At 38.9% G+C, this 144179-nt stretch overlaps 1 protein-coding gene across 3 annotated transcripts; it reads right to left on the reverse strand.

Annotated features, from left to right (window-relative positions):
- Positions 1 to 924: 924 nt before the first annotated feature.
- On the reverse strand, positions 925 to 109817 carry MAOA (monoamine oxidase A). 3 transcript variants are annotated; one of them, XM_072615122.1, is made up of 16 exons: positions 109767 to 109817; positions 108852 to 108975; positions 84704 to 84798; positions 76808 to 76945; positions 35357 to 35461; positions 34729 to 34820; positions 31599 to 31740; positions 28468 to 28617; positions 27982 to 28141; positions 27184 to 27280; positions 24009 to 24062; positions 15023 to 15080; positions 10173 to 10270; positions 9014 to 9125; positions 1927 to 1989; positions 925 to 1492 (listed from the first exon to the last, which is right to left on the reverse strand). In XM_072615122.1, the coding sequence occupies exons 2-16, from the start codon at positions 108937 to 108939 to the stop codon at positions 1349 to 1351; spliced, it is 1596 nt and encodes a 531-aa protein (XP_072471223.1). In that variant the 5' UTR covers positions 108940 to 108975; positions 109767 to 109817; the 3' UTR covers positions 925 to 1348. The 3 variants fall into 3 exon arrangements, with proteins under 3 accessions (XP_072471223.1, XP_072471222.1, XP_072471224.1); XM_072615121.1 differs by lacking the exon at positions 109767 to 109817 and adding an exon at positions 109181 to 109315; XM_072615123.1 differs by lacking the exon at positions 109767 to 109817 and having other exon boundaries at positions 108852 to 109076.
- Between the last annotated feature and the right edge of the window lie 34362 nt (positions 109818 to 144179).

The raw sequence follows: 144179 nt of genomic DNA on the forward strand, positions 1-144179 counted from the left end.
TACTATATCTGAGTACAATTTGAATCTTTAGCAACAATATTTCAGCAAAATATTTGGTTTTATTGACATCTAATCATAATGTAGAAAAAAGTGGTAGAAACCAGAAGTAGCATTAAGTTTTAGAATCTCTGGTCTAAATGAAAAATTATCACAATAGAAAAAAAAAGCCTCCTGATAGCTCCTGCAGTTTCAATTCTAGCCCCAAACCCACATTTCAGGTTTTGGTGATGATGACTAAACTGATTCTCTACTTCATGTCGTGCTAGGGGAGGGCATACTGGCTTTACCTGTAAAAATGCACTAACAATAATCCTTTAGAAAAATCTTGGCTTGGACTAATGTAAGATTCTGTTCATAGACTTTATTCTAACCAAGTGGTACAACACTTTAAACTGTGTAGTTCAGTAAATACATTCTCCTCAGGTTTGGAGTACATCTGTAGCAGCAAAGGAAAACTCACGCATGGGCATGCATGCGTGCACACACACAAACACACACACACACACACACACACACACACACACACACACACTGCAACAGAGAAGACCAGATCATAAGATAGTTCATGGAAATTAGAAATGGAATGGTATTTCCCACAGCAGATATATATATATATATGTATATATATATATATACACACACATATATGTATACATATATATAAGATGTACTTCTAAACACACACTGTAATCCAACATTTTTATTTTTAGTACCACATTAAAATGATTAAGAGAAAGGAGGCTTGCTCACTGCAGGAAGTGCTGTGCACAGTGGACTCTAGAAACATTCCCATCCCCAAAGGAGGAAGGAGGGACCCCAACAATATGGTTTAGTCACCACTGCCGTCTGGCCCTCAGGCTAGCCTCCTGGTTGTGATGATAATTTCACCAGATTGATCCTTAACTTATGGAGCCACTACAGAGAGAAGGTTAAAAAGAAATTTATTTATGAAATCATAAGGTGTTCTCATTTTTTAAAGGACAAAATCAGGATATAGAAGGAAATGGTTTTTTTCTTATGAGCATATGATCTTTAAAAGCTTTCCCTTGAGACTTTCTAACTTCCTGAAATTCAAAATCTGACACTATGGTTTTATTCTTTCAATGAATACATGTTAATCTGCACATATAAGTGATGAGATAAATCTTGCTCCTACTGAAACTGACTGTGATTTTTTTTGTTTTGTTTTTTGGGGACGACTTTAACACTGACAGGGAAAAAAATTGGCTTGTAAAATCCAGTGCACAAAAATAGGGTCCAATGTTACCACATTTAATTTTTCCAGGTTTTCCTTTTGATGGTGCTAGGGAAGGAAGAAGCAGAAAGCATGAAAATGAAATTTTAGAATCTATCGTACATAGTTCTTGCATCTGCAAATAATCATACAGAGGGCAACTAGGGAAGAGGATACTCCAAGAGCCATCAGCAGGCCTGGAACCGATGGTAAGTTTCTCTCCCAGAAGGTGGTGGTGACTGATAGGGCAGGAACATCCTGGATAAAGTAACACAAAAGTACATCTGTCAGGCTGTCTCAAGAAGAGGATGGACTGGGTTTGTATATCCAAGAAAGAGAAGGCACTAAAATATTTTGCAGTACACATACAATTAACCCAGAGGCTCACAGGGAAATTAAGTATGGCTAGAGAAATAAGAAAAAATAGAAGGAAGGAAGGAAGGAAGGAAGAAAGGAAGGAAGGAAGGAAGGAAGGAAGGAAGGAAGGAAGGAAGGAAGGAAGGAAGGAAGGAAAGGAGGAAGGGAGGGAGGGAGGGAAGGAAGGAAGGAAGTTAGAAAGGAAGGAAGGAAGGAAGGGAGGGAGGGTGGAAGGAAGGAAGGAAGGAAGGAAGGAAGGAAGGAAGGAAGGAAGGAAGGAAGGAAAGGAGGAAGGGAGGGAGGGAGGGAAGGAAGGAAGGAAGGAAGGAACTTACCTTTGACTCTGGTTCTGGCACCCAAATGTCTTTTTTTGCCACCTTCCCCAAGGCATTCAATACCTGAAATGAAATATTATCAAGTATTACTGAACTCATTCATTCATTTATTTGGTGTAAGTGCCTATGATGTGCAAGACACTTTTCTAGGGGCCAGTGTTACAAAGAGGAGCCAAGACAGTCCCTACCCCCCAGGAAATGATGATCTAATCTGGAAGAGGCAAGGACAGGGCACAATACATACAAAAATAACTCTGATACAAGACAGAATGTTATGGGGCAAAAGAGAAATATAAAATATTCTAGTAAAATCTAAAAGTTAAAATTACTTCCAGTTAAGGAAGTTCTGAGGAGGCTTCAAGGAAGAGATAGCATCTGAGCTAAATCTTGAAGAAAAGATCAACAGGCAGAGGTTAAGAAGGGAGTGTGATCTGATACAGAGGACATCCTGAATAAATGCATGGATTAAATCACAAAGATTTAAATCAGAAAGTAGAAATAAATTTCAATATTGTATATACATATGTATGCATACACATATACATGTGTGTATACATGAGTGCACACACACACTCTCATACACAAATATATATGTGAAATGGGACAAGCAAAGCTAATAGGAAGGAACCACCTTATTTTTTGGCACTTAATATGTCAAAATAGATGAAGTTTGGAATAAAGCTCTGCTACCAACAGGTGGCAAAAACTAGTTGGCCAAGATAAAACAGGAAGCTGCTAATTTATCAGTGAAGTCAGTCTCACTACTAGTCAATCTAGACACTAGGAGTTAAAAAGCATAGCTCTTGTATAACTTAAATAAGATTAATGGAACTAGTCACAAAAGCTAATTTATGTAAGCTATTTGTCTACATTATGACAAATTCACAGTAAACTGTTGTGACCTCTTTGCTTTATATGAATTTTGTAGGCCTTGGACCTTGTGGTGAGTGTCAACAGTGAGAATGAATGATTCATTTCCTATACTAGCTACTATGAAAATAATGGTCTGACACATGATAAATGTAAATTCTGGTCAAAAAGGATAAGGTTAGTGTGCATAAATTTTGTTTTTATTTATAGGGAAAACAATCTATTGAACTTAAGTTTTTATCACCTCAAATTATCTTGAGACTTTTGTTAATGTATATGAATCTATTTGAATACTGCCACATTCTGTGTTTTTTCACTTCGCATAAGTTTGTATCTACATTTTCATAAATCATCACATCCCCATGTCTCTAATAGTCACACTATTTATTAGATATAGCAGTATTGCAATGCCAAGCCAACGAACATAAAGGTTAGGATAATGGGACTGGAACCAGGAAGACCTAGACTCAAATCCTCCCTTAGTAGCAGGACCACGACCAAAGTCATTTCACCCCTTTGTGCCTCAGACTTATCTATGAAGTCACAGTCTGGGTTCTGCACCTAGGTTGAGGGCATTCCCAAACTAGGAGTTCTTTAATAAAGAAAGCAATGATCCCTTACTTATGTTTCAGTATTTCAAGAATCAGCTATGCTGGGAGTGGGGAGGGCATTTCTGTAATCTCAGCTACCATGAAGGCTGAGACTGTTAGATCTCTTGAATTTGGGAGTTCTGAGCAGTAAAGGGCTGGGCTAATGTCCCAAGAATGGAGAGCCCAGGTGTTCTAAGGAGGAGTAAATCGTCAGGTTAGAAACATACCAGATGAAAACTCCCATAGTAATCAGCAGCAGAACTAGGCCCCTGAGGATCCCCAGCACTTCCAGCCCAGGCAAAACTGGAAAACCCAGTCTTAAAATATAAATAATTAATTACATGAATAAAACAACAAATGTTTGCATGTTATAATATATATATTCTCTACACATTGAAGATATAGTCTCATTATTCTATGTATATTTTTCTATTGATGAGTCTCTAATGTCTCTCTACACCACCATATGACCCCCCCTCTCTTCCTCTGTCCACTATGTCTCATTAATCTTCATAAGGTGTCTACGACCAGAAAAATCTATGGACTTGGAGGAAGAGCAAAGACGGCACAGTAAAGGTGGGGACTTGCCTGAGCTTCCTGAGCAACTGCAAAATAATGTCTCGAGGAATTCTGGAGCAGCAGAACCAACCAAAAGACAGGGTGAAACAACTGAGAAGGTCAGAAGGAAAGGTCTGTCTCACTGGGGTTTGAGGAGAGTGTAGTCCAGCAAATGCCATGCCCAACAAATCAGCAACAGGACCTGAGCCTTTGAGCAAACCAGCAGGGAGGCCTCCCAACCCAAGTCAGCAGTGACCTCGGCCCTGGCACAAACCAGCTGGGAGGCCTCCCAACCCAAGTCAGCAGTGACCTCGGCCCTGGCACAAGCCAGCAGGGAGGCCCAGACTACTGTACCAGGCAGTCTATAGCAGCCAGCGCCCACTGCAAGCCAGCAGCAGGTCTTGGGGGCAATGGAATCTGAAGCAGCAACTTCTAGAGCTCTCAGCCCACAGACAGAAAGGGGGTCACACAACTGACCAGAAGGAGATTATAAGGGACTGTTGTCTGGCAGTAGGTGCAGTACTCTGTTGCAATGCCTGTACTCAGTTCCAGGTTGCAGAGCCAGGGAAAGGAAAAGCACTAGAACTCTAGAGATTCTGGCACCAGGGAAGCAGGGACCCTGGTCACACTTTCAGGGTAGAAAACAGTACTTGTGGTTGCTCACAGACCAAGGCATGAGTGAGGAGAGCAGTGATCACACTTCTCCTTAGACCATAACAACTTAGAAGAACTGAAAACTTACAGACCCCCAGAACTAGCTCTGAAACAACAGAACAAAAAACTGTAAACTTGGGGAATGCCCCCTCTACCGCAGGAGCAGAGACCAACTTTAATATAATTAAAATGCAATAAATAGGCTGGAAAACTGAGCAAGTAGCAATAATAACAACAAAGAACTCGATTATATAAAGTCACTCATGTGCTAGGGAAGATCAAAACACAAACTCAGAAAAGGACAGAATGTCAAAAGGGCTCATGCAAAGTCTCAAAAACAAATGTGAATTGGTCTCAGACCCAAAAGAGCTTCTGGGAAAGCTCAAAAAAGATTTGAAAAATCAAATTAAGAGAAGGGGAGAAAAAACTGGAAAAAGAAATGAAAGTGATACAAGAAGAAAATAACACCTTAAAAAACAGAAGGGACCAAATGATAAAAAGAGAGACAAAAATCCACTAAAGAGAAGAACTACTTAAACAGCATAATTGGCCAAAGGGAAAAAGACTGACAAAAATTCACGTAAGAAAATAACTTTTTAAAAAGTAGAACTGGTCAAATGGAAAACTGAGGTACAAAAGCTCACTGAAAAAAATAATTCCTTAAAATCATAATTGGGCAAGTGGAAATTAATAATTCCATGAGACATCAAGAAACAATAAAATAAAATCAAAAGAATGAAAAAATAGAATATGTAAAATATTTCATTGGAAAATGACTGACCTGGAAAATGACCTGGAAAACAGATCAAGGGGAAATAATTTTAAAACGAATGGACTACCTGAAAGAAAGATCAAGAAAAAAAGGCTAGACATCATATTTCAAGAAATTATTAAGGAAAATTGCCTTGATATTGTAGTACCACAGGGTAAAATAGAAATTGAAAGAATTCATCTATCATCTCCTGAAAGAGATCCTAAAATGAAACTTCCAGGAATCCTATAGCCAAATTCCTGAGCTCCCAGGATGAGAAAATACTGCAAACAGCCAGAAAGAAACAACTCGAATATCATGGCCACAATCGGGCAACACAAGATTTAGCAGCTTCTACATTAAAGGATTAGAGGGCTTAGAATACGATATACCAGAGGGCAAAGAAGGAAGGATTACAACCAAGAATCATCTGCCCAGAAAAAGCAAATGTAATCCTTCAGGAACAAAAGTGGACATTTAACAACAAAAAAAGAGACTTTCAAGTATTCCTGATGAAAAGATCAGAGCTGAACAGAAAATCTGATTTTCAAATAGAAGACTCAAACATTGAAAGGTAAAAAGGAAAGAGAAATCATAAGGGTGGTTCAATAAGGTTAAAATGTTTACACTCTTTTGTGGAAAGATGATATGTGTAACTCCTAAGAACCATATCATTGTTCACGACGGTTAGGAGTATACATAGACAGAGGGCAAAGATGTGAGTTGACTAAAATGGGATGATATTTTAAAAAAAACAGATAAACAAAATTAAGGGGTAAGAAAGGGGGATGTACTGGGAGAAGGGAGAACAGAGGCAGAATGGGGTAAATTATCTCACATAAAAAAGGCACAAATGGGCTTTTACAATGGAAGGGAAGATGGGGGAGTCACAAACAATGCGTGAACCTTACTCTTATCAGAATTGGCTGTAAGAGGGAAAAACATACACATTCAGTTGGATTTAGAAATCTGTCCTGCCCCACAGAGAAGTGGGGGGGACGACAGAAGCTGGGGGACTAATACATAAGAAGGCAGATTGGGGCAGGTGGTGGTCAGAAGCAAAACACTTCTGAGAAGGGAAAGGGTGAGAGGAGAAAGAGAGGATGAACAGGAGAAAAAACAGGATGGAGGAAAATATACAGTAATCATAACTGTGAATGAGAATGGGACGAACTTGCCCATAAAACATAAGCAGATAACTGAGAGGATTAAAATGCAGAATCTTACAATATGCTGTTTACAAGAAACATACTTGAAGCAGAGACATACGCACAGATTAAAGACAAGGTAGAGCAGAATCTCTTGTGCTTCAACTGAAGTCAAAATAAAACAAAGCAAGGGTAGAGCAATCATGATCTCAAACAAAGCAGAAGCAAAAAAAGACCTAATTAAAAGAGACGGGGGGGGGGGGGGGGCAGAGCCAAGATGGTGGAGTATAAGGACAGAACCTGCTGTAGCTCTCCAACCAAAGGCCATAAAATACCTGTAAAAAAAATGACTCTAAACAAATTCTAGAGCAGCAGGAGTCATAAAACAACAGAGTGAAAGAGATTTCCAGCTCAAGACAGCCTAGAAGGTTGACAGGAAAGGTCCATAGCACTGGGCTCAGAATGGAGCAGAGCCCAGCCTTGGCCGTGCTACACGGCACTGACAGGTCTGGAGCAGACTCTCAGGGCATGGAATCACGCGTAGCAGCTGTGGTTCCCAGCTTTCTCAATCTACAAATACTGAACACAGCTTCAAAGGTCAGTGAGAAAGCTCTTTCATCTGGGTGAGAGGGGTATGTGGTCTGGCCCCAGCCCTGGCCCAGGGGGGCAGCAGCCACTGCAGCAGCAGCATCCACTTTTGGAGCCCTCAGCCTAAAGACCCGGGGGAAATTAAGTGGCCAATCTGGTCTCAGTTCTGAGTGGCAGTCTTGGGGTGAGGAGGAGCACGGGCGTGGTGGAGCTGGGGGAGGCTTTGGAGAGGGAATGCTACTCACAGATCCAGGGCAGAAAAGAGTGCTTCTGGTTGCTCCCAGACCAGAGCACAGGCCAGGAGAGGAGGAAACTCCTCTCCCTTGATTGTGCCACGTTGGAGGAATTGAGAACTTACAGGTCCCCAGAGTATACCCCGCTCTTGACAAAGGGCTCAAAAGTAACTGGCTGGGAAAATGCCCCCATCAAAGGGGAAAAAATAAAACTACAGAAAGTTACTTTCTGGGTGAAAAGGTATTATCTTGCATTCTTTTGGATGAGGAAGAATAATGCATATCATCAGAGGACTCCAAAATAAATATGCAATGGTCCCAGGCCATGGAACAGCTCAAAAAGGATTTTGAAAATCAAGTAAAAGAGGTGGAGGAAAAATTGGGAAGAGAAATGAGAGCCATGAAAGAACATCATGAAAAGGAAGTCAACAGCTTGCTAAAGGAGACCCAAAAAATGCTGAAGAAAATAACACCTTTAAAAACAGACTAGCCCAAATGGCAAAAGAGGTCCAAAAAGGTCAATAAGGAGAAGAATGCTTTAAAAAGCAGAATTGGCCAGATGGAAAAGGAGGTTCAAAAGCTCACTGAAGAAAATAGTTCTTTAAAAATTAGAATGGAGCAGATAGACACTAATGACTTTATGAGAAACCAAGAAATTACAAAACAAAACCAAAAGAATGAAAAAATAGAAGACAATGTGAAATATCTCATTGGAAAAACAACTGACCTGGAAAATAGATCCAGGAGAGATAATTTTAAAATTATTGGTCTACCTAAAAACCATGATCCAAAAAAAGAGCCTAGACATTATCTTCCAAGAAACTATCAAGGAAAACTGCCCTGATATTCTAGAACCAGAGGGTAAAATAGAAATGGAAAGAATCTACCAATCACCTCCTGAAAGAGATCACAAAAGGGAAACTCCTAGGAATATTGTAGCCAAATTCCAGAGTTCCCAGGTCAAGGGAAAAATATTGCAAGCAGCCAGATAGAAACAATTCAAGTACTGTGGAAATACAATCAGCAAAACTCCAACAAAATCCAGCAACAGAAATTCCAGAAATAAAAATGTCATTTAAAATAACTGTAGACAAGATAAAATTCTTGGGAGTCTAACTGCCAAGATAAACCCAGGCACTACATGAACACGTTTCACAAATTACAAATTCACAAATCACAAATTACCTTTGTCACTCTCTTAAATTTTCCATTACAGATAATCTAAAAATTTTACATCTTTCTCAAATCAATATCCACATTTTAAATCCACTCTATTTTTCTCTAACTTGGTAAATTTTATCTCCTATTTTATTAGAAAGATTGATGCCATGCAACATAAAGCTTCCTCTCTCTGTAACCCATTTTCCCCCTTCCTCTTAAGAAGAGGGAGGTTTCTCTTTCTTTCCAAGGATAATCCATGTCCATCCTTACTCATAAAATGCATCTGTGTAATATGATATGGTGAAAAGGAGAAATGAGGCCCTGAGTCTGAATCCTATTTCTTTAATTCGACTCTTTCTGAGACTTCAAGCAAACTTTCAGTTTTCTCATTTTGAAAATAGAGATAATACTTATGTGACCTGTTGCACCAGGCTGTTATAAGGAAATTACCTTATAAATGAACAAGTGCTATAGAAACATAAGCTAACATTAGAACTGTTTAGAGTGTATTATTCTATTTTCTCCTATACATACCTCTCTAGCTGCTCTTTCTCCAGCTTCCACAGCTCCTTCCATGTATCCACTCCAACGGGTTGCTGTCTCCGTCCCAGCAAAATAAATCTTATCGATTGGCTGGCGGATAACCCTTCAAAGTGAATATGAGAAGTCAAAAAGAGTCTTCTGGGAAGATGACAAGAGCCAAATAACACATTCACAATGGGGATAGTGGGATGTGCTCAATTATTTAAAAAACAAACCAAACAACTTCCCTGGTTTCAGCTACAGATGAAAGCACCAGCTCAAGCAAAAACCAAATTATTTGGTAGCTAGAGACAAACTTCACTCCATGAATAGTCAGAAATACATTATAGGAATCTTAAAAAGGAATTTATTTATTTTTAGCAAGTACCATCATTTTAGTGAAATAAATTTCCTGCTAACTCAATTCTTAGGCTATATCATGGATGCTTAGTGTCAATAATGAACTGCTGATAACAATCAAGGTGAGTTAACCCCCCCTTTTAAGGTGATAAGCTCTTTAAAATGCCTTGTTGTCAAGGTCTGGGGTGAGGATGTTGGGGTAGTACAAGAACTTCGGAGAGGGGAGAGGGAAGACAAGGTGACAGTTCTGCTAAGTTAAAGACCACTTCATGATAACTGAAGGCAAAGGGAATATTTCACATAGAAAAGATTTCTTGGCAAAGAGAATAAGAAAGAAGGATGGACAAAGTAGAAATCTAAGTGTTTTCTTCTCTTTTTCTAGGGCTCTCTGTTTTCCTGCTGTCCAATCTAGCATTCCTTGGTTTCAGTTGTGTCTGGTCCAGTTCTTTTGCTGGCCAGTTGCCCTCCCTGAAGATAAAATATTTTGTCATCTTGAGTTATTCTGTTGTTGTCTAAGTCCTGTTAACAACAACTATTTCATTGTATTTGATTTTATGAAAAAAAATCTGTTTCATCTTCAAACATCACTGCCTTCTTCCCAATAAAAACCAAGCAAACTATCATTCTACTGTACCTTGACTGTCTTACAAAACCAGACAAAAACTAACATCCAGGCTCCTACAGATTTGCCTATTACACAGATTCACTAAAAATTTTAAGATCTTTGGTGACCTTTCTATTTTTGTCTTTTATTTATCTTTTCATCCCTTAACCCTATTGGTTTTCCAAAAGAATAGTAGTTTACTTGTACCTTCCATACTGAGTCATAGTCCCTGGGGGGAAGTAGGCTGTGTAGCAGCCTCCCGAGTACTGGTCTTCACACCAGTTCTTCTCCTCGTAATGCACTGGCTACAAGATTCACAGGAAAAGATAAAAACAGGAAACAAAGTTGAAATGCTGAAATGAAGGAAAACAAAGAATTTATTTCCAATAGTAAGAATAACAAAACCCATCACAATATTCTGTAGCATTCAATGATAAGGGTCTGGTCCTCCTTTATACCAAATGATAGAATGGTGAAGGCTCAGGTTTCATCCATACTGTGGCCTTAGTGGGTGGCAGGGTGGTATTAGTAGAGCTATGGACTCAGTGCCAGAAGACCTGAGTTTATATACACATGCCAATCAAATAATTTTATAGGTATTCCTGAGGTTGTATATTAGGAATGACTATCTACAAGGACATACTTATTCAAAAGGAATAACTGGTAAAAAGCACGTGTATGTGGAAGGGAGGTAAAGGGATTGGAGTACAGAATTGAGAAGATTTCCTGATGTGAGGAATCAGAGAAAGGAAATTTTTTTGTCGGGGGGAGGGACATTTGGGTCAACAGACTTGACAGTGTCATTGTAAATATATAACCACAAAAAAAATCTAGGCAGAATGATTGTACAGCTTAGGAGTTCCAGAAACAAATCAAAGTACTGACAACAAAGAAATATTATTATAGTAGTGAGAGGGGATTCTGCCAGTAGGAGAGAAGCTAAAGATTTTTTGGCTTGCCTCAACAATAATTTCATCTTTCAAAAGGCAGAGGAAACAATAAAGGACATTTCTGTTCTGGATATGGCTTTCACTATTAAACGACGAGCTTACAGCTGGGGTAGTCATGAAGGGATTCTGGGAAGGGAGTGACCATCCCATATTTAAATTTGTTACAGAAGTAAGGGATAATCTGATGGATCTTTTAGACTGATGTAGAGCAGATTTTATAAGGATTTAAAGAAAGAATGGTAGGTTAGATTCTGTAACATAAAATTCCATAGGAGAAATCATGCCAAGAGGGCTGGGGAGCTCTGAAGAATTAAATTCCAAAGACATAAGAAGAATGAGTATAAGAATGTCTAAAAGGGGAAGATGTTTAAAGAGAACTATGTGAATGTTCAGGTAATGAATCAACTAATTTTTAAAAGATGCACAGAAGACAGAAACAAGGGTAGGAAGCAAAGGATGAACAGCAATAGCTAACCATTTAACCTGGGCTTGCAAAGTGTATTACATATATTATTTCATTTGATCTTCACAATTCTGAGATAGGTGGCATTGACATCATCTCAATTTTATAAATGAGGAAACTGAGGCTGAAAGGGTTAATTACTTGCCCGGAGTCATTAAGTGCCTGAGGTAAGATTCAAACAGGCATGATGAACACCAACTGCTTTATCCATTCTTCACACAGTTACATCAAAAGTGTAGAACACCCCAAAGAGGAGAGTCAGGAGAACCACAGCTCAGAACGAGCTGGCTAGTAACAAAAACTTATTTTAAGAAAAAAGAAGGGGTAAGGGCAATGACTTGAGATGAATGCAACGATGATAACTGACAATGGAAAGACAACTTGGCTGATTCAGTTTTTGTTTTGTTTTGTTTTCTCTGTTAAGGATAATGATCTTTAAAACATCAAAGATAAAAATTGGCTTATAAAAACTGAAAACCAAGGTAAGTCAGGAAATAAGAAGGTCTGCATGGCTTATATTCTGCAGTGGACTGGGAGATATTAATTACTGGATCATGGTCAATGATCTTGGCTATATCAAACGGAACAGGAGAGGTGATGAAGAACTGGGGAAGGACAGATGTTTTCCTACTCAGAAAAAAAAGAAATAAATAGACTCCCTACATGGCAGTGAGTTTGACTTTGATTGCTGGTAAAATTCTAAAGTGATGGTGAGTGAACATCTGGAAAATAAAGTTAATGCTAAGAGGCTTCATCAAGAACAAGTCATTCAATTTCGAGGGACTCATGATGAAAAATGCTATCCATCTCCAGAAAATAAACAAATGGGAGTCTGAATGCAGATTGGAGCATACTATTTTTCACAGGTTTTTCTTTGGTGTATATTTTCTTTTACCACATTACTAAGATGGAAATGTTTTCCATGAGCGCATATGCATAATAACCTACATCAAATTGCTTGACATCTCAAGGAGGGGTGAGGGAAGGAAGAGAATCTGGAACTCAATTTTTTAAAAAAAATGTAAAAATTGTTTTTATATGTAATTGGGAAAAAAATAATTTTCTTTTTAAAAAAGTACAGGTCATGACAGATTAACTTCTTTTTTTGTGATAGAGGGTTAGTAGACTGGAGAATTCTATAGATAGATAATTTAAATTTCAGCAAAGCATATGACAAACTTTCTCACACTATTCTCCACATTGCCTTCTAAGTAATAATATATTAAATTTTTCAGAAATTGTGCCCCACGTTTTGAAACAAATAACATTAGCAGAAGACAGGTATGAAAAAGATGAGCATATATTTTTGGTTGAAATCTGAGGTCATTAAAGGTGCTTTGCAATACCCTGAAAGCAAATCTTTTACTTTTCCATTCTGGAATTAATTCATAACCTACTCTTACTGTCTATTCCAGATACACATCGTGATGAATAAACTCTATGGACTGTCCATCTAAATGCACTTAATAATCTATGAAAATCAAGTCAAGAAGCATTTATAAAAGCACTTATGTACTGTGACAAAGGGGAGAGGGAGTTTACAAAGAAAGGCAAAAGCAGTCTTGCCCTCAGGCAGCTCACATGCAAATGTGGTAGATCAACTTGCAAACAACTACAGATAATCTAAATGTATATATGAAATAATCTGTATGTAATCTGGAGGGCAGGCAAGATCAGCATTAAGGGGAAGCAAGGTCTCTTGCAGAGGATGGGATTTTAGTTGAGACTTGAAGGAAGCCAGAAGAGTGAGTAGGATGGAAGCTTCCAGGCACAGGAGAGAGTCAGTACAAATGTAGAGTCAGGAGATGAGTGTCTTGTGGAAGGACAGTATAGTGGCCAGAGTCACTGGATTGGATTCTGTAAAGTGGATCAAGGTGTTAAGAAGGTTGAAAAGGCAGGCAGAGACAAGGTTATCAAGGACTTTAAAATCCTACAAGAGGATTGTATATTTGATCCTGGAGGGAGAAGGAGCCACTGGAGTTTTACTGAATATGGGGGTGACATGGTCAGGCCCACTTTGACAGCTAAAAGGAGGATGGACTGCAGCAGAGAGAGACTAGAGGCAGGAAAACCAACCAGAAGCTTAAGGCAATAGTCCCGGTAAGAGGTGACGAGGGGTGGCAGTGTCACAATACAAGAGAGGGCATAGATGAGAGGCAGAATCAAGAGGACTTGTTAACATACTGGACCCAGGGGTGACAGAGTATGAAGAGCTGAAAATGGCATCTGGGTGGTGAGTCTGGGTAACTGGGGAAATGAGGGTACCCTTTCCACTAACAGAAAAGTTAGGAAGAGGGGAAGATTTGAGGGAAGAAATAAGGAAGATACAGTTCAGTCTAACATAATGAGTTTAAAATATCTACAGGATATGCAGTTCATGATATCGAACAAGCGCTGGAAATGTGAAACTGGAGGTCAGGACCAGATAAACAGACCTAAGAATCATCTGCATGGAGATGATCACTGAATCCATGGAAGCTAATGAGATCCCCCAATGAAATAGTATAGAGGAAGAAGAGAAGAGAGCCTGGAGGAATGGTCAGTGATTACCAGAACTATCTGGATGGAACTGGGTCTGAAGGAGCGGTCTGATAGGTAAGAGGATAACCAAAAGCCTAGGATAAAGAAAGTATTAAGGAGAAGAGGGTGATTGATGGTGCTGAAGTCTGCAGACACGTTAAGGGAAGGTATTAAGCATTTGTATAGTGTGGCACTGCATTAAGTGCATTTTACAGACATTTGATCCTTATAACAGTCCTGCAAGATTATTATTAATAACCCCCATTTTACAGCTGAGGAACCTGAAACAAACAGAGGTTAAGTGACTTGCTCAGGGTCGTACTGATAATAAGACTCTGAGGCTGGATCTAAACTTAGGTTTTTCTGACTCCAGACCAAGCGCTCTGTACACTGCACTGCCTACCTGTCCTTAGTGTTAGCCTGTTTTCTTAAGGTTCTTGTGATTATCTTTCACCAAAGGTATGGCTCCTGATCCTGATTCTTGGTCACTGGATACCTCTGACAAGAATGGATGTCACTGTCTATCATTCTCCTCTTGGAAAACAACTCTGAAAGTCCTTGGTACTTGGATCAAGGATAAATTATGGGAACAGAGGTCTGAGAATAAAAAATGCCACCAACCTCAGCCCAGAAAGACTCTCACATTTTGTGATATGTAGAAATGCAGAAGCTTGCTTTACTAGACAGTATATATTTGTTGGAAGTTTTCTTTCTTGAAAAAGTGGTTAAGGATATTGGGAGGGAGAAATAATAAAATGCATATAAGAAAATAGTGTAGAACTAAGGACCAAGGGAAAAAATAACCTTCTTCTCTTGGAACCACTAAACTAATCTGCCCTGTGAGGCAATAAATGAAGATGCTGAACTTTAATGGAATTAATAGTCAGCTATCCAATTAAATCCTTAGTTAATAAAGAATCTTGTGACTTTATGAATCAGACACTATTTGCACTTGAGAACTTGTGTTTTTTAACTTCCTTTAACTGCTAACATGAATCTTCAAAACGAATCAGACTCCTTTTATGTACTTCTCTTAAAACTATTGGGAAATTTTCATTTGTATTGCACTTTACAACCTAAATCAAGCAGAAGAACATATTCATAGTTTAAAGGTAACTTCTTACCTGCAAAGCTTCTTGTGATCCCAACACTTTTGCATAAAGTTCACAGATTTTCCTCTTCCTATATGAAATTACAAAATGATAAGAACAAAAAGACAAACAGACAAACTTTAAGCTCCAATAACTTGTCACAGAAGAGAATAAGAAATTCCAACTTGTGTTCTCTAAGTACTCGAGCATCCAAATCTGCATTTAGTGGACAGCTGATTTAATTACAAATAAATAATTAAAATTACTGCATGATGATGCCAATTCTTATATTCAATTTGATGATGCCCAGGCCTTGCCCTTCTTTCTGTAATGTCTACTTCAATAACAACCTATTAGACAGTGGAGGGAACCAAAAGAAAAGTTCAGGTTTTGATTCTAAGTCACTTTTCTGGACAAGGAATTATACTTCCTACAAATTTTTGAGGTACTATATATTATAATAAGATTATCTCCGAAAATCCTATACTGTCTGAAATAATAAATAGATAAAAGGCTTAATTAGCATTTGAAAGAGTGCAGAAGAAATACCAGACATGTGCATGCCAATGTTCTAACCCCATAGTCTAGGATTTTGTTTCTGACACTGAGGAACATACCAAGGAAAAGTTCATTCAGGGTGATAGTCAAGTGCCAGGATGTCACTTCAAGATGTTAAAGATTATACCTCCATTTTCTCTAGCTTCCCTTTAGAATTCATTATGGAATGATCACAAATTAATTTAACCTTAAACCTATTTATATTTTCAACATAGTCTATCTCTAGGGTTCCCAGTTTCTATAATTTTAATAGCTGCTAAATAACACAGAATACTTATTATTTGTCTTATAAATATACCATGTTAAGATTTTGAGGACTATCACTTACTTTGAGAACCTCAATGTTGTGTGAAGGTCACATACATTCTTAAGAGATTTTGCAGACTTTGATGATATCTCTTCAGTCTTTGTTTTAATAAATACTACAGATTAGTGTCTAAATTCCATGCCCACAGCTTAGCTACCAGCTTGGAGTATTAAATACCAAATAATGAATTCTTTAGTTGCGTCAGTAACAAAGAATAAGCTGCTCTCTTTCTGGCTCAGTATGATGTGGTAGCTCCTTGGATTAGCTTAGATTCCTGGGTCCGACATCTGTTGCTCCTTTGGGGTTCAATCTGTATGGTGGGTCACCCAGGGCACAAGTTTGTATGTAACAAAAGGAAGTGGGTTCTATGAGTTCCACTGGTTTTGTCTGTCTGGGGCTATGGGAATGTTAAGAGTAGTGAATGGTGACAGTATTATCTCCAATGAAACAAGAGTTGCCCCCTATTCCCCAAAGCCTGGCTTGGCCACAAAGTACATAAAATACCCTAGTGAGATGTTTCCCTTTCCCTAGAATGGGGATTAAAACAGAAAATATTTATCTTCTGACATGCGGATGTTTTGTGGAAGAGGATGAGAACACTTCAAGACTCCAACTTCAAGAATGGTGATACACCCTACTTTCAAATATCTCCAAGTTACAGTCACTTATTAAAGGACATAACATCAATGGGTCAATTCACTCAATCCTCAGTTCATGTACTGCTGCTTCTATTCCACAGGGAAGAATGTTCTGGTAGAAACAGGGTACAAACTTACAATGTAGCTCCAATGGTTTATTATGGAAGATTTAAGAACAGGGAGGGGGGAAGGGGGGGGGGGTGGAGAGAGAGAGACAGAGAGAGAGAGAGAGAGAGAGAGAGAGAGAGAGACAGACAGACAGACAGACAGACAGAGACAGAGACAGAGACAGAGAAAGACAGAGAGACAGAGAGACAGAGACAGAGAGAGACAGAGAGAGGGAAGGAGAGAGAGAGAGAGGGATTTGAGATTACAAGAGTCAAAATTTGTTCCTTCATGGACTAGCTATTTAATGACTAATTTCACAAGTCAAAAATCATGAAACTGCTGTAACCAGTTTTGCTCCTTTGTTCTGTCTTCTCATAATGAAGAGAAGGAAGCTCTCAGAACAATTATCTCAAACACAAATCATAGTGTTTATTACAAAAATGTTCCTAGCTTACATTCTCAGTGCTCAGAAAAACTCAGAATCTCAGGGTATTTCAGCAAGAAAGGACTTAAAGAAAAACTCTAGAACAATTCCATCGTTTTTCTCCTTTTTAAAAAACAGATGAGAAAAATAAAGCACAGAAAGATTAAATGATTTGCCCAATTCAACTGAACCAAAATTTATTATGGGATTATTTTTTAAAGACCAATGAATCAAGTACTAGAGAAGACATAGAAATTAATATTAACGTCTCTACCTTCATGTAGTTCATATGTTAGTAATTGTTAATATCAATAAACAAGCCAGTTATTATGCTTGGCACATTGATACATATTTATTTACTGACTGATACTTAGGTTTGAGGTCAAGGCAGGAAAAGAAATTTGTTCACAGGGGAGACATGCCCACAAAAATAATACAAAAAGACACTAACCAGACATCCCTGCTCTGCAACTCAACCTTCTTTAGTCAGTAAAGTTTATTTAAAGTTTTAAGAATTATGGACTAGAATCCTAGGCATCCCATGAACACTTGAAAAATACAGGCATATTGTGAAAACTTAACCATGTGTCTACAATTGCCCTTGAGTAATTACACTGTTTATTTTATTCTAAAGGAGAGGGAAGAAGAATAAGAGATGCTTCCTGAACGTACCATTCCATTTCCTAGCTGTGTGCACAGTCTAACCAGAGTGTGTTCTTTTCCATCTCTGTCATCCTCAGCTCAGCCACCACTCCCTCTGGGGAGCCTGCCCTAATCCCTCACTGGGGTTACATTGGCCTCTTTTCCAAAGGGACCCTGTTCTCTCCACTTCAAAAAGCAAGGCTTTTTTTGATCACTAAATTTAGAGATACTTCATGAAAGTGGCAACCGTGAAGGCTCACACGTGAATCTGAAGAAAACTGAGATTACAGTTCTCTCTGAATCTTCCCCCTGATGTCTTTCTCCTCTCTAATATATCCTCTATACCAAGAGAAGGGAACCTGCAGCCAAGGCCACATGCCACCCTCTAGGTTCTTATTTTACAAATTTGGATTCAGTCAAAAGGCCACACTTAAGGACCTAGAAGGCCACATGTAGCCTTAAGGTCAAAGGTTCTTCAGCCCTGCTCTACTCAGTTGTTAGACAATGTCACTCCTCAGGTTAAAAACCTTCAGTGGCTCCCCAGTGCCTCCAGGATAATATACAAAATATGTATTACTCTCCCTGTCAATGTTCCCCCCTATTTCAGCCAAACAGACTCCAAGTTCTTTTTCAAACTCAACACTTCATTTCTCACTTTTATTTATTCACACTGGCATTTGCTTCCTCATTTCTGCCCCTCAGAAGGCAAAGTTCATCTTAGGTGGCAATTCCTCCAGGAAGCTTTTTGTGGTTAATGGCTGTTTCCCTCTTTCTCCTGAAATCACTCTGTATGACCCCAATTTGTCTATATGCTGCATCTGCCTCAGTGGAATGTAAGCTTCACGAAGATGGGCACTGTCACTTTTTGTATCCTCTTAAGTGATGCTTTCACCAAAGCTTTAAACACAAAACTGACCCTCAGCCTCCACAAGGAGCAAAACAAAGGCCCGACTTCTCTACATCTAGTAAGGAGCAGGGGGGAAAGCAAATCTACATGTGGAGGCACTTAAAAAAGTCAAGTGTTCTCACACTGCATCCAAAAGTGACTAAGCAGAGTAAGTCTTTGGCTAAAGGTCTTGCCAGCAGCATGTCCATGGGGATGGCCTCACTTACTCCCCCTTTTGGAGGGGGCCCAAAGAGCCTCTGTGGGTTACGAACAAAAAAAGAGCCCTTTTCCCCCACTCACCTTCCCCATAAAACTCTCACACCTCCAAGTACATTTTCAATAGCCAATGTATACCAGTTTAGAAAGTTCTGGTGGTGAGGGAAGGAAGCAGCAGTCAGGATGGACCAGAGGGAAAGCCACTGTTCAACCCCATCTTGGCTGACCATCCCCACCTACCCTCACCAGCCAGTTTTAAGCAGGGTTAGAATATGGCCTGCACCTCAGGAACTTGCTAATCCAATTCCCACCTAAACAGAAATCTCATCTATGTTATTCCCTCCAAGGGGTCCTCCAGCCTTTGTTTGAATTCCTCCAGAGAAGGCCTCCACCCCAGCAGCCCATTCCCCTTTTGTATGGCTCACTAGTAACAAGTATTTTCCCTTACCAATCCTAAATCTGCCCAAGATGTAGTGGGAGACCTTGGCCCCTTTAGCGGGGGGACTCTCTTAGGGTGAGGGAACACCTATTCACTGAATAGACCTATTAAAGAAGTAGCCAGGACATGGCCCCTTTAATGAGGCCCAGAAAAAGAAAGACATCAGGCTGGGTGGAAAACAGCAACAGTTATTATTGATAATCACTCTAAAGCTAAGAGGGTCCAGAAGAGCCCTCCAGTCATCCTGATAAACATCAGGTTCCTGGACCCAGATGGCTCTGGAGGAGAAGTGAGGCTGGTGACCTGCACAGCCCTCCCTCACTCAAAACAAAGTCAAGTGCAAGTCGTGCCATCATTTCTCTGATGGAATGACCTTCTTCGGCAACAAAGGATGAACACAATCCTGTGAACAAACACAGCTGGCTGAGAGGGGACCCAGCTAGCTGGGTAACTCAGCTCCTTCTCTCCTGCCTGCCTCCCCCTCCCCTTCCTTCTCCTCTCCAAAGAAAGATAAATTTGGATGGCCAAAAGATGCCCAGTTGACTGGGTTTTATTGGCTAATTCCTCTCCTCTCCTCTCTTCTCTCCCCAAATCTTAAACCTATGAACAGAAATAATTCTGCTTCTTGGAAGCATCTTCCCAGTGCTCCAAGTTTTGCCCTCTAAGGGCCAGCAGAAAGAAGTCTGAGCCATGCTCCAGGGTGCAGTCTTTCAGATGCTTCCAGATACTCATGCCCCTCCAAGTACCTTCTGCAGGATACTCAGAAGAGCCCCTGTCACTTCAATCAGTCTTCATACAGCATGTACCCCAAGGCCTTTCTGAATTCTGGTTGCCCTCCCCTGGACACTTCAACTGTTCAATGGACAGGTATGTAAAGAGGTGACAGAAGATCACTGGTAGCTGGGAGGATTAGGAAAGATTTCTGGAGAAGGTGCTGTTTGAGCTGAGCACAGAGGGAAACAAAGATTGTCTAAGGTGGTAATAAGGGAGGGAGTGTATTTCAGGCCCAGAGGAAACTCAGTAGTACAAAAACAGAGTTTGGAAATGGAGACTCATTTGTACAAAACAGTAAGAAGGCCAAGCTTACTAAACCGAAGAAGAATAATGATATACAATAAGGTCAGAAGAATAGGTTGGGGCCAGTCTGGGAAACAGAGGCATTTATATCCTACAGGTAATAGGGAGCTGCTGGAGATTTTGAGGACGGGAGTGACATGGTCAGATATGTGCCTCAGGAAACTGTAGGTACATTTATTCCTTTTTCAAAAGTTGTTTGCAGAGGAAGAAATTAAAACTGTCTATATTCATCTGAAAAAATGCTCTAAATCACTTGATTAGAGAGATGCAAATCAGAACAACTCTGAGATAGCATATCACACCTATCAGATTGGCTAACATGACAAAACAGGAAGATAATCAATGTTGGAGAAGATGTGGGAGAGTTAGAACACTAATTCATTGTTGGTGGAGCTGTGAGCTGATCCAACCATTCTGGAGAGCAATTTGGAACTATGCCCAAAGGGCTACAAAAATGTGCATACCCTTTGACCCAGCAATACCGCTTCTAGAACTGTATCCCAAAGAGATCATAAAAATGGGAAAGGGTCCCACATGTACAAAAATATTTATAGCAGCACTCTTTGTGGTGACCAACAACTGGAAATAGAGGGGATGCCCATCAGTTGGGGAATGGCTGAACAAGTTGTGGTATATGAATGTAATGGAATACACTGTGCTATAAGAAACAATGAACAGGAAGACTTCAGAGAGGCCTGGAAGGACTTATATGAACTGATGCTGAGAGAAAGGAGCAGAACCAGAAGAACTTTTATATGGCAACAACCACAGTGTGTGGGGAATTTTTCTGGTAGACTTAGACCTTCACATCAATGCCAGGACCTAAAACATTCCCAATGGACTCTTAAGGCAAAATGCCTTCCACATTCAGAGAAAGAACTACGGAACTGAATTGCAGAATGAAGGAGAATATTTTCTCTTGTGTTATGTTTCTTATTTGTTAGGGTTTTTCCCATAGTTTCTCCCATTCATTTTAATTCTTCTATGCAACATGACCAATGTGAAAATATGCTTAATAAGAATGTATGTGTAGAACCCATATAAGATTGTATGTCATCTTGGGGAAGGGAAGGAGGGAGAGAAAACTCTTAAGACTTATGGAAGTGATTGTAGAAAACTGAAAACAAATAATTTAATAAAAGTTATCTGCAGCTTGAAGTTTTAAAGTCTGTTGTTTTTACCTTATAAAGAAATAACACTGAGAATGTTATTTAAGACACATTATAAGAAAATAACCAATTTTCTAACTGAAAATATCTGTGAATTTAACTAATTATTATGGTTTAGCTTGCATTTGCAAAAATCATTTGCAAATGGGCTAATCATCTAGAAACTGCTAAAATTCAGAGAATCATTTATTTTAGAGCCATTTACACTATCATAGCTCTTACTGAAGTAAAATGAACAACTCTCTGCCTAAAATGAAACTAGTTCCTATGACTTTTTGTTGTTTTTCAATCTTATCAAAGCAACCTTCTTAAAGCCTGTACTTGTTTCAAGTACTTTCTAAAGTTTCTTATAGGACTATGTTTATCATGATAATTTCAAATCAAAGTTTAACTAGACACTTTCATTCCTATCGGTCCTCTTCAAAATCATGTTTTTATCATTTCGAAATTTTCAAAATGAACTTTTTTCCTTACTTGGACAAGTCTTATCTACACTTTCAAAGTTAATGTACAGTTTTAGACATAAAGGTAGTAACTAATATATGATAATCAGTTGTAAATGAGCAGGGGATTGAAAGTTGGGCCTGGAGTCAGAAAGACTCATCTTCCTGAGTTCAGATCTGGTCTAAGACATCTACTAGCTGTGTGAGTCACTTAACTCAGTATGCCTCAGTTTCTTCATCTGTAAAATGAACTGGAGAAGAAAATGGCAAATCATTCCAGTACCTTTGCCAAAAAAATCCCCAATAGGTCAAGAAGAGTGGGACACAATTGAAATGAATGAACAGAGATGACAACCACAATCTGCTGTACTACTTATAACTAGATCTCCATAAAGGTTTGAATGCCCATGGGTGCACCATGTGTACAAAAATACACATTATTACAAATCATAGTTCTATAGTGCACTAGAAGTCAACAAAGTACTTTTCTCACAATTCTTTACGTAAGTAATGTCATTTTAGACATTACTATTGCCATCTTAGAAATGAGGAAACTGAGGTTAAGAGGAATGAGATGTTTTTCCCACAGCAACTGAGTATCTGGAATAGATAAGAATCCAAGTTTTTCCATTTTAAGTTCCCCTACATTAATTACTCTGCCTCACAACCTTATAGTCTACAGTACAAGAGGCTTCTGGACTTAGAAGAAGTTTGCATTAGATGACTTCTAAGGTATTCTCCTCCAACTTTAAGACTAAGTCCGTGATGCATTCATCACTCTTTCTCTGGAAACCCTCCAAACCAAGCCATTTAAAATGAAGCTGACATTTCAATAAATGATTTGCTCAGGGTCACACAACCAGTATTTGTCAGAGTAAGGATATGCCCCTAATTCTTCCTTATTTAGCAGGTGCCACAGAGCTTCACACTACTTTATTTTTGTATTTTTTTTATTATTTTTTTAATGTTTAACAATCACTGCCATATAACTGAGATTTTATCCCCCCCCCACCTACCCCTCACTCCTCCCCTCCCTCCCCACGACTGCATACAATTTTGTATAGATTCTACATATACTTTCCTATTGAGTATATTTTCACTATAGTCATGCTATGTAGTCAGACTAAAATAAATGAAAGAAATCATATAACAAATCAAAACATGATACACAAACACATACACATACACAAACATGATCTGCTACATTTTGCGAGTGACTTCCATATTTCTTTCTCTGAGTGTGGAAGGCATTTTGCCTTGAGAACCACCTTTGGGATTTTTTTTTTTATAAGAAGTTCTTGCGTTATTACAAAATTCCAAGTCTACCAGAAAAAACTCTCGCACACTGTGGTCGTTGCTGTGCACAAAGTTCTCCTGGTTCTGCTCCTTTCACTCAGCATCAGGTCATATAGGTCCTTCCAGGCCTCTCTGAAGTCTTCTTGTTCATCATTTCTTATGGCACAATAGTACTCCATTACATTCATATACCATAATTTATTCAGCCATTCCCCAATTGATGGACATCCCCTTGACTTCCAGTTTTTGGCAACTACATAGAGTGCTGCTATAAATATTTTTGTACATGTGGGACCCTTTCCCATTTTTATGATCTCTTGGGGATATAGTCCTAGTAGTGATATTGCTGGGTCAAAGGGTATGCACATTTTTGTAGCCCTTTGGGCATAGTTCCAAATTGCTCTCCAGAATGGTTGGATGTGCTCGCAGCTCCACCAACAATGAATTAGTATTCCAACTCTCCCACATCCTCTCCAGCATTTATCATTTTCTTGTTCTGTCATGTTTGCCAATCTTATAGGTGTGATGTGGTACCTCAGAGTTGTTTTGATTTGCATCTCTCTAATCAATAGTGATTTAGAGCATTTTTTCATATGCTTATAGATATCTTTAATTTCTTCCTCTGAAAATTGCCTGTTCATATCTTTTGACCATGTGCTTCACACTACTTTAAATCATAGAACAGGAGTTGATTTGTGTGTTTAGAGGGAGTTATCTGAATGGGGGTTCCCTATGATAATGGAAACACAGATCTGAACAACAAAATATGACAAAGTCTTGTTTCAATAGATTTTTTTTTTCAAATTCAATTCTTACCTTAGCTCTTTACTAATGGTGGCAAGTTGATGAGTTTTCCTGGCAAGGATAAACCTGATGGGAAACAAATTTATTTAATTTTTAATTTATGGACTAAAATAAGTATTTTCATAACACAGTATAATAAAAAAAGATGATTGTACATGAAACTGCAAATCTATTATGTACAACTTGTTATTCCTTTTAAATATGTAATAAAGTTATCATGTAAATTTATTTTCCTCCCCCTTTTGTTTCTTCCTTCCCGTACCCCTCCATTAGACCCAAACAGGGGTATGTGTATCTATCTATCCACGTGTGTATGTATATATATATATATGTGTGTGTGTATATATATATATATAAAATCTATATGTATGTATATATACACATGTATAATTATTCTATACATACACCTACGTATCAGTTCTTTCTCTGTATGTGCAGAAGTGTCTTTTTTCATATGTCCTTTATACCTAATTTGGGTTATAACAGTCAAAATGACTTATTTGCTTGGTCATCCTTAAAACAATATTGCTATTACTGTAAACAATATTCTCTTGGTTCACTTATTTCTCTTGATTATTTCATGGAAGTCTTAGGACACACAGGAATTACAGACCAGTACGATGCTAAGCAGGATCATCCATTCAGAACTGGAAGGGACTCTACAGGTCATCAAGTCTGACCCCTTCATTTTAGAGATCAGGAATTTAGATTCAGTCGTTAGTGACCTGTCCAAGGTCAAACCACAATGGTAAAGAACAGAGCCAGAAGTCCACTAAAGGAAAAGGCTCTTAGAGTACAAACCCAATGCTGCCCTATGTATCTGTGAAGGCCCAGCAAAGTACCCTTCTATGTTGAACCTAGGCAAAAACAAACAAATGAAAACTAAACCCTTTACCCCTGAAGGATCACTTGGCTGATATAGTCCTGATTATATGAAAGGCATAAAACGGCCTCTTATACATAAATACTTTTCATGTACAGAAAAAATGAGCCTCTGAGAGCCTAAAACAAGAGAAATTTTAGAGGCTCCACAGTACTATGAGGAGAGATATCATTCCCCAGCTTGACTTTATGGGCTTCCCTGCCTCCTCAGGCTCATGAGTCCCTAATTGGGAGCTACTGGATGCTGAGCTGTGTTACACATACTCAGTGTAAGAAGGACAGATATTCCTCACCCCCTCTACTGGGCAACTACCCAAGAATCAATATCAGTATAAGATATAGTTTTCCTTTTTCTGGATACTTCCCACAGGTGTAATAATGAGTAGGAAAGATAGGAAAGTAATGAGTCCTAATATCCATGCTTTTAGCTGGAAATATCCAAGATGTATTACTTTATGTGAGAAGGTCCTACTCTGATCATGAATGACCAAAAGGTCTAACATCTCAGTGTCTTCACTTCCTCTCCTTTCCCTCTCTTCTGAGGACTCTGTGTGTAGCTTCTAATCCTGCCACTCAACTGAAGCTGCCCTCTGTAGGTGACAGTGACCAATCTTGTCACTGCCAAATAGCTTTTTCATAATCTTTATCCTGCTTGACCTCTCTGAAAGCATCTAACAATGTGGATCATCCTACACTGCCTTTGTCAGATTTCTGTGACCTCTTGGTTCTCCCTCTTGGTTGACTGATGACTCCTTCTTGATCTCCTTTCCTTGATTAACATCCACATCACACTCACTAATGGTGGGTATTTCCTAAGGCTCTAACCTGGTGTATTCTTCTTTCTACACTCTCTCTTCATGACTTCATTAGCTCCCATGGTGGGTTCAATTACTATCTCTATTCAGATGACTCCCAGATCTACATATTCCATCTTAGTCTGCCACTTAAGAACCAGTTCCACATGGTCAGCTGCCTACTAGATGTTTGCAACAGGATGTCCCATAAGCATTTCAAGTTCATCATGTCCAAAATGTAAGCCATCATCTTTCCCCCTAAAGCCATCCCTCTTCTTAACTTCTCTATTGCTCTCAAGGGTATCTCTACCCTCCCAGTCACAGTTACTCAGGTCTGCAACCTCTGAGTCATCCTTCACTTTTCCCTCTCACTCATTCCACATATCCACTTAGCTGCCAAATTTTGTATTTCCTATCTCCAAAATGTCTTTTATTTGCCCCCTTTTTTCTACTCATGCAACCACTATCTTACTTCGTGCCCCTCATCACCACTTACCTGGACTATTGTAATAGCTTCTTAATTGGTTTCCCTGCTTCTTGTCATTGCTCCAATTCATCCTCCCCACAGTTAACAAAATGATTTTCCTGAAGCAATTTTCCTAATGAATTTCTCAAGTGAAATTTTCTAATTCCTAAGTGAATTCCTGATATCACTTCCCCCCATTCTATAAACTCTTGATGGGTCCCTGTTTCTGTGAAAATCAAATATCAACTCCTCTGTTTTTTCCCCCTTGTACCCAAATCCAATCAATCAGTAGTCAAGTCACAACACCTATCCTCTTCCAGTCACACAGTCATCAGCCTTGCTCAGGACCTTGATATCTCTCTTCTGGACTACTGTAATAGTCTCCAATTGGCCATTTTCTTCTAGTATCCTCCAATTCATCTTCCCTACACATGGCTGCAAAACTGATATTCTTCAAGGTATAGGCCCATGTAACTTCCCTGAACAATAAACTCCAGGGGCTCCCTATTACCTCCAGGATCAACGAGAAACTACTCTGTTTGGCATATGAGGCCCTTTCGGATTCAGCTCAAATCTGACTGATTCTACAGTACTCCCCTTTACGCATTCTGTAGAGTCGTCCAGCCAAGTCAGCCTATTTGTCCTTCCCCATACATGACATTGCATCTTCCGCCTTTATCCCTAAAGTTCTCTCAACCCCTCCTCTGCCTCTCTAGGAGTCTCAAGCCTCACTCAAGATTCATCTCAAACGCCGCCCCCTACAGTGTGTAAGACCTTTTCTGGCCTATTCCCGCCCCCAGTTGCTAGTATCCTCCAACAAATTACTCTGAATATAGTTGAGTTTTTCTTTACGTCCCCAGGGCCAAGCACAGTGCTTAACTTGTAGCATACACTCAATAAATGTTGGATTAAAATAAAGTAATCCTGATGTCCTAAGTTTTCACTTGCAAATTGAGCTTAGTATTAGATATGTTCCATAACAAATTTAATTTTCCAACAAAGTTTTCTAATTCTAAAAATAAAGCATTTTAAAATTCTCAATTACCCCATGATGGCAGGTATAGACCCATCTGGCTTGCTGTCATCTAAGGTGATTGAAATTGGAGCATCATCATCTTCGATGAGTATGCAGCCACAGTAGTCTAATAGTAAAAACAAAAAAAGATGATGCCAAATTATTATAGACAATGATGTTCTGAATAGTTACACACAAACACAATTTGCTAAAGAAAAGGCAAATTCTGAACATATGTATTCTTAAACCTGCAATTTATTCTCTCTTAAGTACAAACACTTGACTTCATGGGCAAGTTCTGCCCAAAGGGGAGAAAAATATTTCATCTCTTTGTTCAGAAATATTCCTATCCAATATATGCCATAAATAATCTCATGGTTCTAGATCCCGGCGCATTCTCCCTGATGATCTACTGGTAAAAGTATGGGAAGAAAATTGTATCTGGAAATCTCTCCATTTCAGGTATAAATACTAGGCTAAAAACAAGGTCACTCTTTTTTACAGGTCCTGAAAAGACTGATGATGACTGAGACTATGGCAATACTGCTATTAATTTAGTTATCATTTCCCTGTACCTTTTATCTTTTAATTCAATTCACTTCAATTTATCCAATTATTAAGAAAGTCTTATACACATGTAGGGCATTGTAGCTATTAATGTGATCACTTCATGAAATCAAGGGGTGTAAAGAAATCTGGTTCTTTATTGTAATTAGTTGGGTTTCTTTCTTTTTTAAAAAATGACTTAAGTCCAGTATATACACTGATTCTTAGCATAATGTGGTCCCTCAATTTAAGATGAGCTGTATAAGATTAAGAACAACCTACTCTTCTTCTTCCAAAAGGCTTCCTTGTAATACATCACACATTTAATGACGGCCCCCATTGGAAGACGCTGGATTAACTGGTTTCTCTCTGATGGAAGTTCTGGTCGGAAGTGGATCTTGCAAGTCAAGATTGGAGGGATGGCACTAATTACGTATCTGCACTAAAACACACATATGACATCGACTTAACTATGACTGCAGTCTCTTGAGAAAAGTGGAAACACAATCCTTTACATTTTCAGTGACATTGAGCAGTATAAGTGCCAACATCTAAAATAAGGCCACTGGGGAAAACAAGACATAAGCAAGAAAGAGCACTAATGGAAATGATGAAAAAGGTACAAACCAGTACTAATTAAACAGTAATGAGAGTTGCAAAGATGTTTAAATAAGCAAAGAAAAGCACAGAAAGCTTATTACAATTATTTAAAAGATGCATGTGAAATACCACCCATTAAAAATGTTCCTTTTGGTTAAATGAAGTTACCTCATATCTCTCATGGTTTGCTGTCTCCACAACGACACCATCACCCAACTGATCAATATAGGATACAGGCTTCTCCAGTTTTACTCGGTCTCCAAGAAGTTCCATGATTTTTTCACTAACTTGACCAGAACCTCCAATAAACTTCCTTTCCTAAGAGAGGAGAGAGGGATGGGAAAGAAAATGGAAGGAAAAAAGTGAAAAATATCCATATAAAAATCATGCTCAAATATATAAATAATGGATATAACAGAGGAGGACCAAGTAGTATAATCTAAATTATAAAAAAGTCAACAATCATATTTTGGTTTGTTTAGCTACTTCCTGGCATAAGCTCTACGACCAAAGGCTTTTTCAGAGAAGTATATCACCAGAAATATGGCTACCATAGGATGAATGTATTTACCTATGGTTATTTATGAAGACCATCTACTAAGGCACAAGGACACAGGAATGTCCATGTCAAATGAAATGGAGTTTCTGATGTTTTATGTCTTTAAACACAATTAGTTAATAAGAGTGACCCATCTGGATAAAAAACAGTATCCTTTTCCAACACAGAGCTCAATTAACATTATTTGCAGGGTTCTTTTGGTGGTGTCCAAGAATTGGAAATTGAGTGGATGCCCATCAATTGGGGAATGGTTCAATAAGTTTGGGAATATGGAATACTGTTGTTACACAAGAAATGATGAGCAGGTGGACTTCAGAAAAACCTGGAAAGACTTACATGAACTGATGCTGAGTGAAGTGAGCAGAACCAGGAGAACACTGTACAGAGTAACAGCAACTTAGTGAAATGACTGATTTTGATAGATTTAGCTCTTCTCAGCAATGCAAGGATCTAAGACAACTCCAAAAGGCTCATGATGGAAAATACTATCCACATCCATTAAAAAGAACCATGGAGTCTAAATGCAAATCAGAGCATACTATTTGCTCTTTTTTTTTCCTCTTTCTTGTCGTTTCTCCCATTAGAGAGAATATGTTTAATGTGAACGTATATGTAGAACCTATATCAGATTGCATGCGTCTTGGGGAGGAAGGGAAGGGAGGGGGAGAAAATTTAGCACTCAAAATCTTATGGAAGTGAATGTTGAAAACTAAAAATAAATAATTTTTACACAGTATTTGCAGGGAGGCAAAGGCTAAGTGATATATGGACTCAGGAAGATTTGAATTCAAATCTGGCCTCAGAAGTGTACTAGCTGTGTGTCCCTGGGCAAGTCACTTAACCTACATCTGTTTCAGTTTCTTCAACTGTAAAATAGGGATAATAGTACCTACTTCTTAAGAGTTGTGAGGATCAAATCAGATTTGTAAAGCACTTAGAACAGTCTGTGGCATACAGTAGGCAATTAATATATGCCCATTCCTTTCTTCATGCCTCTTCTGATAGATACTTGAATTAACATTATTTGCATGATTTAAAACAAAGAAACACTATCAACAGCTTACAGAAAAAACCTTTTCAGTACACAACTGCACAAAGTAAAAATATTTAAAGAAAAATATGGTCATCTCCATTTTTGGATGAGGAAATTGAGGCTGAGAAGTGAAGTGACTTTCCATAGGTCCCACAGCTCCTAAGAGTCTAAGTTAGGTTCTATCCATTTTAATCATCACCTCTTTTTATCACACACAAAAAAACCCAAAACAGCTAAATGTAACAAATACATAAAATTATATTCTTTTAATGAGAATTAAGGAAATCAATATGGCTTATTTTGAAGAGCCAATGAAGTTATAATCATCTAGTATCAAAGCTGTTGTTCAGTCATTTCAGTCATGTTCAACACTCTGTGAATCTATTTGGGATTTTCTTGGCAAAGATAACGGGATGGTTTGCCATTTCCTTCTCCAGTTCATTTTACAAATGAGAAACTGAGACAAACAGGATTAAGTGACTTGCTCAGGATGAGTCTTTCTGATTTCAGGCCCAACAAAAGTGGAATCATTATATTTATTATACTTGGACAGAACTTCAAATGAAAAAGCTAGGGAAAGGATAAGTCAACATCACATGGAAGACCTGAACCCAGGATGCTGACTCAAAACTGAAAGGCTAGCAGTGATCACAACTGTTTTATTTCTCCAAACTACATTTACGAAGACATTATTAAACTGTCTTGCTTGCCCTGATGTTTAAAATGTTGAACTGTTGACTTTACTGGTAAGAAAAATACAATAATATTTTGACCATATAAGTATGAGATAATTTCATGTGGGTTCACCTTGTTTTCCAACTAGTTATAAACTTCTTGAGATCAGGAGTCACTTACATGCTTCCATCCACAAAGTCTGGAAAAGACTTACAGAGCAAATCCTTGTATCTTAGTACCCCTAGTACATACAGTTCATAGAAAAGGTTTGCAGAGTGAGGGATGACAACACCTTGGACATAAGCTACTTTGGAGAAGTAAAATAGAAGCACGATGCTAAGGGGCTTAAAAATATTTTGGATGAATATTAGATACATATTTATGAGCTGTGCCAAGAATTGTAGAGGCTGAAAATATAAACATATATCCAAAAGGTTTAATATATATTAATGGATGGACTTTATTTTAATTCATTTCCCTCCTTTAAGTTACTAAGGAAAACATCATAGCAGGCTGTAAAGGAGACAATGACAACCTCTGGTATAACGTACTTCCAGCTGAGGAAAGTCTTACACCACTGAGGGTGGGATCTCCTCTGCATCTCACAGCCTTAGAGAGCAGTCTTGAATACTGACAGACCAAGCAATTTGCTCAGGGTCATACAGCCAAGATATGCCACAGGCAGGATTTAAATTCAGGTTATCCTAGCTCCAAGGCCAAGTTTCTCACAGTGCTACCTCTTCAAAAAGGAATGAGAGAAAACACATTCCAGAATTAAGCAAAGCTAGGTTGACTGAGGCACATCCTTCTAACTTCTAAGAGGCTGATCTCAAAGGAAAAAATGAGAGCTTCTAACTTTCAAGTCCTCCTTTTCAAAAATGAGGAAAATAAAAATAAGAAATGACTTCGAAAAAAGGGAGGCTCATACTGAATTTTCAAGCTGCCATTTACTCACTCTCCAAACTATTAAGACACCACTGTCGGTTTGTCACAAAGCTAGACTTCAACATAAGTAAAGAAAGTATTGCATACCTGACCCCCATTGCTGACAGAAAAGATTCTAGTTGTGCCCCCACACTGCTTCACATACCACAGGAACCAGAGGGCAGAGATTTCATGAGGTTCAGATGTAACGTTGATATTCACAAAAAGAGAAGCAAATTGCCTGGCAGTTCTGCCAAAGGAAAAATAACAAAGACCAAACACATGTTCACATAAATACAATAATCTGTGATCCCTTATATATCATTAACCATCTATTCTTGCTTATTTCAGTTGACATTTCTATCACCACTAAAATATAGATCTTCCTATTTTCCCCTAATGTCTTTGTTGACTGGGGGGAGGGAGGGCAGGTTGGTGTAGGGGTGGAACAAAGTCTGACTCACTTTCAGAAAATCTTTGGCTTTGTCTCATATGCTCAAGTCTTATAGTAATCTAAACATTCAACATTCTTCCTAACAGCCTACAAATCATGGCTTACAAGGAAGAAAATGCCTAATAATAGATATATTTGCAATTTAAATTTCCCCTCAAGTCCTTACACTTACAAAATAAAGTTTATTGTGGTCCCTATTTGCTTACAAAGTCAAAAGTCTGCGTATCCCATAGCTGTATACTGTTTCTAGACAAAAGGTAAGTTCATGGGTCATGTTACACTATGGAAGAAGTGGAAGTTTCAAATAAAATCTCACAATTCATACAAGTCACTATTTGTTTGGTGATATGAACATGATACTGGGAAGCATTAGATTTCTTCAGGGTAAAGGGGTTCCAGGATGCAGATATGAGCCAGTGTCAGGCGCCAGCCAATTGCAAATGTAACTGCAACTCCCAACTGAATATAACGAACAGCTTAAGTGCTATCTGGCTCATTAACCAGCTTACAGAGTGAGCTGCCCACTCAGAATTCTGTTGTTTCCCTTGATGGCTACCCCTCCTGGGACCTCCTAAAATGTATTTCTTTACTTCCTCCCCTGCCCTACTTCATCACTGCCTGGAAAACTGACACTCGTTATCCTTGGAAGTTTCCTGTTCTCTCTAAATCTTATTTGATGTCTGTATTTTTATTATGTGTTTAGACTCCAAATAAAGACAAAGCTGATTTTCACTGCATTCTGACCAAGTGGTGGACCCCATACTTGGGGAAGGACAAAAGAGAACTCATGGACCGCTGATCTCAGATAACCCTAAGCCTACACTAAAGCACCCTCTCTCTGGACACAAAAAGATGACCTTTAAAAGTAGAACCTCCTTCAGAGAACAGCTGCAATTCCTATTCCTACCATGACTTCAAGTTTACAAAGTACAACAGCCCTGTGAAGAAGGTAGAAACTATTTCTAAGCATCACCTTACCAAATGAGCTCATCAGAAGTGGTCTCTATCAATTTGTTAAAGCTCTTGGCAATACTGCCTTAGCCATGAGCTTGTTTTACTGCATAGAGATGCAAGTCATAAAACTACATTTCTTTGAAAACATGCTACAATTCAGATGTGTCACTAATTCAGCCTGATTGATCTTCCCTTAAGGTAATCCAATTTAGTCAATTTGACTATCATTTTGGCATATGATTATGTAATTCCTTCTAGGAAAGTCAAGAAGTTACTTAAGCCATAGATTTTTGTCCAGCATCCTTCAGGTTCAAAGGAGAGTTGCATGGGCAGAATAGGATCACACATACTTTATAATTATTTACGAACAAAAAGAATGATCTCAAAGATCTCATTACGGCTGAATGTCTAATGAGTGATAATAATAATGACATAATACACATTCATAACCTTTTCTAATTTTAGCATCAGACTCTGCCTACAGCACAAACACTTACCTTAATAATGGCACTTTAAAGTAACTGGCATTTGAAGATTTTATTTTAATTGGGGCCTCCATGCACTACTAGTTAGAGCTGGGCACCTCCTACTGAAGTCGAGGCTAACAGCACACAGAACCCAGACAGGACCTGGAACCTGTATGGACTTGGTGATCTAATCAATTCCTCTTTACCTTGGGTGCCTGGCTCTTTGTCCTCACTCCAGTTGGATTTACCCCTGAGACTCACAATGTTCTGCATGTGGCATCACCAATCGATTTAAAGGGACTGAGGATAACATGTATAAGGAAGAATTATCCAAGGAGGTGTCTAAGAGGTCACAAATGTATTCCACGTTGTACTCATAACAGTTCATATCTACTCTAGCACTTTCACAGCTAGGTGGTGCACTAGTTAGAGCACCAGCCCTGGAGTCAGGAAGACCTGAGTTCAAATGCGACCCCAGACACTTGCTGGCAGTGTGACCTTGGGCAAGTCACTTAACCCTGTTTGCCTCCATTTTCTTAACTGTAAAATGAGCTGGAGAAGGAAATGGAAAACCACTCTAATATCTTTGCTCAGAAAACCTCCAATGGGGTTATGAGGAGTCATACACAACTAAAATGACTCAACAACAATAACGCTTTAAGCTTTGTAAAGTACTTGACATAACGGTATCACATTTGATTCTCCCGTGGGTGTGGTTACTATAACTATGCTCATTTTATAGATGAAAAAATCAAAGCTGAGAACAGGTAAGGGACTAGACTTCGGCTGCACGGCTAACAAGATTTTCAGGCTGAAACCAGGTTTTTCTGAGTAATGAAATGCCCTCCCTGGAAAAAACTTACTTTGTGTGCATATTCAAGGATACACTAATGCAGCCCAATAGTGAGCACCACTGTCTACAATAACAATCTGGCACATATTGCTTAGCCACTCCCATGCTGGTTCTGCAGCACTGAGAAAGAGATAACCTTTTTCATACTACTGGACAACTCTGCCTTATAAAAAATATTTTACTACGTTCATCATCAATTTTTTTAAACATTTGATAACTATATTTCAATATAGTTATTTTCCTTCAGAATTCTAAATATTTAATTTTATACATTTTAAAATATTTTTCTGAGGAGTTCATAACCCTCACCAGACTTCCAAAAGGATCCATGGCTTGGAAGAGGGTAAGGATCTCTGATCTAAGTGCAAGAACAGCTCCCTTAAAGCTGCTACTAATCAGAAAAATGAATGTTTTTCTACTCTCTTCTAAATTACCAAGGAAATCACCATAGGCAGTGGCTAAAAGGAGATGAGGAATACAAAAGGAATTCCAAAATTAAATGAAGTCTACTTTGTCCAGCAGATTTTTTCAATGAGTTCCTTCATGGTCATCTTGTCCCACTCTTCAGCATGAGGTGCCTGCCAGGGAGCCTCAGAAGGAATCTGAAAAGAAAACAAATATACTCCTTAGGGACTATGTCCATGCTCCTCTGCAGAGTGATGCTGAACCCTAAATGGAGAGCCTTCTTAATCACTCAGTTATACAGGAGATTCTATCACAGTAAGATAACGTGGGATGGGGGAATGTGGGGAGGTGAGTTTTAATTCACACATTATTATCTGTGGTTAACTTGTAAAAAAAAAAAATGTACACCTCTTTGTCAGTTCATGGATGAGAATCAAGGATTTCTCTAGTACAACATCCCTTCATTGTACAGATTAGGAATTTAAGGTCCAGGGGGAGTTCATAAGTCTTGCCAAAAGTCATAGAGGTGGGATTCCTCTGATTCAAAGGTGGCAGGATATGAACTCAGGTACTCTGAGTCCAGAGCCAGCATTTTTCCACCACATTCAGGAGCCAAAGGTCCTGATAGGAAGTGATTACTCAAAGCTCTTTACTATAGCTGCAGAGGCTATAATGATAACATAAAGTATAATTACTTGATAAGCCTCCCATGGAAGCTTCACACCCATCATACCTCCTTCCCCATGTGATCTATTGTTCTCCACAGATTGTTGTAATCCAGATATGCTATGGGATTCCACACTGGAGGGAAAGTTCCCCGGAAGGCAGCAGATTTTCCCTTTAACATAAAGGGAAAAATTATTAGGTTATACAGGGCTTTGAATTAAGACTTGGTAATTATAACAACAAAAAAAAAAAACCTAACTGTAATCATCAGTAGTCAATAGGTAGGCAAATCAATGAGAATAACCATGTATGTCACCACATATATATACAGTCTGCAAATTTTCAATAAGAGAAATGAAATTTCACTAGATTGATAATAGATGATATCAAGTTAGCTATGCATGTTCTTTCAGAAAAAATATTTTAATATATTCTCACCTACACATAAGTAAAAGATATATTAGTACCTGGCAAATTAATATTTATCCAGATTAAAAAAAAAAAACTTCAAATTTCTATCCAGATCTAATTTAGGTCAGAGTGAAATGATATATGGAGTAGGCAACTTCCAAATCATAAAGGATATAAAATACAGTAAGACAATATATAACACTGTGATTTTAGCCTTCATCCTGTAGCCTGACTAGGAATGGGAAGCTATCAATATGTTAAAAGTGTGGAAAAATAAACATAGGGTACCCTAAAACCCTAGTGTGGACTTTAGCTAGTAAAGTTTTTGAGACACGCTGTATCTGTTTTAATAGGTTAGCGGCCAAGTATCTGATATATGTTTCCATTACATATGGTATTTTGAAATCCATTCTTTTAATCATTTAGACTGGAAAAGATTTTTAAGATCTAGGGTTGACTGGGTAGAGAAAGATGTAGACACATATCTGCATTGCTACCTAAGAATCAAAGAAAAAGAAAAACTTAAGATGTTACAAAAAAAATCATTTGGCTTTCCATCATGGAAGAAGAATCACTGTCTGTACCACAACATATAAGTATATTTTTGTAGTGTTATTTAACCTTTTGTGTGTATTTTTTCCCTCAACTCTTCAAAGTCAGAAACTTACTGTTTTATATACCCTATAGTACAGTATAGGCCTGGGGAGTAAGCACTGGTTAATGTGAAGTACATTTAACAAAATTAATAAAACGTTTTATTTTAATTAAAAACCATACATAAAGACAACTGTAAAACAAATTGGACAGAACTAAAGAGAAAAGCTAAATGATAGGAGAAATAGTTAATGTCTTGGCCAGGATGAGCTAATAGAGTAAAGATGGTAGCATCACTCAATTTACGTACATATATTTGCATATGCGTATGTCGATAGCTCTGTCCATGTACATACAGATTTACCCTATTCATATATGTTTAAATTATACACACATATATGCACACATGAATGCATGCACACACATATAACTTTTTAGAATCCTAATGTATTAGATTTCATTAGATGATTATATATTTATTCATTAGATAATTAGAGAAATTGATAATGAAATACATATATATGCCTGAACAAGGAAAATTATACTTAGAAAAGTAAGCTTTCTGCCAAAGAAGGATATTTATTAATTATTAATTTAAACAATCTACTTTTTATTAACTATTAATCAACAGTAACTTACTGAGACTCTATTATGTGCTTTACACTGTGCTAAGCACTGAACATAAAAAATAAGAGTTAAATAGTCAAAGAACTTATATTTTAATGGAAGAAATAATATATACATATTAAAATATATACAAGATATGTAGAAAGTAGTTTTAAAAGTTAATTTTAGGGAAGGTATTAACTTATTAAAATATGTAGATAAAACACAGAATATAGATGAATGGAACAAAACAAAAAATTCACAATTAGAAACAAAGGCATGCAATAAATGAGTAATTCATAAATTGAAGATTATCAGCTTTGAGGAAGAGTGCCAATAACTGTTGTTGTGAGAATCATATAACAGAAAAATGAGATTAAGTTCATATTTCACATACAATGCAGTAAATAAATCATATACATCAATGACCAAATAATAAAAACTAATAAAAATTGTAGCATATCTAATTCATTTTGAGACAGCAGAAAAATTCTTATATTTTCAATAAACTGAAATATTGGAGACAAAAATAGATGTATTAGAACAGCTAAAAATAAAAGAGTTTTGTACAATACAAAGTAATACATTAGAAAGGAAAGAAACACATACCAAGGAAAATGTTTACAAGGAAATATTTCTGATAAAAATCTGACATCTAAAATAAAAAAATAATTAAGGAATTAAGAGTAGGATCCACTTTCCAAAGGAAAATGGGTGAGACATGAATAAATACATGACAGGATTATGTCACTGCGTGACAAGATCAGAGCCACAAGATACCACAGAGGTCATCTACTGCCACCTCCTCATCTCCCTCAGATTCATTAGTCCTAAAGAAACACAGCAATGTGGCCAAGGTCACACGTTAATAAATGTTGGGATCTGGACCAAAGTTCTCTGATTCTAAAGATCTTAATGAAAAAAAAAAAACAACCTGAGAAGATGGCAGAGTAGAAAGATACACATATGCTAGCTCCGAACCCACAGCCCATAAAATATCTGTAAAGAAGAACTCCCAACAAATTCTGGAGCAGCAGAAGCCACAGAACAACGAAGTGGAGGAGATTTCTGTTCCAGAGAGCCCTGAAAAACTGACACTAAAGGTCCATCATGCCCTGGACCTGGCGCAGAGCCCAGCCCTGTCTCAGCCACACGGCACTAAGAGGAGCAGATCTGAGCAGGCTTCAGGGACAGAATCTCCAGCAGCTGCACAGCTCCCTCCACCCACGGGCCCCAAAGGTCAGTGGGAGAGTCTTTTTGGCTCGCCGAGAGGGGAGCGGGGTGTCTCCATAACTCAGGTCCCCTTGGGAGGCAGCAGTGGAGGCAGCACAGACAGGGGCTCCCAAAGCAGGCAGGAGCTTGGATCCATTGTTAAAGGTCTTCCCATAAACCCCCTGAGGGAACTGAGCCCCGTGAGGTGGCCCTGCCCCCACCCCAGCAGCTGAACTTAATCTCACACTGAATGGCAGCCCTTCCCCAACTGAAAGCCGTGAGGCTGGGAAGCAGCATTTGAATCTCAGACCCCAAGTGCTGGCTGGGCGGATCTGGAGGCAAGGTGGGTGTGGAGAGGACACTCAGAACTCAAGTCACTGGCTGGGAAAATGCCCAGAAAAGGGAAAAAAAATAAGACCATAGAAGGTTACTTTCTTGGTGAACAGATATCTCCTCCCTTCCTTTCTGATGAGGAAGAACAATGCTTACCATCAGGGAAAGACACAGAAGTCAAGGCTTCTGTATCCCAGCCCACTCAATGGGCTCAGGCCATGGAAGAGCTCAAAAAGGATTTTGAAAATCAAGTTAGAGAGGTGGAAGAAAAACTGGGAAGAGAAATGAGAGAGATACAAGAAAAGCATGAAAAAGCAGGTCAACACCTTGCTAAAGGAGACCCAAAAAAATGCTGAAGAAAATAACACCTTGAAAAATAGACTAACTCAATTGGCAAAAGAGGTTCAAGAAGCCAATGAGGAGAAGAATGCTTTCAAAAGCAGAATTAGCCAGATGGAAAAGGAGATTCAAAAGCTCACTGAAGAAAATAGTTCTTTCAAAATTAGAATGGAACAGATGGAGGTTAATGACTTTATGAGAAACCAAGAAATCATAAAACAAAACCAAAAGAATGAAAAAATGGAAGATAATGTGAAATATCTCATTGGAAAAACAACTGACCTGGAAAATAGATCCAGGAGAGACAATTTAAAAATTATGGGACTACCTGAAAGCCATGATCAAAAAAAGAGCCTAGACATCATCTTTCATGAAATCATCAAGGAAAACTGCCCTGAGATTCTACAACCAGAGGGCAAAATAAGTATTCAAGGAATCCACTGATCACCACCTGAAAGAGATCCAAAAAGAGAAACTCCTAGGAACATTGTGGCCAAATTCCAAAGTTCCCTGGTCAAGGAGAAAATATTGCAAGCAGCTAGAAAGAAACAATTCAAGTATTGTGGAAATACAATCAGGATAACACAAGATCTAGCAGCTTCTACATTAAGGGATAGAAGGGTGTGGAATAGGATATTCCAGAAGTCAAAGGAACTAGGACTAAAACCAAGAATCACCTACCCAGCAAAACTGAGTATAATACTTCAGGGGGAAAAATGGTCCTTCAATGAAATCAAGGACTTTCAAGCATTCTTGATGAAAAGACCAGAGCTGAAAAGAAAATCTGACTTTCAAACACAAGAATGAAGAGAAGCATGAAAAGGTGAACAGCAAAGAGAAGTCATAAGGGACTTTACTAAAGTTGAACTGTTTACATTCCTACATGGAAAGACAATATTTGTAATTCTTGAAACTTTTCTGTATCTGGGTAGTGGGTGGGATTATATACACACAGACACACACATGCACACACACACACAGAGACAGAGAGCATAGAGTGAATGGAGTAGGATGGGATCATATCTTAAAAAAATGAAATTAAGCAGTGAGAGAGAAATATATTGGGAGGAGAAAGGGAGAAATGGAATGGGGCAAATTATCTCTCACAAAACAGACAGGCAAAAGACTTTTTAGTGGAGGGAAAAAGAGGGGAGGCGAGAGAAAAACATGAAGTTTACTCTCATCACATTCCACTAAAGGAAGGAATAAAATGCACACTCATTTGGGTATGAAAACCTATCTTACAATACAGGAAAGTGGGGGATAAGGGGATAAGCAGGGTGGGGGGGGATGATGAAAGGGAGGGCAATGGGAGGAGGGAGCAATTTGAAGTCAACACTCTTGGGGAGGGACAGGATCAAAAGAGAGAATAGAAGCAATGGGGGGCAGGATAGGATGGAGGGAATTACAGTTAGAATTACACAACACGACTATTATGGAAGTCATTTGCAAAACTACACAGATATGGCCTATACTGAATTACTTGCCTTCCAAAGGGAATGGGTGGGGAGGGAGGGATGAAGAGAAGCTGGAACTCAAAGTTTTAGGAACAACTGTCGAGTACTGTTCTTGCTACTAGGAAATAAGAAATACAGGTAATGGGGTATAGAAAGTTATCTGGCCCTACAGGACAAAAGAGAGGATGGGAACAAGGGAAGGGAGGGATGACAGAAGAGAGGGCGGATTGGTGATAGGGGAAATCAGAATGCTCGGTGTTTTGGGGTGGGGGGAGGTGGCAAATGGGGAGAAAATTTGGAAACCAAAATTTTGTGAAAATGAATGTTAAAAGTTAAATAAATAAATTAAAAAAAAAACCAACAACCTGAAAAACTGTTTGAACTCTCTAATAACTGGAGAAATAGAAGTACAAGTATCTCTGAGTTATCATCTCATACATATTAATTGCCAAAGAGTGTTAGAAACAATGAATTCAATACTGGTGGGACCACTGAGAAAAAGGTCTTACTATGGAACTGTAATGTTACTAAAATTAAAAAAAAAAACTATTTGTAGAAAGTATTCATAATACAATTACTTATAATTGCAAGTCACTGTCCAATGACTGAGATAGCTGAGGTCTTCCTGGACAGATCATGGTATGAATATAATAAAATATTATGCAAAAAGAAATGGCAAACATCAAAGATGCCAACCACTATGGAAAATTTTATATAGAACAATATATGGTGAAGAAAGAAGTAAAATAATATATAAAGATTTAGTAACGAAAGCTATCCCCACAAAAAACAAAACAGAAGATAAAGAAAAAGAGGAAAGAGACAAAGATACGAACAGAACATTTTTGTTACAGTCTTGCTAAAATTAATATTTACATTTTAAAACAAACCTTGGATAACAGAATTCATGATCAGAGGTACATGTGAACTTTTGTTTTCCTTGATGATTACTAGAGAAGGAAAAATACTTTTTAAAAATTTTATAAATAACCAGGCAAATCAGTTCTATTGTGAGAGAACGAAACCATAAATAAGTGGAAACATCAGTATAATATTTGTAACTTTAGCAAACAACTCCTATGTTTTTAAAAAATAAAAGGCGACTTAGAAGAACGGTACAAAATATATCTGGACTGTTTCAAACTACGAACCTGCAAAATACTCCACACACTCTGAAGGGACAGTGATGGAGAACATGGCAGGGGGAGACACTTAAGAGGCCATATTTGGATAAAGAATTCTAGTGGTGGCTCTGTCAACAGCTACAGTTACAGTTCTTTTCTTATCCAGGACTTATCTCACATTTTCTCACAAAAACACAAGTGTTTTTGAAATAAAATAACAATAAAAAACGAGCATATGCTTTGCAGAACTAGTTTATGTTTTCATCTGACTCTTTTCAATCTGCCATAGAGAGAGGGCATGCTTCTGGGCACACTTAGAATGTTTTAGATAAAATTAACCATATTTTCCCCACATCCCTAAGTTAACACTCCCTAGCCATACTTTGTACATTGCCCTGAGGAACAAAGAATTTGCATTCTGGAAAACAAGTAAGCGGCTAAGTATGTAAAGGGATAAACATCTACTTTACTAGTGCAAACAGATAAAAAAAAAGAGTGCAGCAACTTTAGAAAACATAGACCCACTTCAAAGACCATGGGGAAAATATTTTGACGTTTAACTTTTTAACAAATGAGTAAAAACTGTCCGATTAAATAGATGCAAATGTAAAGGGGTATTTCTGATAGCCCTGAAGCCTTCTGCAAATTCTGGTGGAAAGAAATAGGTCATTGAGGAAATGGCGGAGGTGATAATAATAACTGACATTCATAGGAAGTGTTAAGGTCTGCACAGTGTTTTACATATATTATCACATTTCATCCTCACGACAGCCATATGAGGTAGGTGCTATTACTATTATTTCCATTTTGCAGATGAGGAAATTAAAACAAAAGGTTAACTAACTTGCTAAAGGCCACATAGCTATTAAGTGCCAGGGGCATAATTCAAATTTAGATTTTCTTGACTCCAAGTCAAAACTAGGACTCCACATTAAACTGCTTGGTGATAAGGCAGGAGAATAGGAAAACATGCTTACATTTCCACATGTTCCCAAGATTCTTCTTCCTCAAACTTCAGAGACCTGCTGGAAAGAGATTTCTCATTCACATCTGCTTAGGTGGTCTCCATATGTGCCTCAGGTCTCTCTCCATTTCATTCCATTCTCCACTGGCTGACCACTGAAGTACAGGTCTATCCACATCACTCTCCTACTCAGTACATTCTAGTGGCTCCCAATTACCTCCAAGATCAAATATAAAGTCCAAGCCCCTTCCTACCTTTACAGAATTCTTACACTTTATTCTCTTCCACATATTCCGTGATTCAGCCAAGCTGATCTACCTACGGTTTTTCATTCAAGATTCTCTAACTCTTAAAGATCTGTCTCTTTTCATATATTCTCCTCACTTCCATCTCTTAGCTTCTCTGGCTTCCTTCAAAACTCAGGTCAAAGCACACCTTCTGTAGTAGGCCACTCCCTGTTCAATGGAAAATCCAAGGCCTCTCACAATTTCAACTTTTCATAGAAGGGAAATTTATACAGAGGACAGAGGAAACGCAAAAGCTGAAAAATACCGTTTGCTAAGAAAAGCTCTTAGTGGTGATTGGTTGTTGCATTCTCCAAAATCTCTAGTGCTCCCATATGTGATAATATGATAACATGATTAGGATTTCAAAGACTTCGTGTTCATCACACCTTTCACATGAAGAAAGATTCTGGTGAATTAAGCATCAGTGAGTCAGACACCTGAGGAATAAGTACAGAACTCCCCAAGTCCCAGGCTAATGAGACCCCCAGTACTTCCCCTGCCGACAATACTCCCATCTCAAGAGAAAAACTTCCCTGTAAAGCAGTAAGAATTGTTGCTCAAAGCAGAATACAATGTCCTTGGAAATATACCAAAGCTTCTTGGGTCCTGTTTACAGTAAGTACTGTTTGAACCAACCCATATTTGTGATAAGAGGGGAACACTGTTCAAGAGATAATCATTTATTGAACTTATGACATTATTGTGTTGGCCCTTTCAAGATGAGTGCTCGCATACCAGTAAACAACTGCAGCCATTTATTCTTTGGTATTGTTAGAAAATTTTGTTGCTGCTCATCGTTATTTTTAAAACATTTCTTTAAAAGTTACTACTGGCTTTGTAAGTCTGACAAATTAGTAAAGTCTAGTGGACTATATGTGGAATGACTGGGGATACATAAGAATTGTATGGAGTTTAAATTTTCTTTGCTTTGAAAAACAACCAAAGGCAGAGTAGAAAGACACACATACACTAGTTCTTCCCCCACAGCCCATAAAATACCTATAAAGAAAGACTCTCAATAAATTCTAGAGTAGCAGAAGCCACAGAACAATGGAGTGGAGGAGATTTCCAGCTCAGGATGACCTGAAAGGCCAACAGGAAGGGTCTGTCACACTGGCAAGTGGAGCAGATCCCAGCCCAGCTGAGGCTGTACTGTCCAGAGGAGTACCCAAGCAGGCCTTGGGGGCAAAATCCCCAGTGGCAGTAACAGTGATTTGCAGATCCCTCAACCCACAGGAGCCAAAGGTCAGTGAGAGGGTTTTTCAGTTGGCCAAGAAGGGAGCAGCGTCTTCCTATAGTTCTGGCCTCAGGCAGTGGCAGCAGCTCCCACAGCACCCCACATCCATTGTTGGATCATAAAATCCCTGGGGGAACTGAGCAACTGATCCTTAGCCCTGTGTGGCAGCCCTGACCCCACCTAATGCTCCTGGAAGAATGGAGCAGTTGATCTTTATCTCACACTGAATGGCAGCCCTGCCCCCACCAAAAGCCCCTGGGGGAATAGAACAGCTTATGTGAATCGCAGCCCCCAGTGCTGGCTGGCGAAACTGGAGGCCAGGTGGTTGTGGAGAGGACACTCTACTACTCACAGATTCTGGGCACAAAAGTTTCTACCTGCTCCCAGACCAGTGTACATGCTTGATTGTGCCACCTTGGAGGAACTGAGATCTTAGAGATTCCCAGAGTATACCCTACTCTTGACAAAGGAGCCAAAAGTCAAGTAACTGGTTGGGAAAATGCCCAAAAAAGGGAAAAAAAATAAGACTACAGAAGGTTACTTTCTTGGTGAACAGATATCTTCTCCCATCCTTTCTGATGAGGAAGAACAATGCTTACCATCAGGGAAAGACACAGAAGTCAAGGCTTCTGTATCCCAAACATTCAAAATAAATATTCAATGGGCTCAGGCCATGGAAGAGCTCAAAAAGGATTTTGAAAATCAAGTAAGAGACATGGAGGAAAAACTGGGAAGAGAAATGAGAGAGATGCAAGAAAGCATGAAAAGCAGGTCAACACCTTGCTAAAGGATACCCAAAAAAATGCTGAAGAAAATAATACCTTTAAAAACAGGCTAACTCAATTGGCAAAAGAGGTCCAAAAAACCAATGAGAAGAATGCTTTAAAAAGCAGAATTAGCTAGATGGAAAAGGAGGTTCAAAAGCTCACTGCAGAAAATAGTTCTTTCAAAATTGGAATGGAACAGATGGAGGCTAATGACTTTATGAGAAACCAAGAAATCACAAAACAAAACCAAAAGGATGAAAAAATAGAAGATAATGTGAAATATCTCATTGGAAAAACAACTGACCTGGAGAATAGATCCATCAGAGACAATTTAAAAATTATGGGACTATCTGAAAGCCATGATCAAAAAAAGAGCCTAGACATCATCTTTCATGAAATTATCAAGGAAAACTGCCCTGATATTCTAGAACCAGGGGGCAAAATAAGTATTGAAAGAATCCGCTGATCACTGAAAGAGATCCAAAAAGAGAAACTCCTAGGAACACTGCAGTCAAATTCCAGAGTTATCAGGTGAAGGAGAAAATGTTGCAAGCAGCTAAAAAGAAACAATTTGAGTACTGTGGAAACACAATCAGGATAACACAAGATGTAGCAGATTCTACATTAAGGAATTGACGGGTGTGAAATATGATATTCCAGAAGTCAAAGGAATTAGGACTAAAACCAAGAATCACTTACCCAGTAAAACTGAGTATAATACTTCAGGGGAAAAAATGGTCTTTCAATGAAATACAGGACTTTCAAGCATTCTTGATGAAAAGATCAGAGCTGAAAAGAAAATTTGACTTTCAAACACAAGAATCAAGAGAAGCATGAAAAGTTACACAGAAAAGAGAAATGATAAGGGACTTACTAAAGTTGAACTGTTTACATTCCTACATGTGTATGGGATAAAAAGACCCTTACTCAAAATTTTAAATAAATGAAGAGTCTTCTCAATAAGAACAGAAAAATGATTTATTAAAATTCTTGTGAGAAAGGGACATCCTTTCACCAGGTTGGGGCATCTGATGGAAGGAGGCCACTTACAGAAATTGAAACACAATTTTTATACCCTAACACAGAGCACCTCTCCACTATCCCATTCTCCATTGGCTGGGAGGTGGGCTCACAATCTAAGTGCAAAAAACTAGACAAACCCAGGGAAATTTTCACCTATCCTAGCACAATTATCTCATTTAATATCTAACTTAACTGCTGATGTGGCTTTAGAAAGGAGGGGATGAGGAGAAGCGGGAGCTGATAGCGTTGATGTGGCAACAGTACAACAAGCAAAAGGGAGATTTGAGTAACTTGCAAGTTTCAGCTACAGCCCACAGCACTTTCACAAGGAAAGCTGGTAGCTGGAAAGGGGGTGGGGAACCAACTGACCATCCACAATCCCTGGATACCTGAAACAGGTATCTAAGGAGAGAGGCTTTATGGAAGAGAAATTTTATTTAGAAAATTCAACATTCTCCATATTTTTATTATGAAAAGTCTTCTCAATCTCCTCATCTCACTCACATGGAAAGAGAATATTTGTAACTCTTGAAACTTTTTTCAGTATCTGGGGAGTTGGTGGGATTATACACACACACACACATACACACACACAGAGCACAGGATGAGTTGAATAGGAAGGGATCATATCTAAAAAAGTGAAATTAAGGGGTGAGGGAGGAATACATTGGGAGGAGAAAGGGAGAAATGGAACGGGGCAAATTATCTCATAAAAGAGGCAAGAAAAAAGACTTCAATGGAGGGAAAATGGGGGAAGGTGAGAGGGAAAAAGTGAAGCTTACTCTCATCACATTTGACTCAAGGAAGGAATAAAATGCACATTCATTTTGGTATGAAAACCTATCTTACAATACAGGAAAGTGGGGGAGAAGAGGATAAGCAGGGTGGGGGGGATGATGGAAGGGAGGGCAGTGGGAGGAGGGAGCAATTAGAAGTCAACACTCTTGGGGAGGGACAGGATCAAAAGAGAACAGAAGAAGTGGGGGGCAGGACAGGATGAAGGGAAATATAGTTAGTCTTACACAACACGACTATTATGGAAGTCATTTGCAAAACTACACATATATAGCCTATATTGAATTGCTTGCCCTCCCAATGGGGATGGGTGAGGAGGGAGGAAGGAGAAGTTGGAACTCAAAGTTTTAGGAACTGTTGAGTATTGTTCTTACATACAACTGGGAAACAAGAAATACAGGTAACGGGGTATAGAAATTTATCTTGCCCTACAGGACAAAAGAGAAGGTGGGGATAAGTGAAGGGAGGGCAGATTGGTGACAGGGGTAATTAGAATGCTTGGTGTTTTGGGGTGGGAGGAGTGGAGAGATGGGGTGAAAATTTAGAACTCAAAATTTTGTGGAAATGAATGTTTAAAACTTAAAATAAATAAATTAAAAAAAAAAAAAGAAAAGAAAAACAACCAAAGAGGAAAATTCATTGAAGATGTAGCAGATGTAACAGAAGATCTGGGTTCCAGCCTCAGCTCTATTACCATTCAGCTTGATGATTTTAAGACAGAGCCTAACTGAACTGGGGCATCAGATTCCTTAAGCTCAGAATGATAATGTGATGATATATTATCTCTAAGGTCACTTCTGGTTATAAACTGCTATCATTTCTAGGCTTTCTGTGATAAGATCACCTGTTAGGCTATGCCAGTTTTTCTTATCAAGCCTGCTGGCAAGGCAAATACTTAAAGGCACGCAGATGCTGAAGTGCAAATCAGATATTCACAGCAATTTATTGCCTCATAATCTTCACAAAGTGACTCCGCCAGCCTCTCCCTTTAATTACCGGGACCTTCTACCTGTGAATACAGCATGAGGAATAATTTGTGATTTCAAACAACAGGGTATTTTATCATCCACAGAAAACAGATCAGGAGCTGTTCAGACCTTCAATTTATAAGAGGAAGGCTTCTAGTTAAAAATAATGAAGTGAGGGTAGACAAATACAATGGATTACTGAGGAGTGTTTCAAAGCATCCTTCCTTTGAGGTTTTTAAAATTAGAAATGCCTTTAGGGAAGTTTGACCTTAGGTTGGATAATATAACACCTTTAAGAAAATATATTATTTTCACACTTAACTTTTTTCCACATCACCTCCATTTCCAAATATATTCCTTCCCCTCAATCCTCTAATAAGTGTGCCAGCTCTTAAAGCAATTTTAAAAGACAAGAACATTTTAGTAAAACTAGGTTAACACACCAAACAAGTCTAACAGTACATACAACGTTCCACACCCAAAGCTTTCCTCTATTGCAAAGAAGGAAGGGGAAGCGTATTTTCTTAACTCTTATCTGGGTCAAAGCTTGGTCATTTTAATTACAGTATTCAGCTTTGGTTTTCTTATTCTTTTCATTTACATCTTATTGTCATTATTTATGCTATTTTCCTTGTTTTGCTTACTTCACTATACATCAATAATAAGTCTCTGCTCCTCTAAATTCTCCATATTCATCATTTCTTTTGGAACAGTAATATTCCATTACATTCCATGTGTCACAATTCGTTTAGCCATTTCCCAATTTCCAGTTCTTAGCTACCAGAAAAAGTTATGCTATGAATATTTTGGAGTTCATGGGACTCCTGCCTCTGTTCTCCTTGGATTTTAATTTTAGCAGTGGAATTTCTGGATTCAAAGGTATGAAATGATGTAAGTAACTTTTTCTTAGCCTAATTCCAAACTGCTTCACTATCAACAGTGTGTTGGTTGGGGTGATAAAACTTCTTGCTTTATTATTTAATATCCTAAGTATTTGTGCATATGTTATCTATCAGATTATAAATGGCTAAAATGTCTTATCTAAACTTTGTTATTTCTATAATTAAACATTTAAGAGCTCAATATATACAAGACATTCTGTTAAGTGCTAGGGATACAAAGGCAAAAATTAGATAGGCATGGCTTTCAAGGGGTTCCTGTTCTGTGGAGAGAATGTCTTTACTTTGGTGCTAAGCAAACAGCAGGTGTATAATAATTATATCTGAATTAATACTACTTCTAGTACTATAATTCTAAGACAGAGGGACAACAACTGAAAATTCCACTGGTGTAGAGAACTAGGTAAGGAATCTCCCTCCCACAACTGAGGGAGACACCTTCTCTGCAATTTATAGTCACAAGGGATTACACAGAAAGACTTGCCAGGAGTCACACAGCCCGTATGTTTTAGAGGCCAAACCTGATCTTAGGGTTTTCTTCACTTTGATGCTGGTTTGCTATCCATTAAGCCACACTACCTCCTGATTATGAGATAAGAAAGAGAAGAGTATTTGTGCTTTCTTTAGCATTGTGCATAAATATATTACAGAATTATGGGTACTAGAAAATACAGACACTCATTAAAGTGCCGGGTCATCTTCATTTGCATTTGTACCTGAAGGGACATTGGATTGACCAGTCTGGAGAGCAGTTATAGAACTATGCCCAAAAGTCCATAAAACTGTCCATATCCTTTGATCCAGCAATACCATTATTAAGTCTGTATCCCAAAGAGATCATAAATAGGGGAAAGGACCTACCTGTACAAAAATATTTATAGCACCTCTTTTTGTGGTGGCAAAGGATTGGAAATTGAGGGAATGCCCATCAACTGGGAAACTGTTCAACAAGCTGTGGTATATGAATGTAATGGAATACTATTGTGCTATAAGAAATGATGATCAGGCAAATTTCAGAAAAATATTGCAAAGACTTGCATGAACTGATGCGTAGCGAAGTGAGGAGAAGTAGGAGAACATTGTATACAGTATCAGCAACGTGCAATGATCAGTTATAACTAACTTAGATCTTCTCAGCAATACAATGATCCAAGACAATTCCAAAGGACCCACAATGACAAATACCATCCATATTCAGAGAAAGAACTGGAAGAATCTGAATGCAGATTGAAGCATACTATTTTCGCTTCATTTTTTTTGTAGTTCTTTTCTTTTGGCTTGTTTTCTCTTTTATAATATGAGTAACATGGAAATAAGTTTTACATGACTGCACATATATAACCTATATGAAATTGTTTACTGTCTTAAGAAGAGGGTGGTGAGGGAAGCAGGGAGATAAACTAGAACTTGACATTTTTTAAAAAATGGTCGTTAAATATTGTCTTTACACATAATCGGGAAAAAGTAAAATACTATTAAAAAAAAAAAGATGCTGGATTTTCTTCCTTCTTTCTGAATGGAAGAAGGCAGACTTAACCTAGATTTTCACTTGATCTTTGCTTCTCTTTTCAAACATGATCATATTTCTCTATTTCCTCTTAAGGCCACAGTTGACAAATGAGTGATCCAAATCTACTGTTTCCATTGCATTAGCTTTCTCCTTTAATCCCTGAAAAATTGGTCTTTTGTATCCTTAATACAGTCCACACTGTGTTAGGCTGGTAATGGTCCCCTTCTAGGTCAAATCCAATTATTTTGTATTAGCACATAACCTAGTATATTATGGTATGTGTGTATACATATAAGGCTCTGTCTCCTCAAGTTCTCCAACTCTGGTCCCTCTATTGGCTTCCAAGATTTCAAAACTATGCCTCAACTACTGTCTCATCCTGGAACTTTCCTCAGCAGAGGCCTGCTTATCCTGGGGTATCTAACTATTCCTACCATCTTCTTGCCCTGGAATATCTCTTTACCAGACCAGACCCATTTTCCCATTGTTGAGTTCCCCCTGATGTCTTCACCTTCTGGAGAGGCCCAGGTCAGTTCACTTTCACTCCTTCTCAGTCCTACTTCTGACTTCAGAGCCATGCCTTCATGTCAAGTACCTTCTTTTCATTACTCTTTCCTCCACCTGTCACTCTTTATCTTCCACTCTCACTTTCTTACACCATTCTTTAATAAAGAGGTAGCCCTTCTCCTTGCCAAATCCAATTTAATAAGTATTCTTGATTCCATTCTAACCCTTCTTTTCTAATCTTTAGTCTCTCCATATCCCTTGGTTTTTTTGCTGCTGCTTAAAACATACCCAAAGTCTCCACCCCATTATTTAGGGAAATTAAAAAAAAAAAAACAAAACCTTAATTAGATTCTACTAGCCCCACTGGCTAATGTCCTATCTTCTTTGTTCCTTTTCTTAGCTAACTTTTTTGGAAAAGTTACCTGTGCTTGTCCCCCCTCTTCCTCTCCTCTTTTCTAGCGAAACCCTCTGCAATTCTGCCTTCTGACCTGTTCATTCAATTGAAACTATTCTCTCCAAGATGATAAATAATCTTCTAATTGTCAAATCTAATGGCTTATTTTTTGAATCTCATTCTTTTTTACCTTTCTCCAGCATTTGACACTGTTGACAACTGTCTGAATACTTTCTCCAATCTGAATATTTTTAACACTATATTCTCTTGGTGTCTACTTCTACCTGTATGAATACTTCTAGGCAACTAAGTGGTACAGTGGGATAGAGTGCTGATCTGGAGTCAGGAAGACACGACTCTCAAATTCAAATCCGGTATCAGATGCTAGCTGTGTTGCAAGTCACTTAATCTCTATTTGCCTTAATTTCCTCTACTGTAAAATGGAGATGATAGAAACTAGCTCATAGTACTATATACATGTTCATCTTCTCACCCCTTTCTCAGTATCCTTTGCTAGATCACTACTGGTCAATGAAGCAACTTCTTTCTTCTCTTTATATACTTTTACTTGGTAATCTCATCAGTTCCTATGGCTTAATATATAGCCCCAATCTATCTCAAGATTCCAATCCCATATAATCAATTGCCATTTGGACATTAATAACCCCACAAATACAATCAGCTCTCAAACCATTTCCTTTTCATTTCCAAATCTTTCACATTCATTCCCTTCTATCTACTCAGCATAGCTACCACGTATGTTTAGCTCCTCATTAACTATGACTTGGACAGAGTTGTTTCTTAATTGGTCTCTCAGTCTCCAATCTCTCCTCACTATAATCTATCCTTCAATTATCAAAGTGATTTTCCTAAGTGCAGATCTTCTTATGTCATCCTCCTACTCAATAAGCTCAGTGGTTTTCTATTGCCCCTAGGATCAAACCCAGACTCTTCTCACAACCTAGCCCAATCTTATCTTTTTAGTCTTCTTCCACTTGCCTCCCCTTCATATACTCTTAGATCCAGTCACATTGATGTTCTTGCTCTTCCTTCCCCAGGGCCTCCCATCTCATTTCTCTGGGGCTGGGCATTGGTCATTTTCTATGCCTAGACTACTCTCTCTCCCCCATCTCTGCCTACTCCCAGCTGCTAGTGTCTTCCCCTTCAATATTATCTTGTATCTTCTTTTTATGTCTTTTTGATTTGCATATAGACACATATATGCATCTTTTATCTTCTTTTAAGAATGAATTCTCCTTGAAACCAGCGGCTGTTTTGATTCTGTTATTATATCCTCTAGTGTAATAATGCTACCACACAGCAGACACAAAAAAAAAATGCTTTTTCAAAGACTCAAATGTGGGTACACAAATAAATATATAATAGTAAAGTATGAGATAGACAAGTGGCTTTGACCTGCCACTTATTCAGAGTTAAACCAAGAAACACAGAGAGAGTCCCAGAGACCTCTAAATAACATTATTACCATAACATTTTTTAAAGACTCAAGCAAGACTTATTTTGGAAGTTGAAGTGAAGATATGTTAGTAGTGTTGTTTCTGTCTTACAGAAACTCCTACAAAAACATATTTAACACAGTACTATCTACATAAAATCCTGTGTTTCATTTCAAAGAAAAAAACTCCACTTTTAAAAATTCCAAACCTTAGAGTTTCTTTACTATATTAAAAATTTTTTTTGATTAAAAAACCTCACCATAATTAAAGTTAGCAGTTGGCTTAATTTTACTCCAAATTGTCCATGTGGTTGTCTAGACAGACCCAATTTATTTGATTATCATTCAATTTTTACCTTTGTTTTAACCAAGAGTGTCTGGCCCAAGAATGAAAAAAATTGTCACCCTCTAAATTATCTTGTATTCCTTCATGAAAACATAAAAACAAATTTACAATGTATCACTCTACAATGCTGTCTAAAGTCTATACCACTTGTTGTTCAGTTATACTGACTCTTCATGATCCCTTTTGGGTTTTCTTGGCAAAGATACTGAAATGGTTTGCCATTTTCTTCCCCAGCTCATATTATAGATGAGGAAACTGGGGTAAACAGGCTTAGTACATACAGCTAATAAGTGTCTGAAGCTAGATGAGAACTCAAGAAACTCATGAATCTTCCTAACTCCATGCCCAGTGCTCCACCTACTGTGCCACCTAGCTGCCTTGTCTACAACTAGTCATGTTGGAATTTGAGAGGTGCCCAGGGCTGAAGTGTGGAGAAGGTGATTGTGACATATGAAATATTTTATCTGTGTTTTTAACAAGCCACTGAACTCAACCAATACACTTTATGTGCATATATATATGTTCTCCTAAAAATCACTGAGAACTCATTATCCTATATTATTATAAAGATATCATTTAATATCTTATAATAAAGGAAGCAGGGTAAATGAGACCAAGAATATCAGAGAAGGAAGGCACAACCTACTGAACATTAAGTTCTGTAGGCTAAAAAACAAACAGACATTTATTAAGCACCTACTAGGTACCAAGCACTATGCTAAGTGCTAAGCAGACAAAGGAAGTGAAAAGATAGGCTTCTCTCAAGGAGTTAGCAGTCTAGCGGGGGGGGGGGGGGGGGGGGGGGGGGGGGGGAGACAATAAACAAACAACTATGTGTGAACAATTTATATAAAAGTGATCAATTGGAAATTATCAAGAGGAAAGGCAGTAGAATTAAGGGGGATTAGTAAGGGCTTTCTGTAGATGGTAGATTTTGAGCTGGGACTTAAAAAGCCAGGAAATGAGGAGGAGGGAGAACATTTCCAAGAATGGGGGATGGCCAGAGAAAATGCCCAGCTGAGAGATGGCCTTTCTTGTCTGGTCCCTCTGACAGCTGTGTGGAGGATGACTGAAGGAGGGAGAGCCTCGTGGCAGACAGACTAACAAAGCAGGCTACTACAAGAGGCCAGGAGTGAGGAGACGAGAGCCTGCATCAGGGTAGTTCATATCTTCTGTGAGCAGAGGTACATGAAGTCAGCCCACATAACAGGTTGTCTGAGTTGTGCAGAAACAATACATATAAGCTCTGTATTTCTATGAAATACAGTGCAGAAAATGGCCATCATGGGAATAAATCACAGGGCTAGGTCAACAGCACCTACCACAGGTGCTACATTAGTACTATCCTGATTTCTAATTCTATTCCACATAAGAACACTTATTCAAACATGAGCTCTACTGGGACAAAATTTAAAGAACAATTATAAATAGTTTACCTTTATGGAGTACTGAATACAGGGTTGACAAAGTACTTAGTACAGCAACCCTGTGAGGTAGGTATGGCAATTATTCTTATTTTGAAGATGAAGACACAAATTCAGAAACTTTCTCAGTCACACAGTTGAGCTGCAACTTTTGGTTCCAAATCCAGTGCTCTACTTACTCTGCATCTGCTGCTCTGCCTGGCTTCAAGTCCACAGAACAAGATGTCCCCACAGTGCTACCCTCTGCCTCCTTTTGTGTCTTCCCCCCACCCCAACTAGATTGTAAGCACTTTGAGGACAGGGACTATCTCCAGTGCTTAGGACAGTGTCTGGCACATGGATCTGGTACATTTCACAAAACTGTACATTCTAGGATGCTTTTCTATTTTGGGTCATAATTTGTTCTGATCTGAGAGATTCACTGATATTAATAATCGGATGTATCATAGCCCATGAATGGGATGTGGAAGGGAGGCATAATAGAGGTAAGTGGCTTTCATGTAACTAATAGACCTCAGTTACTAGTTAAACTGATGATAACGATTGATAGCCTTGTTATCTCCAAAGGGTAAAGACTCTAAAAAGATAATTTCAAGGTAATGTGTTATGGGTGGTTAGTCTAGTTCTTGGACAAGTCACAGAATGATTTCTAAAAACTATAGTTTGGGAAAGTTGATAGATAATTGTCATTCCCCACATCTATATAATAGATAGTCATATGCTATGGGGTAAAGTTCCCAAGTTGGCATGTAAAGCAAACATTACATAGTCAAAATTATCCTTCTCTCTCAACTCTCTTAAATTGCCCATCAGGTACAGTTCTCATGATTTCACTCTTGGCTGACCAAAAGAGAGACTGGTTCAGATCTCTTAATGTATAGCGACAGAGGTTGACAATATGAGTCAGCCCACATAATCATACAACTTATCCTGGAGAGAAAGGAGCTCTTAGGAGCTTCAGGGAAATTTCTTATTTTCTGTGTGAATGTGAAGAGCTGCTCTCCACACAAATAGGAGAATTCCATTTTGTAAAATGTCATGGTTCCAGCATCTTTTATTTAGTTTTTACTTTCTTCCTTTCTTTATAAATTTATGGAAGAGCTTGAAATAACAGAGAAGCAGGTCCATCTCTTGCCAAGCAGCGTTCTTATTTGTAGTAGACCTCCAAGATGAACAACCTTTAGCATACTGCAAAAATGTAGATGATGGAATATAAAGATAAAAATTGGCTCTAAGGCCTGGGTCAATTCTGCTGTATGTAGTTCAGTTCACATAAGTTACATGTGCATATGTTGCCTCTCCACTGCATCCAGATTAGCAGTCACATCCTTCTACTTAACTGCAAAGCAGAATTACATCTCCCCAAGACTGTCTGTTGGTATTGCCAAGCACTGATATCCCCCCTCCCATCTTAACTAGTGTATATTAGAGGCATTTTACTTGCTGGATGAAGTTACAAAACCATTAAACACTTAAGCAAACATATTTAGCCTGTGGTTTACTGTGATTTTAGAATAAATCTGACAAATCACAGAAAGGCTACAGGAATGAAAGGGTTTTGTTTATTTGAGAAGCCTAACTTGAGAAATATACAGTAAATTAAAAGGTCTTAGCTACAATCATCAAGTTGAAAATGCTTATTAATTTATGACTGCTAACATTCATGCTTTTCCTGGATTCCATCTAAATTTTTCCTTCCTCTTCTTAGTGCATGAAACCCAGACATATAAAGTACATTTGTCTTCTACAATCCTGGCTTTCTCAACTAACTATGGTAGGCCCTTAAACTATTCAGGCCCTCTTTATTTTGCAAATTTCCTCATTTCCTAACAGCATTTTAATACTTCAAAAGATCGCCAGAACAGTATCACTGGCATGAAAATTTTAAACACTTGTACAGAATGTAAGATATCCATGACTTCTAATCCTGCATGATTCCTTCCAATGCCTTTCCATAAATCTTCCAAAGAGGACCTGCCAATTGCTAGAGGCCTTTCTCTGGTTCTTTTAATAATTCATGGATACCAGAGCAGCAACAGGCTGTCCATCTGTTAACCCTCACTCTTGATACATGACTGCCTCAATTCTTTTTCTAGTCCTATAATATGCATAGGGGTTTTACAATACTTCTCAAACACAAGGTACTGATGGCAATAAGCCTCTGACTTTTACCCACCATCTTTTGGGATCAACAGCAGATTCTATTCTTCTGAGATTGTAGTGCTTTGCAATCACTTAGCATCATCACAAAAATGTGGGTATTACAAAGCTGGAAAGGAGCTAAGAGGTTAAGTTCCTCATTTTAGAAATGAGGAAATTGAAGCCCAGAGAGAGTGTGACTTCTCCAAGTTCACCCAGCTAGTGACAGAAGCAAAATCTGAATCCAGGCCCTCTGACTCCAGAGCCAATGGTCTCTCCACTGACCTACTCTATTTTGTTTTTTTACAGGATATAAGTGAGGGGTGTGGGGAGGTAATTAGTTTGAGGACAGCTTTTAGAGCTATATTTTGATCTAGTAAGTCAAATACTTTTAGTCGGATGGGATAATAGCAATTCTGTCTGTGTTCGTCCTTAGTTTTTAAAGAAGACTATGCCATCAGACAAATGACGACATGACTTGCATTTGACTTTGATTTGAGGGAGGGAAGGCTATGCAAGGTCACCAGCCTCCCTTTCTCCTCCTGTGATGGCCCAGGATTCAGTGAGACACCTTAGCCTTTTTAGATTGACCTTTTCAGGTACTCACTTAGACCCTTCAGTGAATAGGCCAAGATAATTCTTATCTTAAAGATAAGAATTAGTCAGAGAATGGCCCTTTTAATGAACAAAATAAAAATAACGAAATAGCAATTAGATAGATGATAATCAACACATTATAGCAGTGATCTAAACCTGACAATCAGGTGTGTGACTTATCAAAATGGGGTGTGCTGTAGAAAATTTTCTGTAAAAGCTGCCCAGTTCCTGTTTCTATCTTCCCCAAGGACATTCTTAATATAGTTACTACATCGCAAAAAGACTGTAGGGCAATGAAAATATTGGCACATACATTAGAATTTATTGATGCCTTTTTCAGCTGTTTCCTTCTTTGGAGATAGGCAGTAATACAATTATAAAATCTTTTCCACTCTCTTCCATCTTTCCTTCTTTAAGGTATCTTGAAAATCACTCACTGTCTTAAGAAGATTGTGAGACAACAGTCAGTCAATCAACAGCATTTATTAAGCCCTTACTACATGCCAGGCACAGTGATAAGTGCTGGAGATACAAAGAAAGGCAAAATAAAATACAAGTTCCTGCTTTCAAAATTGCTAATAGTTTATGGAATAGGGGTGTGTGTGAGTGTGTGTGTGTGTGTGAGAGAGAGAGAGAAAGAAAGAGAGAGAGAGAGAGAGAGAGAGAGAGAGAGAGAAAGAGTGAGAGAGGGAGAGAGAGAGCGAAAGAGAGAGAGAGAAATTGTCATGTGTTTATAAAATACAGTACTAAGGTTCTGTTGTTCAGTTGTTTTCACCATATTCAACTCTTTGTGACTTAAACTGAGGTATTCTTGGCAAAGATACTGGAGTGATTTACCATATCCTTTTCCAGCTCCTCATTTTATAGATGAGGAAAATCATGCAAACGAGGTTAAGTCATTTGCCCAGTCACATAGATAGTAAGTGTCTAAGGCTGGATTTGAATTCAGGAAGAGTAGTCTTCTTGACTCCAGGTCCCAGCACTCTACCACTAATGATTCATTCATCACTGATGAAAATAGATGACCCCTAAAATTATGGCAACTCTGTTCCATTTCACTTTTTGTCCTTGAATTCAATAAGGATTTTAATATGACTGTGCTAGGCTCTAAAGACGCAAAGACAAAAATGAGTTGTTGTTTTTAAAGAACTTCTACAGTGAGAAGAGAAAAACATGCACACAGATAAATAGATACATAACATAAGGACATACCAAGTAATTTGGGGGAAGGGAAGAACATTTACAACTGGGGAGCCTCAGGTAGAAGGGGAACTTATCATTTATCTTGAAGAGAGGTAGGTAATCCAAGAGAGGCATTCTAAGCATGGGTGACAGTTCAAAGACATGGACATGGTCATTAGAATGTTATATGCAGGGAACAGAAGAGTGAGTAACTATGTGAGGGAAAATATGAATTGGTTCAGAAAGGTGGACTGAAGCCAGATTGTGATGGCTTTAAATGGCACATGCATACACACATACACAAGTTTGTAGTTAATTCTAGAAGCTATAGGGAAGCACTAAACTTTTTTGAGCAGGGGAGTGTCATGGCTAGATTTGTATTTGCGGAATATTAACCTGGCATATATATGGAAGATGAATTAGAAGGAGGAAAAAACTTGCAGCAAGGAGATTAATTAGAAGGCTATTGATAATAGTCCAGGTGAGAGTTGATAAGGGCTTGAACTTGGGTGTGGGGGGAGATGTGGTTGTGTGAGTGAAGAGAAAGGGATTAAGATGAGAGATAATAGAATTCAGCAAGATGCAGCAACTGCCTGGATATGGTGGGTGAGGCAGTTAGAAAAATCAAGGATAGCTCCAAGGCTATAAACCTGAGTAACAGGAGATTGTGGTATCTGTGACAGACATGATCAGAATGAGATGCCTATGAAATATACAGGTGGAGATGTCCAGGAGGCAGCAGAAAATGTGGGACTAGAGCTCAGAGGAGTATCTAGGGTTAGATATATAGATATATAGATCTGGGAATGATCTGCATGGTGGTGAACCCATGGGAGTGAAGAGGTCGCCAAGTGAGAGACTAACTATAATTAGAAAAGAGAAAATGACCCCAGACAGAGTCTTCCAGTACTTCCACAATTAGTGGGGATGGCATAAATGATGATCCAGGACAGGAACCTGAGCAGAGACCAGGTAGGAAGCCAGGGAGAAAGCAGCCTCATGAAAACTCAGGAAGGAGAGAGAGTATTCTGAAGTCAACAGGATCAAGTATTACAGAAAGATCAAGAGGAATGAGGACAGAGAAAAAGCCAATGGATTTAATAATTGAGAGGGCAGTTTCATTTATGTGGTGGAGTCAGAAACTAAACTGCAAGAGGCTGAGAAATGAGTAGAATATGAGAACATGGAAGCAATGTAATGAGTACAGACAGCTTCTTCTAACAGTCTGTCAGTGAAAGGGAGAAATACTAAGGATTCAGGGAATGGTAGGAACAAGTGAAAGCTTTTTTTAATATGATTAGAAAAAGGATAAAGATGACAAAGAAAGAGGGGACAGTAGAAGGGGCAAGCTCCTGGAAGAAACAGAAGGGATTAGAATCAAATCAGATTGTGAATGGCTTTAAATGCCAAACCAAGAATTCTGATTTTAACAACCTTGACTCACTGAATTTTTTTGGAAAAAGGCTTGGTGTGGTTAACATTGGCCTACCAATTCAACAACTGTGTAGAAGATGAGTGGGTGAGATAAGAATCTGGGTGCAGGCAAATATATTAAAAGGCTGTTTTAATCATTAGGGCAAGAGGAGATAAGGTGGTGGCTATGGTGGCTAAGAAGTCAAGAGAAAAAGGTATGGATTAAAGAGATATTGAGATGTAGAATCAACAAACCCTAGTGATGGAATGAAAATGAGGGTGAAAGCCAGGAATCGAGAACCATTTCTAGGTTGTGAACTTGGGTGACTAAAAGAATGGTGGTTCTCTGAACAAACAGAGGGAAGTTAAGAGTTTGGGGAAAAGATAAGGAGTTTTGTTTTAGACATAATGAATTTCAGATGCCTTCTGGGTCATATAGGTAAAGGTTTGCAGCAAGCAGTTAAAGATGTGGGCCCGGAACTTAGATGAGATAAGAGGATTAGTCATCTAGCTTGGGAGGCCATATGCACTTTTGAATTAATGCGAGTTGCTGAAATCATTGAGAGTGCAGAGACAGAACAGACATCCCAGGAGAGAGCCACAGACTACCTCCACAGATAGGGGACAGGACATAGATGAAGAACCTGAAAAAGGCTCAGAAGAAAGGTTATAATACTGAAATGACTACTGTTATCAGTAGCCAGTTTTCTTTTCTTTTTTTAATTTCCTTGGCCTATTAAGAACAAATTTTGTTTGCCGCGATATCATCTGGTGCTCACTGTTCAGTAGCTTACATTTTTTCTTCATTATGTTTGGTAGCTTACATTTTTTTTTCTTTCTTGAAGAGGGTATTATGATGGCAAGGTGTGAGACTTCTGAATAAGCTGCAATATTTTGTCCTCTTTCATTTCTGAATCTTGAACCACATTTTCACATGCATGTCTTAGCCATGTCCCCCTATGCCTACATTCACAGTGAAATGAATGAATACTAAGACACATGCTGACTTGCTTTGGAAGTTCTTTTAAAGTTCACAGAATTTCTCTGTTTTGTGCACTAAAATCAAGGCTAGCTTTACTCAGAATGAATAATTGTTGACTCAGCTTGACTTAGACATGATGGAGGGATTCAGAACCTGGGATAGGGTAAATTCCTCCTCTTAGTTCATCTTGGATCCCAATTCCAGGGGTGGGACTTGTCTCATGAGTCAAAGGAGTTATATGAGGGAGAGTAAGAAAACCCTTCTCAACTATGACATCATAGGTTCCCCTTACTCTTATAGCACTCAGAATGTGACTTTTTCTTTTAATTCTTAAGAACTAGTAAGCAATGGATACCAAAAGTTCAAGAGTGGACTTCATGGGTAGGTTAAGTGGTCCCTAATTTACATAATGAGAAATTCCAAAGGTTTGTAAATTTTGAATTTGTTACTGATGACAGTGTTGTTGTTTCTGGAAAGGTGCAGAGTGGATAAGAAAAATGCACAGAAGGGAAAGGGATGGTGGGACAACAGCAAGGTCTTCACCATCAAACTGGTAAATGTTACTTCCTAAAAAAGAAAAACCATAAAAAGATACCATGGTTTGGTTACCATGTTGATGATGATAATATTTATCAAAACAATATGATGAATAGTAGCTTATTTTTATAAAGCACTTTTACATACATTTTCTTTTACAAAGTTTCCCTATTAAATGACTTACTTGTTTCTTCCTGAAGCTGTGGACTTAAAGAACTTCACTATTAAAAATCTCTGAAAAATAAGAGGCTGGTGTCTCATAATCCCTGTAGTCAGAAAACTGTCAAACCTGAACCTTTCTTTCTGCAAGTAAAGACTAATAACAAACTAGAAGGTACTAAAATATTGCTGAGTAGAGACTGAAAATAGGATTTCTGCCATGCATTTTTCCTTATTAAAAAGAAATCCAATAAAATCAATAAAAATAGATGCCTTTCCTATCTCACCTGCTTAACAACTCCATACCACATCTTTTACGTCATAAAATTCAACTATTCAAGCTAAATATATTTTCCCGTGTTTCTTATTTAAAATATGAATGCAGACACCTGTGATTAGAAAAAAGAAATGATTCCCACTGCTTCTAAGAATCAAATCAGGGAGGCTGAGCCAAGATGGCAGAGTAGAAAGATGCACATACTCTAGCTCTTCCCCCACAATCCATAAAATACCTGTAAAAAAATGACTCTTAACAAATTCTAGGGTAGCAGAAGCCACAGAACAAGAGAGTGAAAGACATTTCTAGCCCAAGGTAAACTGGAAGGCCGACAGGAAAGGTCTACTGCACCTGACCCAAAGTGGAGCGCAGCCCAGCCTTGGGTGCATGGCACTAGCACTGGGAAGAGCAGGACCAGAGCAAGCCTCAGGGGGGCGGAATCCCCAGCAGCGGCAGTTCTCAGATCCTTCAGCCCACAAGCATCAAAGGCAGCTTCAAAGGTCAGTGAGAGGGCTTTTTCAAAGGGTGAGAAGGAGTCAAATGATGGCAGTGGAGGTGGTGGCAGTGGCAGTGGAGGCAGCAGCAGTAGTGGAGGCAGCAGCGGCAGTGGAGGCAGCAGCGGCAGTGGAGGCAGCAGCAGCAGGAGTGGTGGAGTCCATTTGTGGAGTCCTCCACCTAAAGCCCCTGGGGGAAGGGAGCACTTTTGTATCTCAGCCCTGAGCAGAGTCCTGGGGCATGGTGGACTCAAAAGTCAATTAACTAGCTGGGAAAATGCCCAAAAAAGAGGGAAAAAATAAAACTATAGAAGGTTACTTTCTTGGTGAACAGACATTTCCTCCCATCCTTTTGGATGATGAAGAATAATGCTTACCATCAGAGGCCTCCAAAATAAATATGCAATGGTCTCAGGCCATGGAAGAGCTCAAAAACCATTTTAAAAATCAAGTAAGAGAGATGGAGGAAAAATTGGGAATAGAAATGAGAGCGATGCAAGAACATCATGAAAAGTGAGTCAACAGCATGCTAAAAGAAACCCCCAAAAATGCTGAAAAAAACAACATCTTTAAAAATAGCTTAGCTCTATTGGCAAAAGAGGTCCAAAAAACCAATGAGGAGAAGAATGCTTTAAAAAGCAGAATTAGCCAAATGGAAAAGGAGATTCAAAAGCTCACTGAAGAAAAGAGTTCTTTAAAAATTAGAATGCAATAGATGGAAGCTAATGACTTTAGGAGAAACCAAGAAATCACAAAACAAAACCAAAAGAATGAAAAAATGGAAGATAATGTGAAATACCTCATTGGAAAAACAACTGACCTGGAAAATAGATCCAGGAGAAACAATTTAAAAATTATGGGACAACCTGAAAGCCATGACCAAAAAAAGGGCCTAGACACCATCTTTCATGAAATTATCAAGGAAAACTACCCTGATATTCTAGAACAAGAGGGAAAAATAAATATTGAAAGAATCCACTTATCACCTCCTAAAAGAGATCCAAAAAGAAAAACTCCTAGGAACACTGTAGTAAAATTCCAGAGTTAGCAGGTCAAGGAGAAAATATTGCAAGCAGCCAGAAAGAAACAATTTGAGTATTGTGGAAACACAATCAGGATAACAAAAGTTCTAGCAGTTTCTACATTAAAGGATCAAAGGGCATGAAATATGATATTCCAGAAGTCAAAGGAACTAGGACTAAAACCAAGAATCACCTACCCAAAAAAACTGAGTAAAATACTTCAGGGGGAAAAATGGTCATTCAATGATATAGAGAACTTTCAAGCATTCTTGCTAAAAAGACTAGAACTGAATAGAAAATTTGACTTTCAAACACAAGAATCAAGAGAAGCATGAAAAGGTAAACAGGAAAGAGAAATCATAATGGACTTTTTAAAGTTGAACTGTTTACATTCCTACATGGAAAGACAATATTTGTAACCCTTGAGACTTTTCTCAGTATTTGGGTAGTTGGTGGGATTACACACACACATACACACACACACACACACACACACACAGCACAGATTGAGTTGAATAAGAAGGGATGATATCTAAAAAAAATAAAATTAAGGGGTGAGAGAGAAATATATTGGGAGGAGAAAGGGAGAAATGGAATGGGGCAAACTATCTCTCATTAAAGAGGCAAGAAAAAGCTTTTTCAATGGAGAAGAAAAGGGAGGAGGTGAGAGGGAAGAAGTGAAGCTTACTCTCTTCACATTCGGCTTTAGGAGGGAATAACATGAACACTCAATTTGGTACAAAAATCTATCTTACACTACAGGAAAGTAGGAGAGAAGGGGACAAGTAGGGTAGAGAGGATGATAGAAGGGAGGGCAAATGGGAGCAGGGAGTAACTGGAAGCAAACACTTTTGAGGAGGGACAAGGTTGAATGAGAGAATAGAATAAATGGGGGGCAGGATAGGATGGAGGGAAATATAGTTAGTCTCACACAACATGAATATTATGGAAGTCTTTTGCAAAACTACATATATAGCCTATATTGAATTTCTTGCCTTCTCAGTGGGGATAGGTGGGGAGGGAGCAAGGGAGAGAAGCTGAAATTCAAAGTATTAGAAATGAATGTTGAGAACTGTTTTTGCATACTGGGAAATAACTGGGAAATAAGAAATACAGGTAATGGGGTATAGAAATCTATCTTGCCCTACAAGAAAAGAGACAATATGGGGATAAAGGAAGGGAGGGGTGTGGTAGAAGGGAAGGCATATTGAGGGAAGGCTCAATCAGAATACAAGGCATTATGGAGTGGGGGGAGGCGAGAAAATTTGGAACTCAAAATTTTGTGGAAATGAATATTGAAAACTAAAAATAAATAAATAAACGTAAAAATAACACTCACATCAAAATTTCTAATCATGGACTTGAAGTCCTGCCAGGATTTGTCTTCGCTTATCTAACAGTTTTTATTATCTTCAAAACCCTGACTCATGTTCTCTGATCTAGGGAGCTAAGATATTTCCTTGTCACTCAGTTACAAAAGCTTTTCCCACCTCTGAGACTACTAGAATGTACAATTACTTGCCCAATTTATCTCTCTCCCTTCTTGATAACTTGTCAGAAGAAAAGCACCATAAAATCCTTCCAGAGAAATTAAACTATCCTTCTCACGTTCTTGATCTAATTAAACTGAACAAATATATATTAAATGCCTATGCAGAATATGGTTTAAGTGTTGGTGGAGATGAAAAATTTAGATTAGACCTCATCTCTGTCTTCATGGAGTTTAAAACCTGCACAAAGGAGAACTCCAAGATATGTGAAGATCTATTCTACAATGAGCCCAACTTAAGAATAAGAAACAAGGTGTCTGTGCTTCATTTCACATGACAAGACCTTTCATAAAAATGAATTTTTAGAGTCCCAGAATAGGGGTAGAATCATCATTGATTTTTCAATTCAAAAAACACTTATTAAGCCTCCAGTGTGTTCTAAAGTGCTAGGCATAGTTTTGGATTAAGAATTTCACGGCACAGTGAAACACAGCATTAAAACTGAAGTCAGAAGACCTGGGATCAAATCTTGGCAGGATACCTCTCGCTATCCATGTGACTCTGGGTACTTTTAACTCTACGAACTGATTCAGTATCCCTTTTCGGCGAAATGAGGAGGCTGGACTAGATAAACCCTAAGGTCCTTTTAAGTTCTAGGATCCTTGTGCTTGTGTAGCACTCTCTTCCTTAGAATTTCCAGGACAATGAAAATGGCTATATAAATATAATATAGATAATTATATTCAATATAATTATATTATAAATGTCATATAATTACAAATATAAATCTATATTTATATAAAATATAAATATGAAATTATTATAAATAATATAAAAATATAAATATTTATATTAATTATATAAAATTAATAATTATAATATAATTAACCCTATATATAATAACATATGTAATATATTATTTAATATAAAATAATATAAAAATTAACCCTAAAGTCCAAGTTACCACAAGAGTTACTAGACAGAATTTTAAAATTCATCACCTGGTGGCCAGTCTTCTAGTGATGGACTTGTCTTAATTTACTGGGGCTGATCCTTGTACGACAGATGTATGGCCATTGCTGGACTAGCACTAGAAGCCTTTTCAGTTTAATGTGACCTGCTAGAGCTGGAACTTCACTGGCTCAGCTTTTGACAGGGAAGGGTCACCTCCATGACACAATGAGACATTGGAGTCTAACTTCAGTGGAGATAAAAAGTCAAACTCTAATCAGGATATCATCAACAAAGTGTTAATATCCATTAACAGTCCTTAGTCCTGAATATTTCTGTGGTATCTTCAAAAGTACAACAGTTACTCAAAAGTCATGGCAGGATAAAGGCCTGTCATTTTGTATTTCATTTACACATAACTGACTTTACAGTTAGACCCAGCCTCAGTACAGCTGAAGCAATCTTTATCTTCCCTTTCTTCCTAAACACAGACCAACAAATATCTCCCTTAATTATGCTGGGGGAAAACACATCGCCCATTCAGGGATCAAAGGAACTAACTAAATTGAAATTAGGAGGTAGGAGAAAAAAAGAGATTGCATTTCTTAGGAATTTTTATCCATAGGTTGACAAATCTGAACTTTATTTTTCGAAAGAATGGGGCCGACTCTACATCCTGGTCTGGTACATGGGTTTGTATAAATTTAGAGTACCACCCCCAAAGGGAAGTAGGACTCTCTCCCACTCCTGAAAAAGCTGGCCCTACTCTGCAGAGCCCCTCCACTTGATTTGGAACACAGCTCAAGAGGAAATACTATGTGTTGTTGGGCATTCTTCCCAGCAATACCTACTCCAAAACATTCCTGTTACGTCAGGTTCACTAATGGCTATAGTGCAGCTGGTTGCCATGGAGTACTTCTCTGCTCTTGTTGCAAGGGAGAATATGGGAGGCATTCAAAGGGTGAATTTTTTCCCTAGCATACTCTGTAATCAGAAGGAAAGAAGTATGGCAATAAAATGAGCATCAGATTTTTCAAGGCTTAGCATAGTTAATTAAAACCTCCTAGCTAATGGCTGGAAAGAAAAAATGCATAACTTTCAGTGAGGATAACAGAAAGATCTCCCCGAGAGTAAAAAGAAAAATGTCAACTCAAATTGAAAAGGATCAAAGACCTTGTTAACAATGTAACAACAGTTACAACGAAGTCTGACTAATTGAAACCAAACCAAACCAAAATCTCACGCCCAGTTTTATCCCCCATAAATGCCCCATGGTTTAAGCTAAGTACACCTGTTTGATATGAACATTTTACTTAGCATTCCAGAACATGCACACTCTGGAAAGTCTCTGATTTTAGCCGTTGGCATGGTAACCACGGCTAAATGTCGGTAGGAAGAGCGAAACAAATGCTGAAAAGTCAGCTCCCCGCGACGGACTATTATAAGACAACCTGTATGCTTCCCAAAACAACCTGAGAACAAAACAAGCTTCTCTAAACATGTCACATGTGTACACACAATCCAATCCACTGCCCTCCTTCTCTAACACCTGACTCACTGTGTTCTCTGTGTCTCACTGGGCTCTTAATGGGGAGCAGCATAAGCTCTGACGGGTCCTATCAAACTGTGTTCACCACTCAATTCTACACCTCGTTTTACTTCTAATCAAACTGTGATACAGAATGGTCCAAAAGCTGCAGACAATGAAAGTCCTGTGCATTTCCATCATGACTTGGTATTATAAAAATGAACGGAATGCCTCCAAACTTGCTATCAAAAGAGAAACAAACCCTAAAACAAAAAAAATTACTTTTGTCCGTGCTGATCTTAGTACTGCAGAAGCAGGAACCTGAAACTCATTCGTTTTATGACAGGGAACAGCTTATTTTATTCATGTAGCTAAATAAGTAGCCTAATTAACTTGTGGGAGGAAAGGGAGAGGTAATCTACTGTAATTATTCTAAATCTTGCCTGGTCACAGACTCTGTCACTTAAATATTACCTCCTAGGGCAAACTGGAAGAGAGGAAAATTCATTAAGAGGCAAAAATAGACCAGATATCTTCCAGCTAAATAAAACACATACAAACATTAATAAACTCTGCCAATGACACAAACATACAAAAAATCTATTAAACAAGAAAAATCATTACACCACACGATTCTATTAACAAAATATATGCAGCATGTAAGACAGGTTCAATAAAGTCCAATTTAAATATTTTATAATAGTCATTTTAATATATCAAGAACTGTTGGGATTGGAAGTTCAAATCCGTGTGGACGGTCTCGGGCGGGTAAAAGTGGGACTTCTAAATCTTAGAGTCTTACGAGGCCCTCCATGAACAGCAGGGATTCGAGAAGGTCAGACTGAGCTAGCTCGGCTAGCTCGGGTATTTCTGCCTCTCCCCGGGAGATACATGATGGGTGGTGTCTCCCTGCCCTCGAGGTCGTCCCGGATCTGGGCACACTATTGTTATCTAACAGCACGGTATTGAGATGCAAACTGTGTGGCTGAAGGTTAAGTAGGATTGAGGAAGCCTGAAAGCTCTCTTAGCACGTAAGGAACCAAGAGGACAGTAGGCTCCGCTTTCTTCTTTCCTCTCTCCCCTCCCCCTCTCTCCCCGCTTGTACTTCTACTTCCAGTCCCTTAAGATCTTAGCCTCCTTAGGAAATCTCCCCCTCTTCCTCCTAAGGAAGATCCCCCTGCACTTGTAACCTAGACCCTGAAATAAAGCTCAACCCTTGTTCGACTCTGGAACGTCCTTTCTCTCATATGAGCATCCGGTTTTGGCCAACCGAAGACCTCGGAGGTGAGGTAAGAAGACTCAGGTAGCCCACACAGGCCTCTAGGCCTGGCAAAGAACAAGTCAAAAATCTACGAGTGTGCACAGCAGAAGGCTTATGAAAGTACAACTTCCTGTGGGAAGATAATCGTAGTTACTGATGATAATAATGTCAGTAATAACAGCTTAGCATTCATAGAGCACAGACACTGGGCCAGACACAAGTCATCTCAATTGATCTTCACAACAGCTCTGGTAAGGAGGTGCTATTATCATCCCCACTTTACAGATGAGGAGACTGAGGCCAACAAGAGCTTAAATGACTTACCCAGGATCACAAGCTAACAGCTCTAACTGCCATGCCAGCTCGCTGCCCTGAGGATCAAGCACTTTCTTCAGAACTGTGAGCTTCCCTCCACGCTGGCAATACAAACTCAATGTAGAAAAGGCTATAATAGCTTCTCTTCCAAAGGTGGAAAACAATCCCAAACTCACAAAATATGAATACAAGATCTTCGTATGCGATATTCTTAATCACTTACAGAACATACTGAGCCAGTACTCAAGGCTGTACTCTGGAGAAATCGGACACAATTCTGGTATGAAACAGTTGAAAAACTAAGGACAAAACATCTTGGATTATCTGGATGACTACATTCTCTGCTTCCTTTTATACTTACAGATATATTTATATAGAGAGATAAAGATATATAGATGCATTTATAGAATAAAGAGTCATTTCGTCCTATTTTTTCTAGTTTATATTGCAAGGAGAGGCAAATAATTGAATACGCATTAGATCCTGAGTCAATCTTCTTCAAACTGCAGTCCTATGAGATTTTTTTTAACACTGGATTTCATGATACAGCATGACACATTAAAGACAAGTAGATGATTAACCTGTTACACTACTTATCTTAGAGATAAAGAGTTCCTTTAAATATAGAGGAGAGGTGTTTTTAGTTTGTTACTCCCACCTGAAATGCTTCTTTAACTCAATTATCTTTCTGTTTTACCCTGCTCTTCCCTCCCTATCCTGTTCTTACCCCTTTATTAATCATAAAAACCATCAATGTTTTTAAATTACTGATGCTGAAATGTTAGCATTCACGAAATAGTGGTGAAATAAAAGTGAATTACTGAACTATTGTGTAAGACTACAGACGTGTAAGCCAACAGTCACTTCTCTTACACCCTTAAATATACACAAACACAGTCATAGGACTTTCTTACTTTGTTTAACTAAGGTGGGTCAAGTGTAAGGTCAAGTCAAGTCCAGTAAAAAGGCATTTATTAGGCATTAACTATGTGCCAAGCACTGGGGAATACAAATACAAGTAGAAATAATACAGTCTCTACCATCAAGGAGATTACAGGGGGAGTGTGACAGTGGGGGGACCCAAGAGTGGAACCCTGAGAGAAATGAAGATGTAACTGGCCTGAGCCCTTTCCAGAAAATGGAGATTCTGAGAAAAATGAACCACTCAAGGAAAAGGTGACAAAGGTGTTGGGTGTAATTCCAGTGTGAGAAGCCTAGGGAACTAAGGAGACCACAGGTGCAGAATGAACTTTCTGGCAGAGAAGACTGCCTGGGGCATGATGGAGAAAGACCAGAATCAGGAGTGAATGAATAAATGAATGAAAATGAAGTGAGAGTAAAAAGAGAAATGGCTACAAATCTTGAATTTGCTAGTGAATTGGCTTTTGCCTCTATGAAAAGAGTTAGCATCATTAAAGATACACAGTGAGGCATGGGATTTTAAAGTGAGTACTGATTCTTATATAACGCATTCTGGCACGGTGGGGAGTGTTAGACTTGGAAGATTTAAATTTTACCTCTTAAACTTACTACATGACCCCAGTTAAATTATCACACTCTGAACCTCAAGTAATTCTCTAAGACTTATCAATTAAGTAATACAGATTCAATTTCCCCACATTTACTGACATACTTTAATTTTATAAGTAAGGCTCTTGAAACACAATGTGCTGTATTTGCATCCCTTTTACAATGTTATTCCTTTAAAAATAGACAACAGTGCATGATACTCAAGTGTTTTTCACAATTCAGTCATGTCTATAAAGGCATAAACACTTCAGCAATAAATAAACACATGCATGGAATTGTGAGCAAAAATGTTTGAAGAAGTGAATCTCTCTGTTGTGATCTCAAAACTTTTCCAAAACTTTTTACCTGAAGCTGTAAGAAAAGTTTGGAGTGAACTGAAGGAAATCCCCATTTCTGGGCAAATGTTCTTCTCAGAAGTATGCGAAGTGTTTAGACACTTGCAACTCATTATTGTTCCTGCTGCTGGGTTATCCCAACTTTTGTTATTTATGTGAAAGGAAGGTAGGGAGAGAAGGAAGAAAGAATTTTTGTAGCTTCAAGTTTTCCAATAGTCCAGGTCAGATCAGAGGGCAGGTTAGTGAGAAGAGGAGAAATTATAAGGGACGGCTAAGTGGAGGGAGGGAAGAGTGGTAAGGATACAGAGGAAAATCTGAACGATGTAATAACAAAAGACATTAATAAAAAATATTTGGAAGGTCATCTAACTTTTACTTAAAAACTTCTGCTGAGGGAGCTCATTCCCCTTTTCGTTAGATCTGTCAGTCACTTTTGCCTTGCATAAACCTGTCTGATTTTTATAACTTTGACCCACTACTCTTACTTATTATGCCTTAAAGGGATAAGCAGGACAAATCCTTCCATATAGTTTGCTGTTTATTTGTTATAGTTGTATCTGAGTTTTCATGACCCCATTTAGGGTCTTCTTGGTAGAGATATTGGAGTAATTTGCCATTTCCTTCTCCAACTCATTTTACAGATGAGGAAACTGAGGCAGAGTTGTGACTTGTCTAGAGTCACACAGCTACCAAGTATCTGAGGCCAGAATTGAACTCAGATCCTCCTGACTCCAGGCCTAGCACTCTCTTCACTGTGCCACCTAGCTGCCTTTCTAAATCGTAGCCCTTCGAATATCTGAAAACAGTTATAACCCACCAGGAGCATCTTCTATACTTTCAATTAATCCTCTTGTACCAAGAACACAAGGTCCTTCACCTTCAGAACTGTCCTGCTTTAAGATGTTCACTAGCTTACTAACCTCCTTTCTAAAATAGAGTCCAGAACTGACCACAGTGCTCCAGATGTGGTACAACCAGTATAGCAGGGTTATCACCATATTAATCATGGACGTAATGCCCCTCCTTATGCCAACCTAAGAGGATATTAGCCGCCTTTTTGGGGAGAGGGAGGGAGCTGGTTGCTATATCACATAGGTCCACTGAGGCAGCTAGGTGACACAGTGGATAGTGTTGAACTTAAGAGTCAGGAAGACTTGAAATCAAATCTGACATCAGATACTTACTAGTCATGTAACACTGGGCAAGTCACTTAAAAATGAGCTAGAGAAAATAATGGCAAACTACTCCAGTATCTTTCCCAAGAAAACTCCAGATGAGGTTCAAAACCCCTCATAACCTAGGCCCCACCCCCCATCTTCACCTTTCCAATCTTCTTACATCTTACACTATGTCCCCCCCAACCGCCAGCACTGCAGGATCCAATGACACTGGCCTCCTGGCTAATCCACCAATAAGATAATGCATCTCCTGGCTCCAAGCATTTTCTTTGGTTGTCCCCCATGCCTGGAATGCTCTCCCTCCTCATTTCTGCCTCCTGGCTTCCTTCAAGTCCTAGTTAAAATCCTACCTACTAGTCTAGAGGAAGCCTTTCCTAATCCCTCTTAATTCCCATGCTTTCCCTATGCTGTTTCCTATTTATCCTCTATATAGCTTGTTTGTACATATCTGTTTAATGATTTTCTCCCCCATTATACTGTGAGTTCCCTGAGGGCAAAGACTGTTTTTTGACTTTCTCTGTATCCCCAGCACTTAGTACAATGCCTGGCACTAGTAGGAATTTAATAAATACTAACTGATTGAGTGACAGGTGGGGCTGGACCTTGGTAACTGAGATTCTGTGATATTGCCTATAAATCTGCCAGCTAAGTTATCTCCAGCCCTAAAAATGTCTTCCGGGGGTTGGGGGACAGGGGGAGAAGCTTGGGAATGGCTTTGTCCCCTGCAGTGCTAATGTGTATTGACTTCTTAGCTACTACAATGGATTTGGCTTTCTAGTTTGGGGATAGGGCTTTCTGGTGTCTGAATACATATTTTTCTTCTGCCTTCTATATGGAGAGTCTGTTATACTTTGCAATTGAGAACTACATGGGCATATTCATAGTCACCACCAGTGCTATGAATATTGCCTTGGTGATACAACGTTATAAGGGGCAGCTAGGTGATATAGTGGATAGAGCACCAGTGCAGGAGTCAGGAGGACCTGAGTTCAAATCTCATCTCAGACACTTGACACTCACTAGCTGTGAGACCTTGGGCAAGTCACTTAACCCCAATTGCCTCATCCTGGGTCATCCCTAGTCATCCTGAGGAATATCTGGTCACTGGATTCAGATGGCTGTGGAGGAGAAGTGAGGCTGGTGACCTGCACAGCCCTCCCTCACTCAAAACAAAGTTAAGTGCAAGTCATGCCATTATTTCTCTGATGACATGGTCTTCTTTGGCAATGAAGGATGAACACACACAAGGTTATAAAACCCATGCCCCTTTCACAAAAACCATTAGGCATAAGGGAGTAACTACCTACCTCTCAAAACAATACATGTGAGGAAAGGGGGTGAGAGACCTCCAATGGGAATCAGTCCAATTTAAGAACTCCCTTCCAGGATAGGAAGAAGGTAGATCATAGATGAGATAATAGATTTAGAGGTAAGAGGTCTCTTTGAGGTAATGTAGTCCAATCTATTCAAATTACATGTAAGGAAACTGAGGCCCATAGTCATTAAGCGCATACCCAAGGTCAGATTGGAAGAAAGTAGCAGACTCAGGATATGAAACCAGATCTTTGGACACCAAAACCTGTGATTTTTCCAAATTCCTGCTTAGGAAATTAACAGACGTCCCTTGAGCACTAGGAAAAATAGAATATTAACCAAGAAGAGTTAGGAAATTCTGGCCTTGATTCTAGAAAATTAACTTAATTTGATCTTGTCTTATACAATGTGTGAGTGATCTGCCACAGTACAGAAGAAGAAAAAGAGCATTTTTAAAAGTTTATATGCTATAGACTAAAAGAGTTTGAATCTACTTATATATGTTTTTGTGTGTTTGAGCCTACTATTAAAATGAATGTCTACTAGTGGCTTAGGAATAAATTTGGTTTACAATTTACTATTCCCTCCTCTATCTAGTAAGCTGCCAAGTACAAAGAGTCTTGGGGAAAAACAGTGATGCTTCTGAGTAGATGAGGGGTAAAGAAAGAGGAAAGATGAAAGTTAGCCGTTACAATGACTAAAGAATTGGAATTAGAGTCAGAAACTTTTTAAATTTGGCATTTAAAAGATTATAAAATTGGATTTAAAATTAAGTCAATTTATCTCCCATAGTCATTTTCCTATTGCTGGTCAATCTTAAATCATGTTTCAGCTGCTGTATTTATAAATTATGTATGCTTGTATGAATAATTTCTTTACTAAGGAATGTCTGAAGTCAATGTTTTATAAATTTGTTTGCATGAAAATAATATTTAAATTCTGATTTCTTTTATAGACACAAGTGCATTAAATGTTAATTTAGTGATTTGCAAATTTTAATGAAATAGAATTATTTCAAAGCCCAATGTATAACTGAAACCATTTTCTCTTTCTTTGGAATTCAAATTCTTATCAGTGTTGTAATTGGATGAATTCTTACTTGTGGGATAGGGTCCTGAAAAGGCAATACATTATTAAATATAACATTTTTCTGTATGTACTCTCTCCTCACAGACTATTAAATCCAGAAACAGATTCCTCTGTGAATTATTTGGATAGTTGTATCTAGACTGCAACTGAACTTTGAAAAGAGGTAAAAGCAGGAAAAAGTATTATGTGTTCCTAGGGGCAAAGTGAAGTTTGGAAGAAAAAAAGTTTTATTAATACTCTTTATTGTCCAATGATTTCTTTATAAACCCTGAAACACTGTATTAATATCAGCCATTATACCTGTGTTTTTAAATTGACTTTTTTCTTTTGCTTTAAGTATTTCTTTAATTGTTACTGTGCTGGAATGGTTGAGCACATTCACCTGACACTCTTCTTTCTACTGTATCCTGGCAGATATCCTATAATGACACTGCCTTACTTTTTGATTATATTAATTTATTCCACTGATGTTTGATTTCCTTATAATGATGTAGAAGATGTGTATGATCAAAAAAGATAACAGGCTTGTCCTGTGCTGTGAGACCACACTCTTGCCAAAGCGATCCATCTATCCCCTCAACATTCCATGTTTTGTTCACATTCTTCCCTCCTCCTAGAATATTATCCTTTTCCTTCTTTGCCTATTCTTTCTTTAATTCTTTCCTTTAATTAATTTTTGATTTAATGCTTGAATCAAGTGCTAGTTTGTTGCCTTCCCTGACTGATCAAGAATATCCTTCCTTCTTGGGCCTCAGCATTTTATAATCCTCAAATATACTTAACAGATAATATCCTATGGCAGAGTTAGTTATCTGTATTTCTGTCTTATTTCCTTCCACACCAGCTCCAGCTCCAATAGCAGAAGGACTATGTCTTTATGGAAACATTTTTTTAATCTCTTCTGCACTGTGCTGTGCATACAATAAATATTTAATGAACATTTATTTAATACAATTCAACATTTATTAAACAACTGAAGAACAAGACATCGATCTAACAGAAACAGATATAATTATGCAATTCTCTTAGGATACATTAAGATGTCCCACAATCCTAAATGTGAGAGTACCTATACAACATTTGAGACATAAGTATAAGAACAAATTTTCAAGAGCTATTTCCTTTTAAGTCTTTAAATGGCTAAATAATGAGAGAAGTCAAATGGTCCTTTCAATTATACTTCCATCAACTAAAAACAATGCATTCTCTACGGTTGTGGTGATACACATGATGCCTGATGAATGGCTTAGTAATGGCATGAAATAAATGGGATAAAAATGCATACTTGATCCAGATTCATACTAGATACATATTCTCTGTAGCCATGCTAGGTGTTCAGAAAGGGGAGGGAGATTCATGATGAGAGGCCAAGGAAGCACAGTACAAGGAAGTACCGGGGAGAAGAGGTGAAAAAGAATTCCCTCTCTATCTTGCTCTTCATAGATTTTTTATATCTTTTTTATATCTTATATATCTTATTCCAAGTTGAATACTAAGTTTCTCTAAAAAATGTTTTTTCATAACACATCCCCAGGACTGTACCCAACATATGAAATTTCTTACAACAATGTTTTCTACATGCAAACATTAACAAATCTAGAATACAATTGTGCTTCAGTCTCCTGACCACCAGATGACTATATAGAACATGAAATTTTTTAAAAATAATAAATTTCATGGGTATCTTTTATTTTTCATCACCTAGATTTCCCTGTGTATCTCTCCCTTTCTCTCTTCCTTGAGAGTCATCCCTTTTCAACAACGAATGTGTTTTTTCTTAATAGGAAGAAAAAAATCCAGCAAAGTTGATTGATACATCAAAAATTAATCCATTACACTATACAATATTCCATATTAATACCTTGTCCCATCTCAACAAAAAAGAAATGATGTACGCGCATATCTCTTCTTGTATAGAAAAAGAAGTTTTAAAGCCTAGAAAAAACCAACTACTTTCATCTGCCTCTCCCTTTCATAGATGAGGAAACCGAGGCAAAGAGACTTGTCCTATCTCACAGACAATTGTGAAGGAGCTTGGTCCATTGCTTTTTCCACTATAACACATTTCACAGTGACTTTTTGGGAGAGAGAACAATTATCAACATTTGAAAGAGTTAAGGTGAATAAATAAAGATCTGACCCATCATGATTGAACAGTTGTTCATCTGTGCTCTCTAGATGTCTTTTCTAGGACTAGGACCACACTGTCAAACTAAATTTCTTTCTGCAGGCCTATTTCCAGCCCTCAGCTACTCTCCATTTATCCTCAGGAAGGAAGAATAACATTAGTACAACTGTGATTTCTTGATGATATATATACCAGTAGCTCAAGTTTAAATAACTTCTTGCCTAAAAAGTAGGAAACAGCACAAAGGGCCCAGCATCTGGGGTTTCGGACACTTTCGGCCTGGTCCAGGATGAAGCTGTTCCAAATCTTTCACTTCAATATAAAGCATACTCACTGACACTGGCACACCCCTCTTCCTGCTTTGCTGTTACTGAATTTACAAATGTCTGTGATTCAAGTTTTGAACAACTGGTTTTTCATTAAAAAAGAGCAAAGGATAAGGAGGCTTCCCGGTCAGCTGTTGGAGGTAAGGGTGCCATTTTTACTGAGCTTCAATTATTGTACTCAGTAGTTTCATCAAGGAAGTAGAAAAGCTGGGGGGCAAAGGGCAGGAAATCTTTTACCTTCAAATTCTTACAACTGAAAGGAAGAGATAAAGATAGAGCAAAATGATTAATTTAACTTCTTACTTCTGGAGGATAAAAAACAAGACACAAACCAAGACAGAAGCACATAAAGGGAATCCAGAGAGACAAAGGCTGTGGACCACTGAACTGATTGGTGCTACTGATGGATCCTGAAACGTCAAAGATGGAATAGTTAGTGCTTTTGAAGAAAGGTGATTTGGAATATGTATATATGAAAGTCTGCAGCAGAAGTTCAAAGGAAGAATAAACCGGGGAATCAATACTTTTATGCAACATCAAAACAACTTTAAAAACAAAATATTTTTCCAAGCCAAATAACTGATAATAATTTATTTCTTTAAAAAAATACAGGCTTACCTTCACATGATGAATAAGGCATTCCTTTACATTTACTTTATAAGTCTCTAAACCCAGCTCCTTAGATAATCGTAGGATTCTATTCTGAGTAGGTCCTACATAGGCTCCACCAATATCTACATAATCAACGAAGTCATTCTAAAAAAAAAACAAAGATGGATTGAAAGATTTTCATTAAGCACTTTAAAAAAAGAACAATCTCAGTCACAACAAAGAATTTCCCCACTGGTTGTGTGCCATCACCATGGAGTGATGGACCTGGAGTCAGGAAGACCACGGTCCACATGTTTTCTCTGACACTCCAAGATGTGATGACAGGTAAGCCACTTACTCTCTGAACCTCCATTATTGTATCTGTAAAATGGGAGTAATAATGCTTGTAACATCACTGGGGGGAATAGTTTTAGCCAAAAGGAATAGCATGAGTAAAGGCAAGAAACTTTAGATCACAGTAAGTGGTCACAGAACAGTTTGGCGGCAACATGCAGTGTCTGAAGGAAGAAATAAGCTTAGAAATAATAGCTGAGGCTTAGTAGTGGGGAAGCATGAATGTCAGGCTAGAGCTTATATTTTATTCAGTAGGCAATGAAGGTTTTCTAGAAAAGGAGTAACATGATCTGAGATAGGCTTTTACATGATTAATCTGGCAGCACTCTGTAGAATGACTCAATCAATCAACACACAAGCATTTAATAAGCGCCTACTATATACCAAGAAAACCCCATGGACAGTGTGGTCCATGGAGTCACAGAGCCAGACATAGCTATGCAGCTGAACAATGATGTGCTAAAAATCAGGAGACCAAAAAAAGCCTCGTGGACAGAAGAACCTGGATTCAAGTCCTTCCTCAGACTCCTGTTATTCGTCCTTCACTCTCGAGAGGACCAATGGCCAACTATACGGCCTTGTCCTGGGTGAATCACTAAGACTTTAAGTGACAGAGAAAGTGCCTATTTGTATCAGTAGAGCTTTCTCATTTGAAAGGTCCCCATATTAATAAAATCACAGGCCCAGTCCCTATCACTGTGTGCCAATCACTATGCTAGGAGCTAGGGATATTAAGACAGGGAACTTCTATTCTGATGGGGATATACATACATATTTACTACACATATACACATATGTACATATATGTGTAGTATGTATGTGTATATGTATGTACATAAATAAGTACAAAACCAACACAAGGTAAAATGGGACAAGAGACACTAATACCAGGGTGATCAATAAAGACAAGAGTGCAGAAAGTGGCACTTAAAGGAAACCAGGAATCCCAACTGGCAGAAGTGAGGAGAGAGGACAATCCATGCTCAGGACACAGTCTGTCCAAAATCACAAGAGACAGAAGGAAATGAAATATCCTGTACAAGAAGAGCAAGGAGGCCAGCTTGGCTGAACTGTAGAGTGTGAGAAGGAGAAAAAGGTATAATAAGCTGAGACGGTTGGCACCAGGTAGTGCAGGGCTTTATGTGCCAAGCAGGAGTTTCTATTTGATCCTAGAGGCAAGAAGGAGACACAGGTGATTGGGATGGTCAGACCTGTGTTTTCAGAAAATCCTGCTGGCAGTTGTGGTGAGGATGAGTTGAAATGAAGAAAGACTTGAGGGAGTGAAACTATTAGAAGGTAAACAGTCCCAGCAAGAGGCGACAAGAAACTAGGAAAGCTAAAAAGTGAGTAGAGGGAGGAGACAGATGCAAGACATGTTGTGGAGATAAATCTACAAGATTTTATAACTTACTGAATATGGAACAAGGTAGAATGAGGAGTTGGAAGGACTCATCATAACCCCATCTGGTCTACACTCACAGGTTGGGTTCATGAGGGATGACTTTGTTAAATTCAAGATGCTCTTGTGGGTCCATACTCCTAAAACTATAGTTCAAAACCCTCAATCAGTGTATTCACCTTTAGTGGTAGGCTGGCTGGTTTACTAGATTAGATAAATTCTATAACTAGAACATTATCTTAGTTAATCTTTTTATCTCCCTAGTGTCTATCACAGCATTCTTCACACAGTGAATGTTTAATAAATCTTTACTGAAGGCTCAGGAAATTGAAAGAGTAAGGTTTCAGGGGATATGGAATATTATATCAAGGATATAAGTGGAAGGGTTAGACTCAGAAAAAGTTTCTGAGATAAAGGAAGTATCAAATGGATGAAGATAAAGATATTTTGAAATGAAGAAGAGGAAAAATTAATGATTTCAATCTTCTGAGTGAAGTAAAGAGGGAGAAGTAAGGACTAGGTGCTTTGAGGAAGGATAAAAAATTCAAAAATATGCCAAGTGGTACTGTGTACCACACTGAAATTTGGCAAGAGAATAACTTTTCAGTGAAGTCAATCTGCCCAATTTTATAGCTCTCTCATGAAATACTTAGCAGCCCAGGTAAAGTAGTGGAGAAACAGGACAGGAAAGTTAATTCATGACTGAATAAAGAAGGAATGTAGGTGAGGCATGTCCAGTGGGGAAGGAATAAAGTCAGGAGACTGAATGAAGGGGAGAGTCTGGGCAGGGGTGATTGGTTAGAGATTGTGAACAGGGAAGTGGAAGTAAGAGAATGGGAGAAGTTGTAGTTACAGGGAAATTCCAGGGCTGGATTCAATGATACAAGTACAATATACTGGATGTTAGCAATGATAACTATGAGTGATCAATAAGATGCTGAATTAGATGATGTGCCATCTGCTAAAGATGGCAGAGAGATGTCTAATCCGTATTCAGAAAGATATCCACAAAAAAAAAGGAAGACAAAAAATGTCTTGGTGCCTAAACTTCAATTTTGTGGAAAATATACTTAAGTGGAATACATAATTCCTGAAAGATTTCAAATAAATCAGGAATTGCTGTGAAATGTTTTGGATGTTCAAATTTCTATTACTTATTTGGAGGCAACGGTGCTCCGAGTGATGGGAATGGCCAATGTTGTGCTGCAGGGGTCAGAGGTACAGTGAAGGTCACTGGAATTATGGAAGCTGTAGCACTGTGATGGCCATAACTAAAAGGACCAGTGACTGAAAGGGTGAAATTACCAAAGATGAAGGCAGGACCAAAGACGAGGTAATGATGATTCCACAGTCTTCTTAACTTTCTTTGGTAACCTCTTTTATCATTTAATTCAGCCCATTCTTCCTTAGTGCACTAGTTAAAATTTAAACTTAAAATATACTGTTAGGAACAGAAATATCTAATTTAAGTTAATCTTTCTGTGCCTTCGTGTTTTTTCTTATAGGAAACTAAAGGAAACTAAAATTTCCTGTTAAAATGGATGCATAACTTATATTAGCTGAACACAAAGAAAAAGATTTTTCAGCACAGTTTAGGATGAAGAAGAAATTTAGGAAATCTCTCAAGACTAGGTGAAGTAGTAACAGTAATAATCAAACAAAGAAAAAACAAAAAAACATTTATTAAGCATCCACTGTGTGCCAGGTACTAGGGATACAAAAACAAAATTAAAATTTCTGTCCTCTGGGATCTTCCATTCTGCTAGGGGAGACGTTAATTGCCGGTCTTCACCCATCTTGACATCTCGGAAACAGTTAATACTGCTGACTCCTTGTTGAGCCAATTCAACTCTATACTGTCCTCTTTTCTTGAATCTCTTTTACCAGACTGTAGATTATACCCAGCCAACCCTTAACTTCAATCACTCCCACCATTATTGCCTTTGTGCTTATGTGCTGTTGAATGAAGCTGGGGGCAAAAATCACACAACCATGTTGACTGCAGCCCACTACAAATTTATGTTACACAGCCTCAACTGGGCCCTCACTGTTGCTAGTCAAATCTACTTCCTTTATTAACGTACTACCCCACTCTTCACAGCAGCTCTTCCAAACCTTTTCATCCTTCCTCAAACTTCCTATGGCTCCCTCCTCCGACTCTCTAGGTTGAGAACCTTGCCTCATATCTTACAGAAAAAATTGAGGCCATTCACCATGAGCTCTCTCTTTCCCCCTCTTCCTCATCTTCTATCACTCAAGTGCCTTTTGGCACTCTCTCTTCCTTTACCCCTGCATGAGATGATGAAGTAGCCTCCTATTCCAGCCCATCTTCTCCAAGATGGCCTCCTCTTATTTTCAATCTCTCCCTTTAAAGGTTCATTTTCTAGTGCCTACAGAACATGCCTATGTCCTTCCCATCCTCCCTCGACTGCTCTATCTGTGCTAATATTCATCCTCTCTCTTCTGCTCTTTGTACCTAAATTCCATTAAAAGGTTGTCTAGAATAGGTTCTTCCACTTTCTCTCCTCTCACTCTATTCTCAACCCTTTGCAATCTGGGTGCCAACCTTACCATTCCATGGAAAAGTTACTCTCCAAAGTTGTTAATCATTTCTTAAGTTCCCACATCCAATGGTCTTTTCTTCATCCTCATTCCCTGACTTCTATGCAGCCTCTGATACTACTGACCACTCTTCTCCTTGATACTCTCTTTTTCCTAGGTTTTCAGACCACAGCTCTTTCCTGGTTTTGTTCCTACCTATCTGACTGCTCCTTCTCTGTCTCCTTTGCTGGATCCTCCTTCAGGCCATGCTCTCTAACCATAGGTATCCCTCAAGGTTCTGCCCTAGGTCTTCTCTTCTCCTTCTATATTTCACTTGGTAGGCTTATCAGCTCCCATGGATTTAATTACCATCTTTATGTTGATATTTCAAAAATCTACCTTTCTTGCCCCAATCTCTCTGCTCACCTCCAATCTCTAACTGCCTTTCAGACATCTCAAACTGGATGTCTAGTAGATATTTTAAACTCAATTATGTTTGAGGAATCATTATCAAACAGGAACATGATCTTTCCCCTAACCCCCACCCCACTTCTTCCTATTTTTTGTAGAATCATAGAGGGCAACACCATCCTCCCAGTCCCTCAAGCATACAACCTAGGGGATTCCTCACTAGCTCTCACCCACCATACCCAAGGTGTTGCCAAAGCCTGCTAATTTTACTTTTGTAATATCTCTCGTACACTCCCTTTTACCTCTGACACTGTCACCACTCTGGTGCAGGCTCGTTATCACCTCACAACTACCTGCCTCATCTGTGTGGTCGTCAAAGTGATTTTCCCAAAACACAACTGATCATCCCCACCCTCAGCCTCTTCAATAAACTCCAGTGTCTTCCTATTGCCTCCTGGAACCATTACAAAATGCTCCCTTAGGTTCTCGACACACACATCTTTTCCAGTCTTCTCACACCTTATACCATCACCCCCATCCTCTTTCTATCCAGTGGCACTGACTTCCTTGCTATCTGAGGAACAAGACATTCCTCTTGGCTTTGATCTTTTTCTCTAGTTGTCCCCCATGCCTGAAATGTTCTCTCTCCTTTGCTCCAACTACCGACCTCCCCCTGGCTTCCTTTATTTTGTTTTAGTCATTTTTCAGCCCTGAATGACTCTGATTGCTTTTGGGGTTTTCTTGGTAAAGATACTGGAGTGGTTTGCCATTTCCTTCTCTAGCTCATTTTACAGATTAGGAACTGAAGCAAACAGGGTCAAGTTACTTGCCCAGGATCATACAGTTAGTAAGTGTCTGAGACTGGATTTGAACTCAGGAACAGGAATCGCAGACTCCACGTCCAGCACTCTATCCACTACACTACCTAGCTGCCCTAGGCTTCCTTCAGTCCCAACTAAAACCTACTGGAAGCTTTCCCTAATACCTCTCTCCCCCTTTTAATGCTAGTGGCCTTCCCTCTGTTTAATATTTCCTATATATATTGGATACAGCTTGCTTTGTATACATTTCTTTGCATGTTATCTTCTCTATTAGATTTTAATCTCCTTGACAGCAGGGACTGTCATTTGTCTCTTTTGAATCTCCAGTGTTAAGCACAGTGACTAATACATATTAGGCACTTAATAAATGTTTACTGAATTGAATTTATTATTGCCTCTCTAGATTTCAGTGACACCTCTCTCTCTCTCTCTCTCTCTCTCTCTCTCTCTCTCTCTCTCTCTCTCTATCTTTGACTTTCTCCTATCTGTCAAGGTGCTATACCCCAAAGCTCTTTCCTGAACCCCCACTACCCTTTCTCTCAGTCCCAACAACCTCAAACCTAATTTCTGAACTCCCTGCCCTTTCCAATAAGCCTTCTGGAACTTTTATTCCATAATTAATAAGTTTTATATGAGCCTTTTCTCTTTCTGGCACTCACAAAACTGGCTGCCTCTAGGACAAGACTTAAGATTAAAGAGAGTGATGAGATGATAATGGGGGAAATCTGCTGGGAAAAAAACAAGAGGGATGGGATCATGTTCACATGTTGAGGGGTTGACCTTGGTGAGGTAAAGAGCTATATCATTATAAGAGCCTGGAGGAAAGAAAAGAAGAAAATGGCAGAGGTTGTGTGATGTTGAACTGGTGTCTGGACTGGATAATAAATGGGAATCTATGGACTAGATGGACACAGCTTATCAGTTTTCTGCTTAGAGTCTAGAGATTCCCAAACTTTTTTGGCCTACTGCTCCCTTTAAAAAAAAATTACTTAGCACCCTGCTGGGGTTAGGTTAGGTTAACCCTAATTTTCATTCAATGTCCCCCAGTTGCACCTGAGGCTACCATGCCCTTGGATCGGTCCAGCACGCCCCCAGGGGGGGTATCGCTTACTTTGGGAACCTCTGACTATCTCCTCACACAAATATATTCAATCTTTGGAAAAACCTGCAGTTTCCAGGTGATGGTTCTCTCAAACCACATCAAATTTTGCTATATTACTTGAATTATCAGTATTTTAATAGGATTAGTTAGTCTAATCAAAGGCAAATTTCATAACAGCCTCTCTGCAAAATGATTTTATTTGGTCCTCTACTGCAAACAAGTCTATTCATATTAATGTCAATCTACTTCATATCTTAAACAATCTATTTTCTGTTTCCCTTTCTGTCATACAACTGAAGATGAATAGGTTTAAAGTACTATTAAGCATTTACCAAATGCTGATTTGAACATTGGAACACTTTGCTATAAATGGAACCACGATCTTATGCAACAAGGATATACATTCAAGGGGTTCTTAATCTATTTTGTGTCATAGACCTCTTCTCAGAAAAATGCTTTTAAATAGTTGAAGGAAATGCTAAATTTTAGTTAGAGATTAATGAAAATAAAGATGCTCTTTTTTTTCCTGTCCAAGTTCATGAATCCCCTGAAATCCCTCCCTGGACCCCAGGTTAAGAACCCTGATATACAGAAATGATACAAGCATGGAAATCTATGAAACTAAACAAAGGCAGTGAATATGTAAGGGGGAAATAATAATGACATAAATACTGCCTGAAATAAAGAATCTGGTTCTTTAATTTAAAATCTTTTATGTGAATGTACACATCTATTGAGAGCCATGAAGAAGAAATCAACAATCCAGGCTTTCTAACACTATTAGGTATCTCATTAAAACTGGAGAATGTTAGCACCTACTGGATCAAATCCTTCCAAATCTTTCTTTTGTCAGGAGGAAAGTGAAGGCATGCTTTGTCCAAAGGTAACACAGCTAATGAGTAGAAAATCTGTGACCCCATCCTCTTGACTCTTAATCTACTGCCCTTTCTCCTTTCCTGTTTCATCATTTCAGAACCTATCAATATTGGCAAGGGAAAATTCAGCTTAATGTATGCTAATTTTTTAAAGAAAGGTCATTTAACACTATTAGAAGTAGAGATGCTAGGCAATAAAATGTAAAAGCAAATGATGGGGGTTTGGAACTGGGAATCCTTGCAGGAGGGATTTAAAAGCCTCCTGATTAGAAAAGGATTATGTGTTAGTAGGTTATGGAGGGAACCTGTGCAATCCTTCTTAGCCTGATGGAGGGGCTGAGGTACTATGGTACCAGCCCTCTGGGTCTCAATTGTACTTACAGTTTGTGTAAGTACAAATAAAATATAAGAAGCTCTCACCCTCAAAGTGTAAGTCCTTCCTCCAACTCGGTTCCGTGCCTCTAACACCACAACATCAATTTCATATTCAGCCAACAGTTTGGCAGCAGACAGACCTAAGGGGATAAAGAGAGAGAGAGAAAGTTATGCTTAAGAAAACTTATTTCTCTATAAATGCATCTGGATTTCTGAATCAATTCTACAATTACTTATTAAAAATCTATCATATCCATACACATATCACTATATTCCTACAAAAGGCATGCCCCTACAAAGAGGTAAAAGTTCGCAGAAGTATTCCCTGATTATTCTAGGCCTTGCTGATCTCGCAGTATTATGGTATGAGGCTCATAGTGCCTGCAGAATATAATTTAGTATCTCCACACACATACTTTCTTATATTATTTGCTTATAATTTAACATTTATTCATCTTTTCTCATCAGTTAAGTATACATTAGGTTCTGTGACTCTAACAGCCTTTCTTGATTTCCTCAATTGCTAGTTTCCTGTCTCTCAAACTATCTTATATTTAACTACTACGTGTATGTTTGTACTTCTTTATTTTTATGCAGTTTAAATATATTTATACGTATATAATATTTACTCCATCTTAAATGGAAGCACACTGCAAGAAGGGATTGCTTCATTCTTGGGATTTGTATTCCCAGAATTGGTTTCTGATTTTTCTTACAGCACCAAACAAATACTAGGTAATTAAGTGCTTGAAAAACCTAATAAAAGAGATGAGATTTTACAGTCAATAGAATGAGAGGCAACATGGTGCATTGAGAGAGCTGCTCTTGGAGTCAGAAAGACCCAGGTTCTACAGATACCGGCTTTATGATCAGGAGCAAGTTCAAGCAACAATTTAATAATGAAAGTTAAAAATGATTTATTAATGTGCACCTCATGAAGGATGTTTCTAAAAAAGGAACTTCCTTAAAATAATTAAATCATAGGGCTGCCCTTCCCCTCCAAAAACGATATCAATCTAGGCAAGCAGGTGGGAGAGTGGGTACAACACTGGCGCTGGAATGGTGCTTACAGCTGCATTACGCAGGGCGAATTACGAGGCAACCGCAATCTCCTCATCTACAAAAACCCACCCTAACAGGGGAAGTGTGGGGATTAAAAGAAATAATATTTCTAAATCACTTTGCACATCTTAAGGTCATATTTAAATGCTACTATTACTATTACTATTATGAGAGAGAGACAGAGAAAGAAACTGAAAAGTAACTGAAGGTGATTAATGAACTTCACGAATCTGGACCAAATAATCTATGGCAGGCTTTACTTTTTGGTGGTTTTTTTCTTTGTTATCAGAGCAACAGATCTGCTACTTTTACAGAAGTGACTTGCCAATACCATAGGAGTCTTACTCAACTCCTACAAGACTCTGCTGTGGCCAGAACCAGATTAAAATATAAACCGGAAATGTTTGACAGAACAAATAAAAGTACAATATAGACAATGTTAATTTTTGGTTTTCTGAGTCAATATACCACCACAGGGATCCTTTCCATTTGAGTTTGACCCCACTGGCCTAGAGTGTAAGTCCAGTTGATGGATATATCAGTTTGTAACTGGGCCCAGTTCGGAAGGACCATCCAGAACTTGTGAACTGGCTATAGCTACTGAGAATCCAGAACTACCTCCACATGATGAGATGACACTGCAATAGGATTTTGTATTTTACACCATTCAACTGCATAGAGAAGAGAGGCTTTAAATGCCTCCCCCCACCCCCCACAAAAAAGGCTAATTCAAACCATGGTGGATGTTTAAATATCATTTCACAACTCTTCTGGTCTTAGAAGAATAGAGGTTAACCTATGTTCTTTGGCTTCTGCTTAAAAGAGCAGAGAAGCATATATTTTTGGAAGATTTCCATCACAACAATTTCTGAAAAAAAAACTGATGCTTAAGCTTTAGGAATGTGAAAAAACATATTTATGTGGACATGAAACATGACCATATCATATTTTTAAAATCATCTTTCCAATAAAACAACTTCCCCAAAAGGTGTCATTTGTTGTTTTGTTGAACCAATGGAACCAATGATTTCACAGGTATTTTCAGTGAGGAAACTCTTCCTACAAAGCAATTGTTCACTTCTCTTCAGTGTGTAGTCTCAGACTGTTTTGGATATTCCAAAACTGAAAATGAGTTATAGACAACTCAAAAAATGTTGGTCCCAGAATTGCATTGTTAATGTAACAGCAAATAAGAAAGACACTCACAGTACACATAACTGCATCTTCAGCTTCTTGCTGTTTAATCATTTTTCAGTGGTGCCTGACTCTTCCTGATCACTTTTGGGGTTTTCTTGGCATAGCACTGGAGTGATATGCCAATTCCTTCTCCACCTCATTTTATAAATGAAGAAAACTAAAGCAAACAGATTAAGTGACTTTCCCAGGGTTATATAACTATTAAATGTCTGAGGCTGGATCTGAACTCAGGTCTCCAGACTCTAGGCCCCTTGCTCTATCTGTGCTATCTAGCTGCCCAGGTAACTTCTAGGGCCCTGTAAATCTCATTTCTTAATTAATTATAAGCTAAATTTTACAAAATGCCAGAGAAAAGCCTAGAATAAATAGGCTGGAGAAAAAAAATCTTAAAAGTAACATAAATCAACAAGCAATTATTAAGTACATACTATTTACCAGGTACTGTGCAAAGAACTGGGAATACAAGAAAGGCAAAAATGGTACCTGCTTGCTTTCAAAGAGCTCACAATCTAATGGGAGAGACAGTTTGTAAACAATTACACAAACAAGATGTATGCAGGATAAACTAGGGTAAGTCTTAGAGGAAAGGCACTAAGATTAAGAAAGACTTCTTTCAGAAGGTAGGATTTTTGCTGAGATCTGAAAGGAGCTAGGGAAGCCAAGAGGCAGAAATGAGGAGGAAGTGAATACTAGGCATGAAGAACAACTCAGTAAAAATGCAGTCAGGAGATGGCATGTCCTATGTGAGGAACAGCAAGGCAGCCAGTATCTCTAGATCATAAGAGTGCACAGAGAGGAAAACTGTGTAACAAGGTCTTTTTGGCCTTTTATAACTTTTTGTTAGAAGAAGACCAACTTATGAAGGGATTTAAAAGCCAAACAAAGGATTTGATCATTGATTCTGGAGGAAATGGAACCGCTGGAGTTCACTGAATAGGTGATGACATGGTGAGATCTATGTTTTAGGAAGATCAAGCTGACAGCAGAGCAAAGAAAGACCAACCAGAAGACTATTACAATAGTCTAGGCATAAGTGAAGAGATTGAACCAGGGTGGTGGCAATGTCATGAGGACAGAAGGGGTGTAGCTGAGATGTTGCAAAGGTAAAATCCATAGGATGTGGCAACTGATCAGGAATGTGGAATGGGAGAGTAAGGACCTGAGTTTGGTGAAGTTAAGAAGAGGGATTTGGGGAGAACATATCAAGTCTGTCTATGTAGGGCGCATCCAATTCAAGATGTTGATTCAAGATGCTGGAGGCACCAGGCAGGTCCAGAGGGAGCTTAGGGCTGAACAAATAGAGCTGAGATTTATCTGCACAGATGACAATGTAACACAAGGAAGCTGATGAAATCGCCAAGTGGAATCCAGAGTATCTCAATAGTCTTAGAGCACTCAAACTGCACTAAGATTTTTGGGAAAGCCTGTAATGTAAGGGAAGAGGAGAAGAAAATCAAGGGCAGAGCGTTGGGGAATACCCAAGGTTGGTGGGCATGACTTAGATGAAGATCCAGAAAAGGAGAATGAGAAGGAGCGGTCAGGTTAGAAGAGAACCAGCATAAAATGTGTCGCAAAAACTAAAGAGAAGAGAATATCAAGGTGAAGAGGCATCATCAACCCTTGCCAAGCCTGCAGAGAAGTTAGGTGGATAAGAATTAAGAAAAGACCATTATAGATGTAATGACTAAAAAATCACTGGTATTTTTGAAGAGGTCAGATGCCTGACTGCAGAAGATTTACAGGAGCACAAAAGGCAGTGGAGGTACTGACTACAGAAGGGAATGCCTTCTCTCAGGGAGTTTAGCAGAGAAAGGGAGGAAGGATGGGGACTGACAGTTATCAGGCATGGATGGACAAAGTGAGGGCTTTTTAAGAATGGGGAACATCTGGATATGTTTACAGGCAGCAGGGAAGAAGTGGTTAGACAAGGAGAGATTGAAGAGTTGAGATGACAGAGGAGGCAACCTGCTGGAGGAGTTGGGAAGGAATGGGGTCAGTTGTGCACATGGGGGGATCCTTGGCAAAGAGAAAGACCACCTCTTTACATGAGACAAATGAGAAGGGTAGCAAGAAGCTTCTGAAATATGAGATGAAGAAAAGGGAATAAGAATAAGAATGGCCTCAAAAATTTTTTCAGAGGAACTGTAAGGCCAAGTTTTTAGCTTAGGAAGTAAAGGAAGGAGGGAACTGCAGGAGGCTTCAGCAGGAATGCAAAGGTCTGAGAAAGACACTGTGATGAACAGTAAGTCAGTTAGAGAAGCACTAAAGGTCTGCTGTTTCCATTGAGATTATGTAACATAATCCTCTAGTGGCATCGGGTAGGCCTGGTGGTGTGATTTTTTCCAGTTTTGCTCAGCACATGACAATGCGGTGGTAATAATCTGAGGCTGACAGCCAAGATGGCAGAGTAGAAAGACACACATACGCTGGCTCTCCCCCCACAGTCAATAACACACCTGTAGAGAGGGACTCTCAACAAATTATGGAGCAGTAGAAATGTAGAACAATGGAGTGGAGATTTCCAGCCCAGGGTGACCTGAAAGGCCCATGGGAAACATCTGTTGCACCAGATGCAGAGCAGAGCCCAGCCCAGCCTAGGCTGCACGGTACATGGCCTGCAAACAGGCCTTGGGGGTGAAATGTCCAGTCGCAATAGCAGCAGTTCACAGACCCACAGGCGCCAAACATCAGTGATAGGGTTTTTTCAGTTGGCTGGGAAAGGAGAAGGGCCTTTCCATAGCTTCGACCTTAGGCAGAGGCCACATTGGGCAGGTGGCAGCAGTTCTCATGGCAGCCCCTACGGTAGCCCACATCCATTGTTGGATCGTAAAAACCCTGGGGCCACTGAGCAGCTGATTCTTACCTCAGCCCTGTGTAGAGGCCCTGAGGGAACTGATCTTTATCTCACACTGAACAGCGACCCTGCCCATCCAGCTTATCTGAATCTCAGCCCTCAGTGTTGCTTGGTGGAACTGGAGGCCAGGTGGTTGTGAAGAAGAAACTGCTAAGATTCTGGGCACAAAAATCTCTTTCTGATCCCAGACCAGTTTTCATGCTTGATTGTGCCACCTTGGAGGAACTGAGATCTTACAGATCCCCAGAGTATATCCTACTCTTGACAAAGGACCCAAAAGTCAAGTAACTGGTTGGGAAAATGCCCAAAAAAAGGAAAAAAAATAAGACTACAGAAGGTTACTTTCTTGGTGAACAGATATCTCCTCCCATCTTTTCTGATGAGGAAGAACAATGCTTACCATCAGAGAAAGACATAAAAGGCTTCTGTATCCCAAACATCCAAAATAAATATGCAATGGTCCCAGGCCATGGAAGAGCTCAGAAAGGATTTTGAAAATCAAGTAAAAGAGGTGGAGGAAAAATTGGGAAGAGAAATGAGAGAGATGCAAGAAAATCATGAAAAAGTGGGTCAACACCTTGCTAAAGGAGACTCCCAAAAAATGCTGAAGAAAATAACACCTTTAAAAATAGGCTAATCCAATTGACAAAAGAGGTTCAAAAAGCCAATGAGGAGAAGAACGCTTTAAAAAGCAGAATTAGCCAAATGGAAAAGGAGGTTCAAAAGCTCACTGAAGAAAAGAGCTCTTTAAAAATTAAAATGGAACAGATGGAGGCTAATGATTTTTGAGAAACCAAGAAATCACAAAACAAAACCAAAAGAGTGAAAAAATAGAAGATAATGTGAAATATCTCATTGGAAAAACAACTGACCTGGAAAATAGATCCAGGAGAGACAATTTAAAAATTATGGGACTACCTGAAAGCCATGATCAAAAAAAGAGCCTAGATATCATCTTCCATGAAATTATCAAGGAAAACTGCCCTGAGATTCTAGAACCAAGGGGCAAAATAAATATTGAAAAAATCCACCGATCACCTCCTGAAAGAGATCCAAAAAGAGAAACTCCTAGGAACATTGTGGCTAAATTCCAGAGTTCCTAGGTCAAGGAGAAAATATTGCAAGCAGCTAGAAAGAAACAACTCTAGTATTGTGGAAATACAATCAGAATAACACAAGATCTAGCAGCTTCTACATTAAAGGATTGAAGGGCATGGAATATGACATTCCAGAAGTCAAAAGAACTAGGACTAAAACCAAGAATCACCTACCCAGCAAAACTGAGTATAATACTTCAGGGGAAAAAAATGGTCTTTCAATGAAATAGAGGACTTTCAACCATTCTTGATGAAAAGACCAGAGCTGAAAACAAAATTTGATCTTCAAATATAAGAATCAAGAGAAGCAAGAAAAGGTAAACAGGAAAGAGAAATCATAAGGGACTTACTAAAGTTGAACTGTTTACATTCCTACATGGAAAGATAATATTTATAACTCCTGAAACTTTTCTCAGTATTTGGGTAGTTGGAGGGATTATATACATATAGACAGAGAGCACAGGGTGAGTTGAATAAGAAGGGATGATATGTCAAAAAATAAAATTATGGGGTGAGAGAGGAATATATTGGGAGGAGAAAGGGAGAAATGGAATGGGGCACACTATCTCTCATAAAAAAGGCAAGGCAAAGCTTTTTCAATGGAGGAGAAAAGGGAGGAGGTGAAAGGGAAAAGTGAAGCTTAGTCTCTTCACATTTGGCTTAAGAAGGGAATAACATGCACACTCAATTTGGTAAGAAAATCTATCTTACACTACAGGAAAGTAGGAGAGGAGGGGCCAAGTGGGGTGGGGGGATGATAGAAGGGAGGGTAAATGAGAGAAGAGAGTAATTAGAAGCAAACACTTTTGGGGAGGGAGAAGGTCGAATGAAAGAACAGAATTAAATGGGGGGCAGGATAGGATGGAGGGAAATATAGTTAGTTTACACAACATGAATAATATGGGAGTCTTTAGAAAAACTACACACATATAGCCTGTATTGAATTTCTTGCCTTCTCAGTGGGGATGGGTGGGGAGGGAGGAAGGGAGAGAAGCTGGAATTCAAAGAAATGAATGTTGAGAACTGTTTTTGCATACAACTGGGAAATAAGAAATACAGGTAATGGGGTATAGAAATCTATCTTGCTCTACAAGAAAAGAGAGAAGATGGGGATAAGGGAAGGGAGGGGTGTGACAGAAGGGAGGGCATACTGAGGGAAGGGTAATCAGAATGCAAGGTGTTATGGGTGGGGGGAGGGGAGAGACAGGGAGAAAATTTGGAACTCGAAATTTTGTGGAAATGAATGTTGGTAACTAAAAGTAAGTAAATAAACATTAAAAAAAGAAACATCAAAAAAAGTGCTTTACACATACTACTTAATTTGATCCTCACAACCACCCAGAGAAGTAAGTGCATTTATTATCCTCATTTAATGAGGAGGAAACTGAGGCAAACAGTGGTTAAGTGATTTGCCTAGGGTCAAACAGCTATAAAGTGTATGTGGATGGATTTTAACTCAAGTCTTTCTGACACCAGATCCGGTACTCTGAACACTTTATCACCCACTTGCCTACTATAAGGCTCAATGAAGAAAGGGGACTTGCCAGGAATCACACTGTAGTAAATGTCAATGGTGGGGCTAGAATTTAGGTTTTCTGAATTCAAGATCAATACTCTTACCACTGTTTTCTCTTTTGCAATGAAAACATCTCAGGGATGAATATATCCATTCAAGATACCACATCTAAAGAATGCATCCAAACTTTTTGTCATAAACCATTTATAAGATCTACAAAATGCCTGAATTTCACATAGTTCCTATAATCACACTTTACCCACTTTCCAAGCAATGTTTTGCATATCATAAGATTACCTAAACCGTTTCTAGAATTCTCTCAAATGCCTTGACATTACATGCAAACATTTATGTAAATACATATAGAGCGTTTCAAGAAGTCATAATTCAGTTTAAACTATTAAAATTTAAAACCAAATTAAGACTTTTTGGACAGTTTGTTTAAATGTACATATACATATATACATACATATACATGCATACACACACATAAAAAATGTGTGTGTGTGTGTGTGTGTGTGTGTGTGTGCGTGCGCCAGTCAGCTTGGCAAAATGGCTAGAGAAATGGCTCTGGTCCCAAAGATAAGAAGATCTGGGTTCAGTTTCTACCTCTGACACAAGCTATGCAACCCTAGGCAGTCATTCAAGATCTCTGTGCTCAAGGAAACTCTCTAAGATTAAGTTACAGAGAATATGCTGCTCTCCATTGGCAAAGGGGGTTTCTCTAGGTGAGAATTCCCTGTATCAATGAAATCACAAGTCTAGTTTCTATCCCCATATATACATGTATATACATACACATACATACACACAATTAATAGATTTTTTTCGGTACTTTGTTAGGTAATATATAAAATTCCCAGGAAGTTTATAGAAAGACTGAAGATGAAAGCTTTGCATTTATAATATATATGGATCCTTTGATACGAACTGCTGACTGATGAGGAAATGAAGCCCAGACTGTTCCTGCTATATAAGTGCAGATTTCTATAAACCTGTTAAAGATACAAACACTGACTATATGTTGAGAGATGCCTCCAAGGCATTCCTTTGTTTTACAAATGAGAATTATGATCTTACCTTCAAATAGCAAATAATTTTAAGAACAAAATTCTCCCCTTTGGATTTTGAATTTAATTTTGTGGTTTTCACAGTAAGGAGGAGGGAGAGAGAGAGCATGTTTTAGCTAAAGTGACAAAATAAAGTTTATTTTTTAAAGCCTTGCTTGAGATTTCAGACAATATAGGTCTATTTGTAATTACAGAAGTATTATCAGGGCAAAATGACTAATATAGGTGACACAGCAGATGCCATGGTAACCACAAAGCTCCAGCTAGAGACACTGTTTAAGAAAACTGCATCAATCGATTTTGCATTACTTAAACCTAAAAAATTGCTGTTGTCACATACCTAAGTGATATATAATTACTAAATACACAAAACCAGAGAAGCATAAGGAATAAGTGAATATACAATACAGTCTCAAAGGCAGAGATGGTCTTCTGCTTTCTAAAACGAATTCATTTACTTGAGATGAAAATCTCATTTCTTCTTGAGACCTCGGTCCCACACATCTTTTCTTTCTCTCTGGTCCATTCAGTCTGTCTTTCTCACTCTACAGACTCATTCTCTATTGCTACTTGCCCACATGTACAAATTGGGGTGGTCATAAAGGAATTTCTGTGGAAGTTTGAGTTGATTGCTGAGGGTCTTTTCAATTCTATGGTTCTCTCTTTCTGAACTACCCAAACCAAAACAAACTCAAAAGCAGGGGAAAAAACAGCTCACTATTTGACAATTTCAAGACTTTCCAAACACCACTTTTTCTATCCTTTCTTTCACAGGTTAAATTCCTCAAATCATTGATAAGCCTGTTGATTCTATTGTCATCACTCACATGTTAACCCCTAGAAATCTGGCTTCTACACACAAAAAGTCCATTGTACTTCTTCTAAGATCACCAACAACCTTCTTTTAAACCAGGAGTCTCCAAAATTGAGATTTTTGGAAAGAAAATATTTTTTAAAATGGATAGGAAAGAATGGTCATACAAGAAAAGGAAAATCAGGAGAGTCACTGAAACCAAGGGAAAAGAGAGGAAAACAATGACATGATGGAAAACGTGTCACTGATTTTAAAAAGGAGCTATTAGTCTTTCACAAAACTAGCAATCTAGTTAAGAGGGAAAAGAGTATTTAAATAAGACAATAACAAGCCCCCCAAAGTGATAAAACTGAAGTATGAGGAGAGCATCAAATAGCTGCAACCAATTCTGGATGTATATATGTCTCAACTAATTAAGACAAGATATAAGGTCTAGGGGGTAAACCATGTGAAACATCATAATTCACTTAAGACTGGCAGCTAGTCCACTGATTTTAAACCTTTCCTGTAACAAGAGTCAAAAACATGTTGGCAATGCAAGTGCTTCCATATTGTAATTATCTTACTAGGCACAGAAACTCACACGTATCAAGATAAACCTCTGTATGTGCATTATGCATGTATGTGCATTATTTATTTTCACAGGAACAACATCCTTCCTTTTTTATTAATTTATTTGTTTTCAGTTTTCTACAATCACTTTCATAAGTCTTAGATTTTTTTCCCCCTCCTTCCCTCTCCCTCCCCAAGATGGCATGCAATCTTATATGAGTTCTACACATACATTCTTATTAAACCCATTTTCACATTGGTCATGTTAACGTCCTTTCTTAAACATTCCACTGACAATCTTTCTTAGGCTAAGAACTCATTTTTGCTTCAAATGATACTAAGAAGAACGTTAACAACTGGCTTTATTTTGTATGAATTACAGACTGGTTGTCTAGACAGACTCAGTTTATTTGATTACTATTTAGGAATTGGTCTAAGAATGAGAATGTCATCGTCCTATAACTCATTGTTTCACCCTATTTCACAAAAATGTCGTATCAGAAGTACACTGGAGTCTCTCTATAGTGCTATTTTCAACGTCTATACCATGGAATTGTTACAGATTTTAAAAGGACTATATTTATTTGTAAATTAAATAAAATAAAGTACTCCATTCATAAATTCTACCACTTTCGCAGTCATTCAGGATGAAAACTATTAGTCATCTTTGACTTCTCCTTCCCTCTCCAAGGCCCTATCTGGGGAACATACAAATCTGATCTATTCTATCTTTACTATCTCTCTCAAATCCACCCTTCCCTCACTCCATTTACACTTCCACCTCCCTAGCTTTGTCACAGTCAGCCTCATTATTACTGTAACAGCTTCCTAGCTGTGCATCCTACCCCCAGTCTCTACCACCACCAGTCTATCCACCACAGCCTCCAATATAACCTTTGTATTGCACAGATCAGACTCTATTTGCCTGCTCAAAAAACCCATTTTTCTTTGAATATTGTAGAGAGGATAAAATTACATTCCTCAGACGTACGCCTCCTCACCTTCCCCTGCCAAAATTCTTGTTCTAAGCTCACTTCTGACCTTATCTCTTCATCTGTCACACTGAAATGTTCTCTATCTCCTCAGATTTTCACTTCTGCTGAATATCTCTCCTTTGCTCCCATGACACTGAACTTTCTGTTTATACCTGTGTACCTGCCAGGTTTTCCCTCACATACTGCAACTTCCATAAGCACAGGGACTATGGAATTTTTCATCTTGTCACATCCAGTTCCTTACACATGGTAAGTACTTAAGAAATATTTGTCGAATTTACTAGAGTTAAGAGTATAGGGTTCTGGGTGGACTCAGCTTAGATTGAATTCCATACCACCACAGGGATGTTATAGAAAAGGTCTAGGAATGTTCTGTTACCCCTCATATCCCCTCCTTTCCCTGTATTTCTTTCATCAATCTTAAGTATCATTTCTTTTAGTTTTTAAGATTTATCAATACCCAGTGAAATGTACAAAATATATTCCCAATATATTCCAAGTGTTTGAAATAACTGAACTATAAACGTGTGTCAACGTGTGTGTATGAGAGAAAGACCAGGTTTAGATTTCAGAAAGGTAACTATCACTATAAAGAGAAGATAATAAAAACCAAGAGTGGGGAAGGCCACATGTGACCCTCTAGGTCCTGGTCCTCAAGTACAAACTCTCTGACTGAATCCAAACTTCACAGAACACATCTAAAGCTTGGACTCAGTCAAAAGGCTGCACCCAAGGACCTGGAAGGTCACATGTGGCCTTGAGGCAGCAGGTTCCCCATCCCTGATCTAAACCATATTTATTTTGGAAATCCTATACATTACCCTAACAAGTTAAGGATACATTTGAGAAAAAGAAAATTAATTTTACTTTTATAGAAATGAAATTTTTCTATTATCATATATAGATTAGTCCAAAAATTCAAAAAGTAACATCATCCCATGTTATAATTTCTCTCCATTTACTATTTCACCCCCAAATGATATAGTGAAAAGTGAACAGGAGTGAACTGAGTTTAAACCCAAATTCCATAACCTATGATTAGTGGGGTCTTAGGCACATAAGTTTTCTGGATTTTGGTTTCTTTTAAGGTCTACTGTAGTTCTATTAACATAATAACTAATGTGCTAGGCACCATGGTACGCATTTTACAATTATTATCTTACTCAATCCTCACAACAAACCTGGAAGGTAGGTTACTATCATCTCCACTTTACAGGTGAAGTAACTGAGGCAAATAGAAGTTAGGTGACTTGGCCAGAGTCACACTGCTAGTAAGTGTATGAGGCTGGATTTTAACTCAAATCTTCCTGACTCCAGATTCAACATTCTATGTACTGCACCACCACCTAGCTGTACCTAAATCTTATAATCTCAATTTTTATTCATTAATTCCTTCAAGAAATATTCAAGAACTTGCTGCATCTATACATAGTTACCAAGTCAGAGAACAATAAAAAGAACTACTCAGGCTCAAGACACAAACTCATAATAAGGGGCAAGCCAGCAGTCTATAAATCATTTATAGGAACAGGAACAGATCTGGGATTCCATTGGTATCGGGAACTCCCAGACAGGAAAATTGCTCTACTCAATAAATACACATCAGCTCCTTCTCTACAACTTAAGAGTGTCACGGAGTGGCCTAGAGCAATAAGGGGTAATGCTCAGCCTCACCCAGCTGGTATGTGGCAGTGGGAGCATTTGATCCCAGGTCTTCACGGCTTCAAGATCAGCTCTCCATCATCCATTATGCTATGCTGCTCTCATCCAAGTGGCAACATTTAATTTAACTAGGAATCATACTAGTGACTCTGGCCTCACCTCTTGGACTTGGTTCAAGTCATTTCACTTTCCTGAAAATCACAATTCCCTCATCTATTTAAAAAACAGGACTGGGGGGTAAGGAGAATGTAACTGGCCTAAATGATTTCTAGGTCCCTTCTAGCCTTACAATTCCATACAGTCTCATGGACAAAATAATTTCAATTCTCAAAGACTATCATCTTGCTTTAAAATGTATACTACATTTTCCAGTTTCCTCTGCTTATCGATTTTAAGGGATATAGACAAATATTTGTTTATTTTAGCTCAAGAAAAACTGAAAATGGAGACTTTTCATATCAAAATAACCCCCCATGACCCTGGGAAGCTAAAAACAAGCAAGCAGGTTAGCTGAGAGCCTCAACTTTGATAAGGATTGGCGATTAGCTAATTCTGAAAGATCTAAAGGAAGAGCTTTACATAATCTGGGAGCTCAGGACTCAGGGATAATCATGCCCTAAAATACAGGTAGGACATTCTAAGGCTTGAAATATGGAATTGTTAAATGTTGAGAAGAGAAGGAAATGAGGTACTAGGCAGAAAGGGCACAGGTTTTCTTTGATCCTTTTCCGTTTAGAGAAATAGAGAATTCCTAATTCTGTTATCTCGTATGCTGACTTGGTCTAGAGTATTTCTCAAAACTATCCCTTCCTTTTTATTTAACATTGCCACTCTAATAGTTTGGGCCTGTAACACCTGCCACCTAAATTATTTTAACAGACTATTTCCAAATAGTCTTCCTGCCTCTACTTTCCTCTTCTCTCCAATTCACCTTTCTCAAACTGCCAAATTAATTTCTCTACAGCACACATCCATTCAATTACTTATTGGATATTTCAAACTAAATGTCTTACTGCCATATCAAATGTCACATACCCAAAAAAGAACTCATTCTCTTGCTCCCCATAACAATCCATCTTCCAATCTTCCCCATTTCTGTTGAAAGCATCATCATTATTTCCATCAACCAGGTTCATAACTTCGGTATTATCGACTCACTTTTCCTCACTCAGCATACCCAATAAATGTCACTGGTCCTCTTCAAAAAATGAAAGGTGAACAATAATTCAGTAAGTTGCCAAATCTTGCTGTTTCTGCTGCCACTTATTGAGTCATTCCGTCGTGTCTGACTCTTCATGACCCACAGCACATCAGGCCCTCCTATCCTATCTCATGAAATCTGTCCAAGTTCATGTTCATGGCTTCCATGACCCTATCTACCCATCTCTTCCTCTGTTGTTCCCTTTTCTTTCTGCCTCCAATCCTTCCAAACATCAGGGTCTTTTCCAATGAGCTCCTTCCCTATGCTCACAGAGCTCAGACCCTCATCACTTTTTCCCTTGATTATGGCAAGTTTCCTAACTGGTTTCTCTGTCTGGAATCTCTCCCCACTCCAATCTACCCTCCAAACTGCTACTAAAATGATTTTCCTTATGTTCAGATCTGACTACATCACTCCCTCACCCAAGAAAAGAGAGCATATCCCTACTGACTCTAGGATAAAATATAAAACTCTCCTATTTAGTTTTTAAAGCTCTTTGCAACCCAGCTCCAGAACTCATCATTTCAGCCTCACTTAGCAGTACGCCTCCAAGAATCCTACATGTACATGCTGTGATCACCCAAACGAGCCTCCTATTCTTCACCTATCAGCACCTCAGTTAATATACTTACTCCTTTCCACTGGAAAAAAAATACTTGGAAAATATTTATTTCCCATCCAACCCCTCTCTTTCTAGAGACAATTCAAGTAAAACATATTCCACAAAACCTTTCTTGATCCCTTCAACTACTAGTTCCCACTCCTCCTTTGTATACATATGTGTAATTCATCATTTTTATATTTATTCTGCATACCTTATAAAGGAATCTATTGCCTCCCCTGTTAGGATGGAAGCTCCTTGAGGGTAATACTTGTTTTCATTCTTTGTACCCTAGTACCAAGCACAGGGCCTGACACAGACATTTAATAAAAGGTTGCTGCTGGTCCCGTCATTCCTCTACTTTAAAATTTTTAATGGTTTCCTGAGGCTTACAGAACTAAAAACACAGCCTCCTTAAGGTAACACCTAAGGTCCCACAATTTGGTTCCCACTTAACACTTTAGTTTTATTTCACATATTCCTTTGCATGCACTCCATGTTTCACTACACTGAACCTAGTCCTCTGCTTCAATTAAGATCAAATATAGAAAACAATGTAGGGGGAAAATCCAACTTTTTGAAGATAAAATTATCCCATAAATTTAGTTGTAGCTCTTAATAATCAACTCATCACAAGTGCCGAGAGCATCTGAAAAATGTAGGTTGATTTCTGTTTCTCTGGATTTATTTTTTCCAAATATATCCTATTAGTATGAAATCATGCAACAAGTATTTAGGAACTGTGAGGTTAGTTTCACAATCCTAGACAAGCTTCTGGAACATATCATCAATTATATAACACCCCATTTGCCTGTAGGATACAAATGACAGTCACACAGATCATTTAGTAAAACTGGTCAATTGTTTCTATGTATTTGCATGCCAAGTCTGAACAAAAACTGACTGTGTACTTAAACATATGCTTCCCTTTCAGGGAATCAGAAGAGATGTCAGAAATCATTGAGTCTAATCTGTAGCTAAACTGGAATATCCACAATACAGCCTCTATTTGAAGAGCCCCAGTGTAGCACTGTTATGAAAGTTATGCAAACTACAGAGGTGCTGTACTGGGCAGGAATGTTACTGGGTTGTTTTGTGCTCCATTTTGGAAAACATGAAAACAACTGATGAAAAGCCCAGGTTTATTAATATTACCAGGTCTAATTAAAATTTCTGCAGTCTAAGACATCCACAGAAATGAAAATGCAATATATCACCAAAACGTTAAGGAAATTCATAGGTCACATGCTTATTTTTTCTGTTTTCTACTCTAATTCCCTCCTCTATTGCCTCATTACTGACATATGAAGTCCTTGTATTGCTCAGACTCAAGGAGAAGGGCAAAAAAGGGAAAAGATTCTTTTTCTCTGGAGATCTGATTGTTCTGCAACTGATAGTGGAGATACAGGTGGAGATCCTTCTAATACTCTTACTTGTAGACTCAGAATTTAAAATCTCAGGTTACTGGTTCTCATTCACTGGGTAATATCTGTGCTGATCCAGGAAGCTGTTAAGGTAGAATTTGAATCCAGGCTCTCTGACTGCAGAGATAAGTGTTCTTTTTTCTATTCCATAAGTCACCAAATCCAAGATGAGCAGACAAAGTAAACAGCCATGTGGGTAGAGATACTTTTAATATTCACTTTTATTAATGGAACTGGGTATGACTCCTTGTTCTGCTCCTTTTTCAGCTGTGTGTCCTTGGTCTCATTCTGTAAAATGAGGGTGTTGAATCAGATGGTCTCTAAAGTCCCTTGCAACTTTAAATTATGATCCTATGAACAGAAAAAGCAGGGTCGTGATCAAAGTATTTCTCTAGGGTTATCCAAAAATGCACTGGCACAACTGGACCACAATTCAAATATTAGAGAGAGAGCAGTATCAAACAAATATCAGACAAAAGGTAAGTTTTCAATGAATAGTTAAGGATGATGGAAAGCAACACACAAAATACAAAACGTTACACTACACAGAATTTAGGGGTTTTGTAGGAATGGGAATCCAAAATGGTAACAAATCAGATTACATAACAACAGGGTCTTTCAAATGAAAGTATTCAGTTCCATCTTTAATCATAGAAGATGCTGCGGCTATAGGAGAGAAGATCCGTCAATTATCCCTCCTCCAGGAGAACTTGGCTGCAACATACATCGGGTGAAAGTCAATAAAAAGATCCTTTCCAGTTAGAATCTTACTCTACTTTCTTCCTTTAGAGTGTTCTCTGCCCACTGGATTCCTCCACATCTTGCCACACACAGCTGGAAAGCACCTTAGAGACCGAGATCGTCTAATCTAGACCCTTCATTATACAGATGAAGAGTGAGGTCTAGACAGGGAGGAGCCTGTGAGTCACACAGGTAATAAGGAGCAGTCAGACATTGTCCAAGGCCATACTTTTAAGTCTCTCCTCCACCAGAAAGCCTTCCTTGATCCCTGCCCCTACAGCTATGACTTTTCCCTCTACACATTCTAGGTGGCACTTTGCATCTCTGCTATGACCTCATTGTGCATCAGAGTTGGCCGCTATTATCTTCCACTTAGACTGAAATGTTCCAACAGGGCAGAATGTTTATCTTTGCCAGTGTCTAGGACAAAGAATAAAGTAAACATTTTGAAAATATAGTTTGAATTTGATTATTCTCATGTGCTTTTTAATTTAAGATCACAACGCTACTCACAGAGTATGTCCAGCACTAAGGATATTACTACACAAAACAACAACAAATGACCCAGCATTAAGCATTCCATTACTCAAGTACCACTGTACACCTGAAAAGAAACAATTAATTTAACAGATAATCTCCACACAGACCAATGTCAAATTCAACCAAGAAATAGAGATACATCAATAGATATAATTGAGGCAGACTGTAATTCAACATAAAGTAGGCTCCTAAATGTCTAATTTTCTCTTTCAATTTCTTTTGTTTCCCCTTCCAGATATGACAATTTTAAAATAAAACTATTTACAAAATCCAAAATTAAAAAGCATAAAAATATTAATTACAAATATCAAAACATTCTCCCTCTCATATGCCATTACGTCTTTTTCTGTTTGCACAGATGCTATGAATTTAATATATTCAACTCCTAGAATACAAGGACTTGAGCTTTTTAACTTTCTATCATATATATTCTCTAATGACCTTGGGCAAGTCACTTAACTCCAAATGCCTCATCCTGGGTCATCTCCAGTCATCCTGATGAATATCTGGTCACTGGATTCAGATGACCCTGGAGGAGAAGTGAGGCTGGTGACCTGCACAGCCCTCCCTCATTCAAAACAAAGTCAAGTGCAAGTCATGTCATCATTTCTCTGATGGTATGACCTTCTTTGGCAACAAAGGCCAAACACACACACACACACACACACACACACACACACACACACATACACAATAGTACAAAATAAATCCTGTTAGAAAAAGAGATTTTATTAATGTTAAGACACAAATTACATTTGCAGCATGTTCCGAGATTTTTGATAAAGGATCTTATTACTGAGGAAAGGGTTCCCTGGACATTTCTGTCACAATGATGTGATTTGTTGAAAGAGAGAGAGAGAAAAGGAAAGGTAGAATGGATTACATGCACATATGTCTAAATGCATTCTCAATATTCCCAACTATGTGCAATCAACAATTATTTACTGTTTTAAATGACCATATGAAATCATGTTCCCAACTCATTAATGGCAAAAGAAATATAGAATAAAACAACTGTGAAGTTTGATATCAGACTCAGCAAATTAACAAGGATGACAAAAAATGGGAATGATCAATATGGTAGAGGCTACTACACCAACTGGTGGAGTCACCAATTGGTACAGCCATTCTAAATTTCAATTTGGGATTCTATAAGAAACCCAGCAATCCCAGAACTGGGCATAAACTCCCAAGGCAAAGACAGAAACAATGACTGACCAAAATTGTCACAGCACTCTTTAGGAAACAAAGCATTAGAAACAAAGTAGGTTCAATTGAAGAATGGCTGAAAAAACATGGCACATGAATTCAAGTGAATATTATTGTCCACTACGAAGAGACACATCAAAGGAATTAAAAAACCTGGAAAAATCTGTGTCAAGTGATGCAGTGACGAAGAAGCTGAACCAAAAGAACAACAGAGCCATGACCCTACAGCAGCTTAAATGAAATCACTGAAAGGAAAGTCAATCCTGAATAGAAGGATGGTGCAGTGGAGAGAGTGCAGGACTTTGGAAGGGAGGACCCAGTCCAAGCCTATCTTCAGCAGCTACTGACTATGAAACTACTGGCAAATCCTTCACCAAGCCTCATCTTTCTCAACCATAAAAAGAAGCTGGTTACACCAGATGGTTTCTAAGGTACATTCCAGTTCTAAACTCCATGACCTTCCTCCAGAGACAGGGAACTAGTGACATACAGACCATCCTATCATTGTCCAACTTGGTCACCATATCTGGCATTTTTTTGATACAACACAGGGGTTGATTTGAAAGGGGAAGAATTTCCCATCCACCTCCACCTGTAAATGACTGTTAAGTAAAAGCAGAAGGCATCAATAAGGTTTATTTTTAAAGTGGGAATTTATTAACATCTACTATATGCTTACTGCTCTGCTAAGTACTTTCAAAGAAATATGAGATGGGTTCCTGGCATCCCTCAGAGAGTCTAGCCAGTCTAGCCAGGGAAATAAAATACAGGTGAAACAAAAGCAAAAATGAAAAAAAACCCAAAATGCATGAATGAGTAAAATTAAGTGTTTAACTGGATAGTAACGACTTTAAGTGCACCAGGATTTCAGAGGAAAAGGTGATCAAGGAGGACTAGAGGAATCAAATTGGAAATCATAAAAAAGGATTCTGATTTTAGAACTGGGAGGGACCACAGAAAGATAAAAGAAAGAAATATTCTGCCTATGGAAGAATTAAACTTCTAGTAGAATTATCACTGAACTTGAAATTAGCAAAGAGATGGATTCAGTTTCTGTTTTGACACCAGCAAACAGTGTGACCATGGGAACGCCTCTGAGTCTCAATTTCTTCATCTATTAAATGAGGATAATACTGCTTTGTTGTTCAGTCTTTTCAGTCATGTCCAACTCACTGTGACCCCATCTGGGATTTTCTTGGCAGAGATACTGGTGTAGTTTGCTATCTCATTCTATGGCTTATTTTACAGATGAGGAAACTGAAGCCAAGTTAAGTGACTTCCTCAGGGTCACACAGCCACAAAGTGTCTGGGCCACATGTGAACTCAGAAAGATGAGTCTTCCTGATTCCAGGCATAGCACCACCTAGTACTTACAGTACCTATCTAACAGGGTTGTTATGAGGTGCAAATAAAATAATATATGCAAACCATTTTAAAAACCTTAAATAAGTGCTAAAATGTCAGCTATTACTCAATTTGTAGGTGAGGGAAAGAAAAGAGATCGCTCCAGCATTAGGAAAACATGAGTGAGGGCATGAAGGTGAGAATAAGCATGGTGGACTTCTGAAGGAATAAACAGATTGGACAGAGCAAACAGTTCCACGGGGGTAAGCACTGAGAAATAAGATTGAATTATTTGAATTTTTAGAACAAGGCCCAGCTGTGGGATGGCCCTGCAAGCCTCAAATGTTTAGAGCTGATGCTAGGAGTGACACAAAGAAAGGTTTAAAACCAAATTCATCTGGGAGAAACAGGTAGGATGGGTTGAAATGGGATGAAGATACAGTTACAGACATCAGCTAGGAGATGCTGAAGTAATAAGGGGGGGAGGGGAGGAGGGGGGAAGAGAGGACGGGAGAGAGAGAGGGAGGGAGAGAGAGACAGAGAGAGAGAGAGAGAGAAAGAGAGAGAGAGTAAGAGAGAGAGAAAGAGAGAGAGAGAGAAAGAGAGAGAAAGAGAGAGAGAAAGAGAGAGAGAGAAAGAGAGAAAGAGAGAGAGAGAGAAAGAGAGAGAGAGAAAACAGGATAATAGAGGTATAATAAAGGAAGAAACGGCAGAACTCCATGACTGATTAAACGCAGGGCTTAAGTAGAACAGCTGACTCTAAGTTTTTGAGTCTATGTGAATAACAGCCAGGCAATGTCACTGACAAAAACAAAAAACAATGGGAAACTGGGTGGAGGGACTGTTCCTTCTTGGAGAGGAAGAGATGTGTTTTGTCTTATGACATAAATTTGAGATGCCACAGAAAAATACAAGTCGCTACACCTCTAAGGCAGCTGTATACACAAGACAGGACCTAAAGTAAGATGACGGGACCAGAGATATTGATTGGAGAGTCATCAATAGAAGCCAACGTCAGGAGAAGGCGTATCTTCTGGGAAAGAGGAAAGAATGAGAACCAAAGACCTCTGATAGTGTCTTGGGAATGCCTAAATTTAGGCTGTGGGAAGAGGAGTGGCCAGCACTGTTGTTCTGTTTCCAACCAAAGAAACAGAAAAGGCCCAGCTGTAGAGTTGGAAAAAACAGAACCAAAAGCAGAATGACCAGCCATGTTAAGAGTTTCAACAGAGTTCAAAAGTTCAAAACTGAGACACTATGTTTTGCACTATTATTATTCAACTTGGAAAAAAAATAAGAAAAAGGAAATTAGACTCAGCCCACCCCCCAAAAATATAGCTTAAACTACCTCCTTTGGAAATGTTTTTCCCCACTCAATATAGAATAAAAGTATGCAATCAGTGGGAGGGAAGGGGAATGTTTTTTGATACATTATCTCATCTCTCCTACTTATGAGCCTCAGTTTTTTTATCTGTCAAAATTCTATTTCACAATAACAAAAAATAAGGACATGGATATCACTAAAGCATATTTTTTGTGCAGCCAAAAAAATATTTCAAAATATTGTAAAATCCCATTACATGAAACCCATTTGTCATTTATCAAAATATATAAACTGTCAAAGTCGCAATCTGTAAAAGCATCCATCTGGTAATGTTTCTAAATAATCTCCCAGGGACTCAAACTAATTGGTGTTGGGGTAATGCATCAACTCATGGGATACTGCTTAACAAAAAAATCTGTTCTTGAATTCACGGGTGTGATGGATTTGACACTAGTAAAACTCAGTTTATCCTCATGGATTATTAGTGAAATGTCTCATAATACATAACAATTAATCTCAGTTTAGTTCTAGTTCTACTCTGGATGGGTTTGTTTGCCATCTACAATATCTCCACTTGAAGTCATATGTGGCAAAATGCCCTAATCTTTGGTCTACCTGGTGTCACTGTTGGCAGGAAACTATCCTCTGGGGAACATAAAATGGCTGTGAGGAAAAAGCTTTCCAATATCTCAATTACTTTTTTTTTTTTTTTTTTACAATTTAATAATAGCTTGGTGTCAGGGAGGAGAATGGGGAGAACATGGAAAAGGTGTCAAACAATTAGAGGCAAGATCCTTAAAGATGGTAAGGAATGGGTCCCAAAGAAATGTGAAATCCAAGGGCTAATGCCTTAATTATGAAGGACTGAATGGTGGTAAGTAAAGGGGAGAAATTCTTATAGATGCCATCCCACATCTTTTAAGTCTCTACAACAATTCTTTTTTGTGAAGACTAGCCTAAAAGGCCAATTTCCTTATTTTTTCAGACAAAGGAATATAGAAGCTATACTACTTGGTACTTTCTTCCCCCTAATACAAGAGCCAATATATTCACTTTCCTCTAAGGCCAAACCTTCTGACTCAGGGGTGGGGAACCTGTGACCTTGAGGCCATGTGTGGCCCTCTAGGTCCTTAAGTGCAGCTCTTTGACTGAATCCAAACTTCACAGAACAAATCCCCTTAATAAAAGGATGTGTTCTGTAAAACTCGGACTCAATCAAAAGGCTGCACCCAAGGACCTAGAAGGCCACGTGCAGCCTTGAGGCTGAAGGTTCCCCATCCTTGTTCTGAGTCTTTGACCAACCATCACCAGCTGCTATAGCACAGTCGTTAATGTCAAACTAGTTCAACCCTAAGGATCCAAGGTGCTGATCTCCAATTTGAGTGAAAAAGCTGTTTTTCTACCTGTGATTAACCTGGAGTATGTATATGAATTCTGCCAAGGGATTATACAGAATGATGGCCTCTCTAGGACTGCCCCTGACTCTTTGTTTTTTTATTACATCCCACAGGTAAATCAAGGAAGGCCTGCACCAAGTTCAGCAGACCCTCCTGTGGGCTGGGCAGGCATGGATTAATACCCACACTTTCATACTGACCAACCCACAAAAAGATCACAATCATTTTCATATTTCATTTCACCATAAATTGATAGGAAAACATGACCAAAATACAGCTTTCAAGGTTAGGTTTATCACTGAGCTGAAAAGCATTTTGATTTCTGGCCCTGAAAATCCTGTAAGTAAATTCAGAGGTCATATGGGGAAATACCCTGTGACAGTGTTGGGAGCTTTCATGCCAAGTAAGTTATCTAAATTAAGAAAAGCCCAAGTCTAAATACCTGTTGATATCAGGTCCTTTGCTAGCCCTTCCCCAAGGTATTCATAATTAATCAATCTCCTTTCCTGAGAATGCTTAAATTCGGGTGGCAGAGGTAAAGCTCGACAACAGCAGCCCTTCAGAATGGGAGCCTAGACAAGATGCTCCCTGTTCGCATCCTGTCCTGAAAGGTCTAAACCTCTCCTTAGGGCGCGAGAACTGAAAAAACCCACCCTCCTGGGCCTTTGCTGACCATATTCCTCCTCCCTTTACCCATCCTCAAATCTTCTCTTGCCACAGAAGTAAAGAGGAGGGAGAAACGAATGCAGAGAAGACTTTTAAAAACGCAATAAAAATGTCCCAGCACTGGTATTAAAATGAGGGAGAGGGAGAAGGGCAGGCAGCTGTAAGAGACCCTTCCCCAGGGCAAGCAGCTGCATGACTGGACACCCCTGGGGCTCTTGTCCACTTTGGCTGCAGGATGCCAAGGGGTGCCAGGCCCTACATGATGCCAACTGTGGCTGCTGCGTGTCTCCAGTAAGGGGAGCCCAAACAACTGGGGTCACACCCCGCTTCTTCTCCCTGAGCCTCAGTGTGCTCACCTGTAAAGTCAGTGGGTTGGTCTGAGGAGCTGTGCCACCCTTGGAGGCCCCTTCCGGCCCAGAACCTGCGACTTTGTGTTTTATGGGTGTCGGGTCCACAGCCTGCATCTGCACGTCTGCCTGCCTCAGTTTACCCCTCTGTCAAATGCGTGGGTAGGCTAAGAAGATGACCTGGACGGCCTTTTTCTGACCCGATCCGTGACCCCCTGATCGTGCTGACGCCGGTCCTTACCTCTAGGGGGCGCAGGGCTGGCCTGCCTCAGTTTCCCCCTCTGTCAAATGAGCGGGCAGGCCTAAGATGACCTGGACGGCCTTTTTCTGACCCGATCCGTGACCCCCAGATCGTGCTGACGCCGGTCCTTACCTCTAGGGGGCGCGGGGTGCCCTGCCTCAGTTTCCCCCTCTGTCAAATGGGCGGGCCGGCCTCCGGGGGCGCGGGACCCTTCCGGGTCCGTGGCTCCTCGGTCGCGCCGCGGGGCCCCTGCCTGCACGCCGGGGCTGGGCGCAGGCCCCCGCCAGGCCGCCTGCCTCGGTTTCCCCCGCGCCCGCAGGCCCCGGCCCGGCCCCCACTCACCTGAGATGCCTCCCCCCACGACGACCACGTCGCACTTGCTGGTCGGGAGGTTGATGTCGTCCCGTAACCTCCTGGAAGCCGACGCCATGCTCGTGGCTGTGTGGGTTCCTCTGAGAGATTCGGTCTGGGGGCGAGAGGGGGCCGAGAGGTTCGGGGGCTGCGGCTGGGGGGCTGCGGACTCGGCTCCGCGCCGCCCCGCCTGCCCGAGCCGCCCGGCGCGCCAGGGGGGCTCGAGCTCGCCCGGCCCGCTCCGCTCCGGCCCCGCCCCCGCCTCCCCGCTCTGCGGCTCTCGCTCCCGCCCTCCCCGCCACAGGCGGGCCGCAGCCTACCTCGCTCCCCTCGCCCCCTCGCGGTCTCCCCGGGGCGTCGCGCGCCCCTCGGTCTTATAGCCGGAGGCGGGCGGCGCCCGCGCGGAGCTCCTCCTGCTCGCTATTGGGAGGGCGGAGGGGAGGGGAGGGGAGGGGAGGGGCGTGGCTGGCCGAAGGGGACGGGGGTCAGGTAAAGCCTGCCCTGGCACCGCCGCGGCGGCGCAGCCCCGGCCTGGCACGCGTGTCACATAGGGAGGGCGGCGGCGGGGCGGCCTCACGCGGGCCCCTCGGACGGCTGGCGAGCGCTGCTGCCGCGAAGAGCCCCGCGGAAGACCCACGGGGGAAGGCGCGGAGGAGGGGCCGGCGGCCGGGGCCGGGCCGGAGCCGCGGGAAGCTTCCTCCCGGCACGCGCCACCTGCCCGGCTCACTGAGCATGCCCGGCGCTCAAGGCCGGAGCCGCGCGAAGCCCGGCCCGAGGCCGCCGGCTCCGGGGCTGCGAGGCCGCGTCGTAAGCCCGAGGCGGCAGGCCGTCGGGGCGGGCCCTCCCGGGGAGACCCGAGGGGAAAAGGGCCGAAAAGGGAGAGACTCCTGAAAAAGCATAACCCACCTTGATCTTGGCTTGACCTCTTGTCTACACTCGGAGCGGGTTCCCTTTGTGATGTCACCCGCCCAAGTGCCCCCCGCCCCCCGCCGACGTGTCGGGAGGCCGAGCCCCCCCCACCCGCATACGCGACCTGGGCCCGAGCCCCGAGGCCGAGGCTGGCCGGGGTGAGGCTGGGCTGGCTCAGGTGGGCCCGGGGCCCTTGGCTTGTGTAGGCCAGCTGGGCTTCCCAGCCCGAGGCTAACCCAGACTGAATCAGTGCTAGAAAAAAGGATGCCATCGTACTGAAAAAGAAAAAAGCCAGATGGAGGTTGTAGATAGGGGTTCAAAATGAGGATAAGGGATAAAGGAAGGAACACAAAATATATTACCAGAGCTTTCTATTAAAAAAAACAAAACAGACCTATGGAGAGCAAGCGTCCTCGGAAGCAGCCAGAGGGGCAGCGGGGACAGAAAGACCACCGTCCGCCCGCTTTCCCTGTGTGGCTTGGGATAAATCGCTTCACTTCTCCAGGACTCAGGGTTCTCAGCTGAGAAGAGACTACCTGACTTGCACTTGGCTTTGTTTTGAGGGAGGGAGGGCAGATATTCACCAGCATGACTGGAGATGACCCAGGATGAGGCAATTGGGGTTAATAAGTGACTTGTCCAAGGTCACACAGCTAGTGAGTGCCAAGTGTCTGAGGTGAGATTCCTGCACTGGGGCTCTATCCACTGAACCACCCAGCTGCCCTTTTTTTCAATTGTAAAATGGGACTGCACTCCAACATCACCCCTGGAGCTAATCTGTGAGAGCCTGTAGAAAGTTTGTGTGGCATCATGAAAGCCTTGGCAAGCCCCACCTCTGGCACGCGCTTATGTGACCCTAGCCTCTCTGCACCCCAGACATCCTCTGTGTGTATGCTTATGTATATGTATATATGCACATGTACGTGTGCATATACACACGTACATGTAGGTGTATACATGCGCATATATACATGTGTTTATACACATCTGTGCACATATACATACAAGTATGTGTATATGGATGCATGCACATAAATACATGTGTGTACATGCACCTATCCATTTTCATGCAGATAGATAGATAGATAGATAGATAGATAGATAGATAGATGATAGATACTGCAGAAATGGTACTAATGTTATTGCTGGGAGATGAAATCAAAAGTCTCATTTTTTTAATCTGAAAAAATGATTGGTTTGTGATCTCATCAAATTGCATATTTCCTTTAATGATTCAGAACACAACTTGTGCAACCCTTTCATGTTCTATAAATCTGCCAGTGTGCTGGGGTTTCTTGCATCTCTTGAAACTGAGAAAATACCAACGAACCTCCATCCTCAGCCGCCCTTTAGTAATCCCTCAACAAGTAATCCCTTGAAAACAAACAAGTTACAAAGTTGCATACAGTGATGATAACCTTTCACTCTTGAAGTTGAATTTAGCCCATGCTCAGAAACACCCCACTACCAAATTTTCTATTATGGTTCTGAATCAGTAGTTTAGTGAGTTAAGTAAGGAGCGCTGTAGTCAGGCAATAAACATTAAGCTCCTACTCTGTTCCAGGCACTGTGCCAACCACGGAGGGTACAAAAAAAAAGGTAAAAAACACACCCTCCTCTTGAGGAGCTCTCCAACACAACGCCCAATCTGGAGTAAAGTCTATACTTGCTGCCTTTTGTCCAAAGGCCTGTAAGAGAAAAAAAACTTTTTTTAGAATGGTTATCTCATCCTATTTAACTGTGCTCATATATTTGTTACAAAAAGTTTGATGAAAACATTTTGACAGTAATTCAAAAAACAATTTAGCTTTATTTAATGATTCTGCTTAGACAGTAATTATTCACATTGGTCCTATGATAATTGTGTTGTATCATTCTGGTGTCTTTCCTCCCAATAATAATAATTGTGAAGCATGCTGTACAATGCATATACAACTTGCTTTACGTGGTAGCTTATGTGCCTTTAGAATCCATTCAGAAATTAAATCATTCTTTAAATCCATGAGGCTTGCTTTTTAATAAAATCCTTTGGTGATTCATAAAATGATTTCCAGCTCTTATTATGTAGAGAATCACACTCCAATTTTTAACATCTCTGAGTCTGAGATTGTGTACACTACGTTCACTTTAAGCGAGATGTACTTATACGTTGTTTTGGTTTGTTTTAAAATGAAACAGATTCCTAAATATCAAATTATCCCCCCAAAGCTGCAAAAGCTAAAACATTGGGGGGAGGATGGTTAAGGAAATATTGACATAATGGAAAGAGCAGAAGACTTGAAGTCATGATGTGGGTTTGAGTAAGCAGAATCAGTAGAGCATTGGACACAGAAACAGCCATATTGTCTAATGAATGATCAGCTTTATAAGACAGCTATTTTCAGATGTCAACCAGACTAAACCCAGTTTTAATCTGTGGATGGCCTGAGCCAAACAGAATGGGCTAGGGGTAGGAAAATCAGAAATCAAACATGAGTTTAATTTTAAAGTGAGAGCAACGGCTTGCAAACAAGGAGGTCAATTAAACATGTATGATTGGGCCTCACCCCTGGGGAGGGGACAGTTTAATGTTCCTGAACCTTGATTTATATACTTGTCTCTAGACAGTCAAACAGTGTAGTGTAGCAACAGTAAGCAGCAAGGCACAAAGCAACAGGGAGGTAAAATTGGCTGGAGACAAAAGGTCCATTCATAGCACGGCTTCATGTCTGCACCTGATGGTGCCTTCCCAAACTCAGGGAACAACAGTTCCAGAAAACGAGTGCAAAGGATTGTTGTTATGACAAGCTCAGGGCACAGCTTGTTTGCTGGGTCTTAGCTCTGGAAAATATGATGTTTCCTAATAATAACTTGACACAGCAGTACAAAAATCCAAGAAATTCTGAAGGACTTATGATGAAAAATCCTATCTACCTCCAGAAAAAAAAAGAAATGATGAAATCTGAATGCAGATTGAGGCATACAGTTATTTTACTTTATTTTTCTTGGGTTTTTTCTGTTTTCTTTCTCAACACGACTAATATGGAATATATTTGGCATGATAGCACATGTATAACCTTTATTTAATTGCCTACCTTCTCAATGATGGGGAAGAGAGGGAAGGTAAGAGAGAATTTGGAACCCAAAATTGTTAAAATAAAAAAAAAAAGTTAAAAATTGTTTTTACAGTTATCCTTTCACATCATAGGGCTTAGGAGCTCAGTACTCCCACAATCTGGAAAATCTGTGTAAAATTTTTTCACCCTTCTTTCATACCATAGAAGTTTAAATTATCACGGTATTAAAAGATAAAATATGTTGATATTATACATCTATTTTATTACAAAAAATATTTACACATATTTTATGCGTTTCTGAGTTTCTAAACTTTTTCTGTTGTGACCTGTAGCTTTCCCAAAACTCCCCCCACATTGCCATTTAATTTCTTATGCCAGCCCTCTATACATTGAAATTGCAGTGGGGAAAGTTACTAAATAGAAGGGATAGCTGTACATGTATTTGGGAAAGAATAAGGTATTAAAAAATTTAAGGTAGGTTTATGTCCCAGTTCTGGTACTTTACTCCCTACATAGCCATGAGAACGTCATTTAATTTCTTTAAGTCTCAGTTTCTCTATCTGTAATATGGGGATAATATGCTTGCAATGCCTACCTTAAAGGAGTGTGGTGACGAAAATGTAAAGTGCTTTATAAATATGATTTGTTATGGAGAAAATAACAAATCCAAAGAAGGGAATTAGAGGGGAGTAAGTAATCACAAGCCCTCACCTAACACTCTATTTTACCCATCTTTAAAGCACTTAACATGTATTATCCTGCATTAGCTGTACTTGTATCTTACTCACTATTTAGACTGTGAGCTTTAATAAGGGCAATGCTGTACTGTATCTTCTGTAAATTTTGTATCTCATTCTAGGGCATGCTCTGTATACAATAGGCACTCAATAAGTGCTTATTAAATGAATGCACAGATGTTAATGGAAATGTGCAAAACTTCCTTAGGAAGATAAAATCCAGTGCCACAATTGTCAATTTAAACTTTTTAAAGGAAAGAATAAATCTGCAAGATTGACTAAGTCCTCCTCAGATGCCTCATTATGACATAAAGTGATGCTAGGATCTTGAAGGTTTTGTCACTGGAGTACAGGCTCTGGAAGGAAGGCCTTAACCAGGATCGACCTGTCAATTAACAGGTCTGTCTTCATCTGATGATCAATTTAACTAAGTTCTGAGTGACTTATTACCAGAGGATTAGGCACTAGCTGATCATCTTTTTTCTGATGCATCAATGTATTTAGCAGCTGAAGGAGAGAGGAAGCTGCCCTTCCAAAAGCATAGGAGCAGCCACCTAAATGAAATCATTCACTCCTGACTCACTTAAAGTAAAAATCTGCATCATAAACTCATTAGGAGTGTAGGAGGAGCCAGGAAAAACAATAACTTGTACACAATTTATAAGTTAATAACACACAGTTTTCAAAACTGAACTCAACATTACAGAGTTTCTAAAGGGAATATTCAGAGATAATGTCAAAATTCTTTGAAAAGCATAAAATGCTCTCTATAATGTAGGATTTTATTATTATTCAGACTAATTCAGTGAGTTGAGGGATTTGAAAACCAGATAGGTTTTTAAACAGCTGAACTCAAACCTCTTATGATTCACATACGTTCTTTATTTGTATATGTTGAAATCTGTGAAAAGAATAACCCTTTAAAAAGAAAACAATTCGTTCCCTCCAAACTTCCGTTATTGTTGAGAACACCACATTCCTCCTAACCCCCCATTTACCCACAATGTCAGTGTCACACTTGATTCCTCACTTGAACTCACCCCTGTATCCAATCCATTGCAAAAGTTTATGGTTTCTGTCTTCACAGCACATCTCCTATATATTTCTTTCACCCCACACAGCTCTCACAGTGGTTCAAGTCCTCATCATCTGCCCCTTAGACTGTAATCTTTTAGCTTGTGTCTGTACCTCAAGTCCATCCCTACTCCAATCCATCCTCCACTCAACAACTAAGGCGATTTTTCTAAAACATAGGACAATCCATGTCAATCCCTTGCTCAATGAGCTCCAGGGGATCTCTGTTACATCCGGGATCAAATATAAATTCCTCTATTTGACATCTAAAGCTCCTCATAATCTGATCGCTTCCTGCCTTTTCAGTTTTCTTACATTTTTTTCCCTTCCACACAAACTAAAGTCTAATAACACTGGCCTTTTAACTTCTCCTCACACAGGATATTCTCTATATGCCTTGGTCCCCTGCTTTTCACCCTCATCTCTACTTCTTAGTTTCCCTGATTTTGGGGGGAGGGGAAACAGTTTCCCTAGTTCTCAGGTTGTTTTTGGTTCCCCCAGATGTAAGAGCCTTCTATTCTGAGATTACCCACTATCTACTCTCTATATATCTTGAATGTACCTAGTTATGTACATGTTGTCTCCCTTTAAAATGTAACCTTCTTGAGGGCAAGCAATGCTTTTTTTTTTTTTTTAGTATCTAGTGCTTAGTACAGTGCCTGGTACATAGGAAATACTTTATCAATGTTTGTTGACTAACTGAATGAATAAATGACTTTTGATCAACTAGAGATCTCTAAAGTTCAGATGTGTGTGTGTGTTCGTCCTTTGTTGCCAAGAAGACCAGATAGCTCTGGAGAAGTGAGGCTGGTGACCTGCACAGCCCTCCTTCACTCAAAGTTCAGATATAGGTCAATAGAAGAGCCCAAAGGCATTTCAGAGAAACTATATTGATGATGGAATTATAATATTTAGAACTCATTACAAAAACTGCATTCTGGGATAAATGTTGGCTATATAGAGAACTTTAAGGATGCAGTAAAGTGATAAAGTACTACAGGATGAATTATAAGATTCAAAATTTGCTGGATTGAGTTGAAAATGATTGTCATTTATATATCCAAATTTTCATTTGAGATTTGACCTTTCATTTAAACATCTTGACCAAATGCTTTTCCTTTCCCTTTCACTAGCATTTAAAAGCCTACTTACTTAAAATAGTTCTTTATGCCATCCTTGGCTTTGGTAAGGATTTAGAGAGATACTGCTCTAGAAAGAAATTGGGGGAAAGCCTTCTCTCTTCTTTAAGCCTTCCAATTCGACTTTTACCCTCAATAGCTTTCCTGGGCTCTCCAACCCCACCCCAGAAAAAAGAAAATAGAATTTGAACAGTTTACTTTCCTCCTAAGTATTTGACCTAATATGACATTTCCTGTCTGTCTGCATTTATAAAACAGGTCCAACCTATTTAAGACTCTGAATGTCTTAACCTTATACTTCATCTCCCATTTCCATGACAAGGAAATAGTCAGTCTAGGCGCTTGGGGCCCTCTCTTTTCCCAATTTGATTATAGCTATTAGTTAGAGGAAAAGGAACATGTCATCTAATCTTTTGTATCTCCCTGGAGTGAAATACCATACTGCCTGATTTATATGTGCATTGTAATCAGACCCTTTTTCCAAGGTAGACCCTTGCTAAATTCTTAATAGCCAAAGGATTAAGTTAGGGAAGGAACAAAGGTGGTGAGATGTGCTGCTTAGAGAAAGAGAATTCAGGAAGAGAGATATTTGGTGCAAAGAGGATTATCAGATTGGAGCTACAATCAGGTTTTCAAGAAAGATAAATCATAGTCTAGTGTGAATATAGTCCCCCAAAGGTTAAAAAGGAGGCTGAGAGGGTGGAGATGAGGTGGGAAAGAGTTTGAAACTGGTAAGAAGCAGGTTTATAAGCTATGGTTACAGAATTACTCACGTGTATGTTTTACTCTGGATTTCATCATACTTCCCTACTGCCCATCTCCCTATCCTCAAAAAACTTCACTAGTTTCCATCATTTCCCCAAATTATTGTCATATCTTTCCTCCCTTTCTTAGTCAGACTTCTTGAAAACAGTCAACTCTTGCTGCCTTCACTTTCTCTCCTCACACTCACTAGCCAACCCTCTTCAACCTACTTTCTCATACAGTGAGATATAGATGTTATAGATATAACCTCATTCTCTCACCCAAGCTTCAGTCCTATATTACCTCTTGCCTGTTAGACATTTTAAATGGAATATCCTGGAGATATCTGAAACTCAGCATGTCTAAAACTGAATTCATTATCTTTCCCCCAAACACTGTCCTCTACTAAACCTCTATATTTCAGTTGAAGGTATCGCCATCCTTCCAATCTCATGATACATAATCTTAGCGATATCTTATGCTTCTCCCTCTTACTGCACGTATCCAATCAGTCATGAGATATTGCCATTTCTATCTCTAAAGCAATCCCTTATGCCCACTTACAAACATATCATCTTGTTTCAGATTGCCTGAATTATTGAGGCAGCCTCCTAAATGACCTCCCAGCCTCAAGTCTCTCCCCATTCCAGTCCATCTTATACACGATTTTTAAAGGAGCCACTTTTCATGTCAGTAACCCAGCAAGGGAATCTATCATTGATTCCTTTAAAAATTTAATACAATTTTACCTGAACATAATGGAGTTGAAATTTCCTTTAAATAATAAGGTGCTGATTTTAATTTCAGAAAAAGTTACCCAAGATAGTGAAGTATCTTGAGATGATGCCATATAATGACTAGATTTTATGTATGTGTATATATGTCAACTGCTTTGCAAACCTTGAAATGCTATATTAAAATAGATATTATTCTAATGATCATATGGAGAAGAAAAAACTTAGGAGACAGGGTATGGTAGGTGTGAGGCTATCTTTTTTAAAAATTAGGTTTTTTTTTAATTTTCAACATTCACTTCCACAAGATTTTGAGTTCCAAATTTTCTTCTCATCTCTCCCCTCCACCCACGCCAAGACAAGGTGCATTCTGATTCCCCCTTTCCCCAATCTGCCTTCCCTTCTATCACACCCCTCCCTTCTCTTATCCTCTTCCCCTCTATTTTCTCATAAGGCAAGATAGATTTCTATACTTCATTGCCTGTATGTCTTATTTCCCAGTTGCATGTAAAAACAATTTTTAACATTTGTTCTTAAGACTATGAGTTCCAACTTCTCTCCCTTCCTCTCTCCCCACCGTCCCCATTGAAAAGGCAAGCAATTTAATATAGATTACACATGTGTAGTCATGCAAAACACTTCCATAACAGTCATGTTCTGAAAGATTAACAATTTCCCCCCATCCTATCCTGTGCCCCATTTATTCTGTTCTTTCTTTTGATTCTGTCCCTCCTCAAAAGTCTTTACTTCTAATAACCTCCTCCTCCCATTTGCCCTCCCTGCTATCATCCTCCCACCCCTCAGTTAAGCCCTTCCCCCCCTACTTTCCTGTGGTATAAGATACATTTTCATACCAAATTGAGTATATATGTTATTTCCTCCTTAAGCCAAATCTGTTAAGAGTAAGGTTCACTCTTTCTCTCTCCCCTCTCCCCTCTCCCACTCCATTAAAAAAGCTTTTCTTTCTGTTTTTATGTGAGAGATAATTTACCCCATTCTATTTCTCTCCTCTTTCTCCCAATATATTCCTCTCTGACCCCTTAATTTTATTTTTTTAGGTATCATCCTTTCATATTCAATTCACCCTGTACCCTCTGCCTATATGGGTATAATCCTTCCAACTACCCAAATACTTAGAAAAGTCTCAAGAGTTACAAATATGATCTTTGCATGTAGGAATGGAAACAATTCAACTTTAGTAAGTCCCTTGTGATTTCTCTTTCCTTTTTACCTTTTCATGCTTGTCTTGATTCTTGTATTTAAAAGACAAATTTTCCATTCAGCTCTGGACTTTTCATCAAGGATGCTTGAAAGTTCTTTATTTCATTGAATGACCATTTTTTCCCTTGAAGTATTACATTCAGTTTTGCTGGGTAAGTGATTCTTGGTTTTAATCCTAGCTCCTTTGACCTCTGGAATATCATATTCTAAGCCCTTCAATCCCTTAATATAGGAGCCGCTAGATCTTGTGTTATCCTGATTGTGTTTCCACAATACTTTAATTGTTTCTTTCTAGATGCTTGAAATATTTTCTCCTTGACCTGTAAGCTCTGGAATTTGGCTACAATATTCCTAGGAGTTTTCCTTTCCTCTTTCAAGAAGTAATTGGTTGATTCTTTCAATATCTATTTTACCCTCTGGTTCTAGAATATCAGGGTAGTTTTCCTTGCTAATTTCATGAAAGATGATGTCTAGGCTCTTTTTTGATCATGGCTTTCAGGTAGTCCAATCATGTTTAAATTGTCTCTCCTGGATCAATTTTTTAGTTCAGTTGTTTTTCCAATGAGATATTTCACATTGTCTGCTATTTTTTCATTACTTTGATTTTGTTTTATAATTTCTTGATTTTTCATAAAGTCATTAGCTTCCATCTGCTCCATTCTAATCTTTAAGGAATTATTTTCTTCAGTGAGTTTTTGGACCTCCTTTTCCATCTGACCAGTTCTGCTTTTTAAGGCATTCTTCTGATTAGCTGTTTGGATCTCTTTTGCCATCTGGGTTAAGTCCATTTTAAGGTCTTTTCTTCAGCATTTTTGGGTCCCCTTTAGCAAGCAGTTGACTCAGTTTTCATGATTTTCTTACATCACTCTCATTTCCCAATTTTTCCTCTACTTCTGTTACTTGATTTTCAAAATTCTTTTTGAGCTTTTCCATGGCCTGAGACCAATTCATATTTTTCTTAGAGGCTTTGGATGTAGGAATTTTGACTTTGTTGCCTTCTTCTGTTTGTAAATTTTGGTCTTCCTTGTCATCAAAATAAGATTCCATAGTCTGATTCTTTTTGTTCATTTCCCAGTCATTTACTTGACTTTTGAGTTCTTTGTTAAGGTGGTTCTCTGCTTCCAATAGGGATGGGGAGGTGTACTGTCCCCCTCTGGATCCCCCCACAATCTGTGGACCTAGAGCTCTAGAAACAGCTACTACTGTGGCTGCTGAGGGCTCCTCCACCCCTTCCACCACCTTGGGGTTGGGACTGGACCACTCTGCTCTCTCACACAGGTCCAACAGGTTTTTTTCCACTCTCTTTCCAATTTGTCCTCAGGATTTTGGGTTTGTGAAGTCTGGAAACCACCACAGTTCCCTCCCCACCACAGGTCTGTTCAGGTCCTGTCTATGCCAACCCGGCCCACACTAGATTATGCTCAACTCCCACACTGGACTGTGCTTGACTCCCAGCCGGATGCAATAGATGCTTTCTACCAACCTTCAAGGCTGTCTTGGGCTGGTGATTTGCACTCCATCATTCTGTGGGTTCTGCAACTCTAGAATTTGTTTAGAGTTATTTTTTACAGGTATTTGACTGGGTTTGGGGGAAGAGCTGTAACAGGTCCCTGCTTTTACTCCACCATCTTGGTTCTGCCCCGATATGTAAAAGGTTATCTTGTGCAAAGGAATAAACCTATCTGTCTGTTTGCAAAGGGTAATTGGGGAAGCACAGATGTATGTGGAACATGATCCCAGTGTATCCCTATGGTGAAAAGTTACAAAGAGGAAAATTTAAACCAAATCTTAGGAAACATTTTCATTTAATCAAATCTAGCCTAAATTAGAAGTTATAATTCTGTAGTCAGCGGGCTCAACCTCACTGGAGTTCCTCATTCTAAGACCAGATGAATCACTTGACCTATTAGTGTTAGTTATGTTGAAGAGAGAATTGTTATTCAGGTATGCTTTCCCCCAATCTGTGTGTGCTTCCTCTATAAACACAATTCACAATCCCTTCTCTCTCTTGGTAAATGATCTTCTTGAATTACTGTGGTCATAAAACTTGAACACCTGGTGGCTGAGTCTTTTGAAGATCATCCTCTAATCCTAGCTAGGCAGGTCCTCAGGTGACAAACACAAGTACATTACTGACACCCCCCTTGCCCCCCACCCAAAGCAGCTAGGTGATATAGCAGAGAGAGAGCTAGACTTGAAGTCAGAAAGATATGAATTCAAATGGTGCCTCAGATTATGTGACCTAAATTCACTTAAAAGCTCGTAGCCTCAGTTTCCTCATCTATAAAATAGGGCTAATCATAGCACTTCCACAACAGGATTGTGTTGAGGTTCAAAAAGTTATATATATAAAAGACCGCAAATTTTAAAGGACTATATGACATCTAGCTATCATCATCATCATCATCATCATCATCATCATCATTAACCTTTTCCACAACGGTGGGCTCTGCTGGAGTCTGTGAATTGCTAATATCGTTTGCAAAAACCACGATCACCCTGCTCCATGTCTAAGTGTCAGAAAAGCTGAGCAGAGGGTGGAACCTAACAAGTCTTTGTAAATTTCATTGCACGATAGACACTATGGCATGTTATCTTTGAAGGCACAAAAAGTTACTCACTAAAGTGTAATAAAACCTGTTTATGCAACCCAAGAGGCAGGTTATCTTTCTGAGTTTCAAGGTTAATGGCTAACAGTTTATTAAATGCAGGTTATTCTTTCTTACTTTCTACTCTCAATTGTGATAGGAACACATCTCATTATTTAAAGGAAATTTCAACCCCAGTCTGTTCTGGTAAAGATGTATTAAATTTTGAAAGGAATAAATGATAGATTCCTTTTTCGGATTATTGATATGGAAAATGGCTCCTTTAAAATAAAGCATTAGCAATGGAGTTCAAATTGATGGCATTGCAAATAGTGGGACTAGTAGATTAAGAAGAACTCAGCTATTATCATGCTTGGTAAATGCTACATTTTCATGTGTTAATCAATAAATATTTATTAAGCACTCACTCTTTGTGCCAGGCATTGTGCTAAGCACAGGGGGTTACAAAGAAAGGCAAAAACGCGGTCCTTACCCTCAGAGGGCCCATTCTAATGGTTGGGAAAACATGCAAATAACTATGTTTATATACCTATAACTATAAATGTAACTCCATAACTACAACATGCAAGTACGTAACTATAGCTATAAATATGGCATGCAAATGACTATAAGTTATATAAAGTGTAAATGGAAGGTAATCGCAAGGGGGAAGGTTCTAGCAGTACGGAGGGAGGGGAGGACTGGAAAAGGCTTCCCATAGTGGGTGAGATTTGAGCGGAGTCTTGAGGAAAGCCAGGGAAGCCAGATGGCAGAGCTGAGGAAGGAAGGCATTCTTGGCATGGGGGACAGCCAATGAAAAGCTCCAGAATCGGGAGACAATGAGTCATTTGCAAGAAGACGCAAGAAGGCCAATTTGGCTGGATCATTGAGCATGGGAAGAGAGTGAAGGTAAGAAGGGACAAGTTGTGAAGGTTTTTATTTGCTGAACAACGGACTTTATATTTGATGTTGGGATAATAGGAAAGCACTATAGTTTATTGAGGAAGATGGTGAGGATGTGGAATCATTGTCAAACTTGAGCTTTAGGAAAATCACATTGGCAGCTGAGTAAGTACAGGATGGACTGGAGAATTGGGATAATATGACGAGGGCCTGAGTGGAAATGGAGAGAAGAGCATAGATGACATATAAATTCATTGCTTTCCTCTCCCCACTCCTTCTCTCATCTTGAATGTTACTATCTGATGGGCAGCTAGGTGGTACAGTGGATGGAGCACCAGTGCAGGAGTCAGGAGGACCTGAGTTCAAATCTCACCTCAGACACTTGACACTCACTAGCTGTGTGACCTTGGGCAAATCACTTAACCCCAGTTGCCTCATCCTGGGTCATCTCCAGTCATCCTAATGAATGTCTGGTCACTGAATTCAGATGACTCTGCAGGAGAAGTGAGGCTGGTGACCTGACCTGCACAGCCCTCCCTCACTCAAAACAAAGTCAAGTGCAAGTCATGTCATCATTTCTCTGATGGCATGGTCTTCTTCTGCAACAAAGGATGAATGCACACACTATCTCATCCTCTTCATGGGCTTCACCTGTTCATGTTATTTTTAATCTCTTATTTGCCCTCAGGAATCAAGTGAAACGTCTAAACAACCATAGTATTATCTCTTTGCAACACAAAAACATTGAATTTTAGCTTGCTTTTCTCATTGATTTTTAAAATTTCCTTTTGTTTTTATTAATTTCCAGATCAAATGTCCATCAGGTCTCTAAGCTCTTAATAATTATGATCATAATTATAGTAATCGGTAGAATTTAAATAGTGCCTATTATGTGCCAGGAACTGTGCTGAGCATTTTACTGATTACAAATATTATCTCATTAGATCTTCATAACAACTCTGGGAGGTAGCCATTATGATTATCCTTATTTTACAGCTGAAGAAACCGAGGCAAATAGGTCTCAGGTAGGTAAACATGAAAGGTAGTCCAGTGTACTGAGGGTAGGATTGTAAATTAGAGAGACCACTTCTTGAGTTTTCTTCCAGTTATTAATGAATTCATTTTTTCTTTCATCAATTGTTCTTGCCCAGGGTCACACAGCTAAAAAGTATCTGAGGTAGAATTTAAATTCAGGTCTTCCTGATTGTAGGTCTAACAGTCTATCTCTTCTGACCTCCAATCTCATATCTTCAACTGTCTTTCAGAGATCTCGAAGTAGATGTAAAGTAAATTAAACATGTCCAAAACATAGCTCATTATCCTTTCCCCAAACCCTAGCCCACTCCTACCTTCTCTGTTACTATAAAGAGCAACACCGTCATCACAGTCCCTCAGGCTCACAATCTAGGTGTCATTCTGGACTCCTCACTCTCTCACCTTCCACATCTAAGTTATTGCCAATGTCTGTCAATTTCACCTTTTCAGCCTTTCTTGAATGGTCCTCCTCCTCTCTTCTGACATTGCTGCCACTCTAGTGCACTCACCTCATGCCTGGATTATTGCAGTAGTCTGGTGGTGAGTCTGCCTGCCTTGCTCCTCTCTCTAATCCATTCTCCATCCAGCCACTAAAGCACAGCTCTGATTATATCATTCCTCTAGTCAATAAATTCTATTAGATCCCTATCCCTTCTAAGAAGAAATACAAAATGCTCTATTTGGCATTCGAATTTGTACTTAATACTTAGTCCCCTCCTACCTTTCCACTCTTCTTACACCATACTCCTGACATGTATTCTTTGATACAGTGATATTGGCCTCCTTTCTATTCCATGAACAAGATATTCCATCTCTTATCTCTGGGTTTTTTCTCAGACTGTCCTCCATGCTTGGAATATTATCACTGATCATCTCTTCTTGCTGGCTTCCTTTAAACCCCAACTAAAATCTTGTCTTCTAAAGGAAGCCTTTCCCAACCCCTCTTAATTCTAGTGCCTTCCTTTTATTAATTATTTCCCAATTTTCCTGCTTTTTTGCACATATCTGTTTGCTTGTTGTCTCCTCTATTAGATTATGTATTCCTTGAGAACAAGGACTGTCTTTTGCCTATTTTTTCTCTCTAAGACATAGCAAAATATTTAGCAATAGTAGGCACTTAGTAAATGTTTACTGAGCCACCTAGCTGCCATTTCTTCTTTAGAAATGAGTCAAATTTCTTAAATTATGTGAGGAATAGTTTTAAAAATAAACTATTATACTCAGTTGTATAGTATGTATTATTTTGAAAGTCTGAATATTATTTTCCTTCACTTTTTAGAATATATTACAGACATTTTTCTTCCATTTCTTGGTGGCCATATTTCTGAATGAGTTAAACTTTGAGTTTCTGGTGGCACCCTGTCCAATTTGTCAGTCTATATTTTACCCTGTTTCAAATACTTCTGTAATTTTCTTCTATAAGTTTCTGAAATGAGATATTTAGACTGTTTCATTGTTGTTGTTATCATCTTTCTGTTAGACCAATACTTCTCAGATTGTCTGCTGAGGTATGTCTTTAAGATCACTTGCTTTAGTTTGAAGAGATATTACACATGATTTCAGTCCTTATCTTTTGATTTTGTTCAAATGATTTCTGTTCTCCCTCTCTCTTTGAGTTTCAAATCCGCCAATATCTCTTTCAATGCCTTTGGTCTTACTGAAGTTACAGTGATTTCACAAAAATTTCTTAAGCATCTGCTCCATGCAGAGTATTATCCTAGGTGTTGGTAAGACATGCCAGTGTGCTGAGACTAAGGTAAAACTGTAAATTAGAGGGGTCACTTCTTTTGTGGGTTTTTTGGGTATTTTCCTCCGGTTATCTATACACCTATTCCTTCTTCAATTGTTCTGAACAATTGCTTTTACTGTTTTGCAGAGCAAAGAGGGAACAGGACCCTACAGAATAACCAAATGTCTTTTTGTGTTCACAGAGGCTAAAGTCTGGGGGTGAAGGCTGAACTGTATGTTTGAGCCCATCCCATCTGTGAGCTTAGATCTGAGATCCTGAGCCAAGGGTGACAATTGTAGTATATAATAACACATGGCGAATGCTACCTATGGGAGCTAAAGAAAATTCTGTATGAAATCTAAGGAAAAAGGTCATATCTTTATAAAAGCAGTGATATTTTATTTGGGCTTTAAAGATTTTACTTCTGTGATCAAAAATCTTAAGTGACTTTCTATTGCCGCTATGATAAAATACAAACTCTTCTGTTTGGCATTTGCAGCTTTTCATAATCTGGCTTCAGATTATCTTTCCAGACATTTCGCGATACTCTGACTCCCTTGTCCAGCCATGTTCCCTGTACATAACATATGCTCTCATTCCACCACACAACTGCACAAGCTCTCCTCTCCAGCTCAAACGTCACTTCCTACACAAGATATTTGCTAATCCCCAGTTGTTGGTGCTCTCCCTTCAACCCAACTTCTTTGCATTTACTTATATGTGTGAGTGCTATATCCAGTTCCCTATCTCCAATGAACTATAATCACCTTGAGGGTAGGAACTGTTCCTTTTTTTTTCTTTATATCCTTAGATTCTAGTAAGCTGCCTTGCTCACAGAAAATATGTAAATGTTTGTTGCTGAATAAATGAATTCAAGAAGGGGGTGGGAATGGGGAAAGCGGTATTCCAGGGCTAGGAAACAACTTAAAGGCATGGAAGTGAAAGGACAGACAGAGAGCAGTTCCCCTGACAGAACTTGGGGATTTGAGTTGAGAGTATAAAAACAAAGAGAGTTTAACTGAGAACACTCAGACAAAAGCTACATGGAATTCAAACAGGTTGAAGACCATTGGATTTGAACCTCTTAAAAAATGGGAATGACAAAAACACCTCCTATGTTCATTCATTGAGTTATATACCTTAGATAATAGCTATAATGAAGAAAGAATAGTAACTGAGATATCCAGGAATTAATAGAATATAAAACCCCAGAAAGGAACTTGTAGTTAAACTCACATCCACAAATACCCATACACATATTCCAAAGTTTCATGAGTAAACACGCTGAACTAGAGGTCCAAATGAAAGAAAAGGCAAATTGGACGTCACATGTGCCCCTGAGACTTTGTAGGATGAAACCCATAATCAGAATATGACTCTGCATGGGAATTGTTGGTTTTGTTCAGTTGTTTTCCAGTTGTATCCAACTCTTCCTGACCCCCACTGGGGATTTTCTTGTCAGAGATACTGAAATGGTTTGCCATTTCCTTTTCCAGATCATTTTACAGATGAGAAAACTGAGGCAAATAGGGTTAAGTGACTTGCCCAAGGTCACACAACTAGTGAGTATGAGGCAGGATTTGAACTCAGGAAGATGAGTCTTTTGACTCCAGGCCTGGCACTTTATCCACTGTACCACCTACTGTCACTTACGTAGGAATACTTCTTTTAAAAGAAAAAGGGATGTATCCAAGGAGAAAGACAAGAAACTCTTTTCTCCTGAGTTCCAATCCCACATCACCAATGCATGCTGAACATCTCAAAGTGAATGATCCATAGGTATCCCAAACTCAACATTTTCAAAATGTAACTCATTAACTTTCCCTCCAAACCATCCAGTATTCTGAACTTCCCTGTTCACAATATCAAGAACTGTCAAGGACACCACCATCTTCCCATTATCGAGACCCACATTCTCAATGGCATCTCCCATTCCCACTCTTACTCATCCAAATATCCAATCCATTATCACATATTGGCATATCTACATTTATTTTATACACACACACACACACACACACATATATATATATATATATATTTCATATATATACATATACATATACATATACATACATATATGGGTAAGATATATATATATATATATATATATATCTTACCTATCTCTCAACTTATATTGCCACCACCCTAATTCGGGTCCTTAAAACTGTTTACCGGAATCACCAAAATATCTTTCTAATGGTTTCCTAGTCTCAGATCTCTCTTTATTCCAATCCCTTTCTCCTTCAGTTGCCAAAGTTGTTTTCCTTAATCACAAATCTGACCATATCACCTCCGTAAACCCTAGTGGATCTTGAGATCCAATATAATCTCCGTTTGACACTTCCAGCACCTTCCTCTCTTGACAGCTTTCATACATTACACACTCCTCTCCACACCCTACAGTGACACTGGCTTACTTGCTGTTCCAAGACCCAAGACATTCCATCTCTTGTACTCTCTGTCTATGCCTGGAAGTTCTGCCCCTCTCACTTCCCTCTCAGAATCTTTTTCAAGAATCAGTTCACTTTTTGTGAAGATCTTTCCCAGTGCCACCAGGTGCTAGAGCCTTCCTCTCTAATCGTTATCTTCATGTACTCTGTATGAATCTTGTATATATCCATTTACTTACATGTTGTATCCCCCTTTAGAACGAGAGCTTTTTTGAGAGCATAACCTTTTTTAACCTTTCTCTGTATCCCCAGTGCTTAAAACAGGACCTGGCATACAGTAGGCACTTAATATATGCTTGTTGACTTAGAATAAAGTATAATCATATGAGGAAAATGAGGAATCACAGAAGAACCCATTATAGAGAGAATTTAGGTGAAAATCAAGAGATGCAGAAACAAAGAGAAGTAAATAAAATGTGAACTGGCACAATCTGGTACCACTCTCCCTTTATAATCTTCTCTTATTACACCTTATTTCTATGCTCCAGCTCAATCAGACAACCTCCATTGAAGGATGCAGTTGTATACTGTCATCCGAAGTCCCTCTGGATTCTACGACTCACATTGATGTAGCTGCATCTCAGAAGCAAGCACACTTTCTTCATTATCAATAGACTTTATTTTTGTTTTTAAAGAAAAGCTTAGCCTTTTTCTATGCATGTCCCAGTAAAGAACTACTGTTGTTTTACATGTCTCACACCTTTGAACATTTACTTTAGTTCTTCAGAGTCTGTATTATACAGAAAAAAATATCACTGGATTTGGAAGCAGGATACTTGAGGCTGAAATCTCAGCTGTGTGTGCGCGCATGTGTGTGCACATGTGTTTGTCCTTTGTTGTGGAAGAAGACCATGCCATCAGAGAAATGATGACATGACTTGCACTTGACTTTGTTTTGAGTGAGGGAGGGCTGTGCAGGTCAGGTCACCAGCCTCACTTCTCCTCCAGAGTCATCTGAATGCAGTGACCAGATATTCATTAGGATGACTGGAGATGACCCTAGGATGAGGCAATTGGGGTTAAGTGACTTGCCCAAGGTCACACGGTCAGTGAGTATCAAGTGTCTGAGGTGAGATTTGAACTCAGGTCCTCCTGACTCCTGCACTGGTGCTCTATCCACTGTACCACCTAGCTGCCCCAAGATTTGAATTCTTGTCCTCTGACTCCAGAACCAGTGTTCTTTCAACTGATTCATACTGATGCCCTTGTTTGAGTTCTTTTACTCACAACCTAAATGACTATGAACAATTCTCTACCTCCCTGGGTCTCCATTTTATCTTCTATAAAAGAGCTGGATTGGATGACTTCTAATTCCCTTCCAGTTCAAAATCCTCCTGTTTTTCCACCAATGCACATCATAGTCTCTCCATATCTCAGTAGGTAGTTTTTATGAGTTTCTATTGTTGCGGTTTCAAGGTGTGTTGTGGTGGGACCATCTCAAAGAATTGAGATTCAGACTACCCCTAATCCAAGTATAGACATTTATTGAGAATGATGCCTCCAACAGACTGAATTCCAAGAGGAACTTAGTAAGACAAGCCAGGTAAATTTATAGTGTAATGAGACTGATTACACAGCAGAAATTATGAATATTAAAAAGGCAGGAGGTATTTTTTAAGGAATTAGGTAATGGGGAGGAGTTCCAGCCTTTGTGAAACTGCACATGCAATTTCCTATAATGCATACAGAAAAACCCATTTGAGGGAACTTGTATATGTGACAATGATATTATAATAAGTCCCTCTGCATCACTACTATTACTGCACAGGTATCTACTTAGGAAAAATCCCTCCTATTGTTTTGGATCCACATTTTTGGATCCAAGGAGTACTCTTGCAGACACAAGGAGACATAAGGTGGACATGATTTTGACAGTAATGCCAGCATGAACATGGAGGCAGGTCCTCCTCCATCACTTTGGAGGGAATCATAAGGGTGGTGCAGCAGAGCCTGGGAGAACAACTCTTTAAACTCTAAGCTCTTAGACAACAAAATTGTCTGCTTAATGACATGTTGCTTGTTTCTCTAATGCCTGTGGTTCTGCAAGAAAATGTGATATCCCCCTTTGTTTTCCAGTGAGGGTAGGGCGCAACATGGTTTACTGAAAAGGGAGCATAATGGAGATTTAGAGGTTGAGAATCTACATTTGAATCCCACTTCTATAACTTCAATAAGTCAACAAGTCAAAGGCTGAGTTTCAGGCACTGTACCAGGCACTGGGATTGTAAATACAGCGAAAAGAACAATCTCATGGAGCTCACATTCCAGTGGTGGAGACAACATGCAAACGTCTATGTACTTACAAAAAAAATGTGTAAATGTAAATGGAAGGTAATCTCAGAGCTAAAGCAGCAGGGGTGGGAGTGAGGAGGAGGACCTCCTTCACAAGGTGGGATCAGTTTTGAAGGAAAAAAAAGAAGCCAGGAGGTTGAGAACATTTCAGGAGTGACAGTCGATGGAAAGGTACAAAATCACTGGCTACAAAAGTGTTCTTTCAGAAAGAAGTTATACTGGTATACAACGTGCTTGTGACGGTGGATGTACAAGTTATCACTGACGACCATGGTGTTCTTAATGGTGATGTCACTACATTTGGTAAGGAAATAGATACTACATGATTCCCAGAACTGATCTGCATATTCAATTATCTTCTGAATTTGAGTTATCTTTTTCCAGCCTCTGCAAGAATATAATTCCCTCTGGGTCTGGTAACTCTGGCCAGGCTCAGTACTTGGGATCTTTGTCCTCCTCAATCAAGCATTGTGAACTATGGGATTTTGAGGTCTCTGTGGTGTTTTTCCCCAGTTTGTAGACAGAGATCTGAACAGGATGACCCAGAGGAACTTTCCTCTTTAGACTATGTTGGGGAAGAGGAGAGTGAAAATATATTTATTTGGAGAATGTTTGTTGAAAATATTTCTAGTGTTTGTTTTATATGGTTTTCCCTCATTTTCTTTTCAGTGTTCATTAAATCCTTTCACTGTCGCTGTGCTATCATTTGCCTTGGTTTCTGTAACCATGGTAATAATAGAGTATGGCATCTAGACCTAAATGCACTTTAGGGTTAATGAATTAGGATTTTGATTCACATACATGAGAAAATATCCCCCCTGCCCAGGTCTGTGAGAGCTAATATATTGGCCCATGGGCAGCATTAAAACACACACACATACACACACACACACACACACATACACACATACACACACGCAGCAAAAATTACTGACCTGAGATAGTAATGTGTTCAAAGTCATATAGCTAATTGATTGAAGAATAACTCTCAAAATAACATCTCTAATGTAGTCCATTGTTCTCACTATAGCTCAAGGGTCTTGTTGTCTATTGGATGAGGTGACTAGGAGAGCATACATGTTACAGGCAAGATGGCAGGGTAGCTATTTTCTGTATATCTCTCCAACCTAAGAGCATAAAAGCAAGAACGGGTACCAAACCTAGAGAAATTGATGCTAAAAACAAAATTAAACAACACTCTACAAGGTAGAAAACATCATGAAATAACATTTAAAAAACACTTGTAGTTTCTACTTCTTGGTTCCATCAGCATAACAAACTTTTGTCTCAGTGAAACCCAATTCACATGCAAGTCAAAACATCACCATCATTCACTATTTTATCCCAACATGGTGATGTCATTCAAAACATGAAGGAAGAGGAACACCAACATCCCTAATTTATACCTAATTATGTTATTCTCCCCCATCCACTAGACCCTGAGCTCCTTGAGAGCAAGGATCTCTTTCCACACCACTGGAGTGCTGCCTTTCTTTGTATCACTGGTCCTTAACACAGTTTCTGACACAAAGTAGGCACTTAATAAATGCTTACTGACTACCTGTCTCCTTTTAAAAATAATAGATTAAAAAGATGAGAGAACTGACTTCATAACTTGGTCTTCTCTTTATACTCCTATTTACCTAGCATTTTTTGTTTGTTTGGCAGTGCTCCCAAGATGAATGATTTGCTTGCTTTTTTAAAAAATGAATGCCTTATGATTTTCTTGTATTGAAAGTTCATGTTTAGGCTCAGCTTATCCATATGTATTTTGGGATTGCAATTTGTGTTCTTTTGCTTTTTTTAGAATTTGCAATTCCATTTTCTCTTCTGATTTTACATGACAGTGAGGAACGTATTATTTCAATTGCCTTTCCTTCGTATTTGCATGTTTTTCTCCTGGCTGTTTGTAAAGGTTGTTGTAGTTGAAACTGGGAAATTTATCAAATGTACATCTTAGAATTAGAAATGTATGGTATTTGGTGGCAATCAGTAGATTCAGTGCTTTATTTTCTATTATTAAAAGTGCTAGATAGTTTTGAAATTTTTTTCCCTGCATTATAGTATTGAAATTTTTTAAAACTTGTCATGTCTTTTGGGACACCGGGGATTCATAAGTTATCTCTTTCAGCCTGTCTTCCAGGTCAGTACTTTTGATTTGTATAGAACTCATATATTCTTTTGAAGTGTTTCTCTTCTGGAAAATTTCTCTCTATTTAAGTATATGTTCTAGATTTGTTATTCTCACTTTTGCACCTAATACGATGGAATTTGAAAGGGGCATATGTAAAGTCTTGCACTCAGCGACATAAAACAGCAATTCTGAAAAAAATATGTTTTTAAGCAAGGTACAATAAGTAGTATCTACCTGAAACCATCAGTAAGCATTATTTGTAATGGGCATACGCTACTAGCTTTCCCAATGAGATCAGGGTAAAGCAAAGATGCCTGTTATCACCACTATTATGCAATATTATACTAGAAATGCTAGCTGCAAAAATAAGAAAAAAAAATTAAAGGAATTACAATAGGTGGTGAGGAAACTTTGCAGATGATATGATGGTATATACTTAGAGAACAAACTAAAAAGCTAGTTGAAATAATAAATAACTTTAGCAAAGTTGCAATATATAAAATAAACCCAAACAAATCATCAGCATTTCTATATATTACCAACAAAGTCCAGCAGCAAGAGATAGAAAGAGAAATTCCATTTAAAATAACGGTAGATAATATAAAATACTTAGTAGTCTATCTGTCAAGACAAACCTAGGAGCTATATGAACACAAATACAAATATGAACACAAAGTTCTCAAGTGAGAACTTTTTTTCACATGAAAAAAGTCATCTCTAAATAAATGGAAAAATATTAATTGCTCATGGGTAGCCTGAGCCAATATAATAAAAATGACAATTCTACCTAAATTAATTTACTTATTCAGTACCACACTAAACTACCAAAAATATATTTTATAGAGCTAGAAAGAATAATATCAAAATTCCTCTGGGAGAATAAAAGATCAAGGGAGTCAATGAAAAAAAATTGTGAAGAAAGGTGACCTAGACATAATAGACCTCAAACTATATTATAAAACAATAATCATTAAAACAATCTTGTACTGGCTAAGATATAAATTAAGTACACAATACAAAATCTTAAAAGAGAGTGTTACAAATTGTTTTTACATGCTATTGGGAAAAAATTTAAAAATTTTAAAAAACAAGCTGCAAACTCAATATAAGCTATAACAAAAGAAAAACTAATACAGTCTTGAGCATCATTTGAAAAAGGCATAGCTTCCAGGAATAGGAAGGTGAGAATCCCATTGTACTCTCCCCTTTTTAGACTTCAGCTGAAATCTGATATTAAGTTCTAAACACTAGAGTTTGAGCAAGACTGATAATTTGGATAAGCAGGATCATGAAGGGCCTTGAGTTCATGACACAGGAGGATAGACTGCAGAAACTAGGATAAGTTTCTTAAGTTTCTTAAGGCTCAAAGAAAACAAGAAAGCTGTCTTCAAGTATTTGAAGGACTGTCATGTGGAGAAGGGATTAGACTTATTTTGTTTGAACTTACAGGACATAACCAGGAGGTGGAAGTTATAAATAGGTAAATTAAGGATTGTCATCAGAAAACTTCCTAGCAATTAGAATTGTCTAAAAGTGCAATGAGTTGCCTTGAGAAGTGATAGGCTTCCCCTCCTAGTGTGTTCATCCTTTGTTGGGTGTGTTTTAGTGGGGTTTGGGTAAGTGGATTTCTTTACTATTTACTCTGTGTTCATTGTGAAATTGATATCTGGTGGGAAGGGAGTTAAGGTTTGGATATAAATCTTGGGGTCTTTTCCCCCCCAATAATGAATGGCACAGTGACTAGAAGTTATATTGGACCTGAGCATATACTCATAGACTAATAATATTTAAAGGAACAGATAGATATAATTCTAATTTCATATCCCAGCTCCCTAAAGAGAACAGAATAACCTCTGATCCCAATTTCCTATTTCCCCTCCTGGCAAGAATGAAAATCTCCCTTGGAAAGGGCTGTAGAGGGAAAAGGCCAGAGATGTCTAGTCTGCCTCCCTTAAAATTAGCCTTCCAGACACCCCTGCTATATGCTGGAAGATAGCCTCACCACACATGGGGCCACTCCCTACACTTTCATTACTCTGAATAATTATTGTTAGTACCAAATTTGCTACTTCCAGTAGAAGACAAAGAGAGAGATAGACAGAGACAGACAGACAGACATAGGTGTAAAAATAGATAACGATATAGATCAGGCCTGTATAACCTGGCCTGTAGCCCACTTATGGCCTATAGGCACACTAAAGTATTTTGACGGGTCTGTGATAAATGTAGAAGTTTTTCTCTACATTTTTTGTTGGTCACCCAAAAATCTTTTGGCTGCTGCAAGTGGTCCACAGGCTGGCCCTGCTGGCCGCAGTTTGTGCAAGCCATGATGTAGAGGATGATGGTGGAGGTGGAGATAGAGGTATAGACAAAGATATAGATAGCACTTACCATATGCCAGGCACTATATTAAGCGCTAGGAAAACAACTGTAATCGATCAATATTATTCCTTCCCTCAATGAACTTTCATTTTAATAAGAATAGAGGTAGTAAATAAAGGGGAACTGGAAAGTTGGGTGGCATAGTGTGGATATAAGCCAGAAAGTACAAAATGAGGCCAAAGCTAGCCAATAAAAACATCCTTTCCCAAGAGTATAACATAAGGTTCAGGTGGGAGGACGATGAGGTGGATGGCCAGAATACCGGCAGCATGATCGGGATGTGATGGAGAGGCCTTATTTGGGACAAAGGACTTCTATCAGAAGTCTAGTTCTTTTAAAATATATGGTCTTTTCCTTCTGTTTTCAATAAGTGAAACAAATTGCAAATTAAGTCCTTCCCCCACTCCAAACATTTTCATTGTGTGTACCTTAAAGCTATTTACCAAATGAATCAAGAGAAATTTCTGAGTGGAGTAGCAGCTGGCAGCTAAAGGTCCACATTGGGATGATAGTCAGTAAATAGGATTACCTACTTAGCCCCAGGGACCAAAGCAGATCCAATATTCCTGATTTAATTAGAATATCTGTCTCAGAGATGTGCTGAATCACAGACAGACAGCTATCTCACCCTGAAGGGCTCCCACTTTTTTTTGTCTTTAGTAAACTGTCTTTCAATTCAACATATTCCATGTAAAGTCTTTCAGGTAGCTACAGCTTTAATCTTTGTATACCATGGGAGATTTTGGTATAGCTGAGGGTTAATTCAAAAGGATACTATTGCATACGGTAATTATTTCAGGATATCTCCCTTCCACTTCTTATCCAACCTGGCCCACTAGGAAACCTGGCCTTTGCCAGATGAATCACATCTGTGTTTGCCAAGTTCCTGATCCCTCCGCTAAAAGCAAACACTCTCTGGGTGGGAGGGTGGGGCTGGTTCTTAGGGTCCACTTTGTCCTACCAGTTTAATCTGCCCTCCTACAAATAATTTATGTCCCTTGAGAACATTTCCTTCAAATACTGATTGCCCTGTGAATAATTTGATTAGACTTAATAACATTTCATGAATATTTTTTTCATCGTATTCTCATAGCTATTCTTTAACAAGTCCTTAGGTATTATTTTTTATTTGTTTTGTTTTTAAAGTGAGTCAGTAAACATGACTAGTATGGAAATTTGTTTTGTATACACATTTGTAATACATATTTATACACATATTTGTAATAGATTTTTTCTTCTCATTGGGTGAATGAGGGTGTAGAGGAAGGAAGGGAGAGAATTTGGAACTTAAAAAAAAAAGAATTAAAAAAGTCTCTGTATTTAAAAAAATAAAGTAGAAATAAAATAAAGTAGAATTAAAGTCAGTTTGTAGGTTAAACTTAGGCCAATATATGAAGGAACTAGAATGTTTTTTTTAGCTTTGGAGAACTCACAATATGGGGGCTCATTTCATTAATACAGATCTCGATCCTCTATTTTAAGAGATAATTCCTATGGATTTACTTAATGGATAATTTCTATGACTGAGACACTCAGGATTTAAGTGCCTTGCTCAGAGAAACACAACAAGTGTTGTCACTAGAGTTTAAACTTAGGTCCTTCTGAATCCAGGACCACATAACATTTATTACCTAAGTTACTTTAGGCAAGTCACTTAAGCTCAGTAGGTCTCAATTTCTTCATCAATAAGATGAAGGGGCTGAACTAAATAACAATTTGGGGTGGAAGAGCTCTAGGATCCCTTCTGACTATAACTCCTTGCTTCAAGGAGGCAGCATGTCATAATGGATAGAAATTGAACATTCATCTATAAAAAAAAAACAAGCAGCAAATAACTCTCATCACAACTTACATGTTGTAGGAGTAGTCATTCTTTATCATGTTCTACCTAATAGAGACACTTCTAAATTCTTTTTAGATCTGAGGAGAGGTTTCTGTGGTAAAAAAGTTATTTATAATACATTGTTTCTGAGAAAAAACAAAATTTTTATGATTTTATGAACATAATACCCTCTTCTTAAAAGCTTATACCTTATTACGCAGATTTAGAACATAGTAAAAAGAGATAAAACAAATTTCATCTATGAAAGATAAAATGTTAATTTAATTTCCCAACAACTAATTTGTTCCTACTTTTCTGACTGGACAGTTGTATGACTGGATGAATTAAAAGTTTCCTCAATGTGCATTTATTTCCTTGGGAAAATGTATGGAACACCCCTTCTAGTCTACTCGCTCAAATTTGCATTAATGTTCATGGATTGACCCACCAGAGGGGGTGACTTCTATCACAGGTTCGAAGGCAAAAACTGTTGGTGGGGCAATTGTTCTTTATAGTGTGGTTTTTAAGCCCCCACCAGTTAGGTTCTCCTTAACAATTAGCCAATAGACAATTAGCTTTAACAAAGGCAGTTACTAAGATATAAGAATCATTGTAACAAAACATAGTCTACCCTCCTCATAACTTGGGGTACAATCTCCCAAAAATATGCACAGTATCCAAGGGCAAGATAGACTCAGATCATAACGCAAGTGACGTACATATTTGGAATATACATATGGCCGAAGGTAATTCACATCTTCTTCTACCAGAAGTCCTGTCTTTGGATGCATCTCTTTGTTGCGTGGGACATCTACCTGGTCTCTGAAGATCTACTTTTTTGAGTCCCTAGGTGCTGCTTTTCTCCACCACAATGGTCACATTCTCCAAAACTGTCTCCTTCCTTGGATTATTATCTTTCCACATTTATATCTGTCCTTGATATGTCTTTCCATTCCCCATTCAGGAACTTCCCTGTCATCAACCACTGCTGCTTTTGGGACACTATAGCTGCCACCTTGTAAGCCTATTGGAATCTTTGGACCTTTCAGAATTCAAAAGGTCCTAGGTAGGTCCACCATTAGGTACTTTTTTCCACTTAAGATAGGAAAGAACAAATACCAAAAGAGGCAAAAATGGCCATGATCTCACAGCCACATGCAGCCTGGATAGAAGACAGGGCAGCCACCCCTTCTAGGTCTCAGGACTAGCTCAAAGTAGCTTCACAGCCAGAAACACAGAGGACTCCAAGAGCCCAGTACAGTGGGAAGAGCACTGGGTTGGGAGTCAAAGGAACTGTTCAAATTCTGGATTTCCTCCTGACTGCATGACTTTGGACAAGTCATCTTACCTCATGGGTTTCCTCATCTCTAAAATGAAAAGGTTGAACAACATAATCTTTAAGGGTCCTTCCAATTCTAAATCCTATGACCAAATGATTTCTAACTAAGCACCATCTTTAAAGTACAAAAATTTACCAGTATTCAAGCTCCTAATAATGACCAATTTCACAAAGTGTGGTAGAGGAGAGGTATATGTGAGGCATCATACCTCACATGTACCATCACTTAAGCCGTTGCCTCCCTTGAGTCTTGGCTTCCAAAGGAAACTTCCCCTCTACTTGGGAGCATATGGAGCAGACTGAGCAGCCCCTGAAGAGGAGAAAACCTCCTGGGCTGCAATTCAGGAAAGGAAGGCTCAAGCAGAGAAAGGATGGCCTGTTTTAAAGACCTGTTGTGGGATGAGTTATGTCCTCTACTTCTACTCCTGCTAGCTCAGTGGATCCCATCTTTCAAACGGTCCTGCCAAATTCATTAAAGTCACCATGGATTTTTCCTCTCCATTTCTTGATTCCCTGGGAATGGTTATGATTCCGCTCCAATACTTCCTTATACCTCATCCCTCCCCACAAATTAGAAAACAGGGTCATATAGGATTCCACCTTAGACTGTGCTCCATCCCACTGCAGTTTCTCTTTCAGCATTGTCTACCACCTCTGCAATGCCTATTGACTCCATATACAGTAGACCACCTATAGACTGACCCAGGAGTCTAGTATTCCAGAGAGTCGTTAATACCTTAGAAGCTGGGATTTCTACTTTGCTTGCAGAATACTGTATCTATTTTTTAAATTATGTGCAAATGCAAGCAGTTCAGAAAATATAAAGAAAGAAGAGACTATCTTAATTCAGCACCAGATTCATGATTTAAATAGAATAAGAGCTGTGATAGACCAACTTGGATGTTGATATGATTTTGCCCCCATTTAAAGATTATAAACTATCTAGACAACTAGGTGGTTCAGTGGATAAAGTGCTGGACCTAAAGTCAGGAAGACTGATCTTCCTGAGTTCAAATCTTGCTAAACATTTACTAGAATACTGTTTCAAGCTCACATTAAGTTGTAATGACTACAATAACTCAAGCTTTTTCAGAACCGACCTAAGAGTCACTAAACACTGAACTTCATTCTAGATCAAATAGTGTGGTTGAATAACAAGGTTCCTGAGATTCAGCAATAAGCCCCGGGAACCCATATGCAATGTGACATTACACCTAGTCGTATACACAGTGTATTCCAGGTGTTCCTAGGCATAGCTTCATGCACCTGCATCATTCTTATCAGAATCTACACCCCAGTAGATACAGCTTTTCTAGGGTGTGGGAACCTATGGTTACTACAGCCACTACCTCTTAACTCCTGCTTCTTCCTTCCCACCTCCCTTTTACCATTTCCACAAAGGTCTAGTGTGAGAGAAAGAAGGAAGCGTATATTGGGGCTTCACAGTCTCATGGTCTGAGGACCCTTTAAGATCTTCTCATTTTTTGCGTGCATCAGCTTCCTATTCTGCTTGGCAGAGCCCAGATCTCTTGTGGTCAGGAAGGCTGTCTGCCCTCTTCCATTCTGCTCCTCAAGATGCAACCCCTACACCCTCCAAGCAGGGAGTCTCCAGACAGTTGCCACTGAATCAGGGAAAAGTCAACTAGATTTTTTTAACCTCTTTGATCCCATTGGCTATTGATATCTGTAGCTTAACTCATAGTAAGTGGTCCTGGCATAATGCTTGATGGGGGTTAAAGAAGCCCAAAAGAGGTAAAAATTCAACATTTTAAAAGAACAGCACCCTTTTACATCCCCTTCTCCTTACAGGAGCCAAGGAGGATGAGATGTCTATCAGCTAGGCAGAGTGCGTATGGTTGTGGGAGAGAGTAGGTCATCATCCCTTTCTCTCAAATAGCTGAATTTCCACAGTTAACAGAGTGCAGAATGGTGGTGACACAGGCCTGGCTGGGGACCAGAGAAGCCCTCTACTGGTTCTTATGTTGAAATTTCCAGTGCTGGGTTTACTTGCTGGAAGGCTAAGTGCCCCCACTCTCCTGACTTGGGTAAGAGTAATCCTAGTTCCTGGGGACGACTGGAGCTATGTTGTCCAGAGGCTGCTAGTATCAGTCATGCATGAAGCAAAGGGTGTTTGATGAGACTAGCTTCAGGTCCTGGCACTTTCTCAGAACAGGGATTGACTTTTTATCTGCCTTCTCTGTTGCTTTATCCAAACCAGCAGAGAAGGGAGACAAGAAAAGACAAAGCCCTTTCAGGCTGCAGCTTGAGAAACTGACATTAGTCCATTATCTCTCTAAGAGGCATTTTTGGATTTTCCTGTTGTGTGTTTGAATATTTATTAAAACCAGAAAGCTATTGAATCAATGAAGGTTTCAGTGTATTTGAATGTAAACAGAGATGTTGCAAAAGAGGGGAATAATTTAAAAGGAAGGACATTACTGAGATTTTCTAAACTTAATGAGAGATTATTTTGCCTGTGCAAACTGCACAAATAATACCGATCAGAGTTTATTTGAAGGAGGAGATATATTTAACATGATTGTACACATATAACCTATATCAGATTATTTGCTGTTTTGGGGAAGAGAGAGAAAAATTCAGAATTTAAAATTTACAAAAATGAACATGAAAACTATGTTTTACATGTAATTGGAAAAAATACTGTGGGGGGGGAGAAAAATCTTGGGAAGAAAGAACTATGGAATTGTATCACAGAATGAAGTAGACCATTTTCTCTTGTGCTATGTTTTGTTTCATAGTTTCTCCCATTCATTTTAATTCTTCTGTGCAACATGACTAAGGCAAAAGTGTATTTAATAAGAATGCATGTGAAGAACCTATATAAGATTGCACGCTGTCTCGGGGAGGAAGAGGAGAGTGAGTGGGGAAAGAGGGAGGGGGGGGAAATCTAAGATAAATATTGTAGAAAACTGAAAATAAATAAAATAGTTTTTAAAAAAGAATTTCCTTAACATTTTGATATATTAATAAAGTAGGGTATTTCCAAAAAAATTTCTGGGAAAAATCCTCTGAGAAACTCAAGCTGATAGCCACAGAGGCAGGTGAATGAGCTGAGAGGAAAAGTCATTTCCTTGCATTTCTCCTAGGATATTAAGCCACATGCCACAAGGCAGCAATCAACCTTTTTTTTTTTCCAGTTAATAAAAAAAAATGCATAAATGATTCCTAGTAATCTTTAACCAAGAAATACAATTTTTTTCCTCTCTCTCTGAGTCTTACCATTCTCCAGGGCTGCAGACTTTTAGCACCACCCTGTGGTGTGGACTTCCCTCAAAAAGGAAATTAATTTAGTGTTTCTAAAAGGTCAATCGCTTGACATTACCTTTAGTCTCCATTTTCACTACAGAAATCTATGTAGCATCTAGCTTTATGCTATTATTCTAAGACCTTAAATTCCTTTGGAAGGAAAATGAACTTAGAGTTACTGGAGAGGCAACTTCTTCCCATCAGATCTGCCCTGTCTAAATACTTTACAGTAATATTAGTAAAGTTCAGGTCTTTTTCTTCTGCTATGGCATTAGTGTCTCACAGATTTTTCAGCTCTTGGGAGCTATAATTCTCCCAAAGAAATTGGTACTGTATAAAAGAATGCCTCTTCTCTCTCTGGTACACTGGGAGTATGTGAACTTTTACTACTTGACCAAATGATTCATGGTTCCCTTCTTCTGGGGCTATGTTCTTGAAAGTATTATATAACACCACATGCTCTTCCCACTCTCTCTCTGTAGCTGGGTCCAGGTACTCAGAGTCAGGGAACTGAGGGTGACAAAATTCTCAATATTCTAGTGTTGTTCTCACTACTGTCATCTCTGGGACTGGAGTAAGATGGCTGGTTTATTCCTATTCCAATATGCCTATTTCTGGGAACTGAAGTCTACTCTCTACGTTCAGGTAAGGCAAAAAGCATAACACTCCCTGCCCCCCCCCCATAAAAGTATTTCTCTACAATTGATGCCTTTTTAAAGATTGGCATAAAGGAGGTGACTTCAACCTTCAAAAATAAAAAAAAAAATTCATCTCCAAATGATGCAATAATACTCAAGATCCCAAGACTAATCACCCAGTAAATTTATCAAATTGATCAAAGAACTCTTGATTAGCCTCCAACAAATAAATCTACCTTGTCTCTAACATTCACTGCCTTTATGTCTTCCACTCTTGAGTAGTAGCAGTCCTGTCCTTTCTTTGCACCTTCTCTTGTCCCTAGCATGTCATTTGTAAGCCCTTTGGCTGTTGCTGTCCTTGGTACTTAGCCTCCAGTTATTCTTAGCTTTAGAACCCATTCCAGAAGTAATCTTCTAGGACTACACCATTCTTCTATATTTATCCTTTATGATTTGCTCTTGCTTTCATCTTCTACATATGCCTTTAAAATTATCCATCGACCAATATCAGGTTATTTTCTTCTTCATCAAAATCACTTGATTTTTATTTCTCACTAAAATTGTTTCCCTGAGCTTCCCTTAATTTTAGAATTTTAGGCCAGAGAATACTATTTATCCTCTCTCTGAACTCTGAAATCTGGGTTCCTAGGATTTAGTTTATGCTTAGCATTCTTTATAATGAATTGTATGATGAGGTGATGACTTCCTCTCAAGGTTTCCATTATTTGTACTTCATCAATCAGTTCTTCCCTTTTTGTTAAGAATCAGGTCATGAGCAACTGGTCCACTTGTTGACTCCCCCATCTTCAAAGAAAAATGAAATTATCTTTAAGGCAAGACATGAATTAATTAGTTGTCCTGCTTTTGGAGGATAAAGAGACACACATAGAGACAGAGACATAGAGAGAACAAGAGAGAGAAACACACACACACACACACACACACACACACACACACAGAGCTTCAGCAGATTCCTGAATAACTAAAGTGTCCTGAAACTAGTTACACATGTCTCTCTGTGCCAGGCTTACTGTCTGTGTCCCTAACTCCACATGCATTCCCTCATTCAGTCCAGGTGACCTGTAGTAGGTACTTATGGCAACATGGTTTCTATTTCTTTCTCCTTTGATCTTAATTTCCATGTTCTTCACCAAACTTTTCCCTGGATTTCATCACATAAAAATATTTTCTTAATATCCAAATCTATTCCAGTGACCATTTTTATACTATTTTTGAATTATTCCCATTGAACAAAGTCTTAAATGATTCCTAGGAGCTTGACTATTCCTCCTTGCTTTAGAATTTGTCATTCACTTTCTTTATTAGCCATAGTTTTAGCATTCACTTATAGACATCTGAGGTCACAGGTTTTATTATCTCCTGCCTTCTTATATCTTTCCTCATATACATTTCTAGTTTCTCTAGAATCTTCTCTATAATACCTGCTATTCCTTTTGCTATCTATCATATACCATGAGGGAAGGTTCCCCCCCCCACTCAATCTCTCTTTTCAGTTTAAATATCTTTTAATCAAAAAAGGGGGAAGGGTCTATTTGTACAAAAATATTTATAGTGGCTTTTTTGAGGTGTCTAAAAATTGGGAATCAAAGGGATGCCCATCAGTTGGGGAATGGCTGAACAAGTTGTGATGGAATGTGATGGAATATTATTGTGATATAAGAAATAAAAAGTGGGATGATTTCAGAAAAAACCTGGAAAAACTTATATGAACTGATACAAAGAGAAGTGAGCAGAACCAGGAGAACACTGTATATGGTAACAGCAATATTATACAGTGATCAATTGTGAATGACTTAGCTATCTCTGCTCAGCAATACAATGATGCAGGACAATTCCAAAGGACTAAAGATGAAGCATACTAACATGCTTCTTTCCAAAAAAAAGAACTGATATTCTCTGAATATAAACAGAAACATGCTATTTTTCACTTTCTTTTCATTTTTTTAAAATTCGAGTACTCTTATACAAAATGACTGGAAATGTTTTTAATGATTGCACATGTATAACATGCTTACTACCATCTCAGGGAGGAGGAAGGATGGGTGAAAGGAAGGGATAGAATTCGGGACTCAAAACTTCAAAAAATGTTTAAAAATTGTTTTAACATGTAATTGGGGAAAATATATTTTAAAACAAACAAATATATTTTGATCAAAATGAAATACTCATAGCAAGAATATTTTTACCAGCCCTTGTCAGGTACTCTCCATCTCTGACCAAGACATCTTCATTTCTGTATTTTAAGCCTGGTGCAGAAATGCCATGTTTCATTAGCTATTCACTACTCCAGAATCAGCTTCCCTCTTATGTAGACTTTATCTTCAATCATAAAACTGATTTTTAAAAAAATGTCATCTGAGTCTATAAAATTTTTAGTTTTTTGTTTAGGACTTCGTAACCCTAATATATAAGAATCAAATCAAAACCAAGCATGAAGGTGTTAAAGATTCCTCCTGTTGGTATATTAAGTGGTATAGTGAAAAGAACAATGAATTGGGAATCAAAGGGCTTTACTGAGAAAACAACAGCACCTACCAACCTATTACTATCAATCTGTGTCTATTCTACCATCTAGAAAAAAAAGCCACTTATGCTTCTATTGAGGGCTTCCTTGATGAGAGTATTAATAGGGAACAAGGACTTCACAAGCAATTGATTGAAAGCACTGTACAATTTTTAAAAATTCTGATCTAATCTAAATTAGAAATCAGTGACGTATAGGGGGCAAGAAGACCAGAGAACTTAGAGGTAGTGGACAGGACATCAATACCAATATTTGTTGACCTTTTGGAAAGAATTGTAGGAAATGCTACCTTTTAAACTCATTTAACATTGCTTAATCACTGAATGGGCAGCTAGATGGTACAGTGTGCTGGACCTGATGTTAGGAAAATTATGTTACTGAGTTCAAAGCTGGCCTCAGACACTTACTTACTAGCTGTGTGACCCTGAACAAGTCATTTCATTCTACTTGCCTCAGTTTCCTCATCTGTAAAATGATCTGGAAAAGAAAATGGCAAACCACTCCAATATCTTTCCCAACAAAACTCCAAATGAGGTCATAAAGAGTGGGACATGATGAAACACAAAATCACTGAATGG

This window comes from Notamacropus eugenii, chromosome 5 (genome assembly GCF_028372415.1).
Source record: "Notamacropus eugenii isolate mMacEug1 chromosome 5, mMacEug1.pri_v2, whole genome shotgun sequence".
In the NCBI taxonomy this organism is placed as follows: Eukaryota; Metazoa; Chordata; class Mammalia; order Diprotodontia; family Macropodidae; genus Notamacropus; species Notamacropus eugenii.

Coding starts and splice junctions, on each gene's coding strand:
- MAOA (XM_072615122.1), bottom strand. CDS start 108,939: ATGGCGTCGGCTTCCAGGAGGTTACGGGACGACATCAACCTCCCGACC. Junction 35,462..76,807: donor GCCTTATTCATCATGTGAAG/GTAAGCCTGTAT, acceptor TTTATGTTAAAG/GGAAAATCTGCTGCCTTCCG. Junction 28,618..31,598: donor CTGTCAGCAATGGGGGTCAG/GTATGCAATACT, acceptor CTCCTCTCTTAG/GAAAGGAAGTTTATTGGAGG.